The following is a 144,179-nucleotide window of genomic DNA, read 5'->3' on the forward strand; positions in this document are numbered from 1 at the left end:
GTGTCATTTTCTTGTACACAAATATGCGTCGTTTATCTTGTTAACGTAAATGCGTCGTTGCCGTAGATGTGTCGTTTCGTTGCATGCGTATTTATGTCGTTTGTCATAAATGTGTATAAGTGTTGATTAAATGCATATGTACGTGTACTTATATTGTTTCGCTGGCTGTAAATATGTTTCACATTTCAGCCAATGTCATGATATATTCACTAAAGATAGATCTGATGCGATTGTTTGTGTTGCAACGTTATGCGTATTTAACATAATGAACAGTTGATGTGGCACATTTAAATCTGTTAAGAAAAGCATGTATTCTGTTCTTGGTACATAATTACATTTTGTGCAATAAACTAGTAAATGGAATGCATCTTCAAATAAAGTAGAATTGGAATGTCAACAGTTTTTGACGTGTACAATTGGCTTTTAGTTGTGTGGCGAAATTAAGATTTGCATAGAATCCTGAGCAGAGATTTATCATGGGAAACGTACTCTACATTTGTCATCCACTGAATTGGTTAATTTGATACCAGAACCACTGAGAGCTCTCGCATGTCATTTTTGAAATCTGAAAACAGTTATTTGCCTAAAAACATGTACACAGTGAGTGAACCACTTTGTTTCCCCATGATCTTGCGAATGCCAAATTTGAATAACGAGAATAAATTATAAGACATAATAAGATAAGACAGACTATCGAATGCTGGTGATGCTGAAATGTATAACTCACTATAAAACGAAGGTGTCCCTCACGTGATTGATGGGTAAACTTAATGTTATTCTCCTTTCTTTGGAAGCAAATTAAGCAGGAACAAAAACATTCACTTGAACCAGCTGTCACACTCGAGTTTTCAGAACGTTCACTCGCCCGTAGGCATCCTTTTCCGGATGTGGTGTTGACAAAAAATGGCATGTTAGCATCTTCATCTGCCTAATAGGTTAAAAAATAGTCTAAATGCATCATTTAAAAAAAATACCTCAGCAACAGCGATTGACTAAAACTAAAGGGTTAGTTTCAACAGTAGTTTCATAGATTAGGAGTACTTTACAATCATCACATAGAATTTGTTATTTGCATTAGACAACACATTTGAATAGAACCAAATGTTTATTTTTGAAATATATCAGCACAGTGTTAGTTTTTCTAAGCCCGTGGCTATATTTTTAGGTTCTTTATTCAAGTGTATTGTAGGCCATATGCCCATGATACAAACGGAAAATGTACAGTGGAAGTTCCAGGATCACATTTATGTATTTTACAATGATTGTCTAAGTTACATGGCTTTAACAATAAACAAAGATAGACTTTGTACAGTTGCTCGATGGACAGATGGCATCAGAATGTTGAACTTCTACCTTGTTGGAAATTCTAATATTTTTTGGTATAAACTCTGCCCTCAGAATCTGTTAACATTTGCATATTGGAACAAAATGGTACTCATCTTCAACATAATTGTATTTACATGCTTTGCAAACTCGTTACTCGTATACTGCAGTATAGGTTCCATTTTGTGTCTACCAGATTCGATTCCAAGATGACGGGAACTACAGCGTAATCTGGCCAGAGCATGTCTAAATTTCTCTTGTGCTATATAATACATGTACACATGTACACGCGCTATACACGCGTGTTACTTTCGTATGTCGGCCACATAAGCTGGCAGTATCATAGAGTTTACGTCTATTCAACCGTTCATCTTCTTGCATCTGTATTCGTCGTCCTGGTCGATGTCTGACTTCTCAGGTGAATTGTTATGTCGGGCGTTTACCATTAAATCAACTACATCACACCGAGTTACCTCAATGAGAGGAAAACGTAAATGGACGTAAGATGTTTTTCACTTTGAATATATAACTGAAATACTGTTCAAAGCGGTGTTAGACCAAACGCACTCCCAATTCCATATGGTAAACGTATAGTCACACTGCAAGGGAAACTGTGGGAAGCAGGTGTTGGGAGGGGGAGCCACATTGCATCTGTTCGCGGCCGGAAGTTGGTAAACAGTATTTTTCTGATTTGCTGGTTTGTTAACGTTGTGTTTTTGTTTTTGTACAGTTTAACGCTCCACAATATTCCAGCTATATGACGTCGGTCTGTAAATAATCGAGTCTCGACCAGACAATCCAGTGATTGACATCATGAGCATCGATCCACGCAATCGGGATGCGATGACATGTTTCAACCAAGTTAGCGAGCCTGACCACCCGACCACGTTAGTCGCCTCTTACGACCTGCAAGGGTTGCTGAAGATCAATTCTAACACTGGTCTGATAACGTTGTGATGCTCAAAGTTGGCTATTTTCGTTCTGCAGAATGTCGTTTTGAAATCAAATCAATCAGTTCACATGGTTTGATCAGAGACGTCTGGAATAAGTCACAGTCCCGGACCTGGAAAGTCGTACAATGTTTCTTTGGGTCGACTGTACCTGAACCTCCTCCTTCACTCACAACACATGAAGCCGATTGATCATGATTTGTTCACCTGTTTCGCGACCACCTATAGTGTCCTCAATGTAAGCTTATCGATATACTTTTTGAATTTCATTGTTTTAGCGATTTAGTAGGGATGTTATATAATCGACACTTTGATACCCCCAAACACTCATGTGTCTTGCATTTATACGAAACAGAAAAGCAGCGTACTCCATTTAAATCGATGACGAATCAAATTACAATAATAATAATAATAAATAAAGCGACAAACCCTTTCCAAATCCAATACAAATCTCTGCATAAAGAAGAATCGATTGTACGATTCCCATTGTATCATGAGCATGATTACAATGACATTCCCCGATTTGAGGCCTATGAACAGATCGTTGCCGATTCTCTTTCTGAGATCAAGGAGGCCCATTGGTAAAAACCTTGGCGTGTCACGTCGAAGAATCGAGTTTGATTTCCCCCAGGGTGGCGGTTTATGGAACCATTGTCTGTGTCTCCCGCTGTGATATTGGAATATTCCTAAACGCAGCGTAAACTGAACTTAATTACCAAACATGAAAAAGAAATATGTGTAATATGGCCTGAAACATTGCAGTACACATGGCAGTTCAATGGATACATGTTCGACATTTGGCTGAAATAGTGAGTAAGTGAGTATGGTTGTACGCCACTTTTGGCAATATTTGTGGAATATCACGGTGGGGGAGACCGGAAATGGGTTTCACACATTTTACCCATGTGGGTATTCGAACCCTGGTATTCGGCGAGACGAGCGAACTCTTAACCACTAGGTTTCCCCGCCGCCCTCTCTCTGAAATAAATGTATATAAATGAAAGCGCCAAATCATTTCAGTAATCAAAAGAAATCCAGACTCGAGATTCCATTGCATCTTCACCTGAAAAAGCAAACTTGTTGTAAGATTTACTAAGGCCTTGAATGTTGCAAACCTGATCAGAAAATTTAGCAAGAGTCGTATGACGCTGTTTGAAATCTTCGTAGAACAGTTGTGAAATGTAAACATCAAATTAAAACTGTGGCTGCTGGAATATTGCTCAACATAGAGGGAAAGTTGAATATTGGAAAGTTGAAGTCATCCCTCTTGTCATACAGTCTTGCCGATAGTTTGTGTCACATAAATCTTCATGCATCGATCTAAATGTGATACAGATAGGGCGGTCTCACTGCTTTGTTTTATGTCTCCCCAAGGCGGGTAAATCAATGGAAGCGAATTGGCTATTTGGCCAAAGTGTATAAGTCAGGATATAGTTTTCGAGTTTAACCAATTTGTCGCAACAGGGTCTGACACACATATTGATCGTGGGCTCTTCTCGGGTAGTAAAGTAATACCCGAAAAAACATAATATAGAATTCCAGTGACAAGAATTTTGTGGAGTAATATCGAGATACTAACACCTCTCTGAAATGAACACATTTTACAGAAAAAACCCAGTTGTTAAATTATCGTTATAATATAATAAAAAGGAGCCCAGAGACTTTCTTCATTTTCAGATACTGCAGTAATCTGGACTTAACAAACAAATTAGTCTTGCATGGGCTGTATTTGGATATATTTGCTTCAGGGTCTGTATGACAGACTATATCGAGGCATAGAATTCAAGATTCAATCATGTCCCACTATGCCCCGTACCCTTAATATGAGCAAAGCGTCAGTGAACAAAACTATACATACACTTTAACACTACTTTCTATTAGCTCTTCTCAAGACAATCATGCAATGCTGTTTCGAGACCCACAATGTTGTCTTCATCACAATGTCCCACGGGTGGACATCCTGAACCATCCCTAAGGACAGGCTATGAAAGTCCGATGATGAAACATCCGCCTGAACTGTGTCGAGTTTCGCACGTACACCAGAGATGCCTGCAGCAATGACATGTTGTTGAACTGAGCCCGTTAAATTGTGTGTCGTCGTACTTCCATGGCATACTTCCAAGATTTTGTCCCTTTTATATACTAACTATGTGTTGAGGAAACAAGAGATTATTATCATGTCTGTCAGATCAGTATTTACAGTGTCAGATTTACGGATCAGTGCCATTGATAATACGTCTGCAGACAACGGTGTTATAGTCATCAGTCATAGCGAAGCAAGTAGTCTGAGAAGGCCGCCACATTAATCATAACGTAAAACGTACTTGTATAGCCTGAGACTACACTGGCCAACACAGCACTGAAGAATCAGGGAGCACATGTTCCAGTGCTGCTATAAGCCTGATATTGTTACCCAGTGAAAGAAGACAGTTTAGAGAGGCGTTAAGCCAATCTCACTAACTCATTATCCACTAGTAAAGCTTACAAATTATATTTGATATCGAATAAAACATATATCTTATCCTGCCTTGCCTCATCACGTAACGATAAATACACAACGAAAGAGACCCTTACTGAACCTAGGCGAAGGACGACCTCATGCCGACAAAAGAAACTTACACAAACAGTGAATCTAAATTGAAAACACAGACGGTTTATCTTCTTAACCATAATACCACAGTGTTGTTACAAACGTGTCATTTTTGTTTGCTTCTTTCGGTCTTTGTTGTTTAACACTGCATTTAGCAATATTCCAGATGTATGACAGCAGTCTGTGAATAATCGTGTCTGGACCAAACAAACCTATTATTGATATGACAAGCAAAGATCCAAGTCATTGGGGTACGTTGGTGTACGCTATCGACCAAGGCATCGGGCCTGATCACAAGATTCATTTAGTCGCCCAGTACGCATCTTCCCGAGGCAAGGGAGTTAACTGACTATAAAAGTCCAGTTTTAACCCTTGCCGAATTACGTTGGAATTTCTGGGCTCGATCGTAGCGTCACCATTTGCTATTACGAGTTATGTCCCTTCTATGTCCCTCCTATTGGCCAATTAGATTCCACCTCTTCTGTCACATGCAATTGCTTCAAACAAATTGTTGCGCCCAGTCAAAACCAACTGATCGATAGTCAACATCTGTATTGTAATCAAATTGGCCTTACCTCGCGAAGTGCATCAAATCACTTGAGCACCTTGATTAAAACATGAAAAGATTTGCAAAATATCTGTCGACGCCCAGTTGGCAGGACACATGTTTTGCCCATCCTTCAGTCGACAGAGATCTGTACGTTGAAATCCATGTTGTTTAGGAACCGGATGTCTAGTTCGTTACGCGATTTTGATTGGACTATGCATAGACCTGTTAGCCCAGCCCAACTCCGGAATTCCAGCCTAGTTCGGCAAGGGTGGAAACTGGACTTTTATAGTCAGTTAACTCCCTTGCCTCGGGAAGATGCCCAGTACGACACTCGCGGGTTGCCTAGGGCATATTGTAACCCGGATTCCCAATGAGGAACATTGGAAGTACAAGCAGACTTTGAAACACATTAAAACAGGAAACTGCCAATTCCTTTCGCATGTACGGCACAGGAAGGTCTGCACTAACAAGGCATCAGGAGTGGTTTATCTCTTCAGTGTGGAATTGTCAGTTTTATATAGCATTTAATGTTTCATAGAGTTAGTTTCTCGGTTATCTTCGTTCATTACCTCATGACCGTTCTGAGTATAAGGGTCTGTAGCCGATGAACCCCAACAGTGTGGTAAGACGACTGGTATTTGTACATCATTAGTCTGCTCCTCAGTTGTCGCAGCATTAAACAAGGACATATTGATGTGTGAGTATCTCTCGGCACAGGGATGTATGTTATAAGTGTCTGAGTATTGTCCAGTGCCCATTTGTACAGTAGTTCAGTCATATATATCAAAGACCGCCTCCGTGGTCTAGTGATAGAGCGTCCGTCCGGAGAGCGGAAGGTTCGGGGTTCGATCCCCGGCCGCGTCATACCAAAAGACGTTAAAAGATGGTACTTGTTGTTACCCTGTCTGGCGCTCGGCATTAAGGGGCTAAAACAAGGACTGGTCGGCTCGGAGTCAGTATGCTGTGTCTGAGTGGGGTATTCATGTTAAACTGCGGCATGGTATCTCAGTGAGCTAGCACTATAAATCGGCATCAGTCCGGACTAGTACAAGCAGCCACACAAAACACACACACGTACATGCGCGTCGCTATATAAGTGCAATAATCTTGGACGCGACGTTAAACCCCATTTCACCTCACCTCATATATATCAAAGCGTGTATTCTTTATGTGGGGGGAAATCACTAACTGATGCAGGTTTGAGACGATTATCTGTTTTGGTTTTTGGAGAGTATGTCTCCAGTAACGTGTGAGTGTCAAACTGGGCGACTAAATGGATCTAGTGGCCAGGCCCATTGATTTTGTAGATAGCGGGTCAACGTACCCCAGTGGCTTGGATAGTTGCTTATAGTATCAATAATTGGTTTGTTTGTTCCTGACACGATTAATCACAGGCCGCCGTCATATAGCTGGATGGTCACACTCGCTGACTTGGTTGATGCATGTCATCGATCCCAATTGCGTGGATCGATGCTCATGTTGTCAATCACAGGGTTGCGTGGTCCAGACTCGAATACTTACATACCTCCGTCATATAGCTGGAAAATTGATGAGTGCGGCGTTAAAAAACAACAAAACAAACAAACATATAGCTGGAATATTGCTAAGTGCAGCGTTAAAAAACAAAGACGGAAAGAAGTAAATAAAAATAACAATACTGAGGTATAATGTTACGTTGATTCAGAAGATAAACCGTCTGTGTTTTCAATTTAGATGCACACTATTTTAGTAAGTTTCTTTTTAACATCTTGGCGTGAGGTCTTTATTCTCCTAGGTTTAGTTAGCAGCCTTTTTATAGTGTAGTTTTCACAACGTCATGAAACTGGGCTGGTCAGGGTCGTATTTGAAAATACGTAGAGCGCTAATCGACGTTGGCGGTATTAGGCCTAGCAGAACACTATACCTTTAATGCGATATTTATTGTATAGTTTCGAATTCTAAGCTTAACTAGTGGATAATGAGAGAGTGAGATAAGTTTAACGCCTATCTGAACTGTCTTCTTTGACAGTGTAACAAAATAAGGTTTATATAGCAGCACTGGAACATATGGTCTTTTTCAGACTACTTGCTTCTCTATCACCGATAACGAGAAGAAAGTTGCCTGCAGACGTATTATCAATAGCACTGATCCGTAAATCTGACACTGTAAATACTGATCTGACAGATATGATTATAATTTCTTTTTTACTTTACGCATAGTAAGTAATACTATATAAAAGTCAAAATATCCTTTCCATAATCTTGACAATCCCGTTGTACGATTCCGAAAGTGTTTATGAATACTATCAAATAGTGATGACACCAGGTGTTCGCGAAAAGGTGAGTGTATCCAGCCTCACCAGTGGAATGCTTTATTCTGAAAAAATAACTTGTTGCCTCAGCAGGAGAATATGAGAAAAGAGTTGAGTTGGCTTCAAAGAGAAAAGAGTGTCTTATTCTGATTTAACATGTTTTGAGTTGAATGAACACAAATATTCTTCGACGGAGTGGGAACTGTCACCAACTGACTTACAATCCAGATGCCGTTACAAAATGTAGAGTTGTAGTGATTACAATGAAAAAATACATGTAGTCGTGATCATCATTATATATCCGACGCCTTGACAGAGAGATTAGTGTCAAACGCACTGACATTTCTAACGTGTAGCAGAACCACGCAATGTGTAAGAGCCGGAATAATACCCAATAAAAATATATTGCAGACACATCCAACTCATGGCCTTCAACAAGGAAACAATTACAGTTCTAAACTTCTTGTAGAAAAACTGGAGACCACACATTACAAACGCCATAAACTCTCTTCTGAGTAAATCTGTAATCGATTTACGAGCCTTCTACATGAGCCATGCTAAACACCCGCACAGACATAAATACAGAACGACGAGAACGATAACAGCCTGCATAATAGCAAAGATGATGCAAGAGGGCTTGTAAATGAAACGTAAACATGTGTCAGAGTAAAAAAATATCGACTTTCATGAAACACAAATTTGATGCGTAACACAGTCTCATATAAGCCTGTTTCAAACACTGGTGTTGCAATGTATTCTGCCTTGAGGGCTTACTCCCCAAAACAAACTGTGATATCGCAATCTAGCACTGTCTCAAGTGAATCGATAGATCTAACATATCTACGTGCTGACTGTATGGATCCCATGGCCTTCAAATTAATACTAACGCAACACTTAATATACAATATTTGAAGGATTTCGTGCTTCATTGTCAAGAGTCCTGGTCAACTTGACAAGGGACAACGGCCCCAAGAAGAGATTTGATTGCTTTAAGAATGTGTAGCATAGGAAATTTGCTCTAAAGTTCGAGCGTCCGTTTGCAAAGATTTCTTCTGAAGCAAGATCATAGCAAGATTCATTGTTTCTTATCATCATCAGTCTTGACAGTCAGAGATTCTTCCAAGGGTATGGTTCATGACCCTCCAGATACAGGGGGCGACTGTGAACATCAACTGAGTCCCTGAGGAGAGAAAGTCCTGGATTCTAACACTGGTAACAAGTTATGCTAATTTCGTCAGTGTGCACTGATTGCCGGTCCTGTTACAACCTTCTTAATAAATGCGATCGATATGTTTTGGTCAGGGTCGCTTTCGTACAAATTGACCTAGTCCAAAGTGTTGTGCTTTGCCCTGTCCGAGGTCCTTAGATTGATTCTTGAGGATCGTGTGTCCCCGAGGTCGTTATTTCACATAGGATTCAATATGTTCTACACAGCCCAGTGTTGGAGACAGAGATGTAGACAGATAGGAACTATTTAGCTGCGCCATTTGAAGTGTTGATAAGAAGGTGCGTGAGAACAGCGTACACTGTATTGAGTATATTGTTCGACAGGCGTTAATAAACATTTTAATTTTCAGGAAAATGGATAGAATATGAGAAGTCTGATCACGTTTAAAGTTATGATATTGGTGGAACGTTTTAAGTTTCCAAAGCCTTTTTATCATGCAAGAGTAGTGGAGCGTTAAACAGTTTTTAACATATGGTTGATGTAAATCAAGCAGTTTACTGAGACATAATCTGAAAATGTTTCATGAAGATTTGAACCGTTGCCATTTAACAACTTAAGACGGATAAATCCACCAAAATTTGTCTTGAAATCTAGCCGTGAAGATCCTGGGTAGAATAGGTCTTCAGCAACCAACGCTTGCCGTAAGAGGCGACTATTTGTTTCGTAAGAGGCGACTAACGGGATCGGGTGGTCAGCCTCGCTGACTTGGTTGATTCCTGTCATCGTAACCAAGTTGCATGGATCGATGCCCATGATGTCAATCACTGGACTGTGGTGTCCAGACTCGATTACATACGGACAGCCGTAATATAGCTGGAATATTGCTGAGTGAGGCGTTAAAGAACAAAAAAGCAAACACATTGTCTTGAAATCATCGACGGGAGAGAGGTAAAACGACGGGACAGAGATGAAGATACTTTCTCCGCAACGACAGTGTTTATTGTTTCACAATTAATAATTAATATATTCACCAAAGCTAACATACAACCCTGTAGTTTTTATCTTGAAATATTAAATGATGTTGCGAAGTGGGTGAAGTAGGGGAATCGTAATCACATACATGATGCTGTGTAATGGAACAGTTACAAAACATACCATTTGAACAATTTCTTTTTATGTATTTCATAATGAGTATATCACTTTGTAAACAAAAACAAACGTGTTTCGTCAGGAGACAAATACAGGATACAATGATTCAAATGGCTTTTTACAGAAATATACAGTTAGCAATGCTTTATTATTTTCAGGGGTGTATTTTAATGGTATTACGTCCTTGCCAGATAAACGTATTTATTAAAATCAGATGTTGATTTTTGATTCACTTAACCAATCGTAGATATAAGCTAAGGCACTCCTGCACCTTCCCACCCAGCTATACAGTTTTCACTCTTCTTTCAGTGTCCTAAGTTGCCGCCTTTGTGTATGTATGGTATGATGTTTGTATAGAATCTTGCATATTTGTCACGCCTCTTATCTTTGACTCTGTGATGCAGAGTTTCCTAGCCATATGTCTTATTTAAAATATACTGATGACTGCCAAGTGTCGGTGAACGCCTAAAACCCACATCACTTCTGGCATGTCCCTCCCACATGAAGCTGACACGCTGTGATATGACACAGATACTATGATATCCAAATCTGTGGAAAGCCTAACTTGCAACTGAACAACTGACGGACTATTTGATCAGTAACAACGCCATTGAAACCAGCGCCCCCTTCCACAAAGCGACCGTAGCGCTACGACATGTTAAGTATGGAAGTTACGATCATTTTGGCGCTACGGTCGTTTTCGTGAATGGACCCCACGGGTGTGCTATTTCTGATATTATCAAGTGTGTGTTGTACAAATTGGCAATTTTCTCCTTTTCGAACGGCTCTGTATGCTAAGGTTGGAAGCAAGGTGACATGGTCAATATTAAGTGATACAATATACTATTTGTTTATGACAAGAGTAAGGTATCCGCCATTCTCGGGCGAAACGTCCTGCCGATTTTCATGATTTTTTGAAATGACAGAAATACGACGCTTACCTCCATATATAGACAATCACGACAATATTTGGAATTCGGACGCCCGAATCCAAGAAAAAAAGACATACCTTGTTCACAAAAACAATTATCTATGTCTAGCATAAGATGCTAAAACAAACGAACCCAGTTGTGACCGACTTGTGGAATAAAGCGATATTAGTGCTGAGATGATCGTAACATCCATACTTTAGCATAAGCCTACGACAATCGTAGCGCTTAGATCCCTTTGTGGAACGGCCTTGACTTGAGAACGCAAGTGACGTCGGCCTTTTTTCACACTCTCGAGTTTTTCATCAGATCGCTGTCACCACAAACGAAAGATACACTGTATATACACAACGTTCGTATGTTTCGTATATCTAGTAATTATTTATAAAGCGAATCTCATGTTGGCAAAACCGACGAAAAGATACTTATATTTCATCACGTGTTTATCAGAGTACATAGATGTGTACATTTCAGACCTGTCAAAATGGACAACGCCAGAGGCTGTGATATGCATGTCTGATAACACCGCTCTGTATTATTTTAGTATTAATCTGACATTGAAAATGTCTACTGCATGAATTCATGGCGAGTCAGTGTTGTTTAAGGGAGTCGTATAAAAAAGTCAACTTGCCAAATTAACCAATTGGATGTCGGTAGAGTGAAATTGACGCGATATGAGTGCCAAGCTGTGTCTATCAATCAACAACCATGCTGTCATGCAATCGTCTCCAAATGTCTGTGAGCTATCATGATTATTTAATCTGTCGTAGAATTACCTCTATCATGAAATTCAAGTGTGCTGTGATAAATATGAAACTATCATATATTTCATTATCTGTGTAAGACAACCATACCTATATTGTTATGTAACAATCACACTTTCATCTTCAGACAGGCTGGTACTGAGACAAAAAGTGTTTGTTACATCACCGCCCAGGAGATACACACTCCAAGCTTTATGCTATATTTAATCTTACATATCTGAACCTTTGGCCTTATGTAAGCTGAACCTTTGTAAACAAAGACGATAATAATCTTTATTGCACACATTTTTGTTTTGCTTCTCCCCATAAACAAAACGTGTTTTCAGAACTTTGGATTCCCATTTGCAAACTGACGCCTGTTTTCGACCATCTAGTGTATGCTACTCAAAAGACCCGATTCTCACATGTTACTGTAATTAATATGTCGGGGCGTTAACACAATAACGTCATATCATATCAGAAAGACTTCATGGATATCATGTTTCCGTAGTTTTTCAAGTGAACAATTGACTTGCATTTGCATGTGTGTGTGACGGATGCTACATGTGGGGCGTTATTATACGCCACCAGCATGCATCATCATTATACATATCATCATAGGCTCTATGTGATATAGTCGGATTCGTACTTATTGCTTTATTTCTTCTGCTGAAAGGGACCGACCATGTGATATTCGGGGGTGGTGGTGGGGGGTTGTCTTGTATCGAGATTAAATTAGCCTGATTTGTAAAGATTAAAACCATGCAACAATGTAATTATTGTGACAGGCAGTTTCTGTTTTTGAAATGCCTGAAGAATAATTTGTTTTCACGAATTTTCAGGAACAAATCCTATGCGCCCCGCACCTCTAGATCTCCCCCCCCAGAATATCCCTTAGTAGCGATTTCCTACGAGTATGGAAATGTTGTTATTTCCAGCTGTTTGTAGAATACTACAGACAAGTACCTTCATCTGCATCTTCACATTTGAGGCTGTTATTGAGTATTCGACATTTTTATCCATATCGCGTGTCATATTTAGAATAAATGTCACAAAATGAAGTATATTGATTTGCGTTATTACCCTTTAAATGATATTTAAAAATACCTTCAGTCAAGTTCATCTCCAAGATCTGTTCTCAACATTAAGAAAACAACATGAATGCCAACGCATATCCAGTGTAGTCAAATCAAAACATCAGAGTACTGATAGCAAACATACAAGATTAATACCATATGACAAACTTTCATGTATACGAGAAGCTGAAATGGATATACTAAGAATAAACAATCCACGATATCTACAATGTTAAAGATAGTCATCGATTCATACCCAAAGACTGCAAGACCTAAGACAACACGTTGGTGAGGTCTGAGAAAACATGTGACATGTTCGACTTCCTTATCGATAACATCAAAATAAAATATTGGGGTAAGATATATAAGCAAGAAGTAGGCATCCGCATGGGTACCAATTGATCTCCTCTTAAAAAGCTTCTTGATGATCTGTTTCTTAGTGCATGAACCGCAATTGCTGCTCGGATTAGCGCAGTCAAAAACAAAGGGAATTTGGACAAAAAGTTTAATTGAAGCTTCAGGTATATCCCTGATCTGATATCGTTCAATAACCATCAAATAGCTACCCGTCCACTGAATTATCAATCTGAACTAGAAATATAAGAGACAAGTAAGGCCGCCTGTTCTTTTTCATAAATAGGCCTATGCATAGAGAGTCAGTGTGACAAAAAATTCTCTACAAAATTGTATGAGTATAGGGAAGATTTCAACTTTCCAATCATCAACATTGCCTTTATGTGGAGTAATATTCCAGCAGCCTGGGCTTGGTGCCTACATTTAACAACTTTTGAGCTCATCTTTTCGCGGACACCCGTTAGCATCACTGTTTGATAGTGATTCTTCAACACACGCTCATGATATAGTATGAATCGTACATTCGATTCTGACATTTCTCATAAATATGGAAAAGGATTGGTCGCTTTTAATTAAAAGTACGTCAAGGGGATAAAACGTGGACTGGTCGGCTCGGAGTCAGTATACAATGTGTGAGTGAGGTCTCAGTGTTGAAGCTGCGGAATGGTATCTCAGAGCCCCCTCCCCCACATCCACACAAACGCCAACACAAACGCCAACACACACACACACACACACACACACACACACACACACACACACACACACACACACACACACACACACACACACACACACACACACACACTGATCTTGAACGCGGCGTTAAGCCCCGTTTCACCTTACCCACCTTGATTCGCTTATCCTTTTTCAATACGCCTTGATTTCGCCAGTAAAAATCAGACCAGCCTCGAGCCTATCTCCCCAATACTCCTCCTCTCATGCCCCGTGTGTACTGACTGGTATATTGATCCAAGACATAGCGAAACAATGCTTTTATTAACAGAGCCTAATGTGTGTGGAATGATCTACAAACCTGAACACAGGTAACAAACAGATATCGAGCCCTTCGTGAACATCAGTCACTGAAGTTGACATGAGCGTCAGGAAGTCATTCCACTGACAGTTGCCCTCCTTCTGAACTTTATTCCTTAAAGGGTGTCCTCATCCTTCAGGTGAAATCGCGGGACCATCTTTGATTGGTCGTCGACTCGTTCACATGGGTTTCCCCGCACTGTTCCCTAGTCACGTGACCAGGTCACCGTCAGCCGCAAGTACTGACAGTAGTTTTAATAAGGGCGTCACGTTCTTTGCATATTGATAACCGGCGCGCAGCTCTCTCGCTGATCAGCTGTTACGGCTTGGTGGTAAATGGAATCTCTAACGCGGCTTCAGTGATAGAGCCCTCTTGTGAGAGCTGGCTGGCCCTCGCTGGGCTACTACAGACATGGGAAATAATCAGTCCATCTCCTGCCTGGTGGACCGACCTCAAGCTCAGCTCAGCACCTACCTGACTCCCAAACAAATCAAACTGGTTCAAGATTCCTGGGATGAAATCAAAGATGACTTACCCACGCTTGGAGTTACCATATTTCTTAAGTGAGTATTTACATTTTTTACAACAAGAATTACAGGTGCTAGAAGTACAAGCACTTATGATAGATTTCCACCTGAGCGTTACATGTGAGCTGGTGTTGAATGCAAATTAATGCTGTGTTTTCATCCAGTTAATGTACCTTTAATTAGGGTATTGTTACAAAGAGTGTGGTTGAGAGGTGCTTGACTGTGTTCTGTCCCTTTCTTAAGAACTTGCTGTGGTGTCCGAGTAAATGTGCTCACAATACGGAAACTGTTTTTTATTATTCAGAAGAAATAAAAGCGACAAAATCCTTTCCATTTTTATAAAACATATCTTATTCAAAAGAAAGACACTTTAAAAATCACAATATATTAAATTCTATAACATGAAGTTAATACAATATTTGAAATTTACACTTACGGTATATTTTCCTAACCCATGTCATGGTACGATAAGTAGGTTTTAGTATCAGCTAGTGTGATAGCCTAGTAGACTGTGTGTTCATTCTGCAGAAAAGCCGGTTCAGTTCCACACAAGTTTGCACCCCTGCTTCCATTCAAGTAATAGGTTTAATATTTAAAGACTCCCACAAAACACAAACCAGCCAATAAAGCTGGTATATGACGTTCAACCTTGGAGAGTAACTGGTGCTTACTGTCGTAAGTGAGTGAGTGAGAAGGCTTTTAACCCGACTTTTGCAATATGTCAGCTGTATCACGACTGGGACGCCATAAACGGGATTCCCTCATGGCATCCAGTAATACCAATTTCCACCAGGTGAAGATGATTCAATTGCACATGCTCTTCAAATAGTCGGTATTGTGCAGTGGACTCTGCTTTTAGAAGAGATTTCGAATGCATAGAAAGGGTTTTGTCACTTTTATTTTATTTTCACATCGAGATTCAAATTTGACCAAAGAAAACCAGAGAACAATTCTTTTCAAACCGTTTCTGAAAATAGGACACATAAATAATCAATTGATGATAATTATGTCCGTCGATGTCAACGTTTCTACCGGGACAACCACGTGCACGACACCAGATAACGAGATAGTGCGAACAACCACGCGAGCTGATCAGCGAGTTTATTGACCTAATGATCATCCAGAATGTTTGCCGACATTGGCAGTAATGTTAGCTGAACGGGTGAAGAAAGCAATTAAGTCATACGTAGTTGCCAGTCTGATCGGTGGTTAAACTGTTGTATAATGTTAGGGGTTTAATCGCATAAATCTAGGTTTATTGTAAGTCTTGCTTCTGTTGTCAGTGTCATGTATTTATTCAGTGTCTGTTGTAGTCGATATTTGTCTCACATAGATGTCACACAAAGGTTCCTTTTTCGGTGTTCTTCTTGAGACGTGTCAGGCTTATAAAAACACATCTAGGCTGTGTGGGGGCGTTGGGTAGCCTCGTTGTTACGGTGTTGGTTCATCACGCTGAAGTTTCAGGTTTGATTCCCAGATGGATATGAAGAAATTACTTGTAATTTGTGAGGACGTGATATAGCTGGAATATTGCTAAAATCTGCCCAAATCCCTTATCATTTATACCCTTGACGCTTGGATATGTTAAAAAGGCACCTTTTTAGATCTTTATTCGAGACACATGTCATAAAAAAGATTTAACTCGTCAGAAAAATAGACCGGAATCGTGTTTGTCATCCGAAATTTAAAGATTACCTCAATGTCATTTGGCAATTTGTCATAATAACAACTTATATTTTTCTCTGTTAACTTATCATCTGCTGCCCATTATTTTCTTTCTGTCTATATTGCGTGTGCACACATGCAGGCTAGATTAGTTTCTGAGTGCTCCTCCTTGGCCATTGACGACTCGCCCATTAAGTAACATGTCTACTTGATGTTTCGAAATGAAGACACCGACAATACTTGTCTCTATCGTTAATTATGTATTTTGTAATATGGCTTTTATTGAATACGCTCATTTAGACAAGGATATTATATTAACTTGAGTGTCTTACATAATGCATAATTCTATGAATACTTGATTTATGTTTTGATGCGCTGGTAAGTGTACCATATAATTATTTAACACAGACTTAAAACATCCCATGACAAACTGATATCCGAATTATGATTGGATGGTAGAGTACTTGTGATTGGGCAGTAGATCTTGTACAAATACATCTTCTCAGAGACCATACATGTACATGGAAGGAGGAATATTAGTCAACCAAAAGCGTAATTGAAACACGGAACCAGTTAGGCAAGTCCTTGAAGTTGAAGATGAGACTTGGTGTCGTCTCTATAGCTCTACTTGAGACTGATTGCTTTACGCTTTATATCAAGTGGCCCGCTCAATCACTTCCGGTTATCAGGTGCGGCATGATGGGAGTTTTGCAGGGAGCACTGATCGAGAATCTTAACTGAAATTTACAATAGAATAGGTGGAATGCAATAAACTTGAGAGATCAAACTGACTCAGTTGGAGACTAGGAGAGATACGTTCGGAACGTGCAATTGGCAATTTGACATTGTAGATTTACGTCTCGATCATCAGACAGTCTGTTGCGATTAGATCACGATTTACAGCTCCCCATTTGGACATTTTACACAAACCCTGGCATGCCAATGAGAGACGAAGCTGCCGATTCAACACTGAAACGTAGATAATTACCTTATGTAATTTTGAAGACATTATCCAATCTAATTTTCATTTCACAGGATGTCAGAATGTAAACTTTGAATAGAAAGCTAAACAATGGGTGTAGACAACTTAAATGGGAGGGTGCATTCAGTATATGTTTGTAGTTTCAAATTTAATGGTAGAGCCTGTGGTTCTTTATCAGGAGATTAATATTATTATTATGTATATCTCTTAATTGTATGTATAATTTTATATATACTTATAACAACGACTAAACAGGAATAAACCATAGAAAATATTAATGAATAGAATTAAATGAGAGTTAAATATATAATTGACCTGTTTATAATTATAGGATAAATAAACAAAATAGAGAGGAACGTATTTCACCAGAGAGGCTTGGTATCTTATACAATCGATTAACTGCCCGTGAATTAGGAGAACTAACCTAACTGTTCCAAATAACAGGGTCCGTATTGTCAAGGTCCTACTATACAAGTATATATGAAGATGAAGATGTATGGGTTTGAATGGGACAATTGTCTTCATCATTTCTAACAACGTTTCAGAGCTACTTCATACCCTTCTTCAGGTAAGATGATGGCCATAAAAAGTGTGTCACGTCGTTTGGTTCTACCAACTTCTAAATGCCAGTCAGATACTTTGTATGTTGACGGAAACGTCAGACTTTCAAGTTGGTCGTGCCCAAAGGCATCTTATCCTAGTCTCACCAACAAAGACGTGTAAAGCTCCTTATTTGATTAAGTGCCATTAGGTTTTCTTTCGGTCCAAACAATTTCAGGATACCAGGGCCAAGTGACCACTGACCATCCACTATATGGCCACTGTACGTAGCCGTTATAAACACGATGCAGCCATTGGGCATGTCTTCGGAAATCCATGTTTACATCGTACATTTACCAAGCGTCAAAAACACGTAGTGGCACTGCACAAACAATAGATAAAATGGTATTAAACGCATCTACCATTAGGAGTCAAATGTAATTTAAAGTATGTGGAATGTCAGATCCTATTTACACCAAGCTTAGCCGTAAGCTGCATAGACTAAGCTGGATCAGACATGTGTTAAAGGCACACTACAGCTCACGTGTTTGGGATTAAGGAGACTTTCACATCTTGAGGCTCACTGAAGCTGAGTCAAAACAAAGCCCTGGCTTTTAGATAATACTGAGCTGTCAGGGTACATTATGATCTAGGTGTGGGTATCTGGAGACGTGTGTTATCTCTAATATGTTACAATCAGGTCTTCAAGTGTGAGTTGTTTTTTCAAACGATGATTAATTTTTAATGTGAATGTACATCTGCATTCAAATATTTTACACAGTAACATTAATGCATCTGATTAAATTCAAGACATAACTAATTTGACCACTTCCACCTGCCTGTGATCGTTGGTCTGCCAGGACAATACCCGTGATCAAACCTTAACAATTCGAAACGTCAGAGAACAACCAGTCTCGATTATCTGCCGAAACAGCTTCCACTGGGCGTAAAAAGGCAAAGTAGTTGTGAAATTTGTATGAATAGATCATTGATAACACCAGGTGTTCGAGAAAAGGGTAGGCATGCGTTACTTTTAGCTTTTAACATAACCTGACCTACCGCGGTAGAACACATTTATCGTTGCAATCCAACTCGTTCATTGTAAACTGCTGCGGTGCGTAAAACATCTTGGAATATATAAAGGCTTGTGTTTTAGGTTGATGCAGTAAAATAAAACTCTTCAGGTCCTCCCGTTCCTCCTGTTTTCGGGGACACAGTCTATGGAGCTGTAATTCGCTGTGCATAGTTGTGTCCCCTAGCCAAGCCAGCCAGAAACCTATGTCCCTATGATGGTGGTTTCGACTCCGGTTCGCCCAAAGTTTCTAGGTTTGCAATATACCCGTTCTCATTGGTTTCATTGAAGTCGTAAACGTCTAAGACCTGCATCACTGCGGGCTTTACTCTCTCATCACACAGAAATACTGTTCAAGGCGGCGTTAAACCAAACTCGCTCTCATTGTGTAATGCACCGCTCTAGGAAGACGTGCCAACTCACTCACTCTCCCTAGTTAACAGCAACAGTCGCTCCGCTGGACACCTTAAAGGAAAATGACATATTCAGGATGTGTTACTTTATTTGCTCCAAAATAATGTCGAAGGATCACGAGAACTACAATCCTGTGTTAGTCGTGGTATAGTTACATGCTGAACATAACACATTTGGAATATAGATTTTTGTGTTCACAATATATCCACCATTTCTTTTAAAAGTATGCTGTATCTGCGTTTAAGATATATACAATAATACTTACGTGAACGTAAACATTGCAGTAAACATTGTTAAGACTCAGAGAATAAGCTTTTCCAACGGTTTGTACAGGGAAGTAAACATACTCGAAACACTTGAAACAAAACTTTACAGATAAAGATCGAATTACATTTTTTTACGCAGATTTGCGCGGAAAAGCATAAGTACAAATAATGCATTCAGGTACATTTGGTTTCAAATCATCTGGTTTATTATCATTATATATCCTTGTATAGGGGATACACAAAAGGAAGATAAGACGCTTGAATGTTACTGTAGTTTCACGACGCCAATTAAGTAGACAGTAGACTATTTTTCTGGATTTTATTCAACCCTTGGACACATGTCCATGATCTTCCACAGAGTCATTTAGTTAGCACAGACACGCGTTGGAACAATGTTGTTTTTTGAAACGTTCAATAAGCATCAATACAGTATGTGAAATTGTCAATGTACAAAAGGTGGCCCGAAGCCCATTGGCATCTTATGGATCCACCTTGTTAAACAGTTCATGTGCACTTAACTTGAAATCAACCTCCGCAATAAAATATGTTTAAATCAAATCAGTGAGAGCACATTTGACACTGTTTGTTATTTGTTGCTTCTGTCATTCTAACAACACACGCCCCCGTGAAAATGTGGTCTTAACAACCAATGCTTGCAATGTAATGACGGCGATCGGGATCGGGTGGTCAGGCTCGCTGACTTACGTAGATCGCCCATTATTGATATAACTGGGTTGTCTTGTCCAGACTAGATTATTTACAGACCACCATCATATACATGTAGTTGGAATATTGCAAAGTGCAGCGTGAAACAGCAAACAAACAATAACAAACAAACAAACAAACAAAAAGCAGGCGAATGGCAACACATCAAGGGACTGAGCAGGACGACGCCTTACACTGCACTTCCAGACTTTCTACTCTAGTGTATATTTGCAAAAGTACTACCATAAAAACAAGTGGAAACTAATTATGGAAATGATTTTGCTGATAGCTACAAGAACGTTAACGATAAGGAGGACCACCTTCGAAGGTGGACACTTTGCAACAGCCAATCTGCACTTTAACACATTCGTTATTCTTGTGGTGCTTGTGTTTGAATAAATGACCAAGGACAGAAAGCGCGATGTAGTTTCCTCGCCTACCCATTAACTACGTCGTTTGAAATCCATGATATTTTAGAAGAATAATAGTTTCGGGATATTAATATCATAATTCAATTGAAAGGACGAAATGAAAATGCACTTTAGTAATGACATTAATTGAACAAGAAACAAATTTTGGATTTCTTCTGTCAACATATTGCTGCTCAGAATAGTTTGGGTTACATGGTTACTGAAAGCTCTCATCAGTGTTTCATTAGTAGTCGAGAAGCCCTCATTTGATGCCATCAGTACCATCACATTTAGCAAGTTTGCCTGACGAAATGTCTTATATTAAGATTTAAAGCGTTGACAAGAAAGGAAACTCAACGTAAGTATAGTTATTTATATCTTGAACAATTTAATACATGTAACAAAACGTCGTCTCAAATTATATTGCAAGCAATATAATTAAATTAAAAAACCAAAACCAAGAACAAACATATCCAACGTGTAAATGTTCGAATTATCCTGAATCTCGTAATAGTAATATTCATATATTCCTGACGTTGTTTGAATAGATCAAAGAGTTGAATGTTTCGATCGTAACCAGTTTTGCGGATAGAAACGTTATACAGTTGTCAGGTGAATAAATCATTTGGAATCCATATGAAAACTGCAACATGGCCACTGCAACTGTAAGACTCTTATACATCGGTGGCTATTATCATGATTCAACTGAGAAGACATGACGCTCAAAATTGATTTATGGATTTGTTTTATAAGTTTGATTTATGGATTTTAGTAAATCTATTAGATTTTAATGAGATAGAATATCAGTGGATGTATTTTTGTATGTACAAATTATAATACACGAAATGTATGTAGTACACGAAAATGAACAATTTGTGGTAGTTTATAATATCTTTTAATCCAGTAAAGTTAGTTACTCGGTAAACACATGACTGTTTTAGCGTACCGCATAATTATTCCTATTTGATGGATCTTTTAGTAAAAAGAAGAACTAATTGTTTTAACTTAGCTTGAATGACAAGCGGCGTACAACTGGTTGAAAACAACATTAATGCTGAGTTTAATTTACATCAAAGTAAGTTCCACAGCTTTTGAAGCCGCTGACTTCAAATTGCTTTCAGTTCAGCTCATCGTCACATATGTTTTATGATTAATTACATCCCCAGTTTTACAGGAGGATTCTTACTGCACATTGATCGTTTTCTTAACGCAACAATTCATTTCCATTTCATATTTCTCCAATCTAATGCCAAACATGTCTCAAGTATTCATTCATGGAAATAAGTGTTTCATGTCACTCAAAACTAGCCCACGCGTCTGATTTGACTGAGAGAGACCCATTTTACACTTCAATCTTCAGAGTTTCAAGACAATTTTGTCAAACCTGAAAGAAAACGGCATCTGAAGTTTACCAAGAAAACACTACACGAAATGCTGGATATGCTCATCTAGGTGGACTTTTAGGATGTGACATTTAGGCAAGAGGAAGGCATCCCGATGGCCACCAATTATGGTCCCCTTCTTGCTGAACTGTTTGTTTCTGGATATTAACGGAACCGCTGCTCCGAATTCAGCCCAGAAGTTTACTTTAAGCTTCAGGTATATCGATGATCTTATATCGTCAAATAACGGTCCTGAAGCCAATTTCCTTTCACAGATTTACCAACTTGAACAGGAAATAAAAGAGACCAGTGAAATCGCCTCATCTATTTCATATCAAGATCCATGCATAAAGATTCAGTGTGACACAAAACTATCCACAAGACTGTATGACAAGAGGGATGACTTCAACTTTCAGATAGTCTTCTCTCTCTTATATCGAACAAATTCGAGCAGCTCCAGCCTTCTGATGTTTACATTTCACAACTTTTGAGGTATGATCGAGCATGCTCTTTCTACGAAGATATCAACGACAGTCATACGACTCTTTCTCAAAAGTTGTTTGATCAAGTTACAATATTCACTAAAGGCCTCAAAACGTTTCATGTCAGACACGTGGAGGACAATTCCATATTTGGCTTATCAGTGTCAAAAATGAAACTCCCTAGTTTGACTTTTATTTTTCAACTCACTTACAGAAGTTATTGGGTGATTAAGCAGAGACATACATATCTTCATAGGTGGGGATTTCAACGCCAAGACAGGGACACTGTTTGATCATATTGATGATGATATATCGCCGAGGTTTTGGGTGACAAAAATATCTCAACTCTGTCCGATAGTATCAAAACTGATATAGTGTCAGGTGATAACATTGGAAACAAAGCCGGAAAATATTTCGTAAACAGGTGTTCCGCTCTCGACATGTCTATTCTAACTGGTTGCTGTGGTACTGATTTAGGAATGGGTGATTATACTTACATTGGTCACTCAGGCTCCAGTGCAACTGACTACATTAATGTATCTGACAGTCTATTCTTCCACTGTAACAAATGATATTGTGTTGAGGGCAAAATCCTCACTTACCACTACCTTGTTCATACCAAGCACCTGATCAGGAGACTCCCGTTGAATCAGCAAGGACCGCACGCGCGCCTCGTGAAAACGACCTCTTTGCGTGGGACATGGCGGCACTAAACGATTTCGAGAAGATCTAGTATTGCCACATGTGGTTGATTGTTTTGAACAATGTACTCTGTTACTACCAGATGATATAGATGATACTTGTCACTCATTCACAGACGCAATGTGTACAGCTGCTCAATGCATTAAAGGGACTTGTAAGTCTCGCGACAGTTACTCACAACCCTGGTTTGACACTAAGTGTCTGTACTACAGATGGGAGAGAGAGAGAGCGGTGTCTCAAAATAGATAGACATTTTAAGAATGATATCATCTTATTACTTATTTATAATCGAGAAATACTTATACAAGATACTACAAAGAATATATGTGTGATAAGGTTTTATCTAGTCTTCCAAATAGTATTTTTTTTAATGTGTTTGGTCCATCATACGAAGATTATCTCTAGAATATAAAATACTAAAATATCACTAGAACAATGGGTTGATCATTTTAAAGATGTGTTTGACAACCCAACAGATAAGGATACGCTTATCACCGATACGGCTGCTACTGATATTCATGATGACATGTCTTTTGATATGCTGGACTTCCCCATTTCGCAAGAGGAGTTGCTAAATGCTTTATCTCTTTGCAAATTGGTAAATCCGCAGTAAATGACCACCTTATTTCAGAATTTTAAAAATATGCTAGTGATATTTGTGTCCCGTATCTTACAGTGTTATTTAATATGTTGTTTGTTGCCCATTTTCCTGAATCTTGGTCTTTGGGCGTTATTGTTCCGATACATAAGCGAGGAGACATCCATTCCCCATCCAATTATAGGTACATTCATTTTCTGAAATATTAATTGTCCAGGAGGAGTATGTCAGGGTTGTGTGTTAAAACCACTTCTATTTTCGATCTTCATTAACGGACAAGCTGCTGAAGTTGGAGAACACAATTCAGGATTAGGAATACAGCGACATTACAGAGATATCTCTGTTTTTTTATGCAGACGATATTATTCTGATCTCAGATACCATAGATTGACTTCAGAAGCGAATTGATGTTCTAGAGAAGTATTGTAATGATTTTGATTAAGACATCAATTTGCATAAAATTAAGGTGGTTGTGTTTAAGAAAGGTGGAGTGCTCTAAAGAAGAGAAATTTGGCTTTAAAGGTCCAAGTTGCTGTATGTATCTTCCTATACGATTTTGGGCGTTACTTTTACGAGAAGTGTGCTCTGGTCTAGTCATTTCTGTATTGCTGGTTTACAAGAGTAAAAGGCAATGTTTAGAATTTTAAAGTCATTGATAAAATTACATCCTCTTCAACATGACTTATATTTTAAAATATTTATTTGGAAATAGTTCCAATTTTGCTCTATCGTTCCGAAGTCTGGGGTCAATACCAGGATGATAAAATAGAAACCAAACATACAATGGCATAAAAGCGCTTTCTCGGTGTGTAATCGTAAACAGCCAACATGGTTGGAGGTGAATGTGGACGTTATCGTTCATATCTTTTTGCCTACAACAGAGTTATAGGTTATTCGTCCAAAGAAATGTTCTTCAGGCAGAAAGTTATGGTAAAATTAATTTGGTCTCAAAATGTAAATCTTTATTGTTCAGCTTGGGGTTTAGCTCTGTTTGGGAATAGCAGTGCATAAGTCATCTTCAATCGTATTTGTCAGAATTTATGTCGCGTCTGAAATTTAGTTATGAACAGGATTGGCACAGTCTTTTGAAAAAGCGTAGTAAATCTTTATCCATTCCCTATTCAAGGTATCGTTTGGTACAGAGTGGTTTCTCAGCTGTGTGACAGTCAATAAATTTAGTGGCACTTACTTGGGTTAGATGTTTTTCGCTTAAGCTATGTGTTGAAACTGGGAGATACACTAATATCTCACGTAACAGAAGATTATATTGTGTTTGTATATGGCGCATGTGGAGGACGAGCGTCACTTTCTGTTAGTCTGCCCCGGTTATAACAAGGTACGGGTGGATTACTTACCAAGGAAATATTAGACCAAACAAAATTTAATATCAACATGTCTACAACTGATTGTAAATTAATTAAACGTCTAGCTATCTATATCGATCAAGCAATGTGATTTCGTAGTGCATTATTATCAGAACAGTAAGATCGGTGTACATCACGCCAATAGTAATACAAATGAAACCATGGGCCGATGGCCTACATGAAATAAACTGAATAGAAGTGAATTTCCTATTTTGACTTGAACCATATGTTCCCGTGTTTACTCAGGTGAACACTTGATCTGCCTTTGCATGTGTTTGTGACAGGTGCCACGGATGGGTGAAGATACACTGACCTCTATGATATATCTTATGAAATGTTTTAATGGCTTTATATTTAAGTTGGTTGGTTGGTTGGTTGGTTGGTTGGTTTGTTGTTTAACGCCGCACTCAGCAATATTCCAGCTATATGACGGCGGTCTGTAAATATCGAGACTGGACCAGACAATCCAGTGATTGATATCATGAGCAGCGATCCACGCAATTGGGATCGATGACATGCATCAACCAAGTCAGCGAGCCTGACCACCCGATCCCGTTAGTCGCCTTTTACGACAAGCATAGTCGCCTTTTACGGCATGTATGGGTTGCTGAAGACCTATTCTACCCCGGAATCTTCACGGGTCCTTTATATTTAAGAGTGACTGAGCGAGTAAACGATGTTTAACGCCTTACTCAGCAATATTCCGGCTTTATCACCACGGCCTGTAAATAATCGAGACAACCCGGTGGCTGATGCTATGAGCAGCGACCGATTCGCTGTGCAGAATGTGTTCCTTGGGCGTGTCAAAGTCACCAACACCAGCATCACGTCAGGCTTCCCTCCAACATCAACTTTAAACTCACCCATTCCTTCAATCACCTCCTAATCTATATTACTGATGCGATGCTGATACCTTTACTTCGGTATGGAAATGATGAGAATCAGCATCGCCTACTGCAGTAGGTTATCTTAGTATACAGATTGCTTTACAGCATTAAGCTAGGCTACGATACAAGACGTCTTACAAGAAACATGGAATCAGCAGCATACATATTTCAGTTACATCCCAGATCTACACTGTCAGGTTCGTGCACTTCACCCAAACACATGTTGTATGGCGTGGTCTCAGAATCTCGTATCACCATTATCATAAATTGTTTATTCGGCATTTACAGAAGGTCACTGCAGTGCGATTACATCAGAAAGCAGCATGAATGGTGGCTTCATTGGGGAGAACAGTTACGTCTTCTGTACTTGTGACTTGGTTGTCCAAACGTATGTTTATCATCAGTTGTCATTTCCCTTTCCTTTCAACGCGGTGGAGACACCCGCCTATTTCGAACATTCCTAAAGTGATGGCAAGCATCTTTCGGTTCGTTCTGCGCCGCAATGCATTTCTAGGCGTTAGGGTAGCGTTGTGGCTCCTCGCGCCCTAGGCCCCTGTTCTGTTAACTTTCCCACTAGGTGTCCGTCTCTCTCTCTCTCTCTCTCTCTCTCTCTCTCTCTCTCTCTCTCTCTCTCTCTCTCTCTCTCTCTCATATATACGTCTCCCCAGATGACAAATTCATCCTATATACAGACATATGTACTATGTGAATTTGAATCTCTATACGATTTACATCATCACAGAGATGAGTCATAACAGTTTTATAGCTGACACGCGTACGAGAAGTGGATCAAGGTTTACAGAAGCAAAAACTTGTATCATATTGCGTATATGGTAAAAAGTAAAATAATGATGCAGATAAAAGGTAACGCACTTACTTCTACTGCTTTATTTCCATTTTGTTGCTATCATCTGGTAAGATTACAAGGCTGAATATCTATGTCATATAGATAAGGCTTCAGGTTTTGTTGAGATACTTAAAACACTTACAAACGATATATTATTTGAATATGTTGTCCATAAACGACTTAAAGACCCAATGTGAAACTCTTTGAGGAAAAGATAACACCATTTCCCCAGAAATACAACGATGAGCAATATGACGTCAGGTTGATTAGGGTCATGTTAAGAATGAGTTATAAGAACCTTCGCACAAACAAACAAGTATTTTATGAACATAACGTAATTATTAATTTAAAATGAGAATTATCCAAAATATATTCCTATGTATTCTCATACATGACGTTGTTTGGGCGTACAACAAACCTTGTTCGAAATATAACCCAATCACCTCCCTCGACAACCTCATTCCCTACGGATGAACGGAGTGCCTTTGCGGTCATCGCTTTAGACTGTAGTTGGATTCCCACTGAATCAAGGCAAATTACACTTGTATTAATGGTCTTAACGTGATGTGTCTTACACACATGAGATGAGATGCTCCCATTGTCGTGTTTATTAGCGGCGGATGTAACAGACGTAGTACTCTGATATGTGACTCTTCTGCCACGTCAGACACCTCATTGTGTTAGAAGTACAACACTAATGAAGGTCATACGTCCATTGTTCGTCAATGGTGACTTATAAGTGTTCATATACGCGTTCCTAATGAAGTAATAGCTGTTGAAAACGTCCTTCAGTTGGGATCGCATACATGTAATCAAAGTAAAGTGAAGATAATGGGTAAGGGAAATTTTGTGTCTTGTTCTACGTACCAAGTATACTTACGACCTGTATATATAGATATAATCGGTATAATTGGCAAATCATCCCCTGTCATTCTTGCTGTGCCGCTCTGGCTGTGCCACTCTGGCTGTGCCTCTCTGGCTGTGCCACTCTGGCTGTGCCTCTCTGGCTGTGCCTCTCTGGCTCTGCCTCTCTGGCTGTGCCACTCTGGCTGTGCCTCTCTGGCTGTGCCACTCTGGCTGTGCCTCTCTGGCTGTGCCTCTCTGGCTGTGCCTCTCTGGCTGTGCCACTCTGGCTGTGCCTCTCTGGCTGTGCCTCTCTGGCTGTGCCACCCTGGCTGTGCCTCTCTGGCTGTGCCTCTCTGGCTGTGCCACTCTGGCTGTGCCTCTCTGGCTCTGCCACTCTGGCTGTGCCTCTCTGGCTGTGCCTCTCTGGCTGTGCCACTCTGGCTGTGCCTCTCTGGCTGTGCCTCTCTGGCTGTGCCACTCTGGCTGTGCCTCTCTGGCTGTGCCACTCTGGCTGTGCCACTCTGGCTGTGCCTCTCTGGCTCTGCCACCCCTGGCTGTGCCTCTCTGGCTGTGCCTCTCTGGCTGTGCCACTCTGGCTGTGCCTCTCTGGCTGTGCCTCTCTGGCTGTGCCTCTCTGGCTGTGCCACTCTGGCTGTGCCACTCTGGCTGTGCCACTCTGGCTGTGCCTCTCTGGCTGTGCCTCTCTGGCTGTGCCACTCTGGCTGTGCCTCTCTGGCTGTGCCGCTCTGGCTGTGCCACTCTGGCTGTGCCTCTCTGGCTGTGCCTCTCTGGCTGTGCCTCTCTGGCTGTGCCACTCTGGCTGTGCCTCTCTGGCTGTGCCTCTCTGGCTGTGCCGCTCTGGCTGTGCCTCTCTGGCTCTGCCACTCTGGCTGTGCCTCTCTGGCTGTGCCTCTCTGGCTGTGCCACTCTGGCTGTGCCTCTCTGGCTGTGCCTCTCTGGCTGTGCCACTCTGGCTGTGCCTCTCTGGCTGTGCCACTCTGGCTGTGCCTCTCTGGCTGTGCCACTCTGGCTGTGCCTCTCTGGCTGTGCCTCTCTGGCTGTGCCACTCTGGCTGTGCCTCTCTGGCTGTGCCACTCTGGCTGTGCCTCTCTGGCTGTGCCACTCTGGCTGTGCCTCTCTGGCTGTGCCACTCTGGCTGTGCCTCTCTGGCTGTGCCTCTCTGGCTGTGCTGGGCTCAAAATTATCACCAACCATACCTTCATATTGGTCTCCCTACATTCACAGTTCGACTTATCAGTAGTATATAAAGACGGTGCTGCTCTGTATGCAGTAGTTACTAAAAACCATATGGTTGAGCATGTTTTTCGCGGACATCTTGTGACATCGCAATTTGAAAGTGATTCACAAACACATGCTTATGATAGAGTCGGAACTGTACAATGAACTCTGCCTTCAGCAAAGATTTCTTCTTATAATAGAAAGGTCGCTTTTATTCCACAACGTATTTGAATATCATTATGACATATAGCATAATGTATTTCAACGTAAATTTAGAACCAAAAATTATTACTTTCTTTGCAATAATGACAGGTGATAGGATAAGAGTTTCTGAGTAAGTTTTACGCCATGTTTTTAGCAATGCACAATCAATATGATGGCGGGGGACACCAGAAATGGGCTTCACACATTGTATGGAGAATCGAACCCGGGCCTTCGGTGTGATGAGCGAACACTAGTGCCGAACGATACCCAACGCCAAATGAGAAAAATAAATATATACTATACAACAAACGTATGCTTGAGAGAGGGTGATTGTGCATACCAGTTCTATCCTGTATGCGAGAGACTAAGAAATGTCCACTTTACCTGCAAGGAAGAGTCGTCCTTACAGTGGATACCAGATTCTGTCCATTACATCATCTCAGATCAAAACATCCAATATTAGGGTAGTCTTACCTGTATCTCCGTTCATTTAAACTCCAAACAAAACGGAAGTAACAAATTCAGAAAAACTAACAGTAACTAATGAATCATTGTAACGAATTAAGTACGACACCAGGGCCAACTTGCACAAAGCCATCTTAGCGCTAAGATTATCCTAAGCCTATGTTAAAGTATGGGAGTTACGATCATCTTAGCGCTAAGATCGCTTTGTGCAAGTGGGCCCAGGTGTTTGCGCAACGGATGAGCACGTCATACCGCTTATAACACCTATTGCCAGCTTAGATCAAGACGAAGGCGGTTCATATGTGAAAGTGAAACTTTGTCTGATAAGAGTGAATACACTTATCTCTATCTACTAGATAGACAAACTTACTAAAAATGTGAGCTAGCAGACAGACATTGTAGCGAGGGACTAGTCCCTCTTTGATCCATTCATCTCGAAACTCTAAAGTTAACCCATTACCATTTAAAATTGAGATACCAGAACCCAATTCTTCTAGTTTAATTCAACCTGCAGTGTTCATGTCAATTAATATTCTGTATAAGAATCCTAGGTCATTAAACACGCTCTCCAAATCTTCGCGGTTCGTGCGATCTGATTTTGAGGCACATTGGTAGGGGGAATCAAATACCACGTGTCGACTCCAACATGAGAGAAGATTTTTCATTCGTGGAATTGTCATTAAACAGACTTGGTTTTAAATTATCATGTCGTTTATCGTCAGTACACACAGCGCTGTAACAATAAATCTGTATCCTCTGTGTATTCAAGCGCTGTTATTCACAGGGTGGTCTTACTTAATTTCTTAGATAACAACTTCTAAAACCTACATGTATATAATCATTGGTTATTAAGATACCAAAGTTTGACGATGAAAAATTTACTTCGTGCGTGGTCCTGTCAGTGTTACGGTTTAGATGATAATCATGTTGAGAGACCGATGAATCTATGATTAGTCAGATGCATTATATCAACCCCATCCACACATCGAGAGCCGTCGCCATGTACCTCTTTAGATGTAAGGTCACTTACACTTAACATAACGCTGTTGGGGAACTGGTTAAAATGTAACACATGTTTATAAAACAAACAGTAATCGGTTGGCTTGAGATTTTGACACTTAGTGATCAAATACGCATTTCATTTAAAACAAATGTCCGCTGAACCTATTTCCCCATCCCTTTCAAAATGAAAAATTGATATAGCTAAATATGTGTTCAAAGCTAAATTAAATCCAAATCCGATCGCTTTTTTTAAAACTGCAAATAGGGACTAATTTCTTACATGTTATTTTGCTGTACAACATACCAGGGCACAGCATGTGTACGAAGGCAAGGCATTCTTGAGCGGCTGTTTTATATTTGAATAACTATGGAACATTATCCGGCTGCTTGGCCGTGTAGTACTTGTGATTTATTTACAATTAAAGCTACTTTATCGTACCATGACTTCACGCAAGGGTAGCAGAGTACATAAGTCGAAGGTCATATCGAGCGTCATCTATCTGTGGACACCAACACCTACACGTCGCAGCTGATTTTGTGTTCCATGATGGATAAAATAGTAATTTGTGTCTGGTGAAGATGTTATTTAGTTTATTGAAATCTCTATAAGACGTGAGTGTCAAAAGTAATTTATTCAATAAAGTAAGTTATGCAAATTGTGTGAGTGCCGGATTCTTCTGAAATGGCAGGATATGGTACCTTTTTACGACGACATTGTGTCATCACTTATTAGTTTCACTGTTACTTTGCCTTTTACGCCCAATGGAATCTGGTGGGATAATCGAGACTGGTTATTCTCTGGCCCTTTGGTTTTATATTCTCCAGACTTTAGCATCAGAGCGGTTAGGCTTTGGAGTATCGCCTGTGCTTATTCTTTTCCTTCATTTTCCTATCAATTCTACCTTTATCTGTGTCCTAGGACTTCCACTGAACAATTACATACATTGACTGTTCATGAAGAGTGTGAGGAAAAAGCCTGTCGGCAATAGGCAAGGCAGTCTAAGTCCCACTTCGTTCGGTATGTTAGACATACCATAGATGCATGGAATATATTGCATGCGCTAACTTGTCAATAACATTCAATTTCACAGTACAAATTATGGTACGTGTGAGAAAAGCATACTTCGCGTCCGATTAAGAAATGTCACGATCCCTGGGGGATCTGCTACACGTTCGTTGTGGAATTCAATTTGGAAATGGAAAGTTCATTTTGGAAACCTTTCACGTATATCAAGACACATGTTCTTCACTCAGCATTGGCTTGCCAATAGGATGATTGCATTTCTATGACTTTCATTTTAAGGGACTTGAAGTTTAAAAAGACACAAGCTGAAAAATAATGTTAAGCAGCAGCAATGACCTTTTTCTGAAACTTTAATTCAGTCATTAACAAAAGAGCACTTCCTTTGTATTAAATTTCAACTTAACCATAATCCGACATGAATGTAACCTTTTAGAGAAATGATGATTTTGGAGATTTAATCTCAGATTTAATCTCGATGCTATACTTAATATTGCCGTATGGTAATGTCGTGGCGGTTTTAAGATAAACTTACTTTTGACGATTTGATTGAAATTCATCATTGTTCGCATCTTAAAGATGTTAGTAAACATGCAGATGTTGGCCATTGTGGTTATTTTGGGCTTCTTTTAATCCCAGGTAACTGTGAAGGATTACTTGAATGTAATCAATTCTTTGTACTGCTTCATTCAGCGAAATAATAACGGCACTTGGGCCAACATTTCAAAAGGATGTCCTTCTATCTGTAGTTATAAGATGCGTCTAACTGTAGTGTGATAATGACCCACTGGTACACATTATGGTTGAGTATGTCGAAATGTGCCTTCGAGCGCCAACCGTTTGTTTTAATACCCACTTTATCGAATCCTGGTTTGTCTGCATCGGGAATGAGTAGACACTGCGTAATTTGATTACACCAACGTATAGACCCATTCCTTTGCTCCATATGTCAGCGAATGATGCTGAATTCATGGACAAGGATCAACATTGGTCATCCTCCTCCCAAATCAGCGGGCACGGGTGGTCCAGCCATCTAAATCACCGCAATTCTCTGTGTAGACATGCTTCCTTAGGCGTGCCAGAAACCATATTGAATGATTGTGGGTTCGACTCACGGTTCGCCTTGATTATGTTCAAGTTTGTCAGCACCATACCCGTGCTCATGGGTTTCCCAAAGTGGTATTCAATATCAGCTGTCTGTTGCAGAACAGGTATATATCCTGTGCATATGTGCATATTTGTATCACACGAACCCCTTGTACAGCGCATGTGTATGCTGTATGCCTATACCTACATACATTTATAAGTGTAAGAGGGATACCGTGCAATGTTGCGTCCCTTGGGCACGCCAGAAACCTTTGATTGTGGGTCGAATCCCGGTTCGCCCCGAATATGTTTCTAAGTTTGTCAGCACCATATCCGTGCTCGTGGGTTTCACCAAAGTAGAAAACGCCCAAGACACTTCGGGTTTTCCACACAGATCAAGCCAACACGCCGTCATATAATTGAAATACTGTTCAAAGCGGAGTTAAACCCAACTCAACCACTCACTCACAAATTTGGTCCAGGTGACACTATATGCTGTGCGGGAATGTTTCCCGTTGTCTTGCTAATATAATGTTCTGAATGAACTCTCTCTGTGGGTCATTTCTTGTGTCCGATTTGGTATTTCTTTAGCTACAGAAAGACAGATGACTTTTTAAATCAGCCATCTATTTACCTAATCTAGTAGTTCTCACTGATGAACGCGTTTGTGATGCGATGACATTAAGCGGTTTGAACCTACACACAAGCGATATAGGAAGGGGGCAGTGTGTTCAAATAACCTTTAATGCCGCTGCACCGTTAATGTCCAATGATCTCGGCTGTAATCTGAGAGGTAATCATACTTAATTACAGTCATCGATAGATGACGACACAATTACTTCACGTACGAACGGGCTCGTTATCTGAGCACTCCGTTCTTTGTACAATGGCTTTGGATCCCGTGACACTTACGTTACACGTTACAAGAGGTATAGATATTAGATAGACGAAATGACTTCTTGTCGCCAAGTGTCCATTTCTGCCTTGTGAACCCTTTAGTTCTCAATACTATTATCAAACGCCATACTATTATCAAACGGCCAAGGGGTCATTCTAGCATAAGGACAACTGACTGTAGATTTATGAATTTCATTTTATTTTTTTAGGAGTGAATTGTCGATTGGTTACTCTGATGTTTGTACCATGACACTTTAGTATTTACAAAATGAATTCCCATCAGTGCAGTACTGCCCAGTGACTTGTTCATTGACTCTTTCATATTTGTGTAAGGGCAACGACGTCTAATGATTTATTAGGTTCTTGTTCCTTGACATATTAATATTTGTTTTCGAACAACGACGCGTTGTGACTTGTCAGATGCTTGTTCCTTGTATAGTGTCTCCACTATTCTGACCATTGTTTTGTTTCTTTGGTGTTTTTGGAGTCGTCAGCAATCCATGCTTGCCTTAAAAGGCGAATATGCTTGTCGTATAAGGCGACTAACGGGATCGGTTGGTCAGGCTCAATGACTTAGTTAATGCATGTCATCAATCCCAATTGCGTGGATCGATGCTCATGTTGTCAATCACTGGATTGTCTCGTCCAGACTCGATTATTTACAGACCGCCGTCATATAGCTGGAATATTGCTGAGTGCAGCGTTAAACAACAAACAAACAAACAAACACACAAACCTTTTCCCTTATACTGTTTCACAGACTTACACTGTATGGGGGTTCATCCGTACGTATTTTGTAAGTACATATATGTAAATCGTCATTGCTTACAACTTTCAGTATCTACTGTATAAATGTATGTTTTTATACATTTACGTCTACAATGCACATTAGCTACTGTCATTAGCGACAAAACCCTTGCCATGGTCATACACAAACTCTACTAAAAGCACAGTCGCTTGTACGATTTCGACTTTATCATGAGCATGTGTGTAGGAGCCATTATCAAATATTGATGACACCAGGTGTTCGCAAAAAGGTGAGCGTATGTTAGCCACATATTGTATGTGGACACTTCACCTTCTCACCATAATACTTCCGTTAAACTCTGGTGCCCCCGCCCTGATATTGCTGGATTATTGCTAAAAGCGGCGTAAAACCACTCTCACTCACTTCCGTTGAACCTATACAATCGTATCTCCCTCTGTGCAATACATATATTGATATATCCTAACCCATCCATCTAGTGTTGTGAATAATAACATCCAACAGCTCATTAACTCACAGTCTCTACCAATGTACACCAAAGCTTGTAATAGTCTTTCCAATGACCTTTTCACGATGTTTCTGTGTCTCCGCACCTCGGGCATCTAGCTACTGTAGGAGACCATTGCGTCATTCATTTGCAGCTGGATTACATCGCTCCAAGGCTAATCCCTGGACTTGCTTAATCGTTTTGATACCGCTGTTCGAATGAGTAATTTAGGGCTGCGGATTGTCCAAATGGTTACCGTATTGTTGGAACGGTTCAACTAATGATGTATCAACCGGCGATTACTTGAAAAACATAGTAACTGTGGTTTGGGTATTTGAACCATATGACCCTCTTACATTGAGCAGTTAAAGTCAAGCAACGTAATGAGATGAGGTTTGCGTCTGAAAAAGTCGTGTTGAGCTCACAGCAACTGCTTTGGGAACCAAGAGTGTTCATCACTTTCTGTTCGGGAGATGTTTTTCCCCTTTTCCCTCGAGCTCAATATGGAATAGTTTGTCTGCTGTTTCCTCAGTGAAATGAAACTGAATAAATGAATTCGGCGGTCAAAGCCACTACACAACAACATGATTACAGTTTGTCTTTTATTTGGCACGATATGTGGAATGTTTATGATGGAGTAATAAAGATATCACTTTATTTTTAAGATATCTTTTTTCCATAAATAATTTTTCTGAAACTGGAGGATATGTAAAAGTATGTAGAATTTTCTGAAACGGGTTTATCAGGTCAGTGAAACGATATCAAATTTATCAAAAACCAAGCGGTTATTTGGCTATTCCTCCTGAACTACACACCTCCGTGAATCTTTCCAGAGAATGCCGAGATCGATCGAATAGCGAGTTACGTATCACAGAATTGTAAACTGCTGTTGAAACGACTTAATATCTGATGATTTTCTTTATTTTGTTGCCAGATCCCATTGTGATGACCATTAAACGTGCCCGCTGCATGTTTCTCGCTATTACTGAAGTTCAACATAAAGAAAGAATGCTCGTTACAACATCTCACTATACTTGTAGCCATTGGTTTAATGTCTTCCCTTCAAGTGCAATCTAGCACTACAGTTTAAGATAAACCAGACTCTGGTCCATACGATCTTCTTCCACGTGGTTACATAAATTGCAATAATCGGAACATCTATCCAATTTGGCCAATTTGAAACCCCAAATAGCACAAAATGAGAAGTCGGTAAAAGCATTTATTGACGAAGCACCTAATGTCCAAATTCACATTCACTTTCCAGAAGAAAAAATGCTCTTAAGATAATGTGTTCTGTCATACATGCACACAGCTGCACATGGATTGCTGCCCTTCGAATCCAGCAGGGCAGAACGTAGTTATGGTCAAAACCCCCTGTTAAGTGCTGCATGTATGTGAAGCAACTCTTCCTCATAGTGCCAAATATTGTCGTAACAAGCAACAATCAGGCGGGCGTCTCTCTTCCCATCGTTCTCGGACCGCTTGAATCAATATGAGCGTCCACGTTAGGATCATTGCCCTACTACGATTCTGTCAGCTGAGAGCGATTAATACTTGGAAGATATCGTGGAATCCGAGCTGTGATGTTTAGTTTGGGACGTGAAAACTTGATCAAAAGCTGTATGAACTGTCTGAACAGTTGTGTAATAACCAGGTAGGCTGTGAGGGCCAACACGTTGCCTCGTCCATACGTCAAATAAATGTATTAGTAGGAGGGTTTCTGTGTCCTTTTTTACAAAGAAATTACTTTATTAAACCGTTTTTACTTGAACAGTTATCACGTTACAAGTAAGTTTTGATCGGTGTAACGTATTGCTGATATTTTTATGTATATGGTTTTCATTTTTATAACATTTATGTGGAATATGCTTCTGATATATTTTAAATATGGCCGAAATATAATTGTTGATATGTCTGTATATCATTGGAGCATCAATAACTCGTTTAAAGGTGAAACCTCAACGGTAGATGTCAGTATGGTAGTTACACCATTCAATCTCTTGCCCATAACGCATAGGGGCCAGACAGTACATCGTCATTTACAATAAATCAGATGTGCCATCGAAATAACATCGGGTTATCCCTAATTCGAAACAAGTGGAGTCTGCCTAAAAGCAATCAGCCAATAAGGATTCTCACGGGTACGGAAACGATATATCGGTTATTGCTATTTTGACTTGAAAAGATATACATGTTTACCTTCCTTACCCGTCAACACTGCACAGTTCGCCGCGATTCGCTGTACAGAGTTGCGTCCCTTGGCCACGGCAGAAACCTATGATTGTGGGTTCGAATCCCGGTTCGCCCCGATTATGTTTCTAGGTTTGTCAGCACCATACCCGAGCTCGTGGGTTTCATCGAAGTGGTAGACGACTGAGACCCGCATCACTTCGGGCTTTCCTCCAACATTAAGCTGACACGCCGTGATATAACTGGAATACTGTTAAAAGCGGCGTTAAATCCAACTCACTCACTCACTCACACAATTATGTTGACTAAAGGCTGTTACCGGTACAAAGAGGGACGTGCATTATAAACGATGATGAGTGATTCAGTATATTTGAAGTTACACGTTAACCCATTATATTAGATGATATAAAGATTACATAATATATATTTAACTATTGCGGAATATAACACAATAAATTGTTCCCCGACCCGCTATCCCTGTTGTCATCTTTTTTTATTCGGACATTTAAAATCACTTAAAAACTTTCACGTTCCCCTCTCCTCTTGCATCGTTTAATCCATTGACACTTAAAAGGAACATTAACGGTAGCCAAAGATAGGTTTTGCTTCCAGTTATACGACAATTCCCGAGAGTGTCTTCATTTATCGTTAACCTTCCGCATGTAAGGTTTCAGGTTCAGCCCTGAAAAAGTTGTTCAAACACGAAGCTTTCCCCTTCGAGCATTTGCCGCACCAGACGGTCACAGCCCAATTTCCTAAATCGACCCATAATTGTCACAAGTATTTCGTAAAGCCAAGAGTTCACAAGAAAGCAATGAGTCCCGCTGGGCTTGTGGACGAACATAATCTCCTATTTTAAGTTCACTAAACCTAAGGATGTTGTAATAATATCTGGCGGAGTTAAAAAGAGAAACTACACATGTTACGGCCTCAGTTGAGTTGACAAGATTCATAAAAACGTCGTACTGAAACTATTGACACATCGCTGGAATGATGGGAGAATTCGTCCATGAAAATTGCTTCCAAGATTAACCACAGACGAGGATTGATCAGCTGTTTCCGGCTAGGGAAGAACTTACAGATTACAGGCCCATCAAGACGTCTCAACGACGGCGTGATCACGCTGTTATGCAATTATCAAAATTGATCAAGGGGGCACGGGTGGGGCAGTCGTCTAAGGCGCCACGATTCGCTGTGCACAGTTGCGTCCCTTGGTCACGCCAGAAACCTATGATTGTGGGTTCGAGTCCCGGTTCGCCCCAATTATGGTTCTAGGTTTGTCAGCACCATACTCGTGCTCGTAGGTTATACCGAAGTGGTAAACGACTGAGACCCGCATCACTTCAGGTTTTCCTCCCACATTAAGATGACACGCCGTGATATAACTGGAATACCGTTAAAGGCCGCGTTAAACCCAACTCACTCACTCATTCAGAATTGATCATGTTCTAAAGGTAACTTTGTAATTCCTATGAATGGGTCTGAAAATAATGGATGACATAATGACAACGAACAAATTATTTAAATACTTATAGTTTATTTCAAAAATAGAAGGAATAGATATTGAATGAAAAATATAGTCTGGGCGTTCGAACCATATGTTCCTCTTTCACTGAGTAGTTAGAAATCAATATGAAGGTGCTCGCAGCAACTGCCTTGGGAACCTGCAGACATCACTTGCTGCTCGAGAGATGTTTTCCCCTTTTCCCCGAGTTTGTCTTCTGTTTCCTCAGTGAAATAAAACTAATAATCCTAGCCTCTACCGAAAAGTGATTACACATACTTTTTTATGGAAATTGTTTGAGTGGCGGGTGCTACCGGTTGGACATGTCATTCTTTTCGCGAACACCTGATTCTATCACTGATTTTCACTGAGCCATTCATATAATTGTCGCTGCATTTTTGCCTTTTACGCTGGAATCTATTTTATCAGATAGTCGAGACCGCATGGGTATTCTGTGGCATTGGCGATCTATATTTACTTTAACTGGGTCGATGTTACTGCTGAGTCAGCTACAAAAGAAATGGTCAACCTGGGTCGAGACATTCAAACAGCCCCCAACTGTTTTGCCAAACGAACATATTTCTTAAGGGTTTTTTAACTTATAAGCAGCAGCGTCTTTGTACTTGTTCAAAGTTAACGTATTACAAAATGAACATACCATTTTCAATAAAATCAGGAAATGCGTTACCGTGTGACTGGATTTCACTTGATTGGATTTTACAGACCGCCTACGCATGGCAGGAGTACTGCGGTGTGGTGCCAAGCCCCCAACACGTTTTGTTATGAGTGGGGGCAGGACATGCTTACCCGTTTCTAGAACACCGGGTTTTATCACTGATGACCAGTGATAACAAACTTCTATATGCCACTGTTGTATATCCATAGAGAGACCTCCCTTGTTCATGATACAAATTTCTAAATACCACTTTGTATCCATAGAACTATCTCCCTTGTTCATCATATCAACTTCGAAAAGCCACTTGACAATGTTATCAGTGACATGTGTGAAATTGAGAAATTTGAATGTAATTTGGGTATAGTTTGAAAGATTAGTCTTTACTGTAAAAGGTGAACTAACATTCAAAAACTGTTATGTTTGAACAGATTGAATGAAAGGATTTAACGGAAATATTAACATTACTTAGTTCCCCTTTAAATAGTCGAGGTAGTCATCGACTTCACATTCAGAGCGCTGCGTAATTCCTATACGAGGATCGTGCTATTCTAAGTGTAACTACGATTTCCATCACATGACTCCTAACTGGAAGTTATATATATATATCAATCAATCATTTTATTTCGAGTACATATAGGCCACAGGCCTTTGTGTACAAAGGTTGAGTACAGACAAGTTTTAAACATTCAATTTCGTATTTCTTACTTCATTTGCATAATATAGATATTTTGATAGATTTGTAATAATGTATGTATCTGGTGATGACAGAAGCATAATAAATTTATGAACGTTAGGATGACAATAGAACTTTGCTTTGAGATATGGTTGCCGTAACTTGACATACGATGGACAAATAAGCAGGAAGTGGTACTCGGTTTCAACAGAGTCTATTTTACAAAGTTTGCATCTTCTTAAATTTCTTGGGATTTTATAATGACGCCATTTCTCAATTTCCAAAGTATGACAACTCAGTCTGAATCTCGAGAGGGTTGTTTTCATATTTTGCGAATTTAAGAATGTCAAATGAGGTAAACATATAACATAAGTTTTAAAACAAGCATAATATGACATTTTTTAACTTGCAAGAAGTTCGCTATGCCAGATCTGCTAAAATTTGTCTTTCAAACGTTGTTTAAACATATAAAGAAAGACCTTTCGGTTTCCAAACATTTGAAAGACAAATTCATCTCCGAACCCAAGTTTACAAAGACAATTCCTTAATTTAGTTACTCAATTGACACGACCATGTTCATCATACAGGTACAACATATTGTAGCACTTTCTTGGTAAACGGAAATCTGGCATCTTTAGCATCACCAACGATTATCAAATCATCTGCAAATAGAAGTATAAGGATGTGGATAATGTCTGGATGGAGCTGTACACCAAACGGACACTCCTCTTCCATCTCAAGAACTATTTCGTTTATAAAAAACTGGAACAAGAACGGGCTAAGTACACAGCCTTGCCTGACACCCAAAGAGGAATCGAATGCCTCAGACATACGATTGTTAGACCTTACACTTGCCTTAACGTCCTTGTAGATTGACTGCAACATTCTACCCATTTTTATACTTAATCCCCGTTTATAAAGCAAACTCCAAAGAAGGTTACGGTGTATAGAATCGAATGCCTTAGAAAAGTCAATAAAGCGACGTAAAACTTACCCACTTTCCGTGAAAGGAATCGCTGTACAAGAGCATTAAGGACAAAACAGTTATGTGCAGTGGAATACCCCATCCGAAAGCCTCTCTGGCATTCAGAAATAACACAAAGTGTGTCTGTCCAGAAAACTAATCTCTTGCATAGAAATGAAGTGAATACTTTGCTAAAGTCACTCGATAGTTATCTGGAACCGTTGCGTCATCTTTCTTATGTAATGGAATGATAATTCCTAATGATTAATTTTCAGGAAAACACCATTTTCATACATACTATTGAATATGATTTCCAAGTAAGGAGAAATAACATCTGATGAGTGTTTTAGGTATTCGCTTATGATATGGTCAACTCCAGCTGATTTATTGTTCATTAAGGCACGAATACTGTCTGTGATTTCTGATCTTGTTATAGGGCAGTCAAGAATCTCTTCTGTCAATTCATGAGATTCGCATATCAAAAGGATCAATATTTGTGTATAATGTTGAGAAATATCCAGCCCACTCTCCCGCGGAGATAAGACTGTGATGATGTTGACACCCGGACAAACGTTTGACAATGTCCTAAAAACGTTTGGAGTCACCAGTTGAGTTCATCAGTTCTACTCTATTACGCTGTTGATACTGGCCCCTCTTTGTCCTTCACAAGGCCCTGTACTCATTGCGTACCTTGTTGTACTTTGCTAGATGTTCAGTGCTTTGAGTAACCCGAGAAGTGTTTAGTGCATGACAGCGTTCGTGTGTTTTAGTAAGACATTCTTTGTCATACCATGTGGAGTCACTATGCCTTTTACGTCCATTCTCCCTTTTGAACTCACAAGCGGCAGACAGAATAGCATCTGTCAGTAGAGTCACCGCAGTAGATGCATCTGAGAGTGAACATAAAGCCGCACGTTCTAGCATATCAGTGATACATGGCGATGATATATTCATCATGAATGTCTCACGAAGTTTATCAGTCCGTATGTACTTACCGTGTAACTGACTATCCTCAGGTTCGAACGCATCTCCCTTATGACGAATGCTCACACGGGTTGATAAATGATCACTTTCTGAGCGGGATATAATGTCAAAGTCTGCGATATGTTGAAACTATCTGTTGATGCTAACGCGTAGTCTATGACGTTGCATTCCAAATGTCCTATGAAAGTGAAGTCGCCGGAGTCTATCCGAACCTTTCCATTGATAATATAGTTGTCCAGAAGTGAGCACATTTCCAGGAGAGATCCACCGAACGTATTCACCTTCTGGTCGCTAGATATTCGTGGCATTTCGAACTTGGTTAAAAGGTTGGTATAATGTTCATCCCCTTCCACATAGTGAATGATATCATCTCCGACGTAGTCTTGTTCTGTGCCAGTTCTGCTGTTTAAATCCCCGAACAATAAAATAGAAACATCTGGATACTTTTCCAACACAATGAGTAATAAGTTCAAAAGTAAGTCTACACCATTGCGACTGTCTTTGTCATCATACCATGACGAGCCTTCTGGCTGAATATAACAAAAAACACATAAGACATTAATTCCTTGTCAAACAACACGGAAAGTGCATTATCCCCAACCTTAACATCAAGAATGTACTTCGCTAATTGAGTTTTAACTACAACTAGTATTCCCCCCGAGTTCTGACGCCCATGTTTCATATATCTCATGGTTGTCCTTCAGTTTATTTAGTAACCTCCAATATTCCAGGGGAGAAATCTATAGGTGTTGGGTAAAGCATCACGGTCACAGCCTTGGCCACACCCCTATCTTATGAGGGGTGTGGTGTAGTACACGGTCTTGGTCCCGATCCTTAGGGGTCTCTGTAGGCGGTGGTGATTGTCTGTTTTCTGTCGTCTGCGCAGTTGTTGTTGACATGTCTTCCACCATCAGTTTGCCACCTTTGAAGTAACCTCGCTTGTTATCAGCAGGTAGGGCCCGTTCAATAACTGGAAGTTACAATATTGGTATCATGTACAGAAAGGGTATTCCAATGTGACATATTAAGCTCCAATGTTACTTTTCGTCTTCGCTCTGGTTTTCTTGATGTGACGAAGGCATGTGCATGCATCTATATATCGTGATCATTTCGTACAACTTTCACCACTGTTGTGACTTTAACGCCCAATGGTGTCTGTTTCAGACTGATTATTCTCTTGCGATGAGTTTTGAATTTTTACAGTGAAACCTCAGTAATCTGGACCCCCGTTAGTACGAACGATTACTATTAAGAACCCCCATACAGATTCAGGGGAAATTCAAAGTGATTCAATTCTGATTTTACGCCCTAAATAGTTGATCATATCGACAAACACCAGGTGAAGCACTGGTGCAACCAAGGTAAGATATAACATTAAATCTCTCGCTATATAGGGGGCGGTCGGGTAGCCTAGTGGTTAAAGCGTACGCTCGTCACGCCGAAGACCCGGGTTCGATTCCCGACATGGGTACAATGTGTGAAGCCCAATTCTGGTGGCCCCTGCCGTGATATTGCTGGAATATTGCTAAAAGCGGCGTAAAACCATACTCACTCACTCACTCTCACTTCATATATTACATTATATCAATATATTATATATGTACTCATAATTGGAGTTGTTTGGAGAGGAAAGCGCTGTTTGACATAAGTTGATAAAAAGTTCCAGACCAGGCTTTCTAATGTCTGATAATTCCATCTGGATTACCAGGAGATAGTGTGACTGTATATAAATGAGTCACAGCCTAACATATTATCCTTGCCTCGAAGGTAATATGAAACATCAATGCCAGAGAATAACCAGTCTCGATTATCCGACAAAACGTATTCCACTTGGCATCAAAGGCAAAACAGCGGTGACAGTAATACTGCCCAATCAGTAGCACCCGCCACTCAAACAATTTGCATAAATAAGTGAGTGGTTGTTGCCTAATGCCACACATGCCCGTACTAATGCCACGCGACTGCAGCCTGTAAACAATCAAATGATCGAGGACCAAGAAAAATAAGTGACACGACAGCGCATTTACTGATGTTGTTGAAACTAAAAACGACATCTTAATTTTAAATACGTCGGCTGGGACACAGCTGTTTCTTACCATTCTGTAGATTCCGTTATTTTGATACAATCTTAATTAAGTATTCATAGGCTTAAACTACTCAGGAAATAGGAAATGGACAAAGTAGGTGGTGGACTCACTTAAACCTGACGCAATGTTCTAGTTCCATTGATGCAGAAGGGCCGAAAGTACAACGAAATGGTTCCGTTTCTTTAGACTGATCTGATGTCTAACATAGTTTAACGTGTTAACTTTCAACCACGTTAAGAGCCCACTCAATTTCATGAACTTGTTAATTTAGAGCTAAAGAACAGGAATCGATTGCATGTTTTGTGGGCAAGGACGTAAATGAAGTTTAATGGTTGGTTGCCTAAGGTGGTCATGTACAACTCTGTTTGTGCAATGTACAACACACTGCTGACAGGCATATCGGATCCATCACCCCTTTCCCATACAGATAACCCTATTCATCAAGAGGTAGATTACATTCCCTGTGAAATAGATTTTTTCTTCAGAGATAACTGCAAGTATCCCCACCTTATGGGCTAGTGTTGCTTTGATGTTATTTTTTTGAAGTTGGCATTTTCACTCGTAATGATAGCCCCAAACAAAGGAAAGTCTTAAAAATGTCACATCGTCTGGGATATTAGTATTAGTCTATAAAAGTAATGAGATCCTAAACCAGCAAGAGCGACCATAAACCCTCTAATCTTCTAAAGGCTTTCATCCGTAGACGATAATTAATCTTATCATCTACGTTTTTCTTTTCAAAGTATCATTAAAAGTCACATGAAATTAAACGTAATATCAGGGAAATCTAAATAGAACTAATGTACGCGTGCACGATCAAAGATGAATGTGAAACTGATAGGTTGGCGTTTTGATTATTATTTTTTTCTAAATTAAAATTAATTTATTCATTTATGACAACATAAGAGAGGAATGTAGGGACGGGTGGTTTACAGTAAAATTGTATGATCAAAAACGCATGAGACATATTTAAGGCCAAAGAAGAGATTAACATGATTCCCCTTGCTGGACGCCATGAGAGGATACCAGGGTCTCAATGTCTTCATGCCCAAAAGGTGATATAGTCGGAAAGCAGCTGAAAAACAGCACACATCCATCAATCTGACTCACTCGCCCACTCGCCCGCCCAAATCCCACATTCACTCACTCACTCGTTTGATCACCTGAGATCGCATATGATTGCTGACATGATGCGATAAAACGTCCACTTCAATGAGATTGTTAGTATATTTTTAGCTGGGATTTTGTATCTAGGTTAGATATATTTTCAGCTGCGGCTACAAAACCAGATGTTATTTTATTAAGACTGTGAAGGTAATAATCCCCCCCTACCCCCACCCCCCCCCCCCCCCCCCCCCGCCACCTATCAAATGGTCGGTATATATATTCATCTACCAAAAGGAACTCACGAAGTGACCTACGCCCTTGACATTTATCGATGGTTCATCAATTTCTGCTCAATGCAAATTAAATCAGTTACAGATATATCATGACGTGTCAGAGGGCAAGCCCGAAGTAAGCACGTCATATACTTTTATCTCTTTGGTAACTTCGAAGAACGGGGTTAGTGAAGGGTTCGCACCCACGACCAGCTGAGGAACATCACTGTAGATCTCCACAATGCGTTGAAGCGCATTAGACAGATAGGCTATACGTGCCCCTCTTGCATGGTACAAGTATTTATTGTAACAACGATCGTAAAATAAAGCAAGAAATTCGATCACCTACCCTATAAGTATGCCAGGACCATATTAGCACTGGAATGAAATATCATCACAAAGGAGGCATTATCACTGTGAAACATATGGTTCATGGACCTGTGTCAGCTCTGCCTTTTGATCATACATACCCTGTGTCATTGATATCTTTATTGTGTCATTGATATCTATTTTGTGTCATTCGTCAAAGATATATTAAAATATTTATAGCCCCCGATAAGATATGAATATCACGAAGACAGTTCTCGTCCTGATTGAAATCATGGCCCATATCTCATGACACATACGCAAATACATATACCAACGCTGTGGTGATGGAACTGGTATGACCGTGACTGATCTATAGGATGAATGTTTGTACAGCCATGTATGTGGAACCAAACTACAAGACACACATATGATGTAGCTAGATTTTGATATGGCAAGAATACAATGTAAATTCATAACACTGTAAATATTGATTGGAGAAGTTTCATTGGCTCAGAATCCCTCCTTGCGGTTTCTGTGCAACAGCTAAACAAGAAAAAACACACAGCGCGGCTCAAGTACATGCACGTTGGGTAAAGACGTCTCTGATATCTGAATAACTCCAATTTAATAATAATTTACTGTCAGTGTATATCATCATTCTAATTTGATTTCTTAAGCACTGAGCACTAAAATTAAAGTGCATGCGTCTCAATGAGCTCATAGATTAAGCCATCAGGATGATATTTTGTTTTACCGTTTCACAAGACAAATTTGTTTCCAGATCATTTATCTCATATCCGAAGGCAAAAGAAGGCGTTTCTTGAAAGCACGTTATTGATTTCAAGAACATGCTGTTTGCATTTATAAAGACATATTATTCACATTTTACACGCATTTATGATTTATACTAAAGCACTAACTAGAACACACAATTATTTGATCAGCTGAGGGAGCGTAATTTCCTTCATGTGAAAGGATTATTTTTATTCTTGGTTCTTATCGTTCTCTTATCTTGACACAGGAGATTATTATATTAGAGTTGTGTCATTATTAATTTCCTATCGCTAACGTCTGCTTGAAATCAATTACACAGATCATTTGAGTTTGTCTAGAAAGTAATTGTTCATACGTCTTCGTAACTGATGGCTATTAAGACTGATGATAGGAAAATGTAGTTAAGACATTCTCAAATTAAGATGTAATATCAAGGAAAAGAAATTCTTTGCCTTCATCTTAAAGAATTAGTGTTAATAGATCAGAACGTTCTAACTTAAACATTCATTTGACAAATACATTTATTTGAATTTCTTATTTCTTATTAGAAAATATTTGCCAGAAAGAACACGCTACTCTCGTGTTAGAAGTATTTACAGGGACGTTTCGTGTGTGAAATGCTTTTCTTTTCGGTAATATATTGACGAATAATGTGCAGTGAGGACGAATAACCAATCAAAATGAACATTTGATTAAAATGATATTATCCTGTCCACTTTTGAGAGAATGGGGAGTTAGCGTAACAGTAATACACACAGTAATAGGCTTCGAATCCTAAGAGGGAAAATGTGTGAACTCCAATCTTGTTTCTAGCTCCTCAAGATAGACATGAGACTTTGTTCTCCCAGTAGTGACTGGATACCCAGTAGGGTGAGATAGTAATGTGACTGAAAAACTTCTAGACCTGAAAAACTTCTAGACCTCATATGGCAGTCTGGGTTGTATACTCCCCAGGGAGATGAGAATACGATGTCCAATGCCGTTGAAGGCAACGCAATTCAAACTACATCTACTCATTAATTTGTTTCAGCTATCTTTTTGACGAGTAATAAACATACGTCATATCAACGTTGTGGTACATGACTGCATTGATTATACCCTTGCTGGCATAGACTGACATAGACTGAAAAAAGCTATTGCTGGGCCTCCAAACAGGAAAGCATGTATGCATCTACTTGGTGTAGAAGACTATGGAGAATATGTGCGCGTGCTTGGACATGTAAGTGTTGAAATATTTAAGCGATTTCACGTGATATAGCGGGAAAAGATACAACAATCCGGCAACGTTAATTCAATGACATTAATAAAAAATGATTAAGTGAGTTCGTGGCTCCAATGGATGAATCAAGTTTATTAAGCACTAATCACGCACATTCTACACCCACTAACAGTGTGAAAGAATTCTTAAGCAATATCACAACACTTTATCTCCAGCATTAAAAATGGAACATAATCAAATTCCCAGAAGAACAGAATAGCTCAGCTCTTAAATACCGCAAACGCGTTACGACAGGTTTGAGAATATTATACATGCCTAAAGTCCACATGATTAATCATTGTGAAAACGTGCTTAAGGATTCTATGAGCGTCTCTGTATCATGTCCTTCCCACAGAGGACGAGCGACCAGCTGGTGAACGGTAATTTATCAATGATTTGTTAATGGGGTCATTTACGCAAGAAAGACATAAAACACGACAGATAAGCATGCAATGTGACTAACAGCGTAATTGGAATGCATGCCTCATGGTCTACCGAGGAATATCTCATCTCCAGCTGCAGATTAAGATGTCTATTATAGAATATCCGAATCCGAGGCCGTATTGGTTCTTTATAGATGGGTCCGTGTGTGTTTGACTGGAACCAGAGTATAATAATTAGTGTTTAATATTCAATTGTAACATCATAAGTAGATATATGAAAAATTCTGTGGATGGTGTGTGTTTTAGAAACCATCGGCATTCCAGAACAAGTTCATTTGTATATGTGGAAAGTATTCCCGGAGCTATTTCGAAAAAGTCAGTCAGTAATTCGATATAAACAGTCTATTTTCATATCGAATCGATAATAAACTTTTAGGCTTAAAGTTTATATTATTCTGTAATGTAATTTCAACTTCGGTGAGGCATTTGCACCAGAAATGGGTTGCGAACAGTGGCATGAATATTCAAAGCAAAAACAAATGCAAGGTATTCACGAGAAGGCGATAAAATGAACGATTTCTGTCTTTACATTTCTTTTATATCGGTGATTTACGAAGTAAAGGGCGTGTATATCCAAAGAGTGATATTGACAAGACAATACCTTATCTTGATATATCTCGTCATGAGCCATCTTATTATTAGGACGCCAATGTTGTCGAAACGTTCATTGTGCCAACATCTGAAAAATGTATTTCATCTATAATGGTCCAACTGTGTCCATTAATGTATACTCAAAATAAAACAATATGGGGGGAGAAGGTGCATTTCACTGTCTCTCGTGGGCACGCCCCCTATTTTCAACATTACCAACTTGTAAATCACATCTAGCTCTTGGCAATAAGTGCGCAATACGTATTTTTGTGTGATGTATGTGAAGTAGGGTATTAAATGTATTTCTACCTAATTTCAACCAAATTCTACATGAGATATATTACTCTGTTTGTGCCTACTTTAGTTATTGCCTTCTTTTTGTAAACGAGGGCACGGGTGGTCCAGTCGTCTAAGGCGCCGCAATTCGCTGTGCAAAGTTGCGTTACTTGGGTACGCCAGAAGCCTATGATCATGGGTTCGAATCCCGGTTCGATTATGGTTCTAGGTTTGTCAGCACCATATCCGTGCTCCTGGGTTTCACTATAGTGGGACCCAGGAGTGGGACGCGCCCTGATATAACTGGAATACTGTTCAAAGCGGCCTGAAACCAAACTCATGGTGACATGGTCATTTCATTTTCAGTGCTTCTTGTAGACAATACATACCCGGTTCGATCCTTATGAAGATTATCATCGGTCCCCGCATCAATTCTGAAAGTATACACACAGCACGATGCTCGTGATTTAAACTCACCGAACTCGATTCGCCTGCATCCTTAAAGGTCGACCGACACAGTAGCAATGCAGACTTCCAAAGAGGTCTTGTAAAGTTGAAAATATCTTGAACATATCTTTGTAGTAATGATGTTACAGGTAGGAGAGGTATTCAAATACGCGCTGTCTTGTTTACCGATCCCAATTTTCAGTTGAAATAAAATAAGTAAAACCATGATGTTACATTGATATTGACGATGTTAGAAGAATTAGGTTTGGCTCGAACCCTAAAACTTCATGATGTAATGGTCGACATTGGTTTAAGTCCCGTGATTTCCACGATTACAGTGAGGTCCTTGGAGTGTAACTGATTAATAATGAGATCCAGTGGTTTTGATGCAACAGAGATGAAATGTACACGCAGCATGTTTCCATATACGCTACTGACGTATCGTATGAACCATCGTGATGCAATGGTGGGAACTGCATTAAAATCCCTCAACTTTATGAGACAATTTTACTGGTCCTAATCTTGATTATTTCATTAAAACGTAAAACGCCCCCGGGACACTCATGCTTGTCCCTCTGTCAAATGAAAAGAAACAAAATCTAAACAAATGGAAGCCACAAATTCACAGGAACTGCATTCATGAAAATGGCACTTCAACGATCTGTCAAATAGACGTCGTTCCTTTTGCCATAGAATGCAATATTTTCACAATCAGTTTTGCGTCTTGGATGTTCATATTACAGACAGTCAACAGATAACAAACGCCATTCAATGCCCACAACATCCTTTGGCAGAGGTTTGGAAGGCGTCGACGACTAACACCATAGCTATTGGAATTAGTTCATAACCGCTTTGTCTGCTTCGTATGGTTCTTATAATTGAAATGGGCATGAATGCCTCTTTTCACTCGTGGCACGAGTGCCTGGCAAACCATACATTCCATATCAAAGAACTGTGAAATAGCTTTCCATTGTGAACTTTTTTCAGGAAATGAAATTGGATGATAAATCAAACTCCATCGCTTGTGGAGTCGGGAAGGTAAGATTGTTGTCTTCCAGACCTCCCTAGACAGCATATTTCCTTCCATTATTTTCCCACTCCCAGCCTGTGACTGTTACGTTATTTTGCAGACACCAAAGGAACTGGTATGTTAGTCATATGAATCTGACCGTGTTATGTGTAATGCAACTCGACAAGTATGATAGAGAATTAGCCAATCATGTTTCTTTTGGGAATATCGGTATGTTGGATACACAAACATATTTCACATTTATTGTTTTTGTGGTGTGATTTTTCAAAAATCTGTATCAGATGATCAAGCATAATTTGTCAAGCATTGTTGTTAACGGTGAGATGAGTTGAAGTACAATGGGCTCGAGAGTATTTCACTTACATTGCGACTGTGTATGTGTGTGCGTCTTGGTGCTTTTACAAGTCCAGACTATATAATGCTAGCAGTTTAACATTGATACCCCACTCAGACACAGTGTACTGACTCCGAGCCGACCAGTCCATGTTTTATCCTCGTGATGCCGAGCGCCAGGCAGGGTAACGACAAGTACCATTTATTAACGCCCTTTGGCATGACGCGGCCGGGGAAGGGACCACCGGCCTTCCTGTCTTCGGTTAGACGCTCTGTCTATTTGATCTTGATTGTTAAAGAACTTTATGACAGTAGAAATTGTTACACTTAGTGATCAAATCGTACAGCTGTAGAATATGGTTACAACTATAAACAGTGTTACATCTAATGTGTTACAGTAACCTCGTAAACGTTTGATTGGGATTTTCAACTCTAATTTTTTACCCTTTTTACGATCTACTGTGAAGTCAAAGGTCAACGTCTAGGTCAGGGTTCTATTTACTCCCATGTCAAAGGTCTAGGTCAAGGTTCTCTTTACTCCCATGTAAAAGGTCAATGTCTAGGTCAAGGTTCTCTTTATTCCCACGTCAAAAGTCAACGTCTAGGTCAAAGGAATCAATGAATGAAGTACTGGCACGTGACGCGATGTACAACACGATACGAAAAGTTCTGAACTTTGACTGGTTGTCTGACTTACGGCGTTGCGCAGCGCATTAATGACGATTCAATGCTATTTAAAGACGAGTTTACCGTTCGGTGCGTCGCTCAGTCGATTTCGACTGGTATATTTCAGCAATACGATACATTCATTTGACAACATTAATTGTGATGTATGGAGTTCAGTTATCTGTCTGCAAGTTGTTAATTCTGATGCATGTGGCTGAATGAAATGAATACAACGTTAAGGGATAAAGGATATGATAAAACACAACTTCTTGTGCGTACGCATGTACATTGTATTATTTTATCATTATAACCCTTAGGGATTCTTGGTTAGGATAGGAAACACAAGAACCTATGCTTCAAATACGAGTCGGTTAAAGGTACCAGGTTGTCTAGGGTGAAGATTTGATCGACTGCATGTCATCGTCCCTCGATGGTGATACTATTGCTCATATTATCAATCACTGGTTAACTAGTCCAGACTCGCGAGGTGCCAGGCTGCCGCCATGTCGCTGGTATATTGCTTAGTACGGCGTTAAACAACAAAACAAACATATTGTCATGTGACGACGTATCACATAACGACAAAAGTCTCAGCCACTCAATGCGGTCGACTGATTTATTATCAGGGCTTACAAGGAAGTGAGAAATATTTATGATGCAAGCATAAAATTCCCTTTATGTCTCGTACCGGAAATGGGTTAGAGCGCTTCATTCAGAAAACGGAGCCATTTTCAGACGTATTTGACACATCCAATCTGATCATATCACGGCTCTGTCTTGGATTCTTCTAGAAAGATTAACGTTATGAAGACACAAGAATTATGGTTCGTATCGACCAGGAAGCGGATATTGCTTAGTATTGAGGCACAAGGAAAGCTTGTCTGATTTTGACAGAACAAATCATTGGACACTGCGATGGCATCTGGCAGGCTAGTCTATGATGTATCAATGATGATGTAATTCATCGTGTTACAATGCGGCGTGCGTGTTATGAGCTGACGTTATAATGTGAAGGGCATTGGCGTTGTTGACTACTCCCAGTCGAATACTGGTATATGTAGATCAAACTGGAATTCCTCGTTTCCAAGCACGAACTTTATGAGTGAACGATGCTTACCTTATGGTGCTTTTTTTTAAGGACATGTGCTCGCATAGACATTTCTCAGTAATAAAAGACATAAGTGGACTTTTTAGGCGCAATGCCACGTCGAAAACCTGGACGGTACCGTGGATTAACACATATCAACATTAACAAGTTACTGGAAGTAGCATTTGAAAAGATTACTTGCAACGTGGTTCTCAAAACCCCTAAACATGATAAAAGGATTATGGAAGGAGAATTTACTCAGTCTGTATGACATGATTTGATTGTAAAAAACATGTATATTTGTAGATGCTAATGGATATCCGAATGATGTTCACTGTCGTGTTATGAGGGGGTTATCACAACTCATTACAACATGCGTGAACGTCGCATTCCCTTCAGTAGAACATCAAAACATACAGTCTCGATACCAAGGAGTGAGTAAGTCGAACAGTATTCCAGTGTTATCACGAGGGGTCCGCTTAATGTGGAAGACAAGCCTTGTGTGATGCCGGTCTCAGAAGCATACCCCTTTGGTGAAACCTATGAGCATGGGTAGAGTAGCCTTGTGTGATGCCGGTCTCAGAAGCATACCCCTTTGGTGAAACCTATGAGCATGGGTAGAGTAGCCTTGTGTGATGCCGGTCTCAGAAGCATACCCCTTTGGTGAAACCTATGAGCATGGGTAGAGTAGCCTTGTGTGATGCCGGTCTCAGAAGCATACCCCTTTGGTGAAACCTATGAGCATGGGTAGAGTAGCCTTGTGTGATGCCGGTCTCAGAAGCATACCCCTTTGGTGAAACCTATGAGCATGGGTAGAGTAGCCTTGTGTGATGCCGGTCTCAGAAGCATACCCCTTTGGTAAAACCTATGATCATGGGTAGAGTAGCCTTGTGTTATGCAGGTCTCAGAAGCATGACTCTTTGGTGAAAACTAAGAGCATGGGTAGAGAAGCCTTGTGTGATGCAGGTCTTAGAAGCATACCCCTTTGGTAAAACCTATGAGCATGGGTAGAGTAGCCTTGTGTGATGCCGGTCTCAGAAGCATACCCCTTTGGTGAAAACTAAGAGCATGGGTAGAGTAGCCTTGTGTGATGCCGGTCTCAGAAGCATACCCCTTTGGTGAAAACTAAGAGCATGAGTAGAGGAGCCTTGTGTGATGCAGGTCTTAGAAGCTTACCTCTTTGGCGAAACTCACGGGCACGGGTAGACATGCCAAGCATTAGCATCAATGATAACTGGGAATCGAAACAACAATGATCATAGGCTACTGATTTTCCCAAGGGACGCAACTCTGCTCAGTTAAGTGTGGAACCTTAGCAAATGTTTTGTGACCGCTGCCCCCATTTGGCAAGAAAAAGGTTGGCGATTGGTCATGCCAAACTAAATACTTAGAATTACGATCAATAGGTAAGATGCGTACGAACAGACATTATTCCTCTCGTTTATAGTAAAATTATGACTTGACGTCTCCATAGTCTGCACATAATTCCAATACAAAGACAATTTATATTTAATATTTATAATACCAGACACTGGACTCACCAGACAGAGACATCTTAGGGGCGTTAAATACCCAGCTGCAGCTAGCCTCCCACTAACTGGAATCATAACCTTTTCATGAACAGAACATGGCATTTTCAGATAAGAATGGATATTTTTCAACATTACTATCAAAATGCCAGAGATGATTCAGTTTTAATGAGTGTCTGTTTGTTTGTCCTGATGAACTCGTAATTCGAATGCTGATTGTTTGTGTCGGCTGCTTGTTTAACATCAATGCATCGCTGGTATAATGCGATGTTTTCAGCAAAAATAGAAACATAATAAATTCTTCATATCAGTAGTTTTAATAAATAAAATGAAGGAACTTTTATCATTTTCCGGCAAATAGTATGGTTGTTGTTGTAAAAAGTAGAAAGTCCAGCCATTATGAACTATAAGAGGGTGTCACTGTACAATCATCACTGTACCTCATCAACTGATATGATTGGTGTTGTAAATACATGCGACAAAACCAACCCTTTCCATAATCATAACGCGCCATTGCATGCCGAGAGTTGAACATCAATACGATTCTTGAATTTCCAGGGCTCCGATCGACATATGCCTTTGTTCACCCAGCAGTGAATGGGTACCCGGTAGAATGAAATGATAATGTGACTGTTAACCTTCTAGCCTCTCAGAGGTAGCTTGGTTTTATACTCCCCGGAGAGCTGAGAATGATAATCGAGTGCACACTGATCCATTGATCGGAGTGATAATGTAGCGCTTTGAGCATGCTTGAGGGTGTGGATTCGGGTCGTTATGAATGTACATATTAATATAGTAGTAATTATATAATTATATAATTATAACGTCAAACAGACATTCGTAAATTCACTGTTATAGACAAATTGGTATCTTCACAACAGACGCAGTAAACAAATTCAAAATAAACAGATGTAGAAGCCAGATATTCTCATGGATAGAAGCATTTGTTCTTGGGTAACACAGGTCATCAGTGCAAGACCTCTTCAACGATGCACAGCGTTCGTAACTCCCATACTTAGTCATTGCTATATGACAGACAGAGTGGGTTGGTACTATAAAAAACGGCATTAGTCCTGTGGATAGATTTTTGTCACTCTGAATCTTTATGCATATATCTTAATATGAAAAAGATGAGACAGCTTCACTGGTCTCTTATATAACAATTTTTGGTGGGTAATTCAGTGGCAGGGAATGGGCTGTTTGACCAAAAGCTTTCGAAAATATCGACATTTTCAATACTCGCGAGGTTCCACAATCAGAAGTGAAAATCCATATTTGTGTCACATGTAGAATAGCAAAGTTAAATCACAGTTCACATAGTTGAGCGGAAACACCACGATGCACGATTCCCCATAAGGCCCTCGATGACATTAAACGCGAGAGTCACGCGACATAACCTCCACTGTTCCCTCAGAGTCGTAACCAGGCTAGGAGAATTGTATATCGACCCTTAATAATGCAAACATCAGTTCTAAATTATCTATAATGCTTTAAATGTATACTACACCCTTTCTTGTTGCACAAGTTCATGTTTGATGATGTAAATCTTGCAATACGTCCGAAAATGACCTCTGGTCAAAGCCAAAATAACGCGAAAATATCGAGTTTCATTCAGATTTCTGTTTTTATGAAGAAATACTGGGATAGATAATCATTAAATAGCCCGTGTAACCTGTCACCACTTCAATTTATTTTCTTCGATTCGCTCTGCGTGAGGGATCTTGACATATAGAGAGGTCACATCTTCAATAACGTTTATCACTGATCCAGAAACTTTCCGATTTCAATAATGTCTACGATTGTGCGTGTTTTCACACAGCGATTACATACATTTTGGTTTTATTGAAATGACATTAAGAAAAAAAACCCATACAATGGAATGAGGATGTCTCTTCCCTTAGTTATTATGATGCCATCGGTTAAAGCCTCGTTATAAGCCTTACAACTTATCATGAATTGTACACTCAACCTTAGTCACAATGACAATTTTACTTTAAAAAAGTTTCCGAGGAGTGTATCGTATTATATCCAGTTATATTAGAGTTTTTGAATCATATAAAATGTAATACAATATGATTTATATTCAAGATACTGGTATTCCTTGCCGTTTCCATCCTTCGATTGATGTACCGAGTGACGTTATTGAACGATAAAGTAAATTATTGCCATAAGAGTGTCATAGTTCTGAAATCACTATAATTAACTAATAATTATAGTGGTCATATTTCATTTTTGAAATATGACCACTATAATTATGGGTTAATCATAGTGATTTTAGAACTATGACAAGAGCAATACACTTGAAGGAGATATATATATTATATACAATTACGATGTTTTAATTATATATTGCATCCATGAAGAAAGCATTTAATCAAAGATACTGAAACATAACTCCGGAATACCTTTAAATACAGGATATCAATCTCATCTTCATAATTACTTTTCTATATTCTTGGATGAAAGGAAACTGAAGTAGTCATGTAACGCTCCTATACTCCAATTGTCTCAGACATAATAACTGTGTAAATAGATATTAATACTTTATCGGATGGTGTCATGTTTTCACTTTCATTCAAGAGGATGTTTAATTGTGTGTAAACTACTTAGAGAAAGGCCGCGTGTTCATTATTAGAATGAAGGGGTTGAATAAGTCTAAAATTACCGTCTACAATACAAAGGATGTTGGTCATTAAATCAGTGAGGTTCAACATCAAAGCCAATCTGTTTCGATAGAAGATGAAAATGACAAAAATTAAGCATTCCCATTGTCACTGGACCTCCACCAAGATGAATATGAATATGAACATGATTTTAATAACACATGTAGTTTAAAATAATATCATTGAATATAAGTATCGTTGTATTTAAGACAGCGATATACTGAAAAAAATAGTTTGTGCATTACTATGAATAATTGTAGACAACTTGGGCTCTTATTCATTGAGACATATTTCCTCAATATCAGAACATATCGATCACTCAAACTGAAGACTAATAAAGTATCAATTGCAGTGAGTAGAATCGTTGCACCTACATGTATTAATGTCAGCATTCAAGTACAGTCATGCCGTCGAGTTCGGAATAGTATCATATCGTGAGTGATCGAGCATTATTTTACGCCCCAAATAGCAATATTCTTGCCATATCTCGAAAGGGGACCAGAAATCTGCTTCACAAAGAATACTCATAGGGAAATCGTACCCGGGCATTCAGTGCGACGAGTGCTTTAACTAACCAACCGCCCCCTTTAAAGGAGGAAGAAAAAGAAGAAGTGGGTTAGCGCTTTAAAATCGGCATTAGTCCGGACCAGTAAAAGCTGACATGCACGCACACACACACGTACGTGTATGTTGCTATATAAGTGCAATAATCTTGAACCCGACGTTGAACACTATTTCACCTCACCTCATTTTTCTGCTGGCATTATTGAATCAACGTAAGAAAAGGATTTTGTTAATGACTTCAAAGGACAGTATTCATCAAACACTTCTTTGTTTCCACAAGTGATAACTAATTATAAATAATTATTTTTCTTTGTAAGCGTTGCTAAATTGTGGTTCTTGCATTATTTAGAGCAAGTGCAATATCTGTTTGACAGAAAAAAACAACAACAACGAATAATGCCAACAATAACTTAATCAACCATCCCTTCAGATAATCCCAAAGAATTCGAATTTATTGTCTTGGTGGAATGGCGAAAAACTCAAACTCATTTCCAAACCCATAAATTTGTCAAATTGAAAAAATGCAGTGTAACGCGTTCGTTTTGAAAAGAAGCCTGCAAATTGAAACCACAGAGGATTATCTATTAATTGAAACGGAATATCAGCAGTTGGTTTCCTGTAGCGGGAATACCTGGAAAGTTAGGGAATATGGCTTGGCGCGATGTTCATGCCTCGAGAGGGATGTAATGCATGCGGCTTATAGCTGTTTTGTACTGACTGACTGAATACATATGTTTTATGAACATATATTTGTGGAAGAAGTTTTGATCATTGCTGTTCTTGTTCTCACTACATTAGTGTGTATCAACCTCGACGTTAGAGTGAATTTCTAATATCATCAAATCTTTTAATCATCGTGTTTCTGAACATTATCTGATTTGGTACTGAAGAAACATGTCTGTAACGGCCTAACATTAGACATACAAATTAACTTTGTGTAGCTTTATGGCTGACTTACATATTTTTTAAAATTCTCTTCTTATGATAATTGCATTTATATCAGTCATAAACTGGATAAGATAATATCAAATAGAGTATTAAGATAAAGCGTTCTACTGCATCATGTCGTCCTTTAGAAGCAAATGTACACATATAGAATGCGATGATTGTACATTTATGTGTAGATATATTAATGAGAGGAAAGGTCAACATGACTCAGATCGTAGACGTTCACTAAACTGCCGGGTAAAAGAAAGCATATACTTGACAATTAGTTTCGACCAAAAAACCGTTATTAATGCGTTACTGACCTGCAACAATCACCGAAACACTGCAAACCTAAGATCCCAAATACAACTATGATACCCGTATCACACCCGTGAAGATCCGGGCTAGAATTGGTCTTCAGCAACCCATTCTTGCCGTAAAAAACGAACATGCTTGTCGTAAGAGGCGACTAACGGGATCGGGTGGTCAGGCTCGCTGACTTGGTTGATGCATGTCATCGTATCCCAATTGCGTGGATCGATGTTCATGACATCAATCACTGGATTGTGTGGTCCAGATTCGATTATTTACAAACCGCCGCCACATAGCCGGAATATTGCTGAGTGCGGTGTTAAACAAGAAACGAAGAAAGAAAGATACCCGTATCAAATACATCACAATCGAATAACAAGTTCTTGTTTGTTTAATTCTTAGCCACAAACAAACATGGGTTTATACTTTCATTTGCCCGGCAGTTTCTTTTGGTGAAACCAACGAGCACGGGTGCCGACAGACAAAGGGACATAATCTGATACTATATACCAGGGATTAGAACCCATGATCCTTAGGCTCTGACATTCCCCTTGTTCGCTGGGCCACCGTACCCCCTAAAATGGATGGAAACAGACCATCTGTACCACTGTTGTCAAGTACATGCATACAAATCCCTTATCGTTGAGCTATCGTTTATGACGCCAGTATGCAATTTGTTTTATGACCTTGCTTCCTTGTAATGCATCTCGTTAACCGATTACTATCATTATATTAGTATACGAATTGTAATACTCTTACATGACCAGGACGTCCTGTGTGTTCTGCTATCCGATTGGCTGCTGTTAATGACAGGTGGTTGTTATAAACCCGGACATGGTTTGGCAGTGATGTCTTATGAATATGGAAAGGGTTTTTCCGCTTTTATTTATTGAAGTGGGAAACAGAGATCGAGGGTAAAATGGGAACTTCATCTGCTCCGTTGGTACTCCCGCTTTTGATCAGATATGAGTGGCTGTTGTAGAAATTACTGCTGCTGATTGGCTGAACAGCCTGTTTTGACGTGTAAGGAAGTGACTTCACTCAAACATTCGATCAATTTGATCATGGATAATACATGCAGTCACTCTACACGGATTACGGATTATCTCCCCTTCGCGAATTTATGAATTACTCTATTCTGTTGAGATAGAAAATCAATCGCTTTCTTGAATATGGCTTATATTCTGAGTGACTGTGTCTGTGTTGACATGAAATGTTGTGAAGCAACATATCCGGTGAATATCCCTATGGCATTGACTAATGCTTGATCCCCTGACAGATTCCGTGTGACTGTCTGGTCGTCACGTCTAGCTGTCATGTGAGACAGAAGAGTGTAATCAATAATTATTGAAATTGCGAGAGCGTTAATGATATATGCAATATAAGCATCGAGTTTACAGGCCTATAAGCAAAGCGTCCGGAACAACGGTGTACAGGCTATTTAGTGAATGTGTATCAAAGTACAAAACACCATCAAAGCCACATTATATGGACCCCAGTGTAGGCTTAGCGAATGGCAACCATGGTAGGGATCGAACCAGGTCCGCCTGACAAACGTACGCACGCCCACTTGGCTAACTTACCAATACATGTTATGTCGTATGATCGATACAGACATGGGAATAAATAACTACATCAATTTCTGGAGCATAGCGTTCTTCAATGTATAGTGTTTGAGGGGTGGGTGCTACAGGTAGGGTAGGACATGCATACCCTTTTCGCCATAATCTTGGGCCATCACTAATTATCAGCGTCCATTGATAATATTTGCTTGTTTGCCTCCTACGCCCAATCTAATCTGTTTTGTCGGAAAATCGAGACTGGTTATTCTCAGGCGTTGACGTTATAATTATAATACAGTAAACTACGGTTATAACGAACTCAAAGGGACTACTATTTTTAGTTCGTTATAACCGTAGTTCGTTATAAGCATATATACAGCATAACTACAGCAAATAGTCGGGACTAAAAAGTTAGTTCGTTATATCCGTCAGTTCGTTATAAGCGTGTTCGTTATAACCGTAGTTTACTGTACATGAAAATGAACATGGTTCGTGCCTCAAAACTTTCGACCAGATATAACGGGTTTGTAATTACGTTTCTGTTTTGAGTGTCTTATGAAGGTGTAAAGGAATATACCTTTACATATCATTGATATTAGACATATTACAGACAGTTGAACCAGGTGCAGGTATACAACGACAGAGTAGACAGTATTAGCGTTATCTCCATACTTGAGTATGGACACCACCACCGTGCAGAGATCTGTCTGGGCTTATATCCCATAAGAGACGATGTTCGTTAGGATGAACACTACTTCACAACGACCCTATGATGAGGGACCATAAGGGGATATCAGTATAGATTTTCTGTCATGGAGGCTATGTCTTGTCTGTAGAATGCTTGACCATGCTGCTGACAAGAGTTGGATCCACAAAGTGTGTTAAGAGTCTCTCATGGTCAGCTCGTCGACATAACAGTATTGTCAGCGCGGTTAAGAAAACCGCGAATGCATTTAATCAGCACTTGGTGGACATTTGACCTATATTGTATGACTTCTTTTTGAACTTAAGAACTTATCTGTGAAATCGTCGGAATGATACTGATACAAAATCTACTCAAAAATCAAATTGTTAAACACAAACGACTTATATTCATATCATTATCTTAAATGAATGATTTCCTGTGCCACAACCAATCACTTTGTCCATTGTACGATTCCGATTCTGTCATGAGTATGTGTCCATGAAATCACCATCAAATAGCAATGATACCAGGTGTTCGTGAAAAGACAAGCGTATCCTGCCCCGCCGATGGCACTCGTCACAAACACATGCACAGGCAAGTCAATTGTTCACGGGAACTTATGGAACAAGTCAAAATAGATAATTACGTCATATTTGTCACTGATGCGGTAAAAATTTGGAAATTTCCTCACGTTATCTGCCATTAAGCTTTTTGAAAGTTTTGCTGAGATCTTGAATGATCAAACAACTTTTGAGCCAAAGTCATATGACGTTTGAAATCTTCATGGAAAGAGCAAATCGATTGTACCTCAAAAGTTGTGAAATGTAGACACAAAAGCCTGGAGCGACTGGAATATTGCTCGACATAAAGGGAAAGTTGACTTTGGAATGTTGAATTCATCCCTCTTGTCTTACAGTCTTGTGTAGAGTTTCTTATCACTCTGAATCTTATGAAATATGAAAAAGATGAAACAGAAAAAAACATTTCAGAACATTCTGTCGGCGCAAACCTTCAAACACCATTAGCTAATACATGCAGCATATCCTCTTCTTCATTTGGCTTAAGTGGAATTATCAAAGAATGATTTTTAAAGTAAATTTCGGAACGGAAGAAAGTTTAAGATTGAGTTTCTGAAAATATGATCATTGTGTTTTTAATAATCCTAGTTTCCATAATTGATGTTTCAGAAATTTACTCAATGTATTACTGCCGGAATGTCATTTTCGAAAATAAGGCTATTAATTTGAAAATAATTTTTCATAAGCGTATTCACTACTTTTTCAAAAAAAAGTTTAAAAGTTAGCGAACTTTCCTGACTAATCCTACTTTACAGGCTGACTGTGGAAAGATTTCAGATTTATGATTAGCAGTTTGACCGGAAATGCACGACACAGCTGGCGGAAACGTACGAGGGCGACTGCCCGCTACACGTCTTCATCAGTACCATAAATATCATGATCAATACGCACACCAATTTATCAATTTCAAATTCTCGTCTCAACGTGTCCGTTTTGAAAGGCATTACGCTTCATGCGGCCTGTATGAACCATGGTCGCACGTCGAAGTGATGCCAATATGCCAAAGTCTCAATCAATTACACTATTCACGATTGTCAATTTCAAGACGCTGTCTGCACTATTTTTTGTCTAGGGCTGGAAATCCTCTATGACCTTTCCTGTCTCGGGACTTAGACAATTCAATCATGCGACGGATCTCAATCATTTGCAGGAATTTACCTCCCGATTAAGTCTCTTTGCTTGATTTCATGGACCATCAATGCCTATGAGCTAGGACAGATTGGTCCTGCAATCGCTTAACCTGCCTTGTTGGCGATACGTCTTAGATAATGTCTGCAGGTCCTCCGCTTGTTGACAGTAAGTGCTATACGATCGTCTTTGATTTGGAATGTATAACACTATCTTTTTTGCAGGCAATACTTCGACACCAAAACGTCATGTAAGGTAGGCTTCGTAGGATATCCAATGGAATATAATGATCGATTAATTTGTCAATTCTGCATTTATTGATATTAATCGTTAACCATTTCATGTTTGAAAACTCCCCCCTTCCCGATAGGAAACAAAAACAAGCACCAGCACAATTATTCATTTTATCAATCATACATAAATTGACAAGAAACATCAGGATGTCATCAATGCGCAAGTATGGATGTTAGATTAAATCGGAAATTGCTTCATGCTGTTCCACGTAATTTCAAGAACCATTACCTTTGCGTAAAGGAGGCGAATGAAATTATCAGGTAAGAGCAACACGTGGTTATATGGGTAAAGTTTCCGCGTCAGCGAACACTTGTCTCTTGCAACAAAAAGGATCAAAGACGAAACGATTCCCTTCACGGTTGACGCTCCATGATAAATTGCGCATGTCCTGCCAACATTTGCCTCTTCAAACGGTTGTGTTTTGTGAGACTATTTCAAGACATGCTGATGGTTATTTTACACGTCTTTGATCACTGTCGAATAATTGATATTGACACTACACATCGACATGGATTTTCCTCCCACGACAAAACAGTAGGATTTATTTAGGATAAGGGCTCATATCTTGAGACTCTTATCAAGTGCCGGGGGCAATCCACATATCAGCTCCACATATCCTCACAAGTAATTGTGATATCGTTACCCACGGAGAGTGCTCACTGCTATGGTTCCTGAGAATTCTTGTATACCAATACTCATGTCCATTTCAATGTACATGCCCAATTGAAGATGATCAAATGTCGTTTTTTGTTATCTTGAATTCACTGTACAGATTTAAGGGCCTGGTTGTGAAGTGTTCTTTCATATGTGTCACACACTCTTGCTACTTCAATTACAGATTCTGATTTTAAAAAAAAGTCTCTTCGTTCATCAGAAGTTTCTAAAAAAAAATGAAAGCGCGTTATTGTTATAACCTGTCTTCTCGATGGTGACAGTCTGGCCTCAGACTTCATTTTTACCTTCTTACACACCACATAAGCGTCTTTTTGCTCGTTGCTGAGAATCCGCAATATACGCATTGCCAATATTAAAGCAATGCTTTTAATGAGTCTGCGCCAAACCAGACAAAACCGTGATTGGTATTATGAACTTCCTCTCAGGTCGTCGTGGTCCGATGACACACAATTAACCAGGTTATGGAGCCTTACCACCCGATTCTCTTACAGAAAGCAAAGTTTCCAGCGGAACAGTTCCATACCGTGATCCCCACGGGACCATCAGTGTGTGACCTTTTTCAATACACAGCAACGGGAGTGACCATTATTTCCAGGTGGACAACAGAATGTGTTGTATTGTTGCTGTTGGATACTAAAATGACCATCCATTTCATGAACACATGGTATCATCGTTCAAAATGAAAGCTTCGTGAGAGTAGGATTCTTCGTCTTTTCATGCAACAAGTGTTGGAATCCTTTATCTGGAAAGGTACATCTGATCATAAATTTGAGATAAGGCGAGTCCGTAGGATCACTACAACATTGATGGCATCTGTTTTACATTAATGGGTCAACGAAACCTGCGTTGATAGATATTGATTATAAAATATACATCACCATTTCCAATTATCGTAACGGTGAACCTGTAGGTTCTTTGTTTGATTCGGTTCGCTATTTTTTGGTTGGGATATGAATAAGAATACCTATGAGGCCACGACGTTTTTATCTTACATTGTATTATTATTATTTTTTTGACATTACGATCAATCATATGGTCACATCGTACGTCAACCAGGCGTCGTGAGATATAGGGGTATTTACAACCACTTTTACGGTCTCAATCCATTATATCTTTTTAAGAGTTTCTCCTTTGGATTTCACATTGTGAACTTTGGTGCCTTCGACATGGAAGGTCATTATTGATATTATTATGTACTTTGTTACATTACACAGTTGTATAGCTGTGAATATTAGAAGGGTTTTCCTGGGATAAAGGTCAATTCTTTTTGGCACACGTTACTGTGAGGGCGTGAATAAAGCGTAAATTGTATTACTTCTCGAGTGAATGAATGCATATTGTGCAGGCAATATTCCAACTACTTGACGGGACATGAAATGAGAATTGAGTCGGTTCATCCCGATTATGTTCAAAGTTTGTCAGCAACATACCCGTGCTCGTGGGTTTCATCGAGATGGTAAACGTGTGAGACCTGCATCACTTCGGGCTTTCCTCCCACATTAAGCTGACACGCCGTGATAAAACTGGAATACTGTTGAAAGGGGCGTTAAGACCAACTCACTCACTCGATAATCGAATCAGGCTCAGGCAAACTAGTTGTTGAACCACGATCAGCGTCCCAAGGCTTCTGGGTACGAAGACATACAATCAGTCAAATCATCAAGTATCTGGCCACACAATCCCCACTGAAGTCGGGCCATGCTGCATGCATAAGGTCCTGGGGACTTTTGCCACGGACTTGGGGCACGGGTGGCCCAGTCGTCTAAGGCGCTGCGATTCACTGTGCAGAGTTGCGTCCCTTGGGCACGCCTGAAATCTATGATAGTGGGTTCGAATCCCGGTTCGCCCCGATTATGTTTCTTGTCAGCACCATACCCGTGCTCGTGGGTTTCACCGGTGGTAAACGTCTAAGACCCGGAATACTGTTTAAAAGGCGTTAAACTCACTCACTTTGCCACGGACTACTCACACGATCTAGATATTCGTGGCGTCGCATCTTCAGAAGGCCAGCATGTCATGTATATCATACACGTGTGCTGCTTTGAATACAATTAGGACATATGCACATCGTCTCATTAAAATACATGTTGTTCCCTGGTGGCTTGTATCCCATGATTAATCTAACAACATTACCAGATGTACACGCAATGCCTTTGAAGACATTCATCTACAGACGGAAGTCTGTCTGCAACTTGAAACGTACAGTCCGATCCGTACTGTCATGTTTGTCGATGACCAGCTGTGGCGTCGCCATCATCACGACGAGCAAATTAATCGTTTAATCCTCCCATGGCCAACTCAATAAATAACAATGGTAATTCAGACATATCCACACCTCGCTTTAGAGGCAGTGACAAGGTAAAGGTCATCTGGGTCCCAGAGGACGGGCGCTTGTCGGTCGTGTCCCACATGATTTAATCCGACTTCCAGCTGGGCAGATGATGAACTCTGATGGAAATTGGGGGAGACGGAATGATAAGCTCAGATCCCAGAGAATTATGCAATAACGGAAGTTGGGTTGGATGCAGATTGGAATATCAGCATTTGGCATCAGAGACCAGACTCTTCGAACTCATCGGAAGAAGTAATTTGTTTCATTGGTATAATAAAAGTGGCTCTTCTGTTTGAAGCCAAGTGGCTTGTGTAACTATCTACAACACTGTGACAACCTGATAAGAACCTTGATTGCAATTGCGTCCCAAACAACCTTGTGACATTGGTTGATTGACAGCGAGTCCTCTATAGTCCCATGGATTTCTTTGGCTGTTTTATCAAACTTAGAGATCCGTGATTAGGTCTTCAGCAACTGATGCTTGCCGTAAAAGGCAACTAACGGGATCGGGTGATCGGGTGGTCAGGCTCGCTGACTTGGTTGATGCGCGTCATCGTATCCCAATTGCATGGATCGATGCTCATGGTGTCAATCACTGGATTGTCAGGTCCAGACTCGATTATTTACAGACCACCGTCATATAGCTGGACTACTGCTGATAGCTGCGTTAAACAACAAACAAACAAACAAACAAACAAAAAACAACAACTATGAACTGGTACCATAACATGTGTAAGTTTATTCAGATGTTTTGACATATTGGTAACCTAACCACTTCTTTGTGAGAAGAAATATTTTGATAGACATTAACATTTATATTTTGTGAGGCCTGACGACGTGGAGAGATTTCACTCTACTACATGTGAAGAAAGTGTACAGTGGAAGGTCGCTTGTTTCGATCATCGCTCGTGTCATACCAACAGGGGCGGTCGGGTAGCCTGGTGGTTAAAGCGTTCGCTCGTCACGCCGAAGACCCGGGTTCGATTCCCGACATGGGTACAATGTGTGAAGCCCATTTCTGGTGTCCCCCGCCGTGATATTACTGGAATATTGCTAAAAGCGGCGTAAAACCATACTCACTCACTCACTCATACCAACAGACGTTAAAAGATGGTAATTGTCGTTACCCTGCCTGTCGCTCGGCATTGAGGGGATACACTTCGCTATATATTGTAATAACCTTGAACGCGTTGTTAAACACCATTTTATCTAACCTCGTGTCGTGGAAGGCTTCAATTTATCATCACTGGTCAGTCTTTACATGACAATTCACCATTTCTTGCCAACAAGTTGTCAGTCATCACACTACATGTGTCTCTCTCTCAGGTCTGACTCTTAGTTCTTGAAAATGAGAAATATCGTCTTATATCACCCTAACTGTAATACAACGTAACAGCGACTATTCCGGTCAGGTTACATTTCGCGTATTTCCGTCTGCAGTGTACGGTACACTTAAGATCCCATCTCCCTCACAAAGACTCTCTGGCCAGGCCTAATTCGCAACTGGGAAATCGTCTTTCTATTAATTCCCTGCTTTGTTACGACTGTCGCCCTCGCGCCGAACACGCCGGTGCACTTTACCGTCGCCACAATCAGCAGACAACAACGTGGGTCAGTGGAAATTAGTGTTTACAAAAATATCGGACACTGCCATGACCTTCAACAGACATGTGTCCCTTGGCTTCATCCCTCTGTTTTAAAGGTCATCCTTCGAGAACAGGGTGTCGCTTAATGAATCAAAATTGGGCTAAATTTGTTAGCAGAAAATCAATCCCCCTGTACTTTTTTTTATTAACCTGACCTTTCAGGACACGGTGCTTCAGTTTACGACATCTTCTGCTCTGTTGGGTTGTTGACGTGATAGTCACTTACTGCGGCAGATGGGAGCAGAATTATCACCTGCGACTGTGTCGTGATATGCATTTTGATACATTATCAACAACTGACATCATTACTGGTGAGTTGATGCGGCTCATGGGCTGTTGCAGAGGCAGGGAAGTTGTGTTCCATACTCTGTTGTCCACATCCAGTCTAGGTCAAGAGGTTGTCTGAAACCGAAACATTTCTTTTCTGTATGTACCTTTAATATCTATATTCCGTTCTCTCCAGGCCCCAGAGATCAGTTAAACAAAGAGATCGTAGCTGAACGAAGTCTATGTCCATGTATAGGAGTTACGACAACCTTAATTGTGAGTGAGTGAGTATGGTTTTACGCCGCTTTTAGCAGTAATTCAGCAATATCACGGCGAGGGACACCAGAAATGGGCTTCACACATTGTACCCATGTCGGGAATCGAACCCGGGCCTTCGGCGTGACGAGCAAACGCTTTAACCACTAGGCTACCCGACCGCCCCCCTTAATTGTGAAACGGAAGTAAGATACATATGTGACTAAAAACGACAAAACCATTTCCATAATCTGAACTAAACGCAGATTCCATTGTAGACAATATCATAAGCATATCTTTATAAAGCACTATCCAATACTGATGATACCAGGTGTTCGCGAAAAGATGATAGGATCCTACCCCACCAGTGGCACTCGTCACAAACACATGTAAAGGCAAGTCAATTGTTCACCTAAAAACCGTGCCAAGATCTTTCTACAGTCCAATGTTTATCGCTGAGAAAATGGACATTTCGTGTAAAGCGCTTTTACTGTAAGACTTAGACTATTCCTTATCAGCTGCATGGGTATTAACTAGACCACTAGGCTACCCCACCGCCCTGCAGTGAACAGAACGCACCCATGACGAATACATATTGTTCTATTTGCCCATTGTATGGAAATAAACACATCAATCGTATCTCAATAACCTTTCCATATTCACAAGAAATAGTCGGTTGTACGATTCCGACTATAAAATGAGCATTGTCCTTATTCAAATAGCATAGTTACCAGGTTAATGATGCATGTTTATTAACGACGGAATATTGAATATTCATGTAGCTCATTCGTCTCCACACAATCCTCACATAACATATAATTATCATACAGATGAAAATATTAAATAGAAGCATATATATATATAAGGCTAAAGAGTATATTTGAATCCTTATTTATTTAACGCAGAAAAAAAAAAATGTTATTCCTAAATGTCCAATTTTCATTGGAGTGGAGTGGAGTGGAGTGGAGTGGAGTGGAGTGGAGTGGAGTGGAGTGGAGTGGAGTGGACAAACAAAATCATTATAGTTTTCAAAAAGAGCTCAGTCCTTTTTTTCAGACATCGCCTTTGGCGCACCGTACAATAAAAAAGCTTTTAATGTCGAAAATCTGATTCGTATGATATTATTATTTATCCCATTGTTAAAGGTTACTTCCCCCGCGGACAATATCAATATATTAACTTAAGTCTCACATTTGGACACCGGCAAAGATTTGAAGTTCACTTGGTGCAAAGGGCTTGCCATACATGCCATGTTTCTCCTCGTTCCTTGATACTTAATCGATAATGTAAAATTTATTGAGTGTAAAGATAAGAGGAATTACAGCTACTGATGGTTAATGCGATCAAAATGAACTTAGATGTGAGCTCATTTTACCAAGTCTTAAGCGACAATGCAAGATAATAGCCAGTCTAGATTATCCATCGAAACAAATTCTATTTGGCGTAAATGGCAAAATAGCTGTGGAAATTATATGAATGGACCATTGAAAATACGTGATGACACCAGGTGTTCGCGAAAAGGGTAAGCATGTCCTGCCCTTCCGTAAGCACCCGTCATTTGGTAAGAAACGGACTATTGTTTAACACAGGCTACATGTTTGATATGGCGTCAAACATTGCAATCTTAATTCACCTTTCCTTTGTGATGAATATTATACATGTATGCGGAGGGAACAAAACTTCAGTCTCGAAATAAGATTATGCAACTGGTTCGTATTTAACACCATTCTGAATTTGAACGTCATATTGATGATATGACGGCTGTGTAAATGACGCCGTGATCATGCATATACTGCCTAATGCAATGCAGTAACGAGTACAGTATAAAATAATATCATTGTCTTACGTACACGTGCACTACACTTCAAAACTTAGCAATAAAGGGCATAATATAGGTATCGCTAAAAAAATGGTTATCAAATCAACAGGAGTTTGAGTGAGTGAGTTGGGTTTAACGCCGCTTTAACAGTGTTCCAGTTATATCGCGGCGTGTCAGCTTAATGTGGGAGGAACGCCCGAAGTGATGCAGGTCTCAGACGTTTACCACTTGAAACCCACGAGCATGGGTATGGTGCTGACAAACCTAGAAACATAATCGGAGCGAACCGGGATTCGAACCCACAATCATAGGTTTCTGGCGTACCCAAGGGACGCAAATCTGCAAAGCGAATCGCAGCGCCTTAGACGACTGGGCCCCCCTTGCCCCCAAAATCAACAGAAACGTGCAAGTCAAGAAGCATGAAAGCACTCGCTGTTTCATACAGTTTTAACTCGATGGCAATAGTGCTCCGTTGGTCTCAGACATAACGAGTTAACAGGTACAATGAGAGCAGCATGCCTCTCTTATGAAAGACAAAGTGACAAGACTAGAAGTATTCCCCACTTATGAGGGCATCAAAGCATTGCTAGTTTGAGCTGACTACAATTTGGGCAATCTAAAATATTTCTACGTGACTTTGTCATAGAACTGGTATCTTTGTGTCTAACCTTTTCCGAGCTGTGACTTCATCAGCGAAAAGCAACTCCTTGTAGGAACTATTTTTTGTTCTTAATAAGCTCGGAAAATGTACTTTTTTGTGGGATTAGGTCGTGCTTAACAATGATTGAATTCAATTCTATAAATCCTTCCACTTGGCTCCGTGACAACTTGGAGAAAATTATCCTTGCTCATTTATTGCCAAGTTAAACTCGCACGTTCCTCTCTCTCAGTTGTGGTGTGATTGAATACGATTATCAGACAAACGAGATGTGGTATTTTGATGCTATTTTCAGTTGCGATTGTCTGACCATTTCACGAAAAACAAGATGATCTTGATCTTGAGCTGATCATATTTTGATATGTATGTCAAAGGTTAACAAAGAATAACAGTAACGTTCTCATGAAACTGATAAAAACCTAATGAAAATATATCGAACAACCATGACGGCAACAATGAGAATTAACAAACCGTTTCTATGCGCGTTCGTTTCACTGGATCGTTGGGGGCACGGTTGGCCCAGTCGTCTAAGGCGCCGCGATTCGCTGTGCAGAGTTGCGTCCCTTGGACACGCCAGAAACCTATGATTGTGGGTTCGAATCCCGGTTCGCCCCGATTATGTTTCTAGGTTTGTCAGCACCATACCCGTGCTCGTGGGTTTCACCGAAGTGGTAAACGTCTGAGACCTGCATTACTTCGGGCTTTCCTCCCACATTAAGCTGACACGCCGCGATATAACCGGAATACTGTTAAAAGCGGCGTTAAACCTAACTCACTCACTCACTCACTGGATTGTTTGGTCAATCATTTGATTGTCTGGTCAAAACTCTATTGTTTGATGTCGCCGTCGTGTGCTAGTTCTGCAGTGCGGCGCCAGGCAACAAACAAACACTTATATTTAAGCACAATGTGTGAGTGGCGCGTGCTTCCGGTAGGCCAGGACATGTTTAACCATCTCGCGAACACCCGGTGCCACCACTGATTTTCAGTGATCCATTCATATATTGTTCACCTCTCTTTTGCCTTTAACTCCCTGTGGAATCTGTTTCGGGGTATAATCCAGACTACTTACATTCTGACGTTGACTTTATACGTTACTGCATATCTGTTAACACATATTCTGATTCATCTCGGGATGAGTACTTCATCTAAAAAATGAACCCCCTCCCCCTTATATAACCTATTATTGTCTATAATCATTACAGCCATATCATAGTTGTTTGTGAGTGAGTGAGTGAGTTGGGTTTAACGCCACTTTTAACTGTTAGTATTCCAGTTATATCACGGCGTGTCAGCTTAATGTGGGAGGAAAGCCCCAAGTGATGCAGGTCTCAGACGTTTACCACTTCGGTGAAACCCACGAGCACGGGTATGGTGCTGACAAACCTAGAAACATAATCGGGGCGAGTTGTTTGTGAAGAACCAAGTTTGCAAAGCATAAACCAGAATCTTTTAAAATGAGTAATTGCCGTCGGGGTACAAAGACACAGAGCCTACCAGAACACTGCATCCAACTTATCCCCATTTGGCATGATGGGCCGATTCTCCCACAGGTACAAAAGTAACAGGAAGGACAATCACAGTTCATTGATAAACCTAGAGTAATGAATATAATCTCAAGTGATCAGAATCCCAAGTAACTGATTTTGGGGTCGATAAGGCCTTCTGCGTGTTTACATTACCGGAGGACCGAGCCAGTTATCCATAAAGGCGGTCCGGATCTTTAACATAGCTTCCAAAGCTAACTTTTCATCGCTTAAGATGGGCAGCTCGATGAAAATGGCTTATTGAACAAACTGGCTCATTTAACGTTGTGCAAACACAAGAAGAGTATCAAGTTGTGTACAGAAGGGACAATCACAGCTCCATTTAACTAATTGTAAACAGAGGACGTCTCGGTCAGACACTTCTTCAAAGGGCCGTGAGTAGATGTCTACAGAGACACATTGTCTCAGTGCCAGTCAGCTCTGCGTTGTGTTCATGCACAACAACGTCGTTTAATGATTTATCCCAAGTCTCTAATGGTTATTTTGTTAAACGTGATTCAGACGGAGAAGTATACCTGAAATCTCTAGTGGGTGTATGGTCACAGGTATATATGTATGTTAGAGATTTACCTCCAGTCTCTACTGGTTATGTATTTAGCTGTTCGTAGTTTGTGAGGAGGTTCAGGTTGAAGACCGCCCCCTTGTATTTTTATGGCTAATGTATGTTAAATGTTTAATTCCCTTGGGTTTTTTGTTACATTTTTGTGGTAACAATATATCTACTTGGATCTCTATTGTATAAAACATGTTCTAAAAGTGCTATATACCACATAATGATGGTTTTAGTATTCATGTTAGTTGAAATGCTAATCCGTAACAGTGGATAAACGTTTGTTAACAAACACACTTAAATATCTTGCATGTCCGCTTTTGGTCAAAGATTCCCCGATTGGAGGGCTTCAACGTTGACGTCCGCGCCGTACCTGTAAAAGCCGCGAGGCGCTAGAAGGTAAACAGCCATATTACCATCTCATCCTGTCGGGTACCCATTCATTGATGGATGAATAGAGGCATATCGAATATATCGAGTATATACTTTCCATGTCCTTTAGTGTAGGGCAAGCTGCACAGTCACCCAACCAACTACTCTCCGCAACCAAAGTTGTTTAACTTCTTCTGATTTGTACATGGCGCACAGGAGCACGTGCCACCACACAGTAGACCATTATGACGTAAATAAACTGTCTGTCAAATTATAAGGGCTTGACGTTAAACATCTCGTTTCTACAAGGACCAGTTGACTGACGTTTCACTGTCAGGCCTTGCTTGACTTAATATTGTTTAAAAGTGTTCATGGACCCGTTTTAACCTATAAGGGAAAAAGACAGGAATTGTGATTGTGAAATAGATCGATCGAGGGATGTATATTAACGTCGGTAAATGTCCGCAAGGGGGAGTAACCTCGAATACTTTGATTTGATTATCATTTCAAAGACATTATTTTTACAAAGTGAAAAGGACCAGTCGCCCTTTGAACAAGCCTGGTAAATTAAAGTTAACATTTCAATGGGAGCATGTGACAGGTGTGGAGAGCGATGGTGTAATTAATAAACGCTGTTATACTTTCACAACTCCTGACTGTCTACAAGTCTAAACGACTAGGACACTGACTGATGTTGAGGAAGCTGGTTGTAGTACTTGGGATTTAGAATCTCACATTCTCACCTGTTTTGTTTGTGTGTTGTTTTACGCCGCAGTCAACAATATTCTAGCTATATGACGGCGGTCTGTAAATAATCGAGTCTAGACCGGCAATACAGTGATTGACATCACGAGCATCGATCTACGCAATTGGGATACGATGACATGCATCAACCAAGTCAGCAAGCCGGACCACCTGATCCCGTTAGTCGCCTCTTACGACACGCATAGTCGCCTTTTACGGCAAGCATGGGTTGTTAAGACCTATTCTCTACCCGGATCTTCACGGGTCACTTCTCTCGTGTCAACTACACATATTCAGTATGCACCTTTTGAGTCATTTATTAAGCGATGCTATTTAAGTACACGAAAGAGCTTTGATATATATAACATCAAAACGTCAAAGCCTTTGAGACACCATGAGTAAGTATGGTTTTACGCCTGTTTCAGCAATATTCTAGCACTGCAGGGGACACCAGAAATCAGCTTCACAGATTGTACCCATTTTGGAAGTCGAAACCAAATCCCCCTTAAAGCCTTAGCAGTTTTCAAACATATGTCACCGTCACAAGAAAAGAAACAAATCAAAGCAACGAATTCGGTGGAACCGGGTGGTCGCGGTACAGATGTTCTGTCTTACCGGTACCGCCCGCCGGTGCCCAAGTCCACCACTGTCCAGAAAACGGTTACTCTCAGTTTATTTGGGGGCACGGGTGGCCCAGTCGTCTAAGGCGCCGCGATTCGCTGTGCAGAGTTGCGTCCCTTGGGCACGCCAGAAACCTATGATTGTGGGTTCGAATCCCGGTTCGCCCCGATTATGTTTCTAGGTTTGTCAGCACCATACCCGTGCTCGTGGGTTTAACCGAAGTGGTAAAACGTCAGAGACCTGCATCACTTCGGGCTTTCCTCCCACATTAAGCTGACACGCCGCGATATAACTGGAATATTGTTAAAAGCGGCGTTAAACCCAACTCACTCACTCACTCACTCACCCAGTTTATTTGACGACATTATAAAAGTGAGGTTAAATTTTCCTGTGAATCCATAGCACTGTGAAACAAAAGTAGCGAAAGACCAGCCATAAGTCAGAACGAAGTTGACGCATTGTTGGTACCCACGAAGTCATCCAAGCATTATCACTGCAAACGCCCTGAAAAGATAATGAACACTCCACGTGCTTAACTCAGGAAGGAAACTTGAGATGGATATTTCCCAGGACCCCGGCTGTCATGTTCAAAGTCAAATTTCGTCAAAATAAACCAATTTGTTTCAGAGATCAATGTATGCTATGGCGTCAGGCATCATATTTGTTTTACCTTTCATGTTGTAATTTTCGAACCAGCACGATGCGTCGTGTGTTTGAGACAGCATGAAAGGATCTCGTTCGCTGTAATGGCAAGTTTCGTCACTCACATTCAAGCAACCGGCGACAATTAGACCAGTTGGCCTTTTGTATCCTTCTGTTTGTTTCTCTACAACGTACTTTGACATTCTGTCGTCTGCTCCTACAGCCCTTTCACTGTCTCGGTGAATTGCTCAACCTCTCGTTCCAGGCTTGTCTAGTGTTTAAGTTCTCATCCCACATCGGTTCCACTCAGTAGGAATGTCGTCATCTGCAAAGTACTGTTAAAAGCGGCGTTAAACCCAACTCACTCACTCACTTTGAAAAGAGCGGCGACAAAGAAAGCATTCATGCTATCAAATCAATTGGGATGATATAGAAATTAATACACGAGTTCGTGTATCATGATGATCTGACGACACCTTTTGTTTGTTTGTTGTTGAACGCCGCACTCAACAACATACCATCAATATGAAGACGGTCTCTAAATAGTCGAGTCTGGTCCAGACATTTCATGCTTGCCGTAAAAGGCGACTACGCATGCTTGTCGAGTCATTGACATCATGCGGATCGCTCTACGCAATTGGGATAAGATGACTTGCATCAAACAAGTCATCGAGCCTAACCACCTGATCCCGTTAGTCACCTCTAATGCCAAGCATAGTCGTCTCTTACGGCAAGTGTGGGTTGCTGAAGACCTATCCTCTACCCGAATCTTTACGGGTCTAACGACACCGATTTCAAGAAAAATGTAAACGTGTGTTCTTTGCAATTTCCCGAAATAATGTCAACAATCCTTCGTCAATTCAGTATGATAAGATGTAGTATTTATGGATCTCTTCGTTTTAAAGCATATCTCAATAATCCATCGCAAGATTACGTAATGGAGATCATGAAAAGCTGTGAAAATCCGGAAATAGGATCAACGAGCTCCGAAGGGGCGAGTTAATTCTTCTTTCTGAATCAACAGATTCTAATGATTTTATCTTGACTTAAACCGTGTTATAGGTGATGTATTATTTCTCTATAATTTTGCATATTGACCTGTATTTGCGTCAGGCTTACTTGTTTAAAATGGACGTTCAGACTGGCGAGTGATTTCCAGGCTCAAAGTAAACTGCAAGTATAAGAGTGTGACGTCATCATAATGGTTTAATACGGAAGGAGCCGATAATTTTTTACATGAAAGTGTTCATTTCATATTCTTTACTGTTATTGTATCAAACTCGGGTTGATATTTGATAAAAAAAGATATCTCCAACACCTGGTGCCAATTTAATGTTGTCACTTTGAATTGAGCAGGACTGAAAAAGTATCATACCATTTTCAATCCTGTTCTGCCTTCAGCGCTTAACAATTGATAGCTGGGTTGTTAATTGCAAAAAAATCGTATTTCATTGTGGCTCGAACCGGATACCGTACTTTCCGACCGGGAATTGTGTCTTCATTAAGGTTGTTGAGATTGCCAACTGTTACACCTGCAGCTGCTGCTAAGTACACGTGGCTAATGATATTTATTCTCCTATAAAATAGATAACTATTATCTCACATAAAAAAGATGGAAACTCCTACATTACATGTTACATTCGTAAACGCCTATTAGATTTCTATGACTACAGTTGGCTAATTTGTTTTTTTTTACAATCCGCTCCGCGAGGATTTCAGTGGAGATCCTCGAAACCAAAGCTTTATCGTCAACACTGCCAATGTCGGGGTTGAGGAACAGATTAACGTTATCTTAGCAGGACATAATAAACTCCAGTTAAACAATGTAATGTGTCTGAAGAAGACTGTCAAGGGAAGGATACTCTTTGTATACGATGGCCAAGATGTCCAATGAGTTTTGGTACTTGCTGCAACCATTATGCAGTAAGGTACCCCTGTCGACTGAAGCTTCGACTTCAATGTAAACTAAAAGTAATGTTACCCGGAGGATGTGACTTAAAATGGTTGTTTTCGATTGTTGTTTTTCCCACTTGTGCTACTATTTAGCTGTGGCATAAACTAAAAGGGGAGCAATGGTTCCCTTGATAGAAATCAACTCCGACGCTCAGTGTTATGTGCGACGACACTCCTGCCCTACTGCACGAACAATTCGTCATGGGGGTAATACTGGTATATTTGTTTACGTTTATGTGTTTACTGAACATATAATAAAGGTAACATATTGAAGACTAAATCGCCAAGAAAAAGTACACTCTTCAAAAAAAGAAACGCACATGTAGTATGTAGTTCATTGAACCTGACTACACATAAATCCGGTATATAAATTGGATATATGTTGTTGGAAAATGTTGGTGGCCTGATATTCGACAAACGGTGCCATTGTCGATTTGCAATGTTTAAACGGCATTGTTTTCACACTTGTTAAAAAATGTCATGGAGGAAAACAGTAAAGCAAAATGCACGTGCAAGACTAGTTATGGCATTCGTAACTCGTGGTAGTGGCTATATAAAGGCAAGTTCGAAAATGCCGAGACTCAGCGCTGCCGGTCGGAACATCACCATAGGACGTATCCAAAGAGGGGAATCGCAGTCTTCTGTCCACCACAGCACCATTTGCCGCCCTCAGGACCGATACACACAGTTCAATTCCACCGCAGAACCGTCCGAGAACCGGCCGACCAAAAGTTACCACCCCTGCACAGGATCGCAACATTGGACTGTTCCAATTACGTCATCGCAATGCCACGGCTACGGAGACTGCAGGACGCATACCTGGTTTGAGGAGGATATCGGACCAGACTGTCAGGAACCAACTTCGCGAGGCTGGAATCCGACCCAGAAGACCAGTTATCGTCCGTGTTTTGCAACAGATCCATCGACAGCAACGCTTGCGATGCCTTTGTTCAACGACATCATGTGACTATCTAGCTGAAAAATTTCATATTTGTATCTATGATATTAAAGTAAATTTATCGACTTTATTAGGTACCATAAATGTACTAATAATCTACCTGTGCGTTTCTTATTTTGAAGAGTGTATATTAAAAAAGTACCATCACGGAATCCAGTCAAGTTTCAGATGGTTCTAGAGCCAAAGCAAAGGCGGAAAAGGAGATTTTAATAGAAATGATATTGATGCTCTTTAGAAAGACTACAAATGACAAACTCCAAATTGTATCCCATAGGAAAAAAACCTTCGATTTGTGCATCACTGCACGTCTCTGGGGGAAATCGTGTTATTCAGCTGATTTAAACTATCTTCGGGAGATTCCAAGTCGATTTTCATTTGACAGCCCGGATACTCGTTTTAGAGAGGAGGACTTGGTGATTGAGGCAGCGGCTTACTTCCTAATTTCCTGAGTTTGAGAAAGATTTCATGCTGTCGCCGTACCTCGATGACAGAAGCATGGTGTCATCCATATATACGACAGGCCAATCTCTGGAGGGTACTGTCGTGATTAGGGAAGAGCGTTGGAACTGTGGTAGCTCTGATTAGTGTACTATAACTGATGATTCGTGCTTTTCATCCTGTCGTTAAGGATTAACCAAAAGTGTGTTACCGTCTATTAGCGGAAGCACATACATCACATTTCCAGTCGACGTATTTTCGGAAGCACATCATGAAGTGACATTATTCTGTGTTACGTTGTACATAGCATTAATGAATTTCAGTTGGATTTCTGTTGTGAGAAATAAGCAATTATTGTGAACTGTCAGCTATCATTACTCATTATTATATTATTACATTGAGTGAGTGAGTGAGCATGGTTTTACGACGCTTTTAGCAATATTCCAGCAATATCACGGCGGGGAGCACCAGAAATGGGCTTCACACCTTGTACCCATGTCGGGAATCGAACCCGGGTCTTCGGCGTGGCGAGCGAACGCTTTAACCACTAGGCTACCCGACCGCCCCTATTATTACATTGATTACAGATGTTAATGAAAACTGGCGCGGTCGAGTAGACTAGTGGTTAAAGCGTTCGCTGGTCACACCGAAGTTCCATTCCCGACATGGGTACAATGAGTGAAGTCCATTTCTGTTGTCCCCCGTAGAGATATTGCCGAAATTTTGCAAAGAGCGACGTAAAACCCTACTCAGTCACTAATGACAACTACCAGTCCTAAATTTCAAACAATCCAGAAGGCCTAATTAAGGGCAGTGTTATTTGATAAACAAATATTGCTGTTCAGGTTTCTTTGACCTAAGTTTATTATTTGGGAATTTTGGCATAGCTTACATTCATGTCTATTGCCAGTTGCCTTCATGCGGTGCCTTTGGGGCAGGGTTTAATTGCCGAGTGGGGCGTGGCACCCCAAACCTCCGTGGGTCAATGTTCATGTGCCTTTGTTCATGTTGTTTGAAAGGCTTCGTTTTCAACTGCAGAGATACAAGTAAAATTATAAAATTTCCATTTGGATCGTTTGATCATTGACAACAAAACCTCGAGACAAAGAGAAATTTAATCCTGATTTCGATGAATGTATTCATAGCTGAAAATAAATAATTTGCAAATCTAGATCTTTTCAGCCCCGTGAAGATCCGGGGTAGATAGAATAGGTCTTCAGGAACCTATGCTTGCCGTAAAAGGCGACTATGCTTGTCGTAAGAGACGACTAACGGGATCGGGTGGTCAAGCTCCCTGATTTGGTTGATGCATGTCATCGTATCCCAATTACGTGGATCGGTGCTCATGATGTAAATCACTGGATTGTCTAGTCTAGACTCGATTATTTTCAGACCGCTGTCATAAAGCTGTAATATTGCTGAGTGCGGCGCTAAACAAACAAACAAACAAGATTCTTTCAATTCAAATTCAGAGAAAATTAAATATAAATGTGCCATTGCCACTTGATGCACATGTATGATCTGTTCATGTTTCAGATTCTTTGAGACCGAGCCAGATATGAAATCGTTGTTCCCCAAAATCGTCCGGATGAACGAGGCGAACCAGCTGGAGTGGGATATGGACAGAGAGATGCTGCAGAAGCACGCTGTGACGGTGATGGAGGGACTCGGCGCTGCAGTCGAGAGTCTGGAGGACTCGGACTTCCTCAACAGCGTCCTTATATCGATAGGGCAGACCCACGTCAAGAGGAGCGTCAAACCCCAGATGTTGAAGGTAGTGGTATAATAATAATAATAATAATAATAATAATAATAATAATAATAATTTATCACCGTCTTCGCAATGCTTGTGGTTTTGAGCGACTAACGGGATCGGTCAGTCAGACTTGGTTGATGCATATCATCGATCCCAATTGAGTGGATCGATGCTAATGATATCAATCACTGGATTGTCTGGTCTAGACTCGATTATTTACAGACCGCCGTCATATAGCTGGAATATTGCTGAGTATTAAACAACAAAATAAACAACCAACCAGCAAACTTGTGGTTTTGACGCAGAGGTCGTTCCATGGTACTACCCAGAATATGTTGAGGGCGTCATGGAAATAGATAAATACAACATTCTTTGGAATAGGCCCGTATACAGCCTCAGACGTATCCAGGCCAACAAACCCGATCTTGTCCTTTTGAAATCATTTGTATTATTGAATTTTCTGTCGCTTTTGACACAAATGTGATTGACAGGATTCAGGAAAAACATGGCAAATATGCAGAGCTCGCTTTCGAAATCTCTCGCTTGCATCCCAAGTACCAAGTTGTCCGACTCTCCATTGGTCTCGGTGCCTGAGGTGGTTTGGTACCTCCCAATCTGTTCACTGACATTGGGAGAGTACCCGGGTTTGCTACCAGGAATAGAGCCCTTCTTACAATATGGGTAACGCAGAAGGCTGCACTGTTGGGGAGTTTTCACATCTCCGAAAAGTTCTTGGTGGGTTCGACTAGGCAGCGCTTACTAAGAGAAGTCCCATTCGCTGTCTGTCCTGTGTGTAGACGGGGCAAGGGCCCTGGGCAGATGATGGGCCTAACCAGCTTGACTGTGCCAGGATCACCCAAACCAAACCTTGCTGAATTTATTTATATTAATCTATATATAATAATAATGATGAAAATGATCAATATGTGACCCGTGAAGATTCAGGGGTAGAGCAACCCATGCTTGCCGTAAAAGGTGACTTTGCTTGTCGTAAAAGGCGACTCACGGGATCGGATGGTCAGGCTCGCTGACTTGGTTGATGCATGTCATCGATCCCAATTGCGTGGATCGATGCTCATGATATCAAGCGCTGGATTGTCTGGTCCAGACTCGATTATTTACAGACCGCCGTCATATAGCTGGAATATTGCTGAGTGCGGCGTGAAACAACAAACCAACCAATGATCAATTTGTAAGGCGCTTTTTATTGCAGGGGTGGTGGGGTAGCCTAGTGGTTAAAGCGTTTTCTCGTTACGTCGAAAGCCAGCGTTCAACATGAGTACATGTGTATGTGTGTCCCCCACCGTGATATTCCTGAAATATTGCAAAAGCGGCGTGAAACCCAACGCAACCCAACTAACATCAACACGTGATTACTAATAACTTAAATGGGCAGAGATTTTAGGTTGTATGAACATAAACGCACAGATATTTTTATATCAATGTCAGTAAATTAAGAATGATAATACTAATAATGATAATAATAATAATAATAATGATATATTATCTTTGAAAAGATTTCCAAGTACATTGTTTATGAAGTCCAAGTACAGTGTATATGGAGACCCGTGAAGATACGGGGTAGAATAGGTCTTCAACACCCCATGCTTGCCGTAAAAGGCGACTATGCTTGTCGTAAGAGGCGACCAACGGGATCGGGTGGTCAGGCTCGTTGGTTGATCCCAATTGCGTGGATCGATGTTCATGATATCAATCACTGGATTGTTTGGTCCGGACTTGATTATTTACAGACCGCCGTCATATAGCTGGAATATTGCTGAGTGCGGCGTTAAACAACAAGCCAAACCAAACCAATCCAAGTGTATGAGAGTTCGAGCTAAGCTTCTCAGCAGAAGAAAACCCATAGAAATGCAACAGAATCATTCTTAATTACAGACTTCATATGGGTAATTGAATATGGATTACTGTTAAAGGATTGCAAATGTTCCCCAAAAGTTTATTTTTAGTGTTGAAATAATCCACTCAAAGGTCGGGAGCGTTGTTGTTATGCTTGCATGCCCGAAATGCAAGGCCTAGCACTGCCTTTAAGCTATCACTTGTCAAACAAGAACCACTTTTAATACATAAGGTAGTGGCTATTTGTGACTCGTACCATATGTTCCCCTCTTCTTTCAGGTGAACACTTGATTTGCCTTTGCATGTGTTTATGATAGGGGCACGATACGCTGACCTGATATCACCATTTGAAAGTGATACATAAGCACATTTAGGACTCGTCCAATGGACCCTACTTTTGGTTGAGATTATGGAAATGTTTTTGTCGCTTTACTTTATTTATTTCACGTATCGCATTTCATGTATCATTTCTGTCCCCAGTTGTAAAAAGTGATTGCGTACCTCAGTTTTAATCGTTTGATACAGCCCCTTTGCGTGGTGTCTTTTTTATCCTTCGCCTAGACAATATCATTATTCCCATGTGTGAAACAGAGACACTCTTTCTTGTTCATTACTGGAATCAATTACTTCTAGATTCTACCATTCAACTTTTACGATTGAGTACAGTCATTTGAAACATCTGTTTTAATAAGTCGGTCCATGGAAAGGAAAGGTGCCGCCTCACATGCTGGGACTAGAATGTGAATATGAAACGAGAATAAAATGTGAATGAAGTGTGAATAACGAACAAGATATCTTAATACTTTATGATCACGCAAGCTGGGCAACTCACATCAACTATATCTGGTGTGCAGCTGGTCTAAGGCTGATTCTTTACACTGATGAGATATTTAAAATTACAGGACGAGCTAAACTACAGACTATAAGGCCCTGTAATGCATTTTAGACTTCATCAAAGCAAAATCTGTCTGCTACGAATGTAACCTGTCTGAATAAAGTCGTCCCCTATTATTAAGGAGAGCCAATCAATGTCCGTTTATATGTTCATCTTCCTAACTATTCGCGAAAAGTTTTTGATTTATAATCATGCGTTAACTCATGACACAGTTGCCGTTCAGACGCCTGATTGCAAAAAGGTTCTTCTTTAAAGGGTTCAGTTATGACATTGAAGAGATAAAAGTTGGAAATAAGATCAAAACATCCTATTCCGCTGATTTTGTCAAAATGATTTCCTTGATGAAATCTGTGTAATCTTGGTAATCCTTTTCAAGAGCATGTAAAATACAAAGAAAAACGTATTCAGCTGTTTTGGCATATAATAGGATTGACATTTGTAATCTGACATTGAAGATATCAGGAGACTAGGCATCTGTCTTCTATATGGCATTAAATGCGAATTGACAATCCCTTGATATTGCCTTTCGAAGGTTCTTTCTTAATGCTTTTCACAATTTTAGCTATGGTAGGCTATTGAAGTAACGTAAACATCAAAATCAGTTTGTAATACAAAGCCCTATCTCCTTAACAAGGATAGAAAGTTAGACATTACTGTTCTGATAACTCTTGAATCAGGTGTCAAAACTGAAATTAATCTCATTCCAGCGAAGGAGTTGCAATCGTCAATGTCATTATCATAATTTGTTGGTGGGTTGGTTGTTTTACGCCGCAGTCAGCAATATTCCAGCTATATGACTGCAGTCTGTAAATTATCGAGTCTGGACCAGACAATCCAGTGATTGATATCATGAGCATCGATCCACGCAATTGGGATCGATGACATGCATCAACCAAATCAGCGAGCCTGTCCACCCGATCCCGTTAGTCTCTTACGACAAGCATGGGTTGCTGAAGACCTATTCTACCATGGATCTTCACGGATTATTTTGGATTGGTATCAGGGGTACTGTATTTCCTAGTTTCATTGAAGTTTTAAATAGAGTAACTTTCCACCAGAGGCGTGTAAGCGTAATCACATGAAAAGGGAATACATTGATACATAACAGAAAAAAGCTGATTTACTGACTTAGAGTTAAACATTGTGGTAGGTATGCAGCATTAGTTTGAGAAACAGCTTTTTGTTTGCATAGTCTACAATGTCCTATTTTACTCAATCCATCGATCACTTGACAAAAGGTAAGGCACCGTGACGAATAACTTGTCATACTTCTGTTGATACCTACATATTGAAACACACACCTTGAATATACACGTATGTGCCTTTCATGATAGAGAAAATAATATGCCTTCACGTATCACTGATGCATACAATTTGTTTGAGCGAAACATGACTGGGACACAAGTTACACATCTCTGTACTTAAAATTCCAGAAAGGATGTCTCCTTCTTCAGACAATCCGATAGTGATGACAGCACGGTCCGTTTGGCTCCTGCCCCAAGCTACTTAATTACAGAAGCAATGTGATACAATTAAACCCCTAAGCTATAGTGGGACACAGAAGGGACTGGACAGGCAGCATATCCCGGTCGGACATTGACATCCACATATTTCTTAATAACCAGCTTGAAGGTCACATTCACTTCAGAATGTATATCTCCCATGGGCACCAGCATACATTGTACAGCTTACCGCGTATTTATAATGTCATGTACTGGAAATTATCAATGCAAAGCTGATGAAACTGTAGCATTCTACACAAGAATAAAAAAACACAAGTTAAGATGTACATTACACACAACAAACACTTCTATCCGTTGACAGGCAGACGGACATTACTTATTCACGAATTTACTTCTTGGAGGGTTTATGGCTTCACAAACAAATAAAGCATGAAGTTAATCTTCTATAGAATTTCTATTATATACTTCACAGCGAAGATGCAGTTTTAAATCATATGGTACATCTTTACATCCGACAATGTTAGTCATAAACTTACATTTTTCCACATCCTTTGAAAGGCTACTTATATTCTGATATTATGGAAGGCTTCTGTTTGTTTGTTGTTTAACGCCGCACTCAGCAATATGCCAGCTATATGACGGCGGTCTGTAAGTAATCGAGTCTGGACCAGACAATCCAGTGATTGACATCATGAGCATCGATCCACGCAATTGGGATCAATGACATGCATCAACCAAGTCAGCGAGCCTGACCACTCGATCCCGTTTGTCGCCTTTTACGACAAGCATAGTCGCCTTTTACGGCAAGCATGGGTTGCTGAAGACCTATTCTACCCCGGATCTTCACGGGTCTACACGTATGTCTATGATCACCACTTTCAGTGACAAAATCTTTGGTTCAGGGAACGAAGTTTACCAATAAGATTCTCGTGTGGGATAGTGGTTGGAAAATCAAACGTTTTGACATAGCTGAACTTCGTTCTTATCTGCAGTTACCATGATTCAAACAAAAGCTTTGAGCTTTTGAGAATCCATATGGCATTAATATCACTTGTCTCAAATACATTGTGTGAATATAAAGAAAAGCCTACCTTGAACGTATTAAGGCTTATGGTTAATCATTGAGGCAGAGATTTGGTGGTACATTTGATGCACCCTGCAATATATCTCCCTTTGTACGGATTTGTATGGAGCTTTAGAATCCAGCACAAAAAGGGAATGTACATGTTGTTTTTAGGTATTAAGAGTCACGTAAAAAGTTAAAAAGTAATGATGCTCGGTTTTGTCAGATTTCTTCCTCGGTTTTGTAATGGATTTATATGTGGCATTATTTGATATGTCACTTATATCAAGTCCTTTGATCAAACATATAAACCACCCTGCCTAAGGATGTAAAAATCTTGCGAGGATATTTAGGACCAAAATGACACAGAAAATTACTGCAGCGCCATCCAAATTACATATAAGGGAAGTCGCATGGAGGAAGAAATTGTATCCGGATACCTTCCGGAAACTCTACAGATCCTCTTTGGATCCTTTAAAAAAAAGGGATCCTTTAACTGACTTTAAGTATTTTTGGTTAATTTCACGTTTCATTTAACAAGATGCAATACCATTTTTAAGGTATCCTGAAGGTTTCAGGACACTTATCCCTCTGGATACCACATAAGAAGGTATCCCGGAGGTTGCCAATTTTTTTTCAGAAGACAAAAACTCGACGTTATATGCCGTGACATTGAGCTTAGTGCTCAAATCACAAAGTCTACTTTCATAGGAATTCGAAATAAATCTTTTTTATGTTACCTTTGGTTAGTCTCTTTTTCAAATCGTCGCTGTCATGCTTTAGGCAGACAATTGTCATGGATCTGATAAATCTGTTGGGAAATCATTTTATATTCTTTTACGTGATACAGGATGGCAACCATGGCCATATTCCTTTTAGATAAACGTCAAATTAGTTTCTCAGATAAGTTCTTCTTACACACAATATTATTTAAAAACAGTGGCGTACCTTCAAGAATTGTTTTGCAACTGTCATCTGCATACCTTTCTTGTAACTTCAAAGCATAATATCCGGATAAATTTTAGTAATCCTGGAAAAGTAAATAAAGGTGATCCTTTATCACGTTAGTGTTTAGTTATGTTGTTGTCGAAGGATTTTAAAAGGTCTTTTGAGTGGAGTAATTGAGTTTAGAAAAGTGTACCCAACTCCGAAAAGGTTTGACATTTGCACGCACGTAGGAATCAATGATGCCTTTTAGCTATGATCAGGACCCAGAGAGATCTTTTTATTTTTTATTAGAATTATGATAAATGCGAGATTAATTTGAAAAGTACTTCCTTCATAAGTATATTACCTTCAAGGTGTTTAACCTGTCAATGCTTAAAATCTTGAAAGGTAATCATGTTAATATCAGCATTTATAATCATCTCTGCTCGTTGACTTTGCAATAAACATTGATCTCTGGATCTTTAATCTTAACGACAACAGATAATACTTCTCCATTTCATCTAAGTTATCGTGATTATTGCCATCAAGAACCTTTCTTCAAAACAAAGAATTAGCGAGTCCTTGCGTACCGTAAAAACAAGTTTCTATTGACATTACATTAGGTGAAATAATGAATTATTGTTGTAGAATAACTATATTCCATTCTCAGTAATATAATTATTAATCACATCAAGTTGTTTGAATAGTCTATTTTATATACAGCTTTTGAAATTAAGTACAGCCATGTTTTGACACTTAGACGAACGTGATTCTTGGAAAGCAATTATTAAACGTTATCCTTACGTATGCAATGGTCATTTGTCAAGTCAACGAAGTATGATTTATAAGGAAACGTAATTTTTAAAAATCATTTTCGCGTCTTGATCTTTTTTATTCTGTTTATGTGCAAAGAAAACAAATGACACCAATTGCCATGTCCCTTTTTCACCAAAATAACACTGTGATTTATCAAGTTGGCAGTTTTCCGCAGAATAATAATAGCTAGTGATCGATCTTCTGCCGGTCATATCCGATAATAACTATACTTCGGCGACTGATTAATGACGCTATGTCCAAAGCCCGTAAAAATGACATCATTATCAGTCATGCCTGAAGAGTTTTCTTCCAAATTGTTTTATCAGAAGAAATGATAAGGTTGCTCTAATTTACTTTTGTGTACGTTCTCGAATCATTCCAATTAGAATATAAACTAGGCGTTGATGGATTTACATTTTTTATGAGATTTCCGGAATGAAATTTCTATGCGCTAACTGTATTATGAAAAACAAACGAATTTGGTTGCTCTAATTTACCTTCGCTTACATATTTATTACATTATTCCCCGTGGGGATACCTGGTAGAATGGACCCTAGTGTCCCATGTGTGTCGATCGAGAGAGAGAGAGAGAGAGAGAGAGAGAGAGAGAGAGAGAGAGAGAGAGAGAGAGAGAGATCTGTTTTCTTCACGAGAGTTCTAGAACGCTCTTGACATCATTAATGCCCCGTGCTTTGCATACCATTGCCTCGGGCATAGGTTGTTCCTCCACTCTAGCGCAGAGGAAAACTGCTGTGGTCGTCACTCGTCTTAAATCATTTGATATTTCATGAGTGGTCTAACGAAAGAAAATCAATTTCAAATTGGCGTGTATGTCATAATAAGTGCAATATTCAACAGCGTCCTCACAAATCGGCATATCCTCAAGTCTCCCATGTACAATACACGGATATTCCTTTTAATGTAATCGCCTGCATTATGTTTGAAGATGTGTCGACATGAGATATCTCACAAAATGAGCCTTCTCTATCTGAAGCACCAACAGATTCGCCAAGGACGTTCACTCTAGAAGCCCTGTAATACAGCACTTCACCATGAGGGGAAGCCGAGCGTTTATGCTGAAACTAATCAACGATAGAAATGCCCTCCGAGGAAAATTAGTTGTTCCTCTAACTTCATCTCATTCTAAATTAGCCGTCATCCACGCTTCGAGGAGACGGTCAGATTGCGGCAAAATTATGCAGTAATAACAAGACCGACAGAGACTGTGGTCAGCTCGGGTCATTGGGAGATATATTAGATTGCTATCAATTTGCTCTTTGCTTAGTCTTCTGTAAAATCAATAATATGGAGTCATCACTTTTGACCACCTATGTTCGTGACCTTTTGTTTCTGGGAGGTGTGCACTCAATGTCATGTTCGAGTTTATCTTTGAATCGTTTTATTACTTACCCGTGAAGATTACCCTGGTTAGAATTGGTCTTCAGCAACCAATGCTTGTCGTAAGATGCGACTAACAGGATCAGGTGGTCAGGTTCGCTGACTTGGTTGATGCATTTACCGGGCACACTGACAAACGATGTGGAACATATAGTACATTAAGATAATGTGTATGTGTAATGTGTATGAAAAATGGTAGTTGTGTCAGTTTGTGTATACTTTGTATTGCATTCAATTGGTTTTGTTAAAAGGTGTGGATAGTTGTAATAAGTGAGCGCGTTAGTTTAAATTGCTGTTATTGATTTCGGTTTAAAAAGAAATTTGTGATTATGCTTTACAGCAGCAAGAATGGCGTCTGATGAACGTTAGGGAAATGCTGTTAAAGGCATCATGATCCGCTACTGCATGCTGGGATCCAATACATATTTCAATAGAAAAGAAACCGAATACACTTTACAACTACCACTTTCATGCCAGTGACCCAGATGCACTACTGTATCATACGGTCTCAGTCGGAGATAGAATACATACAACAACCAATCTCGATTATCTGCCGAAACATAATCCTTTGGGCGTAAAAGGGAAAAGAAACCAGAGGTGAAAAACGCATGAATGGATCACTGAAAATAAGTAATGGCACCAGGTGTAGTATTATTCTGATAGACAATGGTTAGTTATGGTTAATGCAGGATACGACTACGAATGAGAACTAACTTTTACACTTATACAGATAGACTAAACTATAGAACAGTTATGGAAGTTTCTTGTCGGAAGAAACGTATGTGCCAAATGTACTTGCACAATTAAATCACCTGTCTTAGAACTTAATACCATACACTGTCTCACGTCTTAATGCGTTCCCCCACGGTGCTACTCCCAGTATTAGAACAGACGCCTTTTTATCCAAATACGTTTAAATCTAAATGTGTTAACTTCAGTGCAAATATTTTCGGTGGAGACAAACAAGATCCTCCCAGAAAAAGTCTCGCATTGATCTAAAGTCTTCAGCTTATTTTCCAACCTTCCCTCTGCCACAAGCACAGTCTAACAAGGGTATTTATATCCATTCTAGTCAGTCTTGAGGATAATATTATCTCTCTTCCGAGTTTTCGTAAGTGTCTCTGGCGGCTGTTTCTGAGGGAGTTGGTGTTGAAACACCAAAGGACGAATAGGGCATGACGTTGGAAATAAAAGTACCTCCTTTTCTTCCAAGGTGTAAATAACCTTCGTAGTGTCGAAATTACCCCCTCAGTCACAGCGCTGCAGCTAGGGGGCGTTTGTATTAGAATGGATGATAGTATGACGCTGATGATATTAAAGATTGAACAATAATATTTATCAGACAGGGTTTGCTTTGCGCAAGACTAAAGCAATCTTGTAGCCTAAAACTGTTTTCTTGTATTTTTCGGTGTTTGTCTTCTTGCCTTCTATATGAGTCTCAATGATAAAGATCGTGTTTGAGAACTAATATCATTCTGTTATTGGGCTTTCTAACGTTGATACAGGCAGTTTCGTGGCTGCCCCATCCTGAAACACAATATCTGTTAACCGTGAGCTATGCGATAGAAAATAGACTGCATTTCAAGAATAATATTTCTTTCTATGTAGCTACATAAATAAGCTTCGTGTGGGTGACGAAGGGGCAAGAAGTAGTCCTCAAACGTCGTTACAAACAATAAAGAAGTTCTTACTAATTAAACGTTTCATGTATGTGGTATGTTAGTATGTCAGTTTATGGATTGTTCCAAAGATACAGTGATATTTGTGCTCAAAACCGTGCATGCACGTTTTTCAAAGGTCTAGCATGGTTAAATTGATAATATGCTTGTGGTATACGATCGTATCAAGTTTATCTGATAAACTATTAACGTGTTATTTTTACCTTGCCATCAGTAAATGAAACGTTGACTGAATATTTTTTAAATACATGTAGATCTCATAACTAGAGCTAACACTTTTACTATTTGTATGTCTGACATTGTTTATTTGTTGTACTCAGCAATATTCCAGGTATAGGATAGTTACGATGACTGTAACACTCGGGTCTGGATAAGACAATACACTGATTAAAATTATGACCAACGGTCCACGCCGTCAGGGTACGATGACATGAAATCAACCAAATCACCGCGACTGACCACTCATCGACCGGTACAGGTTACTACCCCGGAATCCCTGACCCGGGACCCGTGAAGATCCGGGGTAGAATAGGTCTTCAGCAACCCATGCTGTCGTAAAAGGCGACTATGCTTGTCGTAAGAGGCGACAAACGGGATCGGGTGCTAACTTGGTTGATGCATGTCATCGATCCTCATGGTGTCAATCACTGGATTGTCTGGTCCAGACTCGATCGATTATTTACAGACCGCCGTCATATAGCTGGAATATTGCTGAGTGCGGCGTTTAACAACAAACCAACCAACCACAACAACAAACCAGCCAACCCTTTCCCGGAAGATCTTCAAGAGTAATAAGTTAACTAACTGATTTAACAGAATGGGGAACACATTTTCTTAAAAATTGTGACCATGGGCTATATACATAATACCTACTCGAGACAAAGATCAGTGGCTTACATCCTTCTTTTAATCGCGACAGATAATAGATAAAAGCGAGATAAAATTGTTCGATAATCAAAAGAAATCCTGTTAAATATCGAGTGTACGATTCTTACTATATGATGAGCATGTGTTTATGAATCACTTTCAAATAGTGATGATACCAGGTGTACGCGAAAAGGTGAGCGTTCCCTGCCCCATCGGCGTCATCCGTCACAAACACATGCAAAGTCAAGCCAATTGTTCACCTAAAATGCTAGGAAACGTATGGCACTAGTCAAAATATGAAACTGCATCGAACATCATTTTTGTCACTGATGCTTCAAATTTGGAAGCATGTCTACCGTACAATCTTTTGAAAGCTTTGCTGATACAATGAATTTTGAAATTGATTTTTAAAGTAAATTTAGGATTTAGGAAGGGACGAAAGTTTAAGATTGAGTTTCTGAAAATATGACTATTATGTGTTTGATAGTAAATGTAGACACCAAAGAGCTGCTGGAATATTGCTAGACATAAAGTAGAAGTTGATTATTGGAAAGTTGAAGTTATCCCTCTCGTCGTACACTTATGTGGAGAGTTTTTGTCAACTCTGAATCGTTATGCTTCGATCTTAATCTAACATCAATATTTGTTTTGCAGAGGCTGTGGCCTTCCCTCAACCATGGTCTAGGGGTGGTGCTAGCTGACAAATACACGAAGGAAGTGTCGGAAGCGTGGAGGAAGGTGTACATCTACATCAGTGTCCAAATGAAGAGAGGCATGGAGAATCCTGACAGGGACTTCAATGAAGACATGTCGGTGTCATGACGACTTGTCAATGTTGGTGTTCACAGCAAAGATTGGTGGGGACCACCACGAAGCACACACTGTCACATACTGCACCTGTCAGTTGTCCATTTCATTTAAGGATTACAACCATAATGTAATTCCTATGTCACATTGTGCCAAAATACATGACGTTCACTCGTGGCAAGTTGTCCAGGTATGTCTGTTTTACAAGACTGCATATAATATAACGTTTGCCCCACACTCGGGGCAAGGTATGGTATTTTACACAAGTTTTAGTAGTGTACACAGAAAATGACGTACATGTGTGGCAAGGTATTAGTAATAAATCACTGTATACTACACAGAGCATGTACTGTCGTGGCAAGTTGCCTAGTTTCATGTTATTTATTATTGCACAGAATAAAGAACCTGCCCTACATTGATTGGATTGCCTAAATAGGAATGGTTTAAAGATTTCATTTTGCCAAAATCCTGACAAAAACGCTTGTCGAGTGGCTTTGATTTGTGAACATTGTAAAGATTCAAACAAAATGCGTTGCGAGAATGGGTTTTTATGAGCTTGAAATTTCACAGAGAAGGACCTACACAGTAGGCATGTTGCCAATTTTAGCACAGAAGGACCCCACACTTATGGGAGGATGTCTAGGTGCGGATGTCTAAATGTTTTTTAACGAGAGAAATGGTGTACAAGTGGATAAGGCATTGTTTACAGAATTGTAATTTTCACCGACGTACACACATGTCAAGTTGCCTATATAAGCATGTCTTTTTTGTATATATGATTTTTAGTCGCGTTTTACGCGGGGGTAGTATGACAATTCACCCCCTGGATAAAAGATGTTATACACTATACATTATGTCAAAAACTTTGAATATGTAAGTATAGATACATGGTTTCATTTTACACAGCAAAGGTGATAGTTACCTAATCTCTGTGAGCATAAGTCGAATAAGTCGAAAGCATAATGTAATTTCATAAATTCCATGGAGTACTGACACATGGACAAGACACACGATTTCCGACCTGTCCATTTCCTAGTTTAATCCGTGTAATCTGTGTAATCCGACCTATCCCCGAAATACACACACACACACACACACACACACACACACACACACACACACACACACACACACACGGACACTTTCTCAACTCGGTGTGACGATTGGAAATTAAATCCAACAGAACGAATACCAATATCATTGATATGCCCACCGTCCCATTAGATCCAGGTGATAATGCATCGACAAAAAGTGATTACAATAAATATTTCATCATATACGTTTTTTAAACTTATTTATTTTACAATGGGGATGAAATACACATGGTGGTATTTCATGAATCAATGTGTGTGTATCTTTTTGTGACATTTGTAGAGGAACGAGTGCTTTTTACAACATATGATCTTATGTCAGCATAATCTCATACTGTTTTGGGTTCCTTTACCTATTTATTTGACAATATAAATTGTTTGCTTTTCATTCCATATACCAAATATTTGCCCTAATAGATCGGTGGTATTAAGCCCAGACAATGTTTTTGTCCTGCTGTAGACTTTTGAAAATATTTCTTTCATTTTCTCCGTTTGTGTCACGCCGATGTCTTGAAATGTAATATATACGAAACAGAAGAAAAAAATCTTCTTTGATTCCTGGCAATACATTTACTAAATAGTATCTTTTCAAGTTATTCTTATTACTTGATGGTCATCAATCATGTCATAATCAATATTCGTCACATTCCTTAGCACACGCACAAATAATGCTAACATGCCTTTTCAGAATATGACTACGTTCAAGTCAATTCAATTCTTTATTGTATGAAAGGCCACAGGCCCATGTACAACGGTCTTACATACCATATTTTATAAGATACAAAGCCAAGGTAACAATTCACTTCGTGACAATAACGCATGATGTATGTACAAAGCCAATTGATGTTGTATTAGAGTATCCTTGCAGGGCTCTAATGAAGACAATCTTATAGCATTAAGTGAGATAAAGCCCATTGCGGTTTCTTAGATTTTCGTATATAGGGCAAATGAACACAAAATGGTATTCATATTCGACAACAATTCCACCGAAAGGACATAACCTTAGGGATTTCTCAATAGATGAAAATTTTCCTGTGTTAATTTTTGATCCTTCAGAAACGGACGTGTTGGAATGCTTAAACGTTTCTCTTTTACAGGATTCCTGCACTTGAACATGTACACAGCAGACGCATTTCAACGTTAACATATCGTGTTTAGTTTTAACAAATTCAGTAAACGCGCTATCTGTTTCTGGATTGTCTAATCACTTTCACTTGAAGTCTGGTCAAGACTCGTTTTCAGTTTTAACAAAATCAGTAATTCCCTAACGTGTCACTGGATTGTCTGGTCAAGACTCATCGCAGTTATGACCACCGTCGTATGGTAGAACTACTTTGTGGGCGTTCGGCAACACACAATCACTTATTTTCTTATGCAAATTGTGTAAGTGGCAGGTGCTACCAGTAGAGCAGGACATGCCTAACCTTTTTGCAAACACCTGGTGTCATCACTGATTTTCAATGACCCATTCATATAACTGTCACCAGTATTTAGTCTTTTGCGCCGAATGGAATCTGTTTCGGCAGATAATGGAGACTGATATTCTCTGTTTAACGTCTTACAAAAAAATCTAGGATATGGAAATAAGTAAATCAATACTATCTGAATCAATTAAGTTCCTAACCAACTCTCTTTATACATGTCTGCACTCATCCCACTTTGTATTGTCGACACGGCCATACATTTGTAACTACGATTTATGTAGACTCTATGCTAAGCATTTAATGATTTCATTGTATGTATTCTACATTCGTTAAATATGTTTATTTGTCTACGTTTGTGACGTGAATTTGTTTGTACGCATATGTACAATGCCCTCTGTTACTACACTATATCTACATTGTTATTTGAACATGTATACATACTGTCGTGTTAACATGTCTATGTTTATTGTTGATTCAACCATTTACGGTGCTTAGTTTTTCACAAGGGATCACAGTCTGCTTGGTGTAAATACATATTGATATATAACCATAGTGAATGTTAGCCAGTCTCCTAAGTCCAGTCTAAAACACAGAATGTACAGACATGGTTCATCACAAAATGACATTGTTTTACTACAGTTACTATGTGTATATTTGCAGTATTGAATATGTTAGTTAAGTGGCTGTGGAAAACGCACTGTAACTCACTGAAGTATATATTATATGTAGTCTGTCTGCTCTTATAACATCAGAGATAAAAGAAATGAACATAGCTAACTTTTATTTTGTTTTCTGTTCAAATATTATGAATCAATGCTGAAAATGAGATTCTGTTCTGATTTACTTCAGTAAAGTAGGTGAGTGATTGGGTGAGTTGGGTTTAACGCCTCTTGGAACAGTAAAGAAGGGCTGAGATGGGTGAAAGTGTTATCTCCCAGAGGCTAAAAGCATGTTTGTCGTTTGCCAATATTTATTTTGGTTCTAAGAAACGCATAAAACAAATTTGTCATTTGCCAATATTTGTCCAAGTTCTGAAACAAACCAAAAAACATGTAAAAAAACCAAACCATATTGAACATGCCGTCGTGCAGCTGTATTTCAGTGTTACACTGTAATATCGATTGATGATCTGGTGACGTAATTTGGACGTGATTTTCCAAAGAAATTATAATTTTCCATATAAACAAACGTTCCGTTATGTTTTACTAGAAACAGTAATATCTGATAACTGACATCATTCACATCAATGGTGATGATGTCATCGACAGCTGTTATTTGACTTGCAATACATCCTACTTTATACATGTACATTTGTACACGAGATGATGCATATTCTGAGATCGAATGACGATGTGGAAAGATGTTCTTCTGTCACATGTCAGGTACTTGTAACCGGGAAACGAAATTATTCTTCGTGGTGTCACCGGAGAAAAATATCCTCCTCGTCGGTTAGTAGGACGTCTCACAATAACTGCTAGCTGAGGGGGTCAGCACACAGAAAAACATCAATTCTGGTATGGAATCTTCATGTTTTGGTGTTCTGGTCTGGTATGGATTGCTGAAGACTAATACTTTCATTCTAATCTTCACGGGGCTAATTCGTAATGTGTTTTGTTCCACTTGTGGCGACGTTTTAGGGGCACATTAGATAAAGTTGATATTTTTCAATCCAATATCATATCACTAAGAAGCTTCAAATAACAACGGATCATCATACCGAGTTGTGGATTTCAAATGAGTGAGTGAGTGAGTGAGTATGGTTTTACGCCGCTTTTAGCAATATTCCAGCAATATCACGGCGGGGGACACCAGAAATGGGCTTCACACATTGTACCCATGTCGGGAATCGAACCCGGGTCTTCGGCGTGACGAGCGAACGCTTTAACCACTAGGCTACCCGACCGCCCCGGATTTGAAATGTCTGTAACAAGGATTGTATGATAACATGCCACACACACTATCTAATGTGGCGCAATGCGAACTTATCATAGGTGTTAGACGTTGTACAGGCCTTACCTGTTCGAGTTTATCTCTCCTGATGAAGAGATTGCCCTTTACCAACACCGTCGTTAGCTTTTCGTAAGATGAATAAAGCAAATATGTTACGATAAACATACTGATTTAACAGTAAAGACAAGATATTGTATGGATGACAGCTTCTTTATTCTGTTTTGACGCGACGTTTCGGTAGATCTTTATATTAATGTGAAGATATGAAATGTCTGTGGCGGGTATAATGTTGGACTCAACTTCGATCTAAAAACGAGTGAGTTATTATTGCTTAACACCGCAACAGCAATCTTGCAGCTCTTCGCGGCGATTTAGCCTGCAGGAGACCAACCCATGTTTTACCGTGATGCGACTAACCCGCCGTGCCAGCTGAATGTGTTATACCGGCGAAGGGTTTCCTGGGCAGCATTTTGTTGAAATGTGTGGTTTAACACCGGTGGGATAGGGTACCTTTTGGCGAACATCTTGCATCACCACTATTTGATAGTGGTTCATATACACATGCTCATGGTATAGTCGACTCGTACAATGAACTCAGGCGACTATGCCTGTAAGAGGCGACTAACGGGATCGGGTGGTCAGGCTCGTTGACTTGTTGATGCATGTCATCGATCCCACTTGCGTGGATCGATGCTCATGATGTCAATCACTGGATTGTCTGGTCCAGACTCGATTAGTTACAGACCACCGTCATATAGCTGGAATATTGCTGATAGCTGCGTTAAACAACAATCAAACAAACAAACAAACAAAACAAACAAACTATGAACTGGTACCATAACATGTGTAAGTTTATTCAGATGTTGTGACATATTGGTAACCTAACCACTTCTTTGTGAGAAGAAATATTTTCATAGACATTAACATTTTTATTTTGTGAGGTCTGACGACGTGGAGAGATTTCTAGATAGCTAGAATATTGCTGAGTGCGGCGTTAAACAACAAACAAACAAACAAATACAATGAACTCTGCCTTTATCAGGGATGTCGTATGATTTGGGAAGGAGTTGTGTTACTGTTATTTACATTCCACGAAGAATTATCCTCCATTTTTCTCCAGACGAGGAATTACAGTGTACATAGTATAACCCATCCGGACTATTTGTTATTCTGACAATTCCACAGGGTTGAGGTTAGACTATTCCTTGAATATCACCTAATACAAACGTATACAGCCACTTAGTTTAATGAGAATACAGAATGTCTTCATCCTCAAATACACTAAAACATATTAAAGCGGCTAACGGGATCGGGTGGTCAGGCTCGCTGACTTGGTTGATGCATGACATCGATCCTAATTGCGTGGATCGATGTTCATGATGTCAACCACTGGATTGTCTGGTCCAGACTCGATTATTTACAGACCGCCGTCATATAGCTTGAATATTGCTGAGTGCGGCGTTAAACAACAAACAAACCAACAACCTGATTAAACATATATACATTACAACACCCATCGTATGCTAAACAATGACTTTTAAGTGCACTAGGTGGCTTAAAACCTTTGGTATTTCAGTGACATCATGGCGTATGTATTTGAAATATTGGAAAGACCTGAGACAAGGTGGTGTTCGTATCGAGTAAAACAGAAGAGTACAGGCATGTATCTGACAAGGTGAATCTGGATGAATCTAGGATTCGAAACCATGATCATTGAATCTTTGTGCGAATAAGATGAAGGAACCCTAATGATCTAAGTTGGACACATAGGAATCTGAGCCATCCTGGCCTCCAATTTACATTTAGACCTAAAGGAGGTTAACAAAATTAATAGATGTATGACAGGACAAAATCGGACACAGAATAATGATAATGACAGTGTCCTTCTCTATGTTCAGGGGCATATTGATCGAAGACAAATCAACTGTGTTCAACACACATCGCCCTGCTCAGTATGAAATCAATCTTCCTTTCACCAAACAGAAATCACGGTAATGATTCAAAGGGACCCCCAGTGCACAGAAACGTGCACAGTAAAATAGACATGCAATAAACACAGATTTATTTCAAGTTATCACTGTGTACATGTCCATTTTGAGGGGTGGTTGCTTCCAACTCACAGTGTGTCACAGCCTTTATAGCGCGCCATCACTGCTGAGTCCTTCTTCAATGTAGATTAATCGGGCAGGAAGGTTTCCGGTTACAAAGTAATTGCCCAGAGATTAACCGTAATCGATGAGTAATGCTGAGTGGTAAAAATCACGAAGCGTTTACATGAAGTTCAATTTCGGAAGTGACTTCTTAATCCTAAATATATCCCATAGCCCGAGGACATCTGGCCGCCAAGCTTCCTCCAGTAATCTAGTTTGCTAGTTACTTGAACCATTCATTAGGAAGCGATACTTTGATCTTTACGCACTCTGGATACCTAAAATCATACATATGCACGCTGAGATGCCGGGCAAGGGAAAGCATACAATCATGTTTGTTGGTGGCCAAAAATGAAACCAAAAAGAAATGATTATTCGATGGTGATATACTTGACGCAGTTATCATAGTTGCGTTTTGAGCCTAACGTTTGTAGTGCTTAGACTATTGTTTTAATTCTAGTGACGTTTTGAAAAAGTCTGTAATTTTTTTGTCACATCCAATTTTCAAGTGTATTATTTCTGTTGGTCGTCAGTTTGCCTTTGGTCATGGTGTTTACTCAGAGCCTCTATTGCACTTGTTGCACAACCATAGTTCTTTATACTGATCAATATGCTCTTAAATTGTATTTTTTTTTTCATTCCTTGATGAACATATAATTTAACAGATAATTATAAAGAATTAAATAGATAGAAACGTTTTTTAAAAGTGACGAAAGTTCTTGTGAAAACGGGACGTTTCTCGTTGTTCAGAGAAAGGAGATAAAATGAAGCGAAATAATCTTCATGATCGTCCTAGGCGCCACTGAAAATAAGGTTTTGACCATACATACAACATTTCTTGACTCTAGCTCCGAATCAATGTCCATAACGCCTTATCGTCAAATATCCCCTATTAAAGAGCAGGCGAGGTCGGGGAATCGTTATTCGCCTATGGTAGATACGCGAACCAATTTTGGTTAGTAGCAATTGTTGTAATATGTATTACTGAGGCGCCCTGCTGTCAGGAGCTTGCAGACAAATACCCTCCAGCCTTCAGCATGGAAACTGAATTCGACTCTGCTTGTTCAAACTATTGAGTAAGTTCACGCTTCCAATGATGGCAATGGGAACGGTGCCATCGACTTGTGCACCGATTGGCGAGACATTCTTGGATGATATTTTCCTCGCCTTTTTCACGCTAAATGTTGGTCTACACCCAACCAATGAGACCAAATGAAGACTCCTTTTACTCAATAACTATAACACATTGTGTTTGATCAGCAATGCAGTTCGTGTATTTATGTATAAGTGCATTTAGAGTTTGTTCTAATCGATCAATGGATGTTATAGAGTGGTGATAAATAGAGTGATAGGTCAATGTCTCTACAATACAATGTCTAGGGCTGGGGAGGAATGTTATGTCGTGTCGGAACAGCAATTAGAATTCGGCATTGTGGAAATGCATTGAGGATTAACGAAAGGAAAGTTGCCACTGTTAGTATATCACATATATAATGTATGTTTTGCAGTGCTATTATCTGAGATAATCACGTGCTGAAGTAGTCTCAGAAAGAAGACCGATAGAAAGACATCTTCCAAACATAAATCGTCAACGTTAGGGAATATTCAGTGTCAATTATCTGGCGAAAGGGGTAAGAATGGCCTACTCTACCAGTAACACCCGCCACTCACACAATTTGTATTAAAAAGTGTTTGTTGCCCAACGCCGCAAAGCAGCACTCCCGTCACATGACTGCCGCCGGTAAACAATAGAGTAATATGGTAAATATATCAGATGTTTATTCAATATCTACATTACCTCAAAATTTAATACATTAACAATAATATCCCGCCTTCCTCGATCACGTAATGACCACAACGTTTCTGTGATAGTGGATGTAAAAATAATCAAATCGCTCACACACACAGCGTGAGAAATTACATTAACATGAATATCTTAAGAAATTACCACACAGTACAATGTTAGCTCTAGAAGAAATGATTAGACGGAATTTAATCTATCAATGCAAACACACGCGTGTTAGTCATCCATGTGCGGCGAGGTTGCCTCTATCTGACACTTATAATGACGTCATCAAGCAAGGTCGGACATATGTGTGTGAGCACCAAGCAGTGCTCTTCATCTGCCTATCCTCCGAAAGTGCTTACGTGCATGGCAATGGCATAATTGCTTTAATGTCGCGTTAAGTCCAAATCAATGTTCGTGTCAAGGGCTATTTGCCAATAAAACCGGCCACAATAATTCAGATGCTTAGACAGATTTATTTACCTAAACTGGCGTTACAGTGAATATCGTATCGATTCTAAATGTCGTAAATCACGGTTTATTTACATTAAAGTCACGTGGTGGCGCTTCGATATAACCGATGGTTGTAGAGTGGTTATCGTTGGGATAATTACCATCTAGTTAAAAGTTACTTTGTCAATAAAGGCTTACACCGCTCTTAATTTCACATATGTAATTTCGTTGTTGGAAATGTCGTACGCATTGTATACATACATGTCTGGATTATTGATATTTATGTTAAGACAGAGTCTGAAAATAGACATGTCAGCAGGCTCTTCTCTATCAAAACAACATATCACTTTGATGCTGAACTTGTTCGATTTGTTAAAACGTTTTCATAAGTAGGTATTGAATTAAAGAAAATGCCCTCGTCATGATTAGTTTACGATTCTGACAAGAGCTTGTGTATGCAGAGTTCACGGTAATCCTAACACTGCTTGATGTAGACTCAAAATGAAGATTATCTCTCTCGCGGATTTTATTCTATGACTCAGACAATTATGGGTTTTCGATAATATCCGCGGACAATTATACTATTTCTGTCGACACTTGCAATTGGAAGGAGGGGAATGGATTAAATAGTGCTGGAGAAGGGATTTCGTCTATACACACAGCCAGTTCTTCTGGACCGTCAGCGTTAAAGTGCCGCGGGCGTACTCGGTCGCCATAAAGGAGTACGGCAAGGTGCAAACCTACTCTCGTTGTTTATTGACACAAAAAGCTGTCATGCAACTATCTGTCATTCGTAGCCTTTGCTGTCTTCTCTCTTGAATTTCTGAAGAAACAGATATGTCCTGGGGAGAGACATCTTCTCCAGAATCAAAGAGACCACTTGAAACCTTATCGGGTTCTGACAACGATTTTTGCTACCTTTTGCCAAGCTTTGTGTGTGTCTCATTGAAATCTCACGTTGTCCATCTCCTGGAGACACAATGATGCAACGATAGGAAGACCTATTACACATTCTATCAGCAAGATGGGTTGATGAAAGAAGGTTATAGACCCCTCTGGCGGGGATTTGAATGTTACAAACGGAGATCATTGGGATGAACGTTGCAGAAAAACCTTCTTAGCGACGAAACGTAGTACAAAGGTTCTTTGTACGAGGTTAAATGATCCGAAAGAAAGGAAATGTAGGGCTGCCTTTAAACGAGACGGAATCGTCAGTATTGCGTTATCTGGAGAAGACGTTTCAACGTTGGCGGTGTTTGGGGACATTCCTGTCGTTTTGCAAAACATACATGGCTTAGACAGACAATGAGGGCCCCTCTCAGATTTAAATTTTGTGTGTGTAGAAGACAAAACATCTAAAGATTCATATTGCCGTCTGTTCAAGAGCATCAGGTGTTTTTGAGGTGTAACATGAGAAAACATGAGTCAGCGAGTGAGGGTTTGGTTTGGTTTGGTTTGTTTGTTGTTTAACGCCGCACTCAGCAATATTCCAGCTATATGACGGCGGTCTGTAAATAATCGAGTCTGGACAAGACAATCCAGTGATTGACATTACGAGCATCGATCCACGCAAGTGGGATCGATGACATGCATCAACCAAGTCAGCGAGCCTGACCACCCGATCCCGTTAGTCGCCTTTTAAGGCAATCATGGGTTCCTGAAGACCTATTCTACCCCGGAATCTTCACGGGTCAAGCGAGTGAGGGACACATCCTTTCCCTGAATCCTCAAAGTGGGTTATAACATAAGATATATAGTAGGCGGTGCCTACTCATCAAATATATCAAAAACACGCTTTATTATGAATGGTTGTCGTCATTATTTCTTATTAGACCCATAAAAGCACAAATTGTAACACATTGTCTACTCGTTGGACTAGTTACCATGATTATACGCAGTCTACACAAATATTTCCTTAATGGTAAATGACAAGTTGGGGACGTAAGTGAGTGAGTGAGTTGGGTTTAACGCCGCTTTTAACAGTATTACAGTTATATCACGGCGTGTCGGCTTAATGTGGGAGGAAAGCCCGAAGTGATGCAGGTCTCAGACGTTTACCACTTCGGTGAAACCCACGAGCACGGGTATCGTGCTGACAAACCTAGAAACATATTTGGGGCGAACCGGAATTCGAACCCACAACTCTGCACAGCGAATCGCGGCGCCTTAGACGACTGGGCCACCCGTGCCCCCTGGGGACCTAAGTAGCCAAATAGTCAGGGTAAATGCTAAATAGCCAATTTTCCATGACACGGACAAGGTCAACGACGCTTCTTAAAGAATCCTATGCATCATGATTGATGTCTTAAAGTACACACATAGATGTAATAATTCTGTCTTTGATGTCAGGCGTTGAAGACACTTCATCATAATCAAGAAGGAACTTTTACCGACACAAAGACAACAAGTCTGATCTTTGTGATGACATCAGACGAAGCTACAGCCTTTTATAACTTGATGACCCAGGAAATCTACATTTTGTGTGCCCAATACAAAACACATAAAGATAAAATTGAATGTTATATATGTTCCCTGCCACAGAAGTCGAGGTTATTTCGATTTTTATTTTTCAGTAGAGTACTAACTGTCTTTATCCCCATCCATCGAAACATGGCGACAACGGTCCTTCCGTTCGATGTGTATATTTAAGTGGTTCGTACACTGGGTCTAACCCAGACATGACGTTGGTGTCAGAGACGTCATATCTTATCTTCATGTGCCTTGTCAATCCCTCGAGACCAAAGATACTTTCAGGACGTTCGAAATATAATTTTTTAACAATTTTTTAGGCAACACAAATTTGATTAATCATGATGATTATTACTTAAGGTCTGTTGGTATATATCTATCATCATACACAAAACATAGATTATGTCTTTTAAGATGTGCTTAAAGCCTGCTGACCTATAGCTTACTGTCAACTGACCGATCAGGTAAGGCCCCGCCTGCTTTGGACGTTTACTGATCGTATGAAAATTGGAATTTAAATACTACTATCAATATTATTATTTTGATAAGAATACCGATATACCTCATACCGTTATGAAAAAAGAAGACAATCACTTATCAAATTGTGTACTTGTGTTTAATTAACTTTAAATGAAGCTATCGAACATGCTTCAGTTAATTGGCAACACTGAATACTATTCGTATATCCTTCGGTACACGCGTTAAACACTCATACAGAATATCCCAATCAAACACGAGTAGTATACAGGAGTCGTCCATACCTATAGTATTAAAAATGATTGCGTCACTAAACGTCATGGCGTTTTTGAAAAATCTAGCTGACATTTCCTTTTTCAGAAGACCAACTTACTGGACATGTAATTTCGCTAAGTCCTCACAGACTAGACCAATTCCATTGTGTAGTAAATCAGAGTACAGGCCACAGACAGCTTCATAAGGACATCGATACGTTATACTAGCAGCATTATAGTTGCAAAATTGTATTTTCACCTTATAGTTATTTATTTAAATATATGTAAATCGGATGTTACAGAAAATGTTATTTGTAACTGTACGAGACAGGGACTTAATTAGATTTGTCTGACGCTATGAAACCCTACACACTTGGACAAATTAGATCAGCCTTGCATCCAGCTCGCGGCTCAAAGGAGAGGATATTCCTGGTCATTAGAGGTAGTCGTTAGGTTAATACTATCCTATCCGAATATGCTGTTTGGACGTGTTCGCTTCCGGCACACAGATCGCTAATCAACACCAGATAGTGAGAGAAAAATATTCACGGGTTGGACTATGCTCTAAGGGGGATGGGTGAATTATGTTATCGACGCAAGGTCAAACTGTATGGAGTGACCGCTACACGCTCTGTAAACAGATGTGGTCACTCGGCTGACAGAGCAGAACAGAGCTGCATTCTCATACAGTTATCAGAGTGAAACAGAGATATATATTTTATGACACTACCACGAAACCACACATAATACATAATATACCTAGTAGATATGGAGCATACACGATCAAGACCAGCGGATGTGTGAAGATAATTGTTTTCATCCTGGATATTCAATCTAGGCCTATGTTGGAAGCTGAACAACTTGACTAAAAATCCTTAAAATATCCTTCATACATTTATATTGCCTTGTGATAATTCTGCTTGAAACATATCAATATGTTTAAAATCCCGGTTCCCATTGTATGTCACTGATCAGACCTATCAATAGTATACATGTTCAATTCGACGTTTGCATATTACATTGGCGCTAGAGATTGACTCGACTGCCAGTGTAGTACATATCTTTTGCTCTAATGATACGCTAATATACAACATTCAGAATATGATGGCTTGGATAAAAGCAAAATAAACAATAGCCAATGCCTTGGGGTATCCATACTGGTATCTCAGTAAAATGGTTAAGGGAAAAAACTACAGTGCGAAATATTGCTACAAGACTACAGATCCAAGAGGTGAGTGAGTGAGTGAGTATGGTTTTACGCCGCTTTTAGCAATATTCCAGCAATATCACGGCGGGGGACACCAGAAATGGGCTTCACACATTGTACCCATGTCGGGAATCGAACCCAGGTCTTCGGCATGACGAGCGAACGCTTTAACCACAAGGCTACCCGACTGCCCCCAAGAGGTGAAGTGAAATAGGGTTTAACGTCGCAGTCAAGGTTATGTACTTTCTGTCGACGTGTGTGTGTGTGTGTGTGTGTGTGTGTGTGTGTGTGTGTGTGTGTGTGTGTGTGTGTGTGTGTGTGTGTTTTATCACAGTTGTGATGCAATTATGTGATTCCATATTGAAAAATTGTGTGTTTGTTTGGCTGCTTGTACTAGTCCGGACTAAGGCCGGTGTTTCACTGCTAGCCCACTTAGATACCATACCACAGTTTAACTTGGACTCCCAGCCGACCAGTCCTTGTGTTTAGATCTTTAATGCCGAGCGCCGCGTATGGTAACAAGAAGTACCATCTTTTGACGTCATTTAGTATGACGCGGCCGGGAATCGAACCACCGACATTCCGCTCTTCGGGCGCGCGCTATTCACTAGACTACGACGGTGGTCGACAGATGAAAAAATCTACGTCCACGAGTCACAGTACGGTGGGTACGATGATGACACCAGGTGTTCACGAACGCGTAAGCAGTCGTAATTAATTGGACGATTTCTCCCGCATCCTTGTGTTTTAATGTGTCCATGTGTATTCTCCGATTTATCCAGATACATTGGCAAACACTTCTGAAGAGTACCCATGCCCGGGATTATGTTTTGCCGGAACAGATTCCATTTGGCGGAATAGGCCAAACAATGACGGAAACAATATGAACGGATCACTGAAAATCATGTGATCGCGCAAAAGGGTAAGCATGTCCTACTCCATCGGTATAACCCGCTAATCACACAATTTGCATAAAAAGTAAGTCCTTGTTTGTTGCCCAACGCCATGTTTCAACGCACACTTCAAGTCCATTAACCAAACGTAATATCAGCTGAGAGATAAGTACACATGGCGTTCGATATTCCCCATGCAATTGACCTGAGAGCTGAACGATATCTCAAAATGCATGTAAGAGTACCTCGATCAGCCCGTTAGGAAGTGCCGTCTCTTATACCCATGGAGGCTAGATAGGGGTTCGTAGTAGATTGTTTCGTAACGTTTTGTTGTCAAATGTAAATAACACAGAGATTCCGTTTTCTTTTACACACCATAAGTGTCGAAAATGAAGTCGGGTAAATTAATCCTCAAAAGATATCCCTCCCCAAGTCAATAAAGTAGACAGATAAAAGATGGGTTTAATCACAAACAGTGATTGTTTTTATTACGTTTCGACCAGTGATAGTTCGAAAAAACTATTTCAGAGATAGCTCAGTCCGTCTTTTACCCATCAAAAGAATCTAACGGCGACGATTTGTTTCAGTCAAGGGCAAGCAATTTACTCGAGAACGCTTTCATTTCCTTTAAGGTAATAAAGCGTATTTCAAAATTGACGATAGGACCTAAAAGAAGTGAGGGTTCAAAAAGATTTATTTTATTACATAGTAAATCACTCCGCTTCTAAGAGAGCCTGAAGTAATTTTAACCGTGTTTGACTCTATCTGGTATTTTTTTTACCAAGGAGTGGTACTTGTGGAAAGGTTTCAGACAGTAGATTTAGTCGGGATATCTGTCAGATGGAATAGTAATGGTTTCTCAGTGTGTGCTTTAGCAGCTCAGTGTGAAATATATACGCTTGAAATATAGTTTGAAACCATTTGAATCCGGACGGCCGTTTATTATCAAACTGTCAAACGAATGGAAGAGTGTACCTCGGACTGATTGGTTCAAAAACATAACTTTCCTTTTTTGTCGGGCAATATTCCAGCAGCCGCAGTCTTCAGTGTTTCCTTTTGCAAAAGGTTTTTTAGAAACAATCGGGAATGCTCTTCCACGAAGATCAAAGAGCGTCATACGACTCTTTCTCAAAAGTTGTTTGGTCAGGGTAACATTGGTTGGTTGGCTTGTTGTTTTACGCCGCACTTAGCAATATTCCAGCTATATGACGGCGGTCTGTGAATAATCGAGTGTGGACCAGACAATTCAGTGATTAATATCATGAGCATCGATCCACGCAATTGGGATCGATGACATGCATCAACCAAGTCATCGAGCCTGACCACCCGATCCCGTTAGTCGCCTTTTACGACAAGCATAGTCACCTTTTACGGCAAGCATGGGTTGCTGAAGACCTATTCTACCCCGGAATCTTCACGGGTCGTCAGGGTAACAATCAAGGACGTTGTAATTTAAAACTTACAAAATGTTGTATGGTGGACATTTCGAAAAGTTACGCATCAGTGACGGCAATGATGTCTGACACCCTGTTTCGGCTTTAACCATATATTCCCCAGACGAGTATAATGTGTGTGGCCCATCGTGATATTGCTAAAAGTATTGCTACAAGTAGCGTAAAACCATGCTCACTCTCTCCTATGATTATGAAAATGCTTGTCGTTTTTATTTTTAGGATAATATTCTGAACTTTTCACCGTGTATGAATACTTGCAACGATCAGTATTGACTGATGATAAAAACGCAGCATCCATTAAATATAATTGCACTTGAATAATATTCATAGTTCAGTCAGATGAGTTTTCCGTGCATGCTAGCAACTGCAATCAGGCAGGCTCTGTTGTCGTAGAGACATATGACGTCATCCACTGTCTCCAGTGTCCATTTAAAAGCTTAGACACTGGTTTTTCGTGGATTAACCTGTGCGCAAAACTGCATGATGCCGGTCATCTCGGGTGACCTCAAGGAGGTGTATTCGGAATATCTTCATAACTATTGCCGGTACATTTAAACCTGGTTTTGATAGACTATTACTTTGGAAGTTCAACGTGCGGGTCGTTTACAACTGGAATTGGATGGATGTTTTCCTTAATATATTTTTTCCTAAGAAAAATTGAGTTAACCCAGGTATAAGAACTACAACTGAATTTGTCCGGATTACCCAGGTGAACTGTAATGTTATCATTTTGTTCAACTTCAACATCAATATTGTTTTCATTATCATATTTATCCTCATTTGTCATCATGCATCACCACGGCTCAAGAAATGTTATCAGAAAATAAAAATGAACGAAAATCGATATGAAAAAACAATTTTTTTCAGTACTTCGCTTAGCTTTAGAAACTGAATAAAATAATCCATTTTCAAGAGAGATATATGACAAAATCTCCACAACAAATCTAATTCAGCTTGAATTGTCTTCCAAAGTGTCTCCACGTGTGTAAACTCGGAAACAAGATAACGAGCTTCCTCGCTCCCATGTCAGCCTACAAGCGGCAACAATGCAGGGATGATTCAGTGAGGAAAAAGAATTTTATCACACGCGTTCGATAGATTTCAACTTCTGGTTGATGGACAGCTGAAATCTACACGCATCAAAGGATTTCCTCGACGCTTTCTCACTGACTGGTATCGATGCCTCAAATCCCTGCGATTTTGAAACTGATTCTATCAAACTAGAGAGATTGTAATGGTAATATAGTCTAAGGGTCACGTTAGAGGGCATGAATTGCAGTGGATGCTCTAATATGCCTTGAATTCAAATCTGAACAAGGTCTTGACAGTGAGAACATGAGATTAGCGTGCTGCACGCAAAGAAATCTTAATCGTTGGATGTACGAACGGGAACCCGATGGGTGGAGTGTTTCGCTGGAAGAAATTCGCATATGTCCATCACAGGACGTGTGCAAAAAGAGGGCGGTTTGTTGGAATATTTTTCAACTGTTTGAAGTTTTTACGTATTTATTACGGCAAGCATGGGTTGCTGATCATGAAGACCTCTTCTACCCCGGATCTTCAAGGGTCTCTGCCTCTTAGACCAGAAAGCAGAATCCGTATCCCGGATATTTGGACAGGCTATATCAACATTAAATCAGTGAGTGAGTGAGTAACACTGCTTTGAAGACTTTTTCAATAAGTCATGAGTTAGTGCCTGTTATTGAGTCCTAGCGTCAGGAGAGCATCATGAAAAAGGTTGGTTGGTTGGTTCGTTGTTTAACGCCACACTCGGCAATATTCCAGCTGTATGACGGCGGTCTGTAAAATATTCGAGTCTGGACGAGACAATCCAGTGATTGACATCATGATCATCGATCTACGCAATTGGGATCGATGAAATGTGTCAACCAAGTCAGCGAGACTGACCACCCGATCCCGTTAGTCGTCTTTTACGGCAAGTATAGGTTGCTGAAGACCTATTTTATCCAAGAATATTCCCGGGTTGGGTGGGGGTCGGGGATATTACAGAGCATTTTAACGGGGGCTTACAATCAACTCAAGGGTTGTACGATGTATTTCACATTGGAACATCATATCTTGTAATAATGACATCATTTAGTTAAATACTGTTCAAAGCAACGATAAACCCAACTATCCCACCCACTCCAAAATATGAGAACACATTAAGAGAGGCTTGATTAATCTAGCGGTGGCTTTACAAGATGGCTGCCATTCAACTTCCCCAGCAACGGCAATGGTCCATCCAGGAGAGAGGAGATTTATCGTCAAATTCGTGGACATGAATACCATTGCAGTGATGGATTAAACTGTCCATACCACATTGGACATGCTGGGCGTCTGCGGACGACACAAACCTATTAAGACATAATGACTTTATCGTTGTATTCAATATTCAAGGTTATATTACCTTTCTGCAACACTGATTAAATTTACGCTAAACGAAAACTGGAAAACATAATTGTGTTCTGTAAGATATTTAACATCATGTGAACATCGCTGTTTGGACAATGTGATCATTATGAAGGGAGCTGAAATAGATTAAATTTTGACCTTTTGTTAATGGCAGTTCTGCTAATTTGAAATAAGGATAAGAATATTATCCTTCCAAGTATACGGCATATCAAAGTGGGGTATATAAAAACTGTGATTACAACCAGGTCAATTAGGGACGGTGACCGTTTCTAGATTTTCTGCTCAAATAGTTATGAGGAGCGAAGGTAGCACGGGTTCACGACGTCGTTGTAAGTAGCCACTGAGCCTTCCCAAGGGATGCTGTGGTTTTCCCGTAGCGCTTTAATTAAAGCAAAGCCTTATGAATATAGCTACTTTAACACATCTGTGACGTCACGCCATTGTTCGAGAGGTGGTTGTCAATTATTCATGCCTGCATTTTCTTGAATGCTGAGTTATGGACACTTGTAATTAACGGAACTGCTTTTTGTTTCAACACTGAAAGAATGATTATTAGTTTCATGAGAAACGTGTCGCCTTCAGCGCAAGGATGGGCGGAGCTTGCGTAAGAAGATCTGGAATATTTTTCAAATACCCCCCCCCCCCCAAAAAAAAAAAAAAATAGAAAAAAGAAAAGAAGTTTATTTAAAATGTTGTTATATCCTTAAGACAGCATGGGGTTTGTCGAATTAGGGTCGTATCGAAAATACCCAGGTTATTTGTTGAAATAGGCCATAACACGAGTTTCTAGTAAGCAGTCACAGAGGTACTGTAGTACCAAAGGGTCTCAAAAATGTATTTGGAATTTGAGGACATGTTTTTGGAACACATGGGTCAAATTAACTGTATGCCTGTAGACTTTTTTTACTCCATGTTCCATTCACCCTCCCCCATCCCATCACCTAAACCATCACGGCCAACCCCCACCCCAAAGCCCCGGCCTGCCTTTGTCTGTATTCAAATTACTCCCCTGGGTCTGCTCTGACCACTGATAACTTTTGTTAAGTTTTGATAGGTTTTGTTGTTTTTCAATGATAGTGTTGAATACACATTCCCAGCGCATTCCACTGATAACTTCAAATGACTATTGTCATTATTTTGGTAGTCTTGATTTATTTCAGTGATACCGTCGAATGCACATTTCCAAGCGCTTTCCACTGGCCACAACAAACAAACAATATTTATTTTCATGCAAATTTCATGAGTGGCGGGCTCTACAGGAAGAGTAGGACATGCTTACTCTTTACGCGAAAACCTGGTGTCATCGCTGATTTTCAGTGATCCATTCACATAAATTTCACCCTATATTGCCAAGTTTGAACGCTCGATTTCATGGTCCCAAGTGGAGTGTTGTTAACTTCTATCGGGTAAGGTGATCTGTCATTGACATCAGATCGCAGTGTGGCAGTGCTATTGATTAATATTGTATGATCTATTAGAGTTTCAGGAAACTTATTGTAATAAGTCAGCAGTAATTATTGTTTTTACAACATCTGCTTTAGTTTAGAAATATACTGAGTGAAATTAAAAACTTCACATTTTTAAAAGTAATCCCATATATGATATCAGAGAAGGTAATTTTTAATCATTAATGTCCAAAGAAGAATTTTAATTAACGATGGTAACCATAACTTGTTCCAAGCGCCTACGGTATTCGGTAACATCAACAGTTTAAATCATAAGTCCCAAGCTCGAGAATCTGATGGCACACAAGTTCAGAAGAGTGTATGGCCACCATGTGCGTTGACAACTGCCACACAACGCCTCCGCATGGATCTTGTGATGCTTGTGAACACATGATTGGGAAGACGACGCCATTGTTGCTGCAAAATGGTGCCAAGATCTTGCAAATTCTATGGTTGGTTCTGGAGAGTGCGCAGACTTGTGCCAAGAGCATCCCAGACGTGTTCGATTGGATTGAGGTCGAGAGACCTTGACGGCCAGTCCATGACGTTGGCTCCCGCATTCTTAAGGAAATTCCTTGTCAAAATTGTTGTGTGGGGTCTGGCATTGTCGTGTTGGAAGATCAAACCGGATCCATGTGCTGCCATAAAAGGCAGAAGTTCTGGTGCCAGTACCTGGTCGCGGTAAGCAGCAGCGTTGAGGTTGCCAGGGATGACAAGAAACCCGGAACGTGCATTGCCACAGAAAGCACCCCACACCATGACACTTCCGCCTCGAAATCTGTCAACTTCCTGTACACAACACTGGGCGTAACGTTCATGACGGCGCCTCCACACCCTCGCCCTACCATCAGCAAATCGAAGATTAAATCGGGATTCATCACTGAAGCCGACTTGATTCCAATTCCTCTGAGTCCATCGTAAGTGTCGCTGTGCCCACAATTGACGTTGACGTCTGTGTAATTGAGTCAGAATCGGCTCGCAGTATGGCCGTCGTGCTTGAAGGTGAGCAGTTCTCAGACGGTTTCGAACAGTTTGCGCACTCAGTCTACCCCTAAACAGTTTATTTCTGGTTGATGTAGCCGTCAAAAATAGGTTACGGAGGACGTAAGACAATCTGACGATCCTCTGCATGTGACGTCACACGTGGTCGACCTGGCCGAGGGCGATCAGCAGTGGTACCCGTTTGCTGTAGACGCGTCTGTAAATCATAAACAGTCCGTCGACAACAACCCATCGTCTTTGCGACTTCAGCTACGGACGTTCCGTCTGCAACATGCCGATGGCACGTTCACGTTGCACATTTGAAAGGCGTGGCATGACAAATGGCCGTAAAGACTTTTGTTTTCTTGTGTTTTTCTTTTTTTGTTAATGACTGCTAACAAGTATGTCTGAAAACACGTGAAAAACCACTTTTGCCTCTATAGTGCTGTGCACATGATTTTGATCGATTCACCTGCACAAAAACAAGTGTTATCTGAAGACAATACGTGGCCATTACTGTTGAAATACACAATAAGGGCCCACAATGACAACTGGTCAAAATGTTAAAATTTAAGGATTGTGAAGTTTTTAATTTGCTTCAGTATATTAATATATTGGTGCAATCAACGCAGTCAATCAGTAAAAAAAATAAATCACCAGAAATGAATCAATCAATTGTCCTACAACACATGCATTGGTGTTCAAACAGATGAAACGTAAAAGTGTATTCTTCTCTTCCAGAGTGTATACAAGTTACTAACCTGGACCTACAATCTTGCATGTACCGTTACTTGAACCTCTCGGTAAGACACTGGCAGTAGATGGGTTCAGCTAAAGCCTGTTGAAAAGTACTGAACTGTGGGTATTATTGATTTAGCTAAGGTACTTAATGCAGTTACTAAATACGTATTAGGATTTTATTGAAAAAAATACATTATATCAAAAGATGCTTGAAAATAATAATGATGCTTTAGGCTGTTGAAAAGAAAAGACTAATATGCTTATCTTATACCTTTTAAACCAATCAGTCTGAGGTACACTCTTCCATTCGTTTGTTTGTTTGTTGTTTAACGCCGCACACAGCAATATTCCAGCTGTATGACGGCGGTCTTTAAATAATCGAGTTTGGACCAGACAATCCAGTGATTGACATCATGAGCATTGATACATGCAATTGGTATACAATGACATGCATCAAACCAAGTCAGCGAGCCTGACCACCCGATCCCGTTAGTCGCCTCTTACGACAAGTCGCTGACAGTCGCTTTTTAACGGAAGGCATGGGTTGCTGAGGACATATTCTAACCCGGATCTTCACGGGTCTTATGATTATTGGGGCGGTGGGGTAGCTCCATGGGTAAAGCTCGTCACGTCCTGGATTCGATTCCCCACATTTGTATAATGAGTGAAGCCAATTTCTGGTGTCCCCAGCTGTGATATTGCTGGACTATTGCTTAAAGCGGCGTAAAACTTCATTCACTCACTATTTCCCCATAGCTGGTGTCCCTCAAGCAAAATGTGCATTTTGACTTATGATAAAAATATCGCTTCCATTAAATATAATTTCCCTTGATAATATTCATAGTTCAGTTAGATGAGTTTTCTATGCATGCTAGCAATTGCAACCAGGCAGGCGCTGTTATCGTGGAGTCATATGACCTCGTCCATTGTATCATGTCATTTCAACGATTAGACAATGAATCCTCGTAGATAAACCTGTACGCTATACCGTATGAATGCCGGTCATCTCGGGTGACCCCAATCAGAATATCTTCACAACTTTTGCCGGTACATTTAACCCTAGTTTTGACAGACTATTATTTTTTCAATTTCAATGTGCGGGTCGTTTACAACTGGAAGTGGTTTGAATATTTCCTTATATATTTTCATAACATAAATTTAATTATCCCAGGTATAATGACTACAATTTAATTTGTCCGGATTACCAAGGTGAACTGTAATGTTATCATTTTGTTACACTTCATCAGCAATATTGTTTTCATTATCACCATCATCATTATCCTTATTTGTAATCATGCTTCACCACGGCCGAAAAATGTTACCAGAAAATAAAAATGATCGAACATCGATATGAAAAAAAAACCCAATATCGTTCAGTGCATCGCTTAGCTTTAGAAATTGAATAAAATAATCCATTTTCAAGAAAAATATATGACAAAATCCCTACAACAAATCTAATTCAGCTTGAATTGTCTTCCAAAGTGTCTCCATGTGTGCAAACTCGGAAACAAGATAACGAGCTTCCTCGCTCCCATGTCAGCCTACAAGCGGCAACAATGCAGGGATGATTCGGTGAGGAAAAAGAATTTCATCACACGCGTTCGATAGATTTCAACTTCGGGTTGATGGTCAGCTGAAATCTACACGCATCAAAGGATTTCCTCGACGCTCTCTCACTGACTAGTATCGACGCCTCAAATCCCTGCGATTTTGAAACTGATTCTATCAAACTAGAAGGATTGAAATGGAAATATAGTCTAAGGGGGCATGGATTGCAGTGGATGTTCTAATATGCCTTGAATTGAAATCTGAACAAGGTCTTGACAGTGAGAACATGAGATTAGCGTGCTGCACGCAAAGAAATCTTTATCGTTGGATGTACGATCGGGAACCCGATGGGTGGAGTGTTTCGTCAGTAGAAATTCGCGTATATCCATCACAGGACGTGTGGAATAAGAGGGCGGGTTGTTTGAATATTTTCAACTGTTTGAAGTTATTACTCATTTGTGTAGGTTGTTGGAAGGTGTTTAACACCAAGATAAGTTGTATGTAAGAACGTTTCAATATTTGGGCAGGTCGTGAGTGAGAGTGATTTTTGTTTGTCGTTGCTTTGAAACATATTTCAGTTATATATTAGTCTTTAGGCTAAACTGAAGGAGCTAAAGTGATGCACGACCAGCGGATCCACCCCTAGTAAGGGTTTTTTGTTTGTTGTTTAACGACAGACTCGGCAATATTCCAGATTTATGACGGTGGTCTGTAAATACTCGGGTCTGTACCAGACAATCCAGAGACTGACATCATGAGCATCGATCATATGATACGATGATATGCATGAACCAAGTCAGCAAGTCTGACCACCCGATCCCGTTAGTCGCTTCTTACGACACGGATAAACGCTCTTTACGGCAAGCATGGGTTGCTAATCATGAAAACCTCTTTTACCCCGGATCTTCACGGGTCTCTGCCTCTTAGACCACTAAGCGGAATCCGTATCCCCTGCAGTCATGAGACTATTATGATTGTGCGTGAAGTTGCAAGAACATTTCCAATATTTGGACAGGCTATATCAACAATAAATCAGTGAGTGAGTGAGTTTCACACTGCTTTGAACACTCTTTCATGGCGCGTCATCGTCAAGAGTTAGTGCCCGTTAGTGAGTCCTAGCGTCAAGAAAGCATTATGAAAAAGGTTGGTTGGTTGGTTTGTTGTTTAACGCCGCACGCAGGAATATTCCAGCTATATGACGGCGGTCTGTAAATAATCGAATCTGGACCAGACAATCCAGTGATTAATATCATGAGCACCGATCCACGCAATGAGGATCGATGACATGCATCAACCAAATAAGCGAGCCTAACAACCCGATCCCGTAAGTCGCCTTTTACGGCAAGCATGGGTTGCTGAAAACCTATTCTACCCTGGAACTTCCCGGGTCTTATGAACAAGGGATATAGTTCTATAATACACAACTTCTTTATTACAATGAATACGACCTTTCGTTGGAGATTACAAACAAGCTTGATACAGGTAGTAGTATCTACACCAAAACGTCGCATTCATTGTATATCCATAGAACTCTCTCCCTTGTTCATCATACCAATCTCTGTAAAACAACATGTTTGAGTCACAAGATCAGGCGGGTGTAATACAATCTAGTTCCGGGTGAACGCAATCAGATTATAGTGTTCTACCACTCTTCCCGAATGTCTGGAGAGGGCTTGGAGCGCCTGTACCAATGGCTGCTTCTGAGGAGACGTCGATCATGGGTGTCACAATCATATTCGGGTAGGGACAGATGATGACGTCGACGGTACATTCTGGCTCTACAATCTTCTCGTCTCAGCAAGACTCGTTGGTAAACAGGTCTGTTCAGCATTGGCCTTACACGATGGCTATTACACCATAGGAGCCGTTCATCACGATAACTTTGAGACAGGATGTTACGTCTTGCGGGTCGACGTGCGAAGATTATGTACTCTCTCAGACGATTATGGACGGTCGGGTCAGATATGCGTTTCAATCCTGGAATCTGATTTACATTCACTGTGGCTGGTGTGAACCAATCCGGCAGATGTTGGGGCCTATGTACAGATCTTGTGAAGGGATGGCAACTCGCAGTCTTCCTTATGTCTTGTATCCACAGCCAGTTGATGGCTGCCCTTCAAATATTCATGACCCAAGCAACTTCCTGCTGGGAAGCATCTGCCTCAAGACGACCGATTAACGCTGGCCGAGTGTTAAACGTGACATTTCCCTGCTGTCTGTTGGAGCTAAACTTGACTGCTGACAAGACACATAACCTTTCCGTTTCTAAACGCATCTCAGGCACTGAGTGCATGGAGACAACGGGGGCTTCGTGATGCACGTGGCCGCAAACATTGACCACCTTGTCATTAGTCATTAAATGGTCACTTGCGGTGTTTTTTGCTCACATGTGTTTGTGTTTGTTGATTTATGCTTTAGAAAGAGTTACCATGCATATCTGTATCTTGTGTTGGTACATATGCAATAATGTAATATTGCTTTTTTCTGATGTAACGTTTACTGTTTTGAGGAGGATAATTCATACTTTGAAAAGAAGAATGTATTTGTTTTGCTTTACACGAAGGCTATCCAAATATTGATAATATTCTTTTATTATGTCACAACATATTAATGTAAACAAATACCCGTATGATCATGACGAAAGTACAATATATTTACCAGCACATAAATATACGGAGCGAAAGAACATCTTATTCTTGAAATATATTTTAAAAGTAACGCTGAAAAAGCATATGTTTATAGATTGTAAGACCTGTTCTAGAAATATTAGAAATTCCCACTCTGTCACAGGTTCGCATTTCGACCTGATACATGCACGATTCGAGTGTTTGTTAACATTCCTCTTGTCAATACATTAGCGCCTAGCCTTCCATTTTATTTCGTGCTTGGTATTGAACACTACAACCAGCTGTCAAGAGCCATCAAGTTTGTCTCAATCAGCGTGATAACCAACATGGTATTTTGATTACAAAGTTTCGATCGCCATGTTTTTGTTTATTAGCTCTAAGATGTGCTGCCCATGTGATCTACTGAAGCATAATGAGAGGGATTAAAAAAGGCTAATCTGCGGAATATGTTTGTTAAATGAGCACAAAGTTTTAAGACGGGTTGATTTATGAGCTCATGATTAATTTCATCTGAATGCTTTAATCTCCGTTCAGATACAAATGGAATTTCCATTAAATCGAAAAGGATGACTTGTTGTATGACTTCAGTCGATTGCGCTAACTCATTGGAATAAATTGGAAACAATAACATTTGTCCTAACGATGGAGCTGGTGACTAGAAATATTTCTTCTGACATGTACTGTTGATATGAAGGGTTAAAATCTCAAGGACGTATCAGAAACATGTTTAAACCATTCGGTGGGAATAATTTACAAACACATTCAGTTTGTGATATTATGTATGAGGCATTTACACAGCAGTAAGGGGGCACAGGTGGCCCAGTCGTCTAAGGCGCTGCGATTCGCTGTGCAGTGTTGCGTCCCTTAGGCACGCCAGAAACCTATGATTGTGGGTTCGAATCCCGGTTCGCCCCGATTATGTTTCTAGGTTTGTCCGCACCATACCCGTGCTCGTGGGTTTCGACGAAGTGGTAAACGTCTCAGACCTGCATCACTTAGGGCTTTCCTCCCACAGTAAGCTGACACGCCGTGATATGACTGGAATACTGTAAAAAGCGGCGTTACACCCAACTCACTCACTCACTCATATATTGTTATAATGACATCGTTTAACTAGACTTCATTGCATCGGGGAACATTGTCTTCCCGAGTGGCAGCGGTAGGTGCATTGGGCTCTCAGGATCCGCCGATCATGGGTTCTAATCCCAATTGCGTACTGATTATTATCCCATGTTTTTCACCATACTCGTATTCATGGGTTTCACCAAGTGGTAAACGTCTAAGACGTGCATCAATAGGGGCTTTCGTCACTCATCAAGCTTACACACCGTCATTACTGAAATACTGTTCAAGGCGAAGATATGCCAAACTATCCCACTCACTCCAAAATATGAGAACACATTAAGGGACGCTGGATTAATCTACACTTTTTCATTGTCATGAGTTAGTGCCTGTTATTGAGTCCTAGCGTCAGGAAAGCATCATAAAAAAGGTTGGTTGGTTGGTTGTTTAACGCCACACTCGGCAATATTCCAGCTGTATGACGGCGGTCTGTAAAATATTCGAGTCTGGACCAGACAATCCAGTGATTGACATCATGATCATCGATCCACGCAATTGGGATCGATGAAATATGTCAACCAAGTCAGCGAGACTGACCACCCGATCCCGTTAGTCGCCTTTTACGGCAGGTATAGGTTGCTGAAGACCTATTTTATCCAAGAATATTCCCGGGTTGGGTGGGGGTAGGGGATATTACCGAGCATTTTAACGGGGGGTTACAATCAACTCAAGGGTTGTACGATGTATTTCACATTGGAACATCATATTTTGTAATAATGACATCATTTACTGAAATACTGTTCAAAGCAACGATAAACCCAACTATCCCACCCACTCCAAAATTTGAGAACACATTAAGAGAGGCTTGATTAATCTAGCGGTGGCTTTACCAGATGGCTTCCATTCAACTTCCCCAGCAACGACAATGGTCCATCCAGAAGAGAGGAGATTTATTGTCAAATTCGTGGACATGAATACCATTGCAGTGATGGATTAAACTGTCCATACCACATTGGACATGCTGGGCGTCTGCGGACGACACAAACCTATTAAGACATAATGACTTTATCGTTGTATTCAATATTCAAGGTTATATTACCTTTCTGCAACACTGATTAAATTTACGCTAAACGAAAACTCGAAAACATAATTGTGTTCTGTAAGATATTTAACATCTTGTGAACATCGCGGTTTGGACAATGTGATCATTGTGAAGGGAGCGGAAATAGGTTAAACTTTCACCTTTTGTTAATGACAGTTCTGCTAATTTGAAATAAGGATTAGAATATCCTTCCAAGTATACGGCATATCAAAGTGGGGTATATAAAAACTGTGATTACAACCAGGTCAATTAGGGACGGTGACCGTTTCTAGATTTTCTGCTCAAATAGTTATGAGGAGCGAAGGTAGCACGGGTTTACGACGTCGTCCTAAGTAGTCACTGAGCCTTCCCAAGGGATGCTGTGGTTTTCCCGTAGCGCTTTAATTAAAGCAAAGCCTAAAGAAAATAGCTACTTTAACACATCTGTGACGTCACGCCATTGTCCGAGAGTTGGTTGTCAATTATCCATGCCTACATTTTCTTGAATGCTGAGTTATGGGCACTCGGAATTAACGGAACTCTTTTTGTTTCAACACTGAAAGAATGATTGTTATTTCAGTGGGAAATGTCGCCTTCAGCACCAGGATCAGCGGATTGGCGCACGTGCATGAGCAACCAAAAAATACATTTCAGGTGCGTGACAAAATCTGGGTTAATTTTTAAATAATTTCCACAAAAGAATATTTATATAAAATGTCACATTATCCTTAAGACAGCCAGGGGTTTGTCGATTTAGAGTCGTATCGAAAATACCCAGATGAATCAGTTGAATAGGTCGAAACACGTGTTTCTGGTAAACAGTCACAGAGGTAATACCACGAGGATCTCAAAAATGCATTTGGAATTTGAAGTAAGGTTTTGTGGACACTTGGGTCAAATTAAATATATGTGTGTGGACATTGTTTACTCTATGTCCCATTTAACCCCCCTCCCCACGCCCGCAACTGTATTGATATTACTGCCCAGGGTCTGCTCCTTCCACTGATAATTCCAAATGTTTTTTTGTGATTATTGTGGTAGTTTTTATATATTTCAGTGATACTGTTAAATGCACATTTACAAGCGCTTTCCATATATCTTTAACACGAGGTATGGTTTCCAAAAGGGGTCACGTGACTAGCCCCAAAAGCATTATGGTCGGAAGTTACATTTGGACCTGGTTTGGACGTGCAGAGGCAATATCAATGACTGTTGACATTCCGTGTCACTGCAGGAGTACTGCTTTGCGGTGTGTGGCAACAAACGAACACTTACATTTTCATGCAAATTGTATGAGTGGCGGGTGCTTCAGGTAAGCCAGGACATGCTTACTCTTTACGCGAACACCTGGTGTCATCACCGATTTTCAGTCATCCGTTCACATTAATTTCACCGCTATATTGCCATGATTGAACACTCGATACCTTTGTCTCAAGTGAAGTGTTGCAAAGTTCTATCGCGTAAGGTGATCAGTCACCGATATCAGAGGTGAGGTGAAATTGGGTACAACGTCGCGTCCCAGATTATTGCACTTATATAGCGACGTGCATGTACGTGTGTGTGTGTGGCTGCTTGTACTAGTCCGGACTGATGCCGATTTATAGTGCTAGCCCACTGAGATACCATGCCGCAGTTTAACATGAATACCCCACTCGGACACAGTATACTGACTCCGAGCCGACCAGTCCTTGTTTTAGCCCCTTAATGCCGAGCGCCAGATAGGGTAACAACAAGTGCCAACTTTTAACATCTTTTTGTATGACGCGGCCGGGGATCGAAACTTGGACCTTCCGCTCTCCGGGCGGACGCTCTACCATTAGACCACGGAGGCGGTCTTCAGCTTCAGTACATAATGCAGTTACTAAATACGTTTTGGGATTATTGAAAATAAAAAAATACATAATGTATCTGAAAATGCTTGAAAAAAAGAATTATGCTTTAGGCTGTAAAAAATTGAAATTGTCTGCCACCACAAATACATTGATGCAACATTTAAACAAAAACCGACAACCGACAGGTAATTAAACCTCCAAGTCCATATAATGAATCACTGCCTCAGGTGCAGAGAAACGACACAATCCCCAAGCAATGGGTTTCAGAGCCGATGAAAAAAAATGTAGATGTTTGTATGTTTGCAGTTTGTAAAATTCGATAACAAAATCTGTACATGTTTCTAATAATAATAATAATAAGTGCCATATCAAGTAGGCCCAGACTCAGTTTTTCAAGGAGAGGCTATCTGAACGACTACTGTATCGGGTGTATGTGTAGTGTGTTGAGAAGATCAGCAAACCTGCAGAGTCCTTCGCTTGGATGAAGTCGTCTGGCCTGAAAAGTGAAACAGAAGGCTTTCTGTTTGCTGCTCGGGACAAGTCACTCCCCACGCGAAACCGTCAATGTGTGATTTTGCATCAAAATGTAAATATGAAATGTAGATTATGTAATGAATTTAATGAGACTGTCCAACACATTGCAAGTGGATGCCCAACTTTGGCACAAACACAGTATCTTAAACGACATGATGGTGTAGCTCGATCATTTTATTACCGTCTTCGCCATGCTTGTGGTTTTGACACAGAGGTCCATCCATGGTACGACCCGGAATATGTAGAGGGCGTCATGGAAAATGATCAATACAAAATTCTTTGGAATAGGCCCATTTACAGCCTCAGACGTATCCAGGCCAACAAACCCGATCTTGTTCTTTTTGATAAAACCAATGAAATCATTTATATAATTGAATTTTCTGTCCCGTTTGACAGTAATGTCATTGACAAGATTGAGGTAAAACATGGCAAATATGCGGACCTCGCTTTCGAAATGTGACGCTTGCATCCCAAGTACCAAAGTTGTCCGACTCCCAATTGTTCTCGGTGCCCTAGGTTTGGTACCTACCAATCTGTTGACTGACATTTGGAGAGTACCCAGGTTTGCTACCAGGAATACAGCCCTTCTGACAGTCTGGGTAATGCAGAAGGCTGAAGTGTTGGGAAGTCTTCAAAGTCTCCGAAAAGTTCTGGGTGGGTTTGACTAGGCAGCGCATCCTGGGAGTCCCAGTCCCATTCGCTGTCTGGGCTGCGTGTAGAGGGGGCAAGAGCCCTGAGCTGATGATGAGCCTAATTATAACCAGCTTGACTGTGCCAGGATCACCCAAACCCTCTTTGCTGCATTTTTTATTTTAATCTGTAGATAATCTTTTTTCTCTGTACAAATACTGATAAATGTAACTCATTAAAAAATGAGTCCAGGTAAGCTTGTTTAAATAAAAACAAAAATAAAAGATTAAATAAGCAAATGAATAAATGAACTTTATTCTGTTCTGTGGCGATTAAGTGACTTTGATCACAGTGTGAACATTCTTGTACACAACGTAAGAACTGTTGCAGTGCCTGCAGTAGATAAGGTTAGATGGTCTGGTAATGTTAACATCTCTGTTCATGTTGTCCCTGTTTTCGCTGGTCTATCTCCCTAGCCAATGTGCAGATTGAGTCACCGTTGTCTGCTATCAATTAGATCTAAATGTGTAATCTACTTGGCTGATACGCTTTGGGGAATCCTGTGGGCGGAACAGGCCCCATGCACCTCACACGTGTCGACTGAAGACCTGATGGTTGAAGTGTGTGACTTAGTTGTCTACCACTGGTTTGCCGGGCAGGCTGCTGGAATAACTCCGTGGCACCGCCACCGCCTCCTTGATCATGTGGTAGAGGTCGGGGGTTCGATCCCTGCCGGCCGCTTCATACCAAAAGAAGCTAGAAGATGGTACTTGTTGTTATCCTGCCTGGTGCTTTCAATAATCGTGCCTGAAGAAAGTTACATTTTCTTGTTATATACTCTTCATGGTCAACTGTTTCATATTGCTCTTAAACGCAAAATACAACAGATATAATGCATGTATGCAAGTCAATGCAGTCACAATACCAATGAGGCTGATTTGTTTTTAAAGATCATGAATAGAATTATTTTACAAAACTATGCCCAATAATGCTCTCATTACCGGACAAGTAAGATAGCAATTTATGTAAATCTGAGAGTTTGGTTAAGAAGGAATTTAAGCAACAAAGAAAAAAACCCAACATAACACACACGTGGTTCTTCATCAATTACACGCATCACTTTAAATATCTCTTGTCTTGCATTGCTTTAGCTGCTGACCATTGGTCTCAGGTAAATTCCTGTTTTGTCTGCAACAACTCAACGTGTAATATTGTACAGCCTGTGCATTTTCAGAGAAGGATTCTAGAAATGTACCTGGTCCTTAAACTTTGGTCACTTTTAATATTTCAAAACAAGTTTGACTTTCAATTCTGATGCCATCTACAAGCTTGCATATTCGCATGGTGGTCAATACCGTTATAACCTTTCAGAAAATTCCAAGAAGGAAGGAGGAGAGTAGCATTTGCAACATTTTAATCATGATGCTTTGAAGAGATGTACGTATAGAAGTACCAATGTGTATTGACAGTCATATACACGTTCAGTTTTCTGAAAAGCTCGTTTTCTTAGAAGAGGTTAAATATAGTGTTGGGATTCGTCAGACGAAAATGAAAGTGACTTGTTCATCACAGAAAGATGTATTACGTTGGTGTCAAGAACACGCCTGCTGCATTTCTGCTCCATCGGCCAGAAGAGGAGACTGTAAGGAGCGACGGATGACAGACATACAGGCCATGATATGACCCATCTTCCCGAGGCAAAAGAGTTAACTGACTACAAAAGCCGAACTAGGCTGGTATTATGGAGTTAGATTTTGGCTGGACTAACGAGTCTTTGCATAGTCCAATCAAACTCGCGCACCGAAATCGAAATCCGGTTCGTAAACTGTCGTGCAGATTTCAGTCGATTGCAGGATTTGCAAAGCATGTGCACCGCCAACTCGTTGTCAGCAGATATTTTCCAAATCTGTTCATGTTTTTAATCAAGGTGCTCACGTGATTTGATGCATTTCGCGATCTTAGATCCGTTTTATCACAATATAGATCTTGATTATCGATCAGATCGTCCTGACCTGGCGCCACCATTTTGTGTGAAGCAAACGGAAGTAATACAAGAGGTGACATATGATTGGTCCAAAGGAGAGGCTTAGAAGGGACATAATTGGTAAAAGCCACTGGTGGCGCTACGATCGAGCCCAGTAATTCTAGCCTAGTTCGGCAAGGGTGGAAACTGGGCTTTTAAAGTCAGTTAACTCTCTTGCCTCGGGAAGATGGATATGACCTCACTTTCCGTCCAGCTGAACTACACATAAATGGTTACAACAATGTGTCCGACGGTGTATTAAAATGGTCAAGAACTGTCCGCAGAAACATATAAAAATTGAATCTCGGGACATCAACTCGGGGCTTTCAAATAAGCTCCTGTACTTTCAGAAGTTAAAAAATCCAGTAATTGTACATAAATCCTACACGAACAGATAGAAGTGGTCCAATATGGAAACCTCATTCATTGCAGAGACTAGTATGTACGGCTGGCGGATTACTGAGCGTTAGGAAGTAAGCATTTGATTTTCGAGGAGTGGGGGTATTTTCACGAGTGACGTGTCATGTTCTCTCATCGAGTGACAATGGAAACGAGATGTTTTCTAGACTCACAAAAGTTACATCCCCGTCAATTATCTCCTTATTTCACATATTTCACGTGAAATATCACGTTTCTCTCTTCTCATGACGGTCGAAAGGAGATATTTGCTACGCAATGAAAATATTAGTTTTCTTAACTTCAGAAAACTCAGTCTTTCACACTCAAGTATATAATGAAGTTCTTTATTTATATTTATATAAGAAGTAAATAAAGCTCCTGCTTATGCCTGACAAAGTAATTGAGCTCCTAAACTTTGTAAAAAAAACGGTGATCTCAAACCACTCCCCTTGAAAACAAAATGGCTTCTCCCTTAGATCAGTGGATATTCTACCTGAGGCAGTTTTGAAGAGAGTAATTAGAATGAAGTGCACGTTAAGAACATTGTAAAACATGCTTATACAGTGAGTCTTTGAAAATCGTCATGTAATCTTCATGAAGTAGGATATACTGCAGATTGGGTGGTATTGTTTGGTTCTCAAAAAGAGATTAGCCTGTAGGCTTGTTTTTTTACTGACCAGATCATATGTGCCTATTCAACATGAGACACCAGGAACCATCTGGCTGTGCCATTACTCAATTGGTTTCCTGTAACTCTGATTGAAATGACGACTCAAGCTGACATTACAGTAATGGCATTTTTAAACTTAAAAGATAATACATGCTGCAGTAATCTACACCAACGGTGATGCAGTACCAAGTGGAGCAAGGGTAGACATCATCTACATGTTGGTGGTCTTGGTTTTATGAAATGAAACAGAAATCCTTCCTGGCAGGTTAAGACGTTTTCTTAAATGCAAAATATACTCTTCTTTCTTGCGCGGCCTCCAACAAACTCGTTCTCCATGAACAACTCAAGTCCACCTACCAAACACTTTACCTAGAGGCTGAATATACTCGTATTACAATTTTCAGATTAACATTGAGAATGTTCTTCCAAATCTTTCAAAAATTAATAGTAACAATCATATTTGGCCTGATAAAAAGTTGAAAATGAGTTGAGTACGTATTGTTGGTGAACGTGAGATGAAACTTTCTGAAAATAAAATCCACAAAACCCTTTCCACAATCATAAAGACATTCTTTACGATTCCGACTATATCTTAAGCATGCGTCGTTGTATCCTTATCAAATGGTGATGACGCCAGGTGTTCGCGAAAAGGTGATCATTGGCGTATTGCTACGAGGTGATTTCTAAATTGAAACGCAAAGGTAAATCCAGAAATCGGTTCGTACCGAATAAAATTGTGAAATCAGTAAATGACAACACACGATCAATGCAGATTAACAAATTATATTGAAACCCACAGTTTGAGTTTACAAACACAAACGGCAATACAATGGGTCGAATAAGCGGAAGCAGCAAGGTGTAAATGGCTCTACAATATATGTCATTTTGTCACTGTCGAATGTCTCGAAACAGGCCTCAGTTGTTAAATTCGGAATAGGGTTGGAAACTGGAAAGAATTTACAGTTTACAGATGGTTATCTAATCCGCACTTGGCAAGTGGTCGGGTTGTAAAAGGCTTCGAATCGCCGTCGTGTCGCTCTTGTATAGGCACAGTCGGCCTGGAAACTGTCGCATCCCGAAACTCCAATTTACACTCACTCTAATCAGCAGAGACCACCTCGACATTTTACCAGCGCTTCGATCACCTGCTGCCACTGGAAATCAATATAAAGAAGCTTACAACGCTATCTACAGCTACATCACAGTACACTGCCCCCGTTAAAGACAAAGGTTATGTCTCGTACGTATGAGCCACATCATCTGACTACAACGATATCCATTCTCAATAAGACAATTTTACTCTACAGCTCTCATGTCCAAGACAATGGGAGCCAGTTTCGAGAATAAAATTGTACGAGGGATTACAGATTATATGTCTCAATAGATCATTGGTGAATACCTTCAACAATAATACATGAGGGTCAAACAACCACCGAATAGCCGAAGTGATGCATGTCTCCGACGTTTACCACTTCATGTATTCAAAAGTAGTACTAAATCGTATAGCCAGAGTCGTGTTTTGTCTGCAAACTGTAGAGACACGTGAGCAAAATATAATGGGCAACATAGTCGTCCCAATAGGTGTCATGTACTTTGAAACCATCGTCCTCTGTCAAAAAGCCCTACTGCATCACATTCAGCTTTGAAATCAAGGCTAAAACCCGCTCCGCTTATCGTGTCAGGTGTAACTTGAGTGAGTTAGTGAGTGAGTGAGTGAGTAAAACTTCAAATTAACTCGTTCCCCAAGAACAACCCCAGCCTGATTCCATCTACCAAACACTGATGATATTACAGAGGCTGAATATATGACAAGTTTATGAATAATATTCAGCATGGTTTTTTTCTCTCCAAATTTATCAATCATTAATGCCAACAATCATATATATTTGGCATGATTAAAAAATGAATACGGTTGTCCTCAGTGGGTGAGTGTGTGAGTGAGTGAGTGAGTGAGTGAGTGAGTGAGACATCAAACAAACTCGTTCTCCAAGAACAACCCCAGCCTGATTCCACCTACCAAACACTGATGATATTACATAGTGAGTGAGTGAGTGAGTGAGTGAGTGAGTGAGTGAGTGAGCTTAATGCCGATTTGAACAATATTCAAAGTACAGACAAACCTAAAACATAATCATGGCGAACCGGGATACGAACCCAGGATCACAGGTTTCTGGCATGCCTGCACGTTGACGACTTGTCCATCCGTGGCCTCGTGAAATCTTGTAGGCACCGGTACCCATAGGATGGCGATTATGCTTTATCTATATTCATTTTGATTTTAAAGCGAATGTTTTCTTGCAACGATGCCACACACTGCGACATCAAATCCGGATAGGGTTAGTTGATGCATCGTCCTCGCATCCCAAATGAGTAGATCGATGCTCATGATGTCACTTACTGGAAGGTTCCGTTATTTACTGACCGCCATCATTTTGCTGGAATATTGCTGAAAGCGGGGTAAAACAAAAAAACAAACAAATCGAAAGCAAAGGATGATATCTTCTTCATTAGCGACAAAGACTTGATACTTTGTTAAGGGCTGCATCGTAAAAAAACAAAATAAAACAGTGGGCGTGAATCAACGTGAGACAAAAGTTTATATTTCTCGAACAGCATTTCTGAAAAACGTTCCTGGATATCGGGTTATGTGGTTAATACCTGTCGGCACTTTTATTAAGCGTCACTTATACTGCTGAATATAACGCAGTGAACGAACCTAGTGTTAAGACGTTAAACGTAACGTAATAAATCAGCGAACCCGCTCATTCGAATCAGACGGAAATCAAAAGGTACATCCTGGCAGTGTCAGTAATACTCTGGTGTGTAGTTTAACACCTTTAGTGCGCCCGTTCCCAGGCCCTGGGGATCGATGTCAATTTCACCAGCGTCCTCTGGCCTCCTCGGATATTAATCACATGGACTGATCATGGTCAGAGGGAACAATGCCATTGATCTGGGAGTCAGACCAGTCCTGGCCAGTGAGACGACCCACAGGTGCGCTGTAGCGGGATACACTGTATATGTGTCTCTTGATGAGGTTACCCCATTGACTTATTTGTAACAGTAGTTGAAGTTGAAGGCATTATACGAAAAAAAACTAGGCCATGTATTGATAGCAGAGTCTTATTCAGATCGTTCAGATTTCTAGCGGTCGGCCAGCGACTCCAATCAGTGAATTAAGGGGAAGGCTTTGTGCGTGTTGGATATAAGGGGATAGGATGTGAGTGAGTAAGTTTTTGGTTTTATGCCGCTTTTAGCAATATTCTAGCAATATCACGGCGGGGGACACCAGAAATGGACTTCACACAATGTACCCATGTCGGGATTCGTACCCGGGTCTTCGGCGTGACGATCGAACGCTTTACCCACTAGGCTACCCGACCACCCTGGGAGGGGGAGGGGGAGGGGGGGGGGGGGGGGGGGGGGGGGGGGGGGATAGGATGTGCATCTACTACTCCATCAATAGTTCAGTAGGGTCCAGCTCCTACTTCTCAAAGCTTAGGCGATCGTACTTCAACAGTGAGTGAGTTCTCAATAGTAGAATCGCAACATCAAGATGAATGTCACATTATGTGTGTATCTTTACAAATCACTTGGATTCATGACGTTCCAACAGAAACGAACATCATTACTACGAAGACGACGGGGAGAGACCTGGCTGGTCTGATGTGTGGTCGCGCCACGAGGGCTTGGCTTCCTGAATCACTGGATTACTTCAGATTCGTTCGAATACTTTCAGCAGCCACGGGAACCAAACGTTACTTACCTTATCTCCCCCACTGACGAAACACACGAGCCAACCAACAACGAGTGAGGATCGAACCCCGGACCTTCCACTAGACCACGGAGGCGGTCACAGGGCACAGACGGGGACAGCGAACACGGGTATCGACATGGGAATCTGAGGATCCTGTTCGGAGTGGATTTGCATCCACGACCATTTGGCTCTATACATCGAGCTAGGACGCCTTAAACTGTACCCTGTACCCCAATAACGACCTTACAAATGTGATATTATTTGTAATATTCATAGTTACTTTTGTAATATTTATTATTATGTGCAATAATTTTAGTATGTTCAATTCGACTCCAACAAATTAGTTTTGTCCAGCAGCAAATATCGAATAAATGTTATGTGGCATAATATACAGTAAACTACGGTTATAACGAACTCGAAGGGACCACTAATTGTAGTTCGTAATAACCGTAGTTCGTTATAGGCATACATACAGCATTTATACAACAAATGGTCGGGACTAAAATAAGTTCGTTATATCGGTCAGTTCGTTATAAGCGTGTTCGTTATAAACGTAGTTTACTGTACACTCAGAGATTCAAATAACCTTTATTTATATATTATACAACACACACAACGGACACACGAACAAAGAAAACGAAGTTCAAACAATGTCACCAGCGCAATTTTGCCTATTCAATTCCCCCAGGTCCAGCACACGTAACGACATAATGTCACCTCACACGCATACTGACAAGGGAGACCGGAAGGCCTTAGAACAATGGCGTAAGAATCTCACATCTAGCCGGAAATTGCCGAGAGAGGAAGATCAAGTGTAATATATGTAACCTTTTACAGCTACAATGCGGCTTAGTGACACCAACATTCCTTCGGGAGGCACGGCGGATATTGTATTGAACATATCTTGGACGCACCGCCTTTGGTTAGCCGTTGGGAGATGACGATAGACGTGGTCTCATTTTTCTCTTGAAAATAGTTCTGAAGTGTAGCTGCCTGTCATGGACGCTGTGTATGTGTGAAAGGTGATGGATAACGTGGTAAAGGTGGCGAGATTTAATAGACTCGTCAATACTCATCATGTTTACGTGACCTTTTGTGGCAAATGGGGCAAGTGTAATGCGCTTTAAATAGACGCAATCTGAGTTGGTTTTCTCGTCATGACGACTATCAAATTTGTGCAATTTGATATGCACACGAGATGTTGATAGAATAGGATGTAAAAGTGGATTTAAAAGTCACAATTATTTGAAAACAGTACTCGGAGTGAAAAGCACACGTAAGCAGATCTTCCCACGCAGAATGTTTTAGTTATTTTAGGGGTTTTGAACGTGTCATTTGATCAAGGTTCCGTTTTAACCTAAATCATTCGCTATTTATTGCTGTGGAAAGCATCTTTTAACTGGTTTGGGGCTAAATCAAATCCAAAACCAGATTGCGATACTTTTCGAGCATGAATATCTTCAACATCAATTTTGTTTTTTTCCCCTGCAACAATCAAACATCAACTGTTTGCACCAGAATAACAACTCGCATTCAATTCTAATTTTTTTGTGCAGATCAATAACAAGACGTGATGCAGGAAGATCTGATCCGTTTCATCTGACCACATGACCTCAAGATGCTGGATTACATTGATTCTCACCAGACCTCCGCAGCGTTGTTCGGCCAACAGATAAACCAACTGTTTAAGCAATAAGTGACCTCAGTGTTGAAATTGACAATCATTGTCACTGCTATTGACAACTGTAGTCGACAAGGTGTACACAGCTTCTGAAATAGATATTAGTGTCGTCAATGGTGACATTTGGTTGCAACCACAATTCGACAAATATTTCCTAATAACTTCTGTTATATCAGATTGATCTTGTTACTGACCAACATGTCTGTTTATTTGTGGTAAACGAGAGCTGTATTCCAGAGACAGGAATCATGTGTACAGTAGATTTCCATGGCAACACAATTAGCACTCAGGTGTAATTACGCGACATTTCACACGTGCAACAGATCAAAAGATGTCATGTGGCATAAGGTAATTATCAAACAAATGTATAAAAGCTTGTATCAATGTTTGGGGCGGTCGGGTAGCCTAGTGGTTAAATTGTTCGCTCGTCACGCTCAAGACCCGGGTTCGATTTCCGACATTGGTACAATGTGTGAAGCCCATTTCTGGCGTCCCCCGCCGTGATATTGCTAAAAGCGGCGTAAAACCATACTCAGTCAGTCAGTCAGTGTTGTACTAGCAGTATAAGTGAGAATATCCTTTCATCTACAAGTTGATAAAATATGACATGTTTTTTCTAAAATTGTCGTTATTACATGACAGAGATTTCCTCCACAACACACTGAACATCGACATGAAACAATGACTTCAATATTAGTTTGTTTTGTTTGTTTGTTGTTTAACGCGACACTCAGCAATGTTCCAGCTATATGACGACGGTCTGTAAATAATCGAGTCCGGACCAGACAATCCAGTGATTGACACCATGAGCCTCGATCTACGCGGATACAGGTTGTGAATGTTCAGGGTTGCGGAGTGAGGTTTTAACGGAAATGTTAAATGTCCCGTACACTCCCCAGCCTGGTTCCCTGGGTATGCTGCGCTGGCAATGACTGCACAATGGCCGCCTCCACTAGACGAACAAACATGGCGGACACGACATGTATTTACTTTTGAAAAACGCTAGAACGGGTGGTTATAATTTTTTCTTTGCATTTTCATGAATGCTCTTGCAATGTTTACGTCACGAGAATAACGTCCATTGTTACTTTTAGTGAAGGAAAATATTATTTAAGCTTTTTCGAGGCTCGAAAGTGGTCGTCACATCGGTAAAATGTAAACAATGACACACACCAATTTCGACGGTGATAGTTTCGTAATATTTCGTGTCAGCTCACTGTTGTCACGAAATCGTACACATAATATATGAAATTAAACGACCACGTTAATGAAATACCGTTAGCATCTTTAGTTTAGCAAATCTGATGACACAGATGTCGCCCCGTTTTCTTCCATTGTAAAGTGGTGGGTTTAGCGGAGTTATTGAACGCCCAGTATAATAACTAGAAAAACAACAACACTCTTTTGATCCGTAATAATGGTATTTAATGATAGGGTCTGTCATTGGTTCTGACATTTGGCCTTTGAATTTTATTCAGATGAAAAGCCATTTATTTGGCATTTGTTTTCTTATTACACAATGAAATTAATCATAAATAGATCTAATACTTTTGGAAAAATAATTAATTAATCAAATATTGTTTTTTTAACTATGTTTGTGCTTGTATAAATGTCGGATCTGATAGCATAATAATAAAGAACATGTTTATTATTTTGAATTAATTTGGTACAGTGGCATACACATCCATGTGTTTTCTCTTTTTCACAGGATGAAAAAAATGAAAATGTAACAGTAGTCATGGTGTGGCATGTTATAATTATACATATTATTTATTATCAAAGTTCAAATAATGTATTCAAGCAAATTAATAATAATTGTAATTTTAGATGATTCTACTGACCAATCTACATTAACTCCAAAGGGTTTTCAACAATCAGACATCTGAGAAACGGGTGGTTATAATATTTTTCATAGCATTTTCACGAATGCTCTTGCAATGTATACGTCACGAGAATAACGTCCATTGTTACTTTTAGTGGAGGAAAACATTACTTAAGCTTTTTCGAGACTCGAAAGTGGTCGTCACATCGGTGAAATGTAAACAATGACACACCCCATTTTCGACTGATATTTTCGTTAATATTTCGTGTCAGCTCACTGTTGTCACGAAATCGTACACATAATACATTAAATTAAACGACCACGTTAATGAAATACCGTTAGCGTCTTGCGGAGGCGTGGCAAAATTATGATTGGTAGTTCGAATCCCAGGTTGGTCTTGGTTGTTCTTCGGTTAGTCTGTGCTATAACGGTAATCGTGGGTTTTCCCAGAAAAGAGTGGATAAGCGTCCCTGTGTCATTTTACCCTCTTTTTACGCCTCCGCATCCGTGGTCCAGTGGTAGGACAATCGGTGGCTCGAACCCCGGCCGCGTCGTATCGCAAGGCGTCAAAAGATGTTACGTAGAGGGGAATGTCCGAGTAACTCTCCATTTCTTAAAAATAATGGAGCAGAGGCCCCGCAGGGGCAGAGGCCCATTATTTTTAAGGAATGGAAAGTTACGAGGATATTCCCCTACTTAAAACTCATCCCTACTTTTACACTTTGACAAAAGTTTCTGTAGTTGAAAATATTTGAAAAATTCAAATGCTGCTTCAAGATAATGTACAGCTGACAAGCAACTCCCCATTCCTGAAAAATAATGGAGCGTTCAAACAATAGAATGACGTCACAGATCTGTTTTAATTGTTGTTACCTTGCCTGGCGCTAGAGCATTAAGGGGCTAAAACAAGGACTGGTCGGCTCGGAATCTGTTTACTGTGTCTGAGTGGTGTATTCATGTTAAACTGCGGCATGGTATCTCAGTGGGCTAGCACTATAAAATCGGAATTAGTCCGGACTAGTACAAGCAGCCACACAAACACTGGCTCGCTGACTTGGTGGATGCATGTCATCGTATCCCAGTTGCATAGATCGATGCTCATGATGTCAATCACTAGATTGACTGGTCGTGACTTTATTATTTATTGACCGCCGTCATTTAACTGGAATATTGCTGAGTGCGGCGTTAAATAACAAACTCAAACAAACAAACCTCGCACGGTAGGTTGATACGTCGTGGTGTACTTACAACTAAAATACTGCTTAAAATACTGCTTAGTTCAGCCGACTCTCTCTACTGTGGCTATTGTTCGGTATGCCTCTGCACCTTCTTTGCGATAATGTTTGTTTGTTGCCGCACTCAGCAATATTCCAGCTATATGACGGCGGTCTGTAAATAATCGAGTCTGGACCAGACAATCCAATGATTGACATCATGAGCATCTATCGACGCAATGGGATACGCATCAACAAAGTCAGCGAGCCTGACCACCCGATCCCGTTAATTGCCTCTTACAACAAGCATAGTCGCCTTGTACGGTAAGCATGGGTTGCTATTCTACCCCGGATCTTCACGCGTCTCTTTACGAGAATGATAAAATAATTTGAACATAATCAGAATTGTCATAAGCGATCCTCACACGATAAGCTGACATTTATTACAGTGTGTTCTAATCTGATTGTGTACGACAGGAGTGTTTGGTGATGAGGTTAAAGGGGGTTAAGCGTCGCTTTCAAGATTATTGCGTGCGCGCGCGTGTACGTGTGCGTGTGTGTGTGGCTGTTTCGGACTAATGCCGCTTTCATAGTGCTAGCCTACTTGGATACCATGGGTCCGAGCCAATTAGTACTGTTTCACACCTTAAATGCCAAGCGCAGGCTGAATAACGTACCACGTACCATGTTTTAAGGTCTTTTGGGATCGAACCCCCTTCCGCTTTCCGCACACGCAGAACTGTTTGATTCGTAGTTGTGTCGACCCGTGAAGATTCCGGGGTAGAATAGGTCTTCAGCAACCCATGCTTGCCGTAAAAGGTGACTATGCTTGTCGTAAAAGGCGACTAACCGGATCGGGTGGTCAGGCTCGCTGACTTGGTTGATTAATGTCATCGATCCCAATTGCGTGGATCGATGCTCATGATATTAATCACTGGATTGTCTGGTCCAGACTCGATTATTTACAGACCGCCGTCATACAGCTGGAATATTGCTGAGTGCGGCGTTAAACAACAAACCAACCAACCGACGCAGTTGTGTCAGCGACGTTGAGCTGGTGTTGACTCACTGATGTAGACATAGACAACAGGATTCGACATAAGACAATCGTCCCTCGCTAAGTTACAACGTGTAACACCTCTAAAATAATCCTGTGAACGGAATCTCACACTTCAAAACTCATCCATGCCTAAAGCGCTCCAGACTCACTTATCGCAAAAGATAATATTTTATTGCCGCTTCAAGCGGCCGGGCACTGCATCATATTTCCGTGTTTCATATATTCACACACCAGCATACATAAATGACTTTCGCGATGTTCTACACACAAAACATCTATAGTAATTCAGTATTTATGTATAAATGATTGATAGGTTTATTCCCTCGAGATCGGCACACCCACCAAAACACCACCCCAACCCCACACCCACCGTAAACCCAAACGAGTCATCATTAAGATTACACAATGTTGATGGAAAACCGAAAAGTTGAATACACGATATCGATAAACCTCATTGTCACGTTAGGATCTCGAATTCCACGTGCAGACCATGCAACTCGTGCAGGTATAAATTCGCCACGCTTCAGAGAGATGGCACATTCGCATCCAAACAGAGCACAGGTAGGTTGCATTGGTGGTAGCGTACAGGTATTTATCACATTGATTTTTAAAAGGCAATAATCTCAATAAACGTTTTGTTAACGAAGTATCGTGTATGTATTCCTATTTCGTGTCTACGTTCGCTATGGCATATGCCGTTCAGTTGATATATTAGGTTTGAATACATCGTTCTACTATATTATGTAGGCCATACAAAACACTATATGGCCGTGTGGACTTAAAAAAGGACTGTCGGAAATGCTAGAAAACTGTTTTTTGCCAGTTCAAAAAAGATATAATTTTTCACAGACTGTTATTGAAATATCGAGTAACTACCGATCAACCTACCTGTGGTTTGAAGTATTTCAGTCGCAAGGAGTCCTTTCGACAAGTTTAAAAATTCGAAGGAAAACAAGAAGTTCACAAGTCCAATTATGGCAGTCTTAAAACGGACTATAGAAATATGCGCAAGTGACTCCGTTATAATGATAATAATGTAGTCTTCATTAAACATCTAATCGACACAGAAAATTCTAGATGTGCATCTTCTAAAATGACAAAATGACACTGCGTTTGATTTGTCAATACTGCTCCCATGATGCATGTTACATTACATTTGCATAGCCAAAGCCATGGTACACGACATGGAGTGTGAACTAGGAAATGTATACAAGTTCATTACACTTTAGAGAGATAGATGGAAACCATTTATCAATATTAATGTTGAGGTGAATTACCGAATTGCCCAAGCTATGGGTTTTTCAATTCATACGATCAAGTCTACGGTAGAATAAAAACAAAAGCGGGACGTAAAAGGATATTAGACAGCTTTGATACAGGGTGATTGAACGTTTAGTGTACAAGCTTTATGATAAGATAACCCTGTAGTAGTATTTGGGACGAAATTAAAGATACAATAATGTTTCCCGGACTGCACTAACTATCGGTCTCCAAGAGATGGGATTTCGATACAGTGCGTGGCGATGGCCGACCAGTTTTCAGGGGAAAATATTCATCCTGTCTATGAGGTCACATTATCTCCGGACCATTCATAACTATCAGTCAGGACATCCAGATAATTTACCTTGATGAATCATTCCACTGACTACGTGTGGCTATCGTAGCACCCATGGTACCATCAGATAAAAGTAAAATCGCGTGATTGTTTTGCACGCTGCAACCCATGATATTGGGCTTATTGATGGATGTGTACAAGTTTTCGAGGCGAAAAAGAAACCTGATGTCCATAATGAAATTATAGTAGGTGATGAGTTCGTAGACTGGTTGGAATATCGGTTTTTGCCCTTTTTAAACAACGCCAGTGTCATTGTCATTGTCATTGATAACGCCAGTTAATATAACGTCCGTGAATAAGATACTGTCGCACCAACCACGAATAGTCTAAAGGCGACCATACAGGAATATGACATTGTCGACTCCAGACCATCTGAAACGAAAGTTCAACTCGTGGAGAAGCCATGTGCTGGCGGCACTACACGGTCACGTTTTCTTACGCACGCCAGTCACATTGTGAGCTCAACCCTGTTGTACCTGTCGTGGCTATGTGTAAAGGGTTCGAGGCAAGTGACAACACAACATTCAAAAGTACAGATTCATATACGTCATACGATAAATGCTACCTCGAGAAACCGTCTGCAGAACAACAAATACTTGTTTCCAAAACCTCAACCTTCCAATACTCATCCCGTTTCATAGCTTTAACTATTCCATCATGTATCCAAGCAAATATAATGCAGTAATCCGAAATTGCTACCCCATCAACGCACATGTCAATTAACTATAACAGCAATATTTTGAGACCACCCCCAACTCGGGTGACATTTGCACCTGTGAGAATGCACGGGATGCTGTGAGGTCATCACCTCAGGTTATAGGCCGTTTCATACAGGCATGACAACAAACGAATATTTTCTGTTTATCATCATTTTACCTGTAAAAGTACATTTTAAGGGTAATCACAATGTCAGTTTGGACAGGCTATATTAGGTCAATACGCGTTATTTTGATATATGCTCTTTTTTATAGTCCTATGACTCGCATTTATTAAATGAAGCCAGAAACGCATTTTTCTAGCATTTCCGACAATCTTCTAACAAACACGTTTCTTACATGAATGATGAATTATTTTGTAGGTATGGCTGTTTCGGCACTCATCTTTGCTGGTTTGGTGGTGAGTTGGAATTAAGTTTTGAAAATATTTTAACCTATGAATATTTGAAATGCTATATAATATTTTATTTTCAGTAGATTTTGTTATTTTATCTATTAAGTAAATCTGTCTGTATTCGTTCTTTTTTAGGCTTCGATTGTAGCGGAATTTCCCACGGGGTACATTTTGACAGGTAATCAGTATTTTTTCAAGGCCCTGAGACAAACGTTTTCCAGCCGTGAGCTGCGAGGGTGTCTGACAATCAGGACTTAATAGTTGGGAGTCCTCCTAACGAGTAACAGTTGAATCACATCGCAGTTTTACGTCGCTTTAATCTATTCAAGTAACAGCACGGCGAGGACAACAGCAATTTTCTCTCATTAAAATCAGATCTTAGTTCTTGCTACGGCTAAACAAATATGAGGACACTCCATTACAGGTCACGTCAGGCATACCTTTTTGACGTTAGCCAATCAGAAGGCAGCTTTCTCGTGTTTTACGGATCGATTATCTGTAACTGTTTTGTATCATTTATCGCAAATAAATGGGCAGTAGTCGGGTATGGTCTCCGAACACGCTGAAGATGTCTGACATCTCGCCCATCCGTCCACCACCAGATCCCAACAATCTTGGCAACTGTGTGGTAGCCAAAAAAACACCACTCACTCACTCACTCACTCACTATATTTATATTTATAAAAACAATCATGATCTGGTAATGGTTTTATGTTAATAAAATGCAACTAAATTAATATTAAGTGCCAATCGGCCACAGACGAATGATATGCCATTGAATGAGACTATTTTAGCCCTGTTATATCAACAATTGCAAATACTAGATCTAGCTCTAAGACATTAAACAGTAAATGACATTATGGGTGAAGTAATTTATCTGGCTCTAAATTGTATATATATCAACTTCTCATCGCTATATGGCTGAAATAATGCCGATGTGACGTTAAACTTTTACCCCTTCACGGCTCTGACTGATAACCTTTCCATTCGACTCGCAACAAAATACATGGATAATGCATAGAAAATACATTTCTGCTGAAAATGAATAATCTTCATCGAAGGAGTATTATAATTTACGTTTAATGCGTATTGACTTCTCAGTCAGAAATATATTCTCTGGAAAGAAGCGTTGATTAAAACACTTCCCCGTTTCTCTTCTCCACTGCTGCCTGCCTCCGTGGTCTAATGGTAGAGCGTCCGCCCGGATAGCGGAACTTCCGGGGTTCGATCCCTGGCCGTCATACCAAAATACGTTAAAAGATGGTTCTTGTTGAACTTGTATCACATTTGAAACTCTTCCCTCTCACTGGGTAGCTGTACACACGATATAGCTTCCATTTACTCCGATAAAGCTTCTTTTTATTCAAAAGGACAGGAGGGGATTTACATCATTGAAAATTTCAAATATTCCCCTTTTTCTAATTATTATTTTGAACATGTGAACAGTGCAACCCAACTGTGGTTATACCGGTAGCAGCGAAGCATCCATCGCCATCCTCGCCGACTTTGACATCACTGCCAAAGCAATGTGTGACAACGGAGAGTTCAGCTTCAAACGCAAAGACCCAGTCCATTACTCCCTGAGTTTGTCCTACCCAGGATCCCCCAAGGACAACACGTGCATATTTCCAGTGGGTGTTGCGTTAGGCTGTCTATTCTCGTAAACCTCTATTCCTACCCCAGAGAATGTACTATATTTAAAAGATTTCATTGAGCTACATGCCTTAAAAATGTTTAATGCAATAACATATTTTATTATATTTACCAACAGATAGTTTTGTGCTTGTAACCCGATTAAATATATAAAATGTATTTGAAATTTCACCTGTTCCCAAGTCAAGGAGTGCTGGCATATAAAGAACATTTGAAACTGAGTTTAACATGCTTTGAGTTTAGTTCTCATTTGTTAGTAAAAATCGACTGTATGTAAGCGCTATTTTCCCGGGTAGCCACGCAATTCCTTAATAGGTGTCAGTATGCAATGATTTCCGAATCACCGAACTATCCTCACTCTATTTCCCCCCACAGAAAAAACAAGGCGCAGACCTGTTCGTGGTGAATCTGTTTGTCTCCTTCGGCGAGTCGAGCAACACGATCCACAGAAAGGGAGAGAACTACACGGTGACCTGCCCTCCTGGTAACGTCGACAGTAACGACCAGGACTCCAGCGAGGAGTATGTTCAGCACAATCCCGCAGGGATTTCTTGTCAGAATAACTCCCCAGTTTGTCAAAACAGCGACCACATTCACCAGCCTGTCAAATTCGATGACTTGGCTGATAGTATTTCATCGTTATATCGCCCACCTTTGAACATCCGGGTTAGCATAAGTCTTCAGAAACCCATGCTTGCCGTAAAAGGCAGCTGTGCTTGTCGTAAGAGGCAACTAACGGGATGCGTGGCCAGGCTGGCTGACTTGCTTGATGCATGTCATCGTATCCCAATCGCGTGGATCGATGCTCATGATGACAATCACTGTGGTGGCTAGTCCAGACTCGATTATTTACAGACCGCCGTCAGAGCAGGAATGTTGCCGAGTGCGGCGTTAAACAACAAATAAATAAATAACCTACAACTGTCGTAGCGTTACGAGCTTTGTGCAACAGGGCCCTGACTCGGTTACGAGGCTGATTGTTGTTTCACAACAGCGAGCATCCTTGACCCTGATCTCACTGGTTTTCCTTGTACGGCATATGTTTGATAGGCCGTCGCAATGATATAGCTAGAATATTGCTGACATGCGTAAATAACCACTATGTTTATGTCTTGTATCACATGTATGCAGATCGTAATAGGTTGACCGCGCCTGACGAAATACATGATGGAAGAACCACTAAATCGACGATAACCTTGCACATGACTGACGTAATGGGATCCGACTTGAGCGGACAGAATGTCCATCTGAAGAGAATGGTACTGCTTACAGCCACGACTGATGGTACGTATGGAATAAATTCCAAACAAATCGTTTGTTTTAAGAGGCGACTAAATTGGGAGTCTTACCATGAGAGATCTTGCTGACAGTGTCATTGCCTCGGGTTTTCTCCGATGGTGACACTTGATCTGTGAAAATCCCTGCTCATGCGTTGCACCAAAGTGGTAGATTTCTGCTTTCTGAATTTCCACCCAGGTTGCTTTGTTTGAGACACGGCCCTGATCTGGATAGAGAATAGGTCTTCAAAAACTCATGCTTCCGTAAGAGGCGACAAACGGGATCGGGTGGTCAGGCTGGCTGACTTGGTTGATGCATGTCATCGATCTCAGTTGCGTGGATCGATGCTCATGATATCAATCACTGGATTATCTGGTCCAGACTCGATTACTTAGACCGCCGTCAATAGCTGGAATACTGCCGAGTGTGGCGTTAAACAACCAACCAACCAACCATCTCCGTCAACCACCTCCGTCAACCACCAACGTCAGGACTTGGCAGGAGTGGATTTAAAAGTCCATGAGAAATCACTTCTTTCGAAAGGCCACGGAAACAATGTCCCGACATCACTGAAATCACGACACAGGGACATAACCACAACAACTTTTCAGAACATGCACAATTGAGCAAATCATACACGAAGCACTGTTTCTGGGCCACAACTGTCACATTTCTTTAATAGACTCGGGGGCGGTCGGGTAGCCTAGTCGTCAAAGCCTTCGCTCGTCACGCCGAAGATCCGGGTTCGAGTCCCGACATGGGTACAATGTGTGAAGTCCATTCCTGGTGTACCCCGCCGTGATATTGCTGGAATATTGCTAAAAGCGGCGTAAATCCATACTCGCTCAATTTTCTTGAAAAACGAATCCCGTTCTTGAAATTGACAGGTCAAATCAGATCCCTGATGTCAAAATATCGGGCTCGTGAAAAGAGGGCTTTTCAGTCATGCTCCAGTTCCACTGGCTAACTATTACGACTTACAAATAATAAATAATAGTAGAATGTCAATAAAGTTTGTTGGACAAATAAATTCGTTCAGCATTTTAAAACTTTCTACTACGTATACCTGTCACCCTTACAATGGGAAATGGAATATTCGATTTCCAAGAAATGACTGTGTCCAAACAGTGCACAGCAGGTTGTGATGAATGTAAAAATAAAGTCTCTGTACTAATTTATGAGAGTTTATTGTAAACTTCCTTTCGGAAACCCATCTTCCCGAGGCAAGAGATTTAACTAACAAAATAAGTCCATTTTCTACCCTTGCCGAATTTTGCTGGAATTTCTGGGCCCCATCGTAGCGCCACCAGTACCTATTACGAGTTATGTCCCTTCTATGTCCCTTTTGACCATCAGATTCCACCTCATATCTCTTCAATTTGCATCAAACAAAATGGCGACGCCCAGTAAAGACGATCTGAGCGATTATCAAAATCTGTATTGTAATGAAACGTGTATTACTTATCGAAGTGCATCAGATCACGTGAGCACCTTGATTAAAAACATGAAAAGATTTGCAAAATATCCGACGCCGAGTTGACGGTACACATGCTATGCAAATCCTGCAATCCGAACGAAATCTGCACGGCAATTTACGAACCGGATGTCGATTTTGTTGCGCGATTTTGATTGGACTATGCATGGACTCGTTACACAACAACATAACACAACTCCATAATTAAAGCCTGGTTCGGCAAGGAAATTGGACTTTCAAAGTCAGTTGACTCCCTTGCCTCGGGAAGATGAAAACCAGTGTGTGTTGAACTAGACAAAACTATGGTTAATTTGATGAACTTAATATTTGTACTACCTGTGCCCCCTTTTCGGAATGTTCTGAGATGGCGGACCTTTGTCCCCCGTGCAGTTACGCGTTGCAAGAGAGCACCATTTTCAAAGCACTCTTGTCATAGTAGAATGCGGATACACGTGTACTGAAACTTGATGTAGTCACGATGTAGTCACGATGCAGAGTAGATGCCTCCGTTCCAAATTAAAATAATAGATATCTACAGTTGGGCTACATGAAATTTCAAATACAGTAGATGTATCTCCTAATTTGCTCTCATTTTCTTTTCTTGGTTTCATGCAGGTGCGGAACACGAACTGGGCATCAAGCCTGTCTCCTGTGACGCAGTGTCCGTCGCCACCAATAAGAAATACACAATCCTTCGAGCAGGGTATGTCGCATAAAACTGAATGCAGCAAATGTAACAGACCATATCTGATTGTAATGCAATGGCGATAACTCTGCATGGGTCTGTCGCACACTTGCTAAATCCATCATGTTACAGTAAACCACGTAACCATGGAGACCGGTCGACAACTCGTAGTATCTCCCTCAATTCCTCCCAAGAGGGATTTCGGGGTAGAATACGTCCTCAGCAACCCCACGAGTCCACTTGTATACATCGGGTGGACTCGTGAAGATCCGGGTTAGAATTTGTCTTCAGCAACCTATTCTTTCCATAAAAGGCGACAATGCTTGTCGTAAAAGGCGAGTAACGGGATCGGGTGGTCAGGCTCACTGATTTGGTTGATGCATGTCATCGATCCAAATTGCGTGGATCGATGCTCATGATGGCAATCTATGGATTATCTGGTCCAGATAAGATTATTTACAGACCGCCGTCATATAGCTGGAATATATTACTTAGTGCGGCGTTAAACAACAAACAATACATCGGGTGGTTTGATGGTTGAGTGTCGGACCAGGCCGTTTTACACAGATCTTGGCAAGTCCTACTTCTATACTTACGACAATCGTAACGCAAAGATCGCTTTATGCAACGGGTCCTGGCTGATTGGGTTGCATCATAGCTTGCTCATGTTGTCAACCACAGGTTTGCCTGGTACCACCTTATAGCTGGAATGTTACCGACTGATGGGCATCCTCTCGCCAACATGCCTACTTCAACGGCACACTCAACAATATTCCAGCTATATGATGGCGGAGTGTAAATCGCATCTGGACCCGACAATCCTGTAACTGACGGCAGGAGCATTGATCTAAGCAATAGGGATCGATGACATGCATCAACCAAGTCCTGTCCAAGCCTGACCACCTGATCCCGTTAGTCGCCTTTTACGACAAGCATAGTCGCCTCTAATGACAAACATATAGACCTATTCTTTCCCGGATATTCACCGGTCTACCTGCCTTCTACTGGGTGCAGGGGCGGTCGGGTAGCCTAGTGGTTAAAGTGTTCGCTCGTCACGCCGAAGACCCGGGTTCGTTTCACCACATGGGTACAATGTGTGAAGCCAATTTCTGGTGTCCCCTCGCCGTGATATTGCGGGAATATTGCTAAAAGCGGCGTAAATCCATACTCTCACTCACTCAACAGGGTGCAGCTGCTTCTGAGTAGACCGAAACTGTTGAAACGTCCATAAAAGGTAGAATCACGTTACTCTATCGCCATATTTCCTGTGAATGTTAAGTTGCCTATATTTCACTGCGGAA

The 144,179-nt window shown here is 40.3% G+C and overlaps 2 protein-coding genes across 3 annotated transcripts in view; both read left to right on the plus strand.

Moving 5' to 3' along the window:
- The first annotated feature begins 14,422 nt into the window (after positions 1–14,422).
- Positions 14,423–95,225, plus strand: LOC124145223 (cytoglobin-2-like). Of its 2 annotated transcripts, none has more exons than XM_046514941.2 (3): positions 14,423–14,722; positions 79,942–80,182; positions 91,781–95,225. In XM_046514941.2, the coding sequence occupies exons 1-3, from the start codon at positions 14,571–14,573 to the stop codon at positions 91,946–91,948; spliced, it is 561 nt and encodes a 186-aa protein (XP_046370897.1). In that variant the 5' UTR covers positions 14,423–14,570; the 3' UTR covers positions 91,949–95,225. The 2 variants fall into 2 exon arrangements, with proteins under 2 accessions (XP_046370897.1, XP_046370907.1); XM_046514951.2 differs by having other exon boundaries at positions 14,425–14,722; positions 79,942–80,179.
- Positions 95,226–135,546: 40,321 nt separating this feature from the next.
- The window catches only part of LOC124145231 (vitelline envelope sperm lysin receptor-like), a 13,290-nt gene continuing 4,657 nt past the window's right edge, over positions 135,547–144,179 (plus strand). The window contains exons 1-7 of the mRNA XM_046514963.2: positions 135,547–135,624; positions 137,757–137,794; positions 137,924–137,966; positions 139,235–139,419; positions 139,817–139,962; positions 140,583–140,725; positions 142,809–142,896. Coding sequence (XP_046370919.2) covers positions 137,759–137,794; positions 137,924–137,966; positions 139,235–139,419; positions 139,817–139,962; positions 140,583–140,725; positions 142,809–142,896 — 641 coding nt within the window. The 5' untranslated portion in view covers positions 135,547–135,624; positions 137,757–137,758. The remainder of the gene's footprint in view (positions 135,625–137,756; positions 137,795–137,923; positions 137,967–139,234; positions 139,420–139,816; positions 139,963–140,582; positions 140,726–142,808; positions 142,897–144,179) is intronic.

The sequence above is a fragment of the Haliotis rufescens genome, unplaced genomic scaffold (genome assembly GCF_023055435.1).
Source record: "Haliotis rufescens isolate VD_foot unplaced genomic scaffold, xgHalRufe1.0.p SCAF_3, whole genome shotgun sequence".
Lineage (NCBI taxonomy): Eukaryota > Metazoa > Mollusca > Gastropoda > Lepetellida > Haliotidae > Haliotis > Haliotis rufescens.

Coding starts and splice junctions, on each gene's coding strand:
- LOC124145223 (XM_046514941.2), top strand. CDS start 14,571: ATGGGAAATAATCAGTCCATCTCCTGCCTGGTGGACCGACCTCAAGCT. Junction 14,723..79,941: donor GGAGTTACCATATTTCTTAA/GTGAGTATTTAC, acceptor TTCATGTTTCAG/ATTCTTTGAGACCGAGCCAG. Junction 80,183..91,780: donor AACCCCAGATGTTGAAGGTA/GTGGTATAATAA, acceptor TTTGTTTTGCAG/AGGCTGTGGCCTTCCCTCAA.